General features: G+C 39.0%; 1 protein-coding gene across 9 annotated transcripts; it reads right to left on the bottom strand.

The window, feature by feature from the left end:
* Positions 1–27,376: 27,376 nt before the first annotated feature.
* On the bottom strand, positions 27,377–106,920 carry pbx3b (pre-B-cell leukemia homeobox 3b). 9 transcript variants are annotated; one of them, XM_032578773.1, is made up of 11 exons: positions 105,294–106,920; positions 104,725–104,804; positions 46,608–46,849; positions 45,123–45,313; positions 41,240–41,375; positions 40,349–40,378; positions 35,023–35,188; positions 33,482–33,559; positions 32,942–33,054; positions 32,063–32,152; positions 27,377–29,086 (listed from the first exon to the last, which is right to left on the bottom strand). In XM_032578773.1, the coding sequence occupies exons 1-11, from the start codon at positions 105,539–105,541 to the stop codon at positions 28,994–28,996; spliced, it is 1,467 nt and encodes a 488-aa protein (XP_032434664.1). In that variant the 5' UTR covers positions 105,542–106,920; the 3' UTR covers positions 27,377–28,993. The 9 variants fall into 9 exon arrangements, with proteins under 9 accessions (XP_032434664.1, XP_032434665.1, XP_032434666.1 ...); XM_032578774.1 differs by having other exon boundaries at positions 104,725–104,798; positions 105,294–106,907; XM_032578775.1 differs by lacking the exon at positions 40,349–40,378 and having other exon boundaries at positions 105,294–106,915.
* Between the last annotated feature and the right edge of the window lie 37,259 nt (positions 106,921–144,179).

Here is a 144,179-nt window from a genome sequence, read left to right as displayed (position 1 = left end):
AAGTTTTTATTAAGGAGATTGTGTTTGTTTATGAAACTGTCAACCAAAAAGCTAATTCATTCATGTCGTTATAATATGACAACATAAATACTTATGCAATTACCTGTAAGTCTAGAAGTTAGTCATCTTTTTCATCTGAATTTGTATTTACTTCATTAACTTATTTTTATTAAAAATTAGCATGTGGCTTTCAGTGAAGATCCCTTAATAAATACCAGCTACCTTCAGAATATTACTGTTTCATGCCTGACCTCCAAACATCCAAACCTGTGAAGATTAAAATAATAACTAAAGGCTTGCCAATTTGCAATGATGTGTCTGATTTATATAACCAGTATCTCTTGAGCCACATTGATTTCTAAATGAAGCAGAAGAAAAATGGATTTTATTTTCCCACAAGACACGACTTTATATCTCTTCCTTAAATCCTAGCTGCACTTTATGCATTTGATTACAGAATGAGAAGCAGAAAATCTTCGCATCTTTATAAAATATTCATTGGAGTGGATGGCTGAGGCAAGCCTGCGTAGATGGTTACTCGCTGAAGTCTTATGAAGTTCCCATGGGTTAAAAACAGAATATCTGTTTTCAGGCCTTACACTTCCATTGCAGAAATGGTCCAACGTGTGTAATGAGCAGCTCATCTCCTTCTGTCTTTAATAAATGCTGTGCATCTGGTAAATGAGCTGATCAAGCTGATTTACTGATATAAGGGGTCTTTTGTTCCAGCATTTTTCATCCGTTTTGTGCAGGCAAAAGATTGATTCTGGATATGATCACATTTCAATTACAGCTGGATCTTTTATTACCTCGCTGACAGTCCCTCAGCTCTGGTTCTTTGTTTGACTTTCTTGAGGTTTTTAAATAGGGATGTCCAGATCCGACCGCAGTGGTCAGACAAGACACCAGGTCAAGGTTTTGCTTAAGCGATTGGTAACAGATCACCTGAGGAAACTCAACTCCTAGTGCCTGTTCTTGGTCTCTCAGCCGTGATGCTATTGGCCACACCCCTCATCAGGGGCTGCCATTGTTTTGAGAATCCAGTTTTTACAATAAAAGCCTTTTTTAAAGGTTAGCGGCTTGAAAATCATTACTATAGTCTGTTAAAATTGTGTCACTGATCTAACAAATCTGTTTTTCTTTAAAGTCACAGGATTTCTCATCAATTAGCACAACAACGATAGTGAAAGAGAATCTTGTTCAGATATGTCAAGTAGTACCAGACAATGTGAAACACTAGTAATTAGGGCTTTGATTTAAACGTTATAAAATGTACATTAGGACTTTTAAAGCAAGACCTTAAAGTTTATAATCGATGACATTTTTTTCATAGCAAGTCACAAATATTAAATATTCAAACTTAGCCTAGAGTGTTAGCAAAAAAAAAATCTTTGGTACAGCTGGGTAGGTGGGTCTGCTATAACTTTACAAACAAACAAAAAACATACTGTGGAAGCATTAGTTAGGAGAGAACATTTGTTTCTGTCGCGTAAAATGGATACTTCTGTGACCAGAACGCCAACAGTGACTGAGTTAATACTGTCCACTGCAGAAGACAGACGTCATATCGTAAAAATGTTGTAGAAAACTCTGTAAGTCCTCAGAATGGTGGAACGCCAGCAGCTAATTACACACAACCGGTTTTAGATGATTTTAGTATTTCAGATTACCTCAAGCTGAAAATGTCTATGTGTGGGAACCAATGCAATGCAAGCAGGCGCTAGGTGACACATTCATCAGAGGCTGCTGCTACATTTATTTTCTCAACCAAACTATGTCCGGTCTCCTTATTAGACCTCATGGAGGTATCATTTTATTACACATCTGTTTGGAGGAGTAATTTCAACTTTTTTTCCAACTACTTTTAGAACAATTAAAACATCCAAGATAAGCCTATTGCTTAAGCTTAGAGCTAATATTGAAAATACATAGGTTGAACAAAAAAGTCTGTAAACAATGCAAAACTAACAGAAAGCAGAAAGCAAAACAGCTTACTTTATTATAAATAAATTCAAACGGTTTTCATTTGTGGTACTGTCGTAATAATGTCAATGTGGAGAAAATATATTATCTAACTTTAATGGTAAATATGAAATAAATTGCACTTGTACTGACAAATGGAAATGCCATTTTTAATCTAAAGCATTGTTAAACAATTGAGCTGTGCAGGTTGGGCACTGACATCAAGATGATTTTTCAATATCACCAGAGACCAAGTTCAGTTCATTGCCATAATAAAAATGCCAGTTATACAATAAAAATCATGCTTTCCAAGCAACGTCAGAACAGAGTTACAGAGTTGTTCAAAGCACAGAGAGGACACAATTTGACAGAATATTGTTGGTAACACTTTATCTGACGGGTTGTGAATAAGCCTGTCATGACACCGTCATAAACATGACATAACGCCTGTCATGAACATGAGTAAGTCTTCATGAATATTTGACTGTTGTCATAAAGTGCCATTCGGTAAATCATGACACTTTTAATACAAAGTTGACATTATTCAAAATGTCTTTGTTATGACAACTTGACATTAACCAAGAATTCATGATCTGACATAAATTTGTTATAAAAGTATTACTGATTAAACTTTAAAAATTATGTAGCTTTATGTTATTAAAGCTAAAGTTTAATCAGTAATACATCTATAACAAATTTATGTCAGATCATGATTTATTGGTTAATGTCAAGTTGTCATAAAGACATTTTGAATAATGTCAACTTTGTATTAAAAGTCATGATTTACCGAATGACACTTTATGACAACAGTCATAAATATTCATGAAGACTTACTCATGTTCATGACAGGTGTTATGTCATGTTCATGACGATGTCATGACAGTCTTATTCACAACCCGTCAAATAAAGTGTTACCATATTGTTGAACCAGATGGTGGATCAGATATTTTTAGAATAGAAAAATATTAATATTATTGCAACAATTCTAAAAACCTGAATGATATATTTTTGAATGACGTTTTGCATATTGTTTGTGAAAATTAGAAATGCTATCAGAGTGTTCAGTAAGAAAAGCACAGGATTAGTTACCAAAGGGTCCTGAGTCAATCTTGGCTCAAACAAGTCAATAATGTAGAGTTTAATACTCACTTAAACCATGATGTCAAACACTTTCATCTTTTAAGTCAAATATCTGCAGCGTCATATTCAATACATTTTAAAAATTTAAAAAATACATATATATTAGTAACTCAGTTAACTAATTGACACACACTATATATACTGTATATAAGTTAATTAGAGATAGACTAAGGTTTTTAAGTCTTTCGTCCGTTAATTATGACAATTTCCTGCTTACAGTTAACAAAAAACAAAATTATAATATTAAATCAGACCAATAGAAAAACATTTTCAATACAGAAATGTAGGCTTAATGAAATGTATGTTTAAGCCCTGAATAAAAATGATTATTTTCAAAATGTACATGAATTCTGACATGCGACCCTCTTTACAATGCATATTCTAATTTACTGAACTCCGCCTGTCATTGAGAAGGTCTGTCCTGTGTGTATCTGTGTTACTCATGTGATGGACTGGCAACCTGTCCTGCGCCCAATCTCTTCCCAACGACCACTGGAGATATGAATCCCCACCCCAGTGCAACCAAGGAACAACCAGGTACAAGCAATAGATGGGTACGCATTGTTTCTGGTGGAGTGTCAAACTGTGACTCGGTATGAGCGATTAAAAAACCCCTCTGCCTGAATTTATTTACAACTATTTAAAATAAAATAGTCAGAGATAGTTCATTTCAATAAAGCCCCCAAATAGTTAGAAATGTATGTATGGTGAAAATCAGCATCATTAGGTACAATTATGGAAAAATGGCAGAAGAACAAATGTTACAGTTTATTAATATTTCAAAATTAATTATAGCTTACGTTTCAAAACAATTATTGTTGCACCATCATCACAGTATTTTTAAGTTTTGCGTAATTTTGCAAAGTTCCTATTTGTTGTAGTTCACAGGCTGATAGACGGACAGAGTCAAAGTGCTTCCCTGGTGGGTCCGAAATGTCCTACAACAGCCAACTTTGCTGCTCCAGGACCAGAAGGGGTTTGAGGAGAATTTGTGACGCATGTCTAAAAGGACTAAACATCCCACGTATGTAAATATTTTTTAAAGCTGTGTGCTGCTTTCAAGTCTTTCTCAAAGAGTTTCTAACTTTCTTGAAGTCCTTAGCTCTAAAATAAAGTCCGGTGAGCAGTTTAGGAGATAATTGACCTTTTAAAAAAAGCAGGCTATTACAACCAAGATGCACTCTATTGTTCCTGGAGTGCATGTTGTTCATGTTTTTGCTTTCTCTCTTTTTTTAACATGTCTTTCAGAGTAGAGAAAGAGACAAATTCACAAGGCGATTGTATTTGAAGCATTGTTTTCTGATTATTGTGCTTCTGCAAGGTTAAGAATGTTTCTTATACATTTTTAAAGAGCTGGCTGTTAATTTATAGAGTTGTTGCTGTTCAGGAGCGCATTTGCATTTATGATAAAAGTATCGCAGATACTTTGTTTCAAATGTTCGTATTTTCCTTTCTGAAAATAAGAACAATCATTCAAGGCAAATAGTGCTTTCATAAGAAAATACAAAAAGAAAAAAAGCATACACAATGCATTGACTGGTTAAAAATACATGGAAAAAAAAATGGCTTCATTTACTTGCAGTAATTATCAAAAGCTAATTAGAAAAGAATTATTGCTAATGTCAAATGCTTGAAACTCCTAGAGTTTAAGTCTCCCATAAGTGCTCTTTTCAGAAAGCCAGAAGGTGTCACTGTTTATGCAATACCTTCACTCTGCAGGTCTATAAGCACAGCTATGTTTTGCAAAGCCTGCATGCACAAAGTACAAAGAGCTTTTAATTCAACATTAAATTTTAATTAGAGGCTCACACACTTTGTAAGATCTAAAAAACATTATGAATGCGATGGCAGCTGTTTATTGAGGATCAAAAGAAATCCTTTATGTTTTTAAATTGTGATGAAATAAAAATATGACATTTATCTCATAGTGTTATAAGCATTTAGTTTTGATTTTGGCGTTTCAAACAAGAGCTGCAACTCAAGGAAAACAAAACCTCTGCGCACACATAAAAAAAAAGAACAAAACTGGATGGATTGTGGAGAGGAAAGGCAGACCCACTCACAAAACTAACACACACACGAACGCACACACACACATATGGAGTTTAGGTGCTTGTCAAAGCAGTAATACTCCTTGCTTGGTATCTTCAAAACTGACTGGATGACAAACATGTCTGTCAGCGCTGTGCCAATATAGTTTAGGGCCTCTCGTGATGGGGCACACACCCAATGACAGAAGCAGGTCATTTCCGCTCCCTGGCATCATAAATCCACCGTCTGGCCGCTGTCCGGCTGCTGATGCTGCAGAACGCCACACACAGTGGACCTGTCGGAGCACTCTGAGCTACTGCACCGTCCCCATGGCACAGGAAAAACACAAACACCAACACACGCATGCCCAACAAACCTCCTCTCCCAAGCGGAGAGGGGTGGCAGTGTAGCCGAACTGTCCCACCTGCCATTGTAAGGCATCTCAGGTGAGTGAGGAAAATCCACCTCATCTGTTAGCTATATAGATATGTAGTCGGTGGAACATCTTTTTTTTTTCACTTGTCGGAAAAGAAGGCTGCTGTGTTGCACCTTACCTGTCCTTTTGTGCAGAGCCTGACAGCTCACATTACCGTCTGCAGTAAAGAGTGCACCTAATATACAGCAGCATTGTAAGAATACAGTGCGAGTGGGGGGGGGGGGGGGGGGGGGGGGGATACTGAATGTAATATATTCAAGTTTGCTTAAATCAGGCTCAAGGTTAAAACAACACCTATTTCTCTTGGCGTCACATCTCTTTGGCAGAACACAGAGTTTAGATGTGCCAAACATGACACCTCCACTCACTAATACCAGAGAAATAAAGGATGAATGATAAATAAGTCTGCCTTTTTTGCACAACCTTCAGCTATATACCGCGCCCTCCTGTTCTTCTCCTCCGCTAGACAGAAATGCAAATAGGTCATTGAGCTTCACCCCCTTTTATCCTAACACGCAATGACAGTCTTTTAAATTTGAAGCAGGAAGCAGAGGGAAATGTAAGAAACTTTCCCATTTCGTACGAAGAGGTGGTAATATTTTCCCAGTGTAGGGCCGGGGATCAAAATATATGCTTTAGGGAAACCATGACCGCTTTCAGGAAGCCATGACCGGGGTTGAGCGGAATGCTAAATGCCATACATCCTCAAGGTTATCTCTGAAGACAGAGCCCTTTTGGAATCTGCCTTCTGCTTTATTTTCTTGGATGCATGCATCAAGTCAGCTGAATGGGAGAAAAAAAAAGATGAAGGTGACTCCTTGAAGGAGTCGAATGCTGTCTCTTTGTGCGCCCTGCCTGGTAGCATGGAAACCTTGCTGTGTTCGCAATGAATGGCTGTAATTCAGACAATCCTCTTCTCTACAGCCATGCCAGTGTCTAGTGTGTGCGGTCCAGTCTGTGAACTGGGATTAGACGTAGGTACAGTAAGCCAGGGGCTAATACAAAGCACTTAAATGTGAAAAGTGTCATTTCCATCCCCAAGTCCCCGAATATTGAAATTAGGTCATCAGTGAGGCAGAGGCCAATTTTCACCCTCATATATCATGGTGGCCCCCGCACCCAAGCTCTCATTACACCATACATGGTCAATAAGCCATTAACATGCAGCAGACAATGCGTAATCTTCACACAAAGAAAATGTATCTACTATACTGTACTGTAGTAAGAGAAGTGAGTCAGTGCAAATAAATAGCACATACAGTATGTCATGATGCACAATGCACTTCAGCAGATGGGATAATCTTCCAGAAATATTTTTGGGAAAGAATCACAAATTAAGATTTCATAAATCAAAGACCTAATTTAGAGTTGATTAGATTTAACTAGACTCCATATTGGGACTCTAAGGTTGCCCTAATGCAACAAACTCTTGAAAATCCTTCCTTTATTTGTTGTCACAGTTAGAATAAACTTTTATGGATTGTGCTGCTTCAAATAATTTCTATGCAGTTTAGAATTATCCGTTTCGGATTTGGCCATTCTGGTGGAGCCTTCATGCTATTTTCTTGTGTGCTCTTTAAATGCAAAGGTGACAAGGTGATGTTTTCAATCATCAGGGTCATGTGTCACTCTCTACATAGCACATATGTATTGGTAACTATGGTGTGATTTTGTTTTATCAGACTGTGATATGCCTCTTTTTTCTTCATCATAATTTTTTGTTTACTTTTTGAGGGGATTTTTTGGGGTTGTGGAGGTTTCTATTTTTAAGACGTGACTGTCTGGGAATTAAAATCAGTGCTCAACAGGTGTTCCAAGTGGTCAGAAAGTAAATCACACCATCTGTTTCCCTTTCAAGCATCAAGCATGCTGATGTGAGTAAAGCATCTGTGAAAGATTAAGTTCTTTTTTAATGATCTCTGCAATACCTTTTTGAAGTTGTTTGAATTCTGTAACAGTGTTGCATTTGTGTGGCATAAATGGTGTGACAGAGCAGTAGAATTTGACAAGAGTTGCGAAAGACTATGAAAAACTTTATTTTAGATTTTGAACATGAAATAATCAAATGCAGTCCAGACCTATTTATGCATGTCTTAATGTCAAAAAGTAGAGATAAATTTCAAATTTCAAATTCCAGGAAGCTACATTTAAGACTTTTTTGGAGTAAAATTTGAGGCCTATGGGTTCATAATCTAACTTCCTGAGCAGAACTTTGAGAACTAAAACTATAAATAAATGGAAATCTCTTTCTTTTGTAAATGAATAAAAATATAGGGAATAAGCCAAAACAAGCATACATATTAAATATATAAGTAAATGTCATTTCATACCCAGCATGGAAAATCTGGGCATATTTTATGACTTTTTAAAGGTGTAACATAGAAATCATCAAATGTAAGAGTATTTTATGATCCTACAGAAACCATGTACTAACCATCAGCTGAAGTACTTAGGGACTATGTTGATGCTGGTGGCCGTTTGGCAGGAAAGGAGGAGGGGGAAGGAGGTTGCTTTTGTTTTCAGACTTCTTTTCTTCCAACATCAGTTTGCCAGTGTGATATTCATTTGTTGGAAGCTGCGCTGCATAAACAAACAGCGCCCAAGGCTACCACTGGCTGATTAAACAACCACAGGCTGTTTTCTCTTTTCTCCACCATAGCACATTGTAAATTCCACGTAGGACCACTACGCGCTCTGCTTTGTTTATTGAACAAATAGCCTACATGCACCGGCTGTTTCACCTTACACTAGTTATGCCTTGGACAAGTATTATAAACATCATTACGCTCCAGCTCTGCTTAATTAAAAATTGCCAACTTAAAAAAAAAATATGAGCACAATATGAGAGAAGAGGGCAAGAGTGATTGAATGCTGTTATGATATGAGCATTTCTTTGTTAGCTGGTACTCCGGCTGAATGTTTCCTCTTGCCATCACCCTGCAATAAACTAAAGGCATCAACATTCCCTCTAACAGTCCAAAGGCAGACTGAGGCTCTTGGCTGCCACTGCTGTAACAAATGTGGCAAATCATTGTCACAACCCATGTTTCTTTCTCCTTTAACGTGGTTACATGACTGTGCCGGGACATTTATGGACTGTCTAATCCAGTGCTGGCAGATTAAAGCAAAATCAAGCCAAAACCGATTTAAACCTCTTCGGCGGTGAGTCTCTCAGCTCATTGCAGAGCAGAAAAGCAAACATTTTATTAACAATAAAACATTGTTTTATTTTATTCTCTCGCCCTGATTCAATCTATTTCCCTCAACATTTTTTTTTTTTTTCCCAGAGAACCTTCTTCCTGCTTGTGAAAATGGGGTTTGTATTGATGAGCTGGGCCCAATATTGATTTCCCATCATTCCTGGTGTGGACATTTTCTGGTCTATTATACTACAGTCGCAGCATATTCCCCTAGCAGCTTTAAAGTGGATATATGGACAACCTGACCTTGGCAATATGGAGATAATGAAATATCCTTAATGACCCTTCCTTAAAGATTTTACAGGCTGCACTATGGACTGCCAACCCATGTACAATAATAGTTAGCAGAGGAGGATTTTAGATGCTCGACTAAATTTAGAGCTTTCTACTCATATTGAAAAGACTGTTAACTTGTCTATTTTACTAGGTTAATGTAACCATTAGGGCTGTGCAGTTATGCGAGAGTAGCTAATATGAATGAGCGGCTAATACTTAAGGGCAGTGTCAGCCATTGCTCTTTGACTTACATCATTTTTAAAGAGGAAAACTGAAATTTTCCAGCAGAGCACTTACAATTTATGGACAAAAAACTGAGGTGTTTGAGACATTTACTTGTACTTCCTATACAGTGTCTTACAAAAATATTCATACCCCTTAAACTTTTCCACAATTTGTCATGTTTCAACCCTCAGCTCTGGTGTTTTACTGTGGGATTTCATGTAACAGGGTAGCTACAGTTGTGAAGAGTGACGACTTTTATGAGTGAAAACTTCTAAAGTGTGACCACTATTTGTATTCATCCCCTTTAATCCTAATACCATACCAATGTTGTAGTCAGGAAGGAGAAAATTACTGTTTTTTTGGTCCAAATGCAAAATTAAAACTATGGAAAGCTAACACTGTACATCACACTGATCACACTAGCCCTACTGTAAATCATGATAATAGCAGCATCGTGATGTGAGCATCCTTATTTCAGCAGGGATAGGGAAGGTGGTAAGGTAAGGTAAGGTAAGGTAATTTTATTTATATTGCACATTTTCTGCAACAAGGCAATTCAAAGTACTTTACATGAGTTAGAGGAAATCCCCAAAAAATAACAAAAGGAAAGCAAAAGAAACCCACACAATTTATAAAGTCATAGGAGTTTCTCTGGATAAACTAATAGGAAAAAAAATAGTTTCTCTGGATTCTAAGTTTGTTCTAATTCCTGCTTTGGGTTGAGTGAGGGATAAAACTAAATGTTCCTGTTCTGGGTTGCTATGCAAAATAAGAATAGGTACACCAGGAGTTTCTCTGCTTATAATTTATAATAAAATATAATTTAACTTTCAAATAAAACCTACAGATACTGCAGTTTCCCCTTCGAGCAGCAAGGGCATGGAATGGTTTCAGTCAAACCAATACATACTTTAGGGTGGCCCAGTCAGAGTCCAAACCTAAATATAATTGAGAAACTGGGAGCTATGGACAATCTTCATTCAATGCCATACAACTTTCTGTCACTCAGTGTGCAAAGGTGCTAGAGACATACCTGTAGCTGCACCCACAGTAGAAGGTAGTTTATATTGGTTCATCATATAAGGTTTGTGATAGTAATGTGATAAAATGTGTTAAAGTATCTTTATTCCTGACGTAGATTTTATCACAGTACTTACTGCATTCTACAATTTCTTTGGCATATAAATTGAATATATGATAGTGATTTTGTCCAATTCAGTACTAAATCTATGCTAATACACAAAAAATACTGTAAATATTTAAATATCTCTTCAGAGCAAGTGTTTTAGCATCACTTAAGTATTGGTTTGTGGTAATGGAATATGTGTATTTTTACTATACACTGTCGCCATAGAGCTCAGAACAAAGCAAAAGGCTGGGCGTAAAAAAAAATTAAATAATAGAAAATAAAAAAATAAAAAGATACTCGCATAATTTCCAGCAGCAGGCTAATACTGCAGCCGGAGGAAGAAATGAAAGTCTTGAAGCCCTGGTAGATATTTAGGTGTCAGAGCTGGTTTGGCATCAGCAGGTGAAAAAGGGAGATCATTATTCACATGTCACACTGACAGTTGTTTCAGAGATTCGTGCCGATAGCAGCTGATAATCATCCCCAGAGCGAAGCAACAATGAACTTGCCCCACCACTCCACTGTCTTCAGAACACTTCAAACATGCTCCACTTCAAACACAAAAGCAGCCATCTCCTTTGATGTCATTGTCAAAAAATGAGTTTTGTTCCGTCGCACTTAAACTCCTCCCCTCCGCCGAAACCTAGACGGAGACGTGCGAGGAACAGATTTTGAACATGAAAAGAGCAGCTGTGTTGTCTGATTCATCCCTGTATCCTCAGGCTGCCACACTTTTGCAGAATGAGAACTAGTCAGAGCTGTGCATTTCCACACCTTCATGCTTTTCGAGGGCGCAGCTTGTGCATTATACGACACAGAATCACTCTCTATAAAAAATTTTTTCTTAGTTCCCCTTAATGCAAAGCAAAGGCTTTGTATTATTCAGTATTACTTCTCCGGTTCTGGCTCTTTGCACAGCTCATTTTACTAAACGGGACCTGGTTGCAGAGGCAGCTGCCAGAGCATGTCTCCCCGTGATGAAATCTCACTGCGGACACGGCTGCTTCATAATGACTATAATCACAGCAGATAAGCAACTAGTGAGTGCATGGGAACGGTGGGGATCAGAGGGTGAAAGAAGGAGAGGGAGAGAAAAAGTAATTGAATCTTTTGGAGGCACATTCAGATGAAAGCCCTTGGCTGTGTGGGAGATGCTTTTCAGTGAATGACATTTAGATTACAGAGTTGCCCTGTTTGCCATCACGTTCAATACCTCCTTCTTCACAATAGCACTCTAAGTCTAAGCAATGCCGCTCTCGGAATAAAGAAAGTATTTCAGCGGTGATGTGGATTTTAGGGATGCTGTGGCTTCTCTGTGGATATTTGGAGAGAAACAGAGGTAGAGCTTTGTTATTATTTCTACTGTGGGTCATAATAAACACGATCAACGCTTGATCGTGTTTATTGTCACGCGACGCACTTTCATCGGTTACTATCAAAGTATTTGGAAAAGTATTTTTATGTCTTTGCTTTTTTGGCCACACTTAAATGTTTCATTGAAGGGTTTTCAAGGAAGAATAGCCAGTTTAACACCATGGTATCTCACTCTGAGGAAAGTCTGGACTTTGACTAGGCAGCTTCAAAACATCCATTTAAGGAATTTCTCTCATCTTTTCAGAAGTTCACTCGCTGACATGTTTTGGATCTTTGTCCTAATCCAAATGTACTTGGGCTTTAGGTCAGGTCCTTTAGAATCATTTGATAGTGATCTGAATTTATTGTTCCATCAATTGCAGCAAGTATTCCAGGTCCTGAAATGGTAAAGCAGTGGCAGACCGTCAAACCATGTCAACCATTTTTGACTCTCAGAATTACATCTCTATGAGATGCTGTGTCAGTTTTATATCATAGGCATCAGGACATGCACTGTTCAACAAGTTAGACTTTTGTTTCATCAGTCCACATTTTCCTCATAGTCTGAGGGATCATCAAAATGTTGGTTGGTTAGTTTGAGAAAGGCCTTTCAAGATGCCACTTTTGCATAAACTTTGACATAAACTTTGACCTTACTTGAAGCAAGGTCAAGTAACTTATCACTCATCCTTACAACTTATCCAGGAAGGAAACGATCACTTCCTGGATAAGCTGTAGATGTGCTCTTGGAGACTCTTTGGCCAGCCTCCTGTAACTTTTGCCGCTGTTTCATGTTCCTTCGTTGATGGACAATGACTCACTCTGGATCAATGTATTCCCAAAGAACTGATTTTGCATTGCTGTTTAATTTCTTTTTACCCTACTTGATTTTCTGAGATCAGTTCTAATAAACAGGCTTGTGAAAGTAATCTCAGCTTTCTAAAAAAATGTCAATAATTGCAGTTACTTGACAATTTTTTTTCACAAAAGGCATGGTTGCTTTGGATAGCGTTTCCTTTACTAAATAAAATAAAATGTCTAAAGTGATGATCTGAAACATGAAACAGAAGAACTCTGTGGGGGTCCAAATACTTCTTTACAGCACTATATAAGAATATTTCAGTCTTGATGTGATTTACTTAAATATTCATTGAACCACCTTGTCAAAATGCAACCAAAAGGATTTTTTCCCCCACCTATTTTATCCCTCTCATCTCTAGTATTGACACAGACCTGCATATTCTTAATATTAAAGGGATCGCATATTGCCCCGGTGACACACTTCAAATGTATCTCAGATTAATGATATATCACGGTAAGGAATCTACAAAAACCATTAGTAAGGCTGACACTTTGACGTCAAATTTTAAAAAATTCCCAAGTAATCTTTTTGATTTATGAAAGTGTGTCCAGGTTCATCGGGAGTGATTCCAGATTTATCACATCCTGGTTAGAATTATTAATGATTTTCAATTTGTAAATCTGATGCCGCCGACGTTCGGAGCAGCTCTGCGGAATCACCAAGGGCTGATATCGGAGTCCAAGCTTTGCTCCTGGAGCATGATTACTTTATCAAAATATTGCTACCTGTGACTTGCATTTCACTTATTTTCCACTCCTGCGGCGCCTTCATTTCTCTCACCTCACGTACGAGTGCCACAGACATTTTTCAAAAAAGCGACTTCTAAACACCAGAGCAGCCACAGCTTGTGTCATTGCTTGGTTAATCTTCTGGAGTTAGACATTGCACTATTAGTTCCGACTTCCTGACAAGTGCACTTTTAAGGGCCCGTGCTGCTCAACTTGTCAGACGGGATGTAGTGCACAGACGGCTGTTCGTTGCAATCTTTCTCACTGTTGATGAGCGGCGCCGCTGTGATCATCATCACTTTCCAAAGATAGCCAACTGTATGTTGATGCAGAGGTTTGCTTCGATGTCACGTCGATGCATCAGCGCAACTACTTTGCCTCTATTTGCCGCGCGGGGGGATCACAGCGACTGGAACCCCGTTCTGCGTGAGGTGTCCTTTGTGTCGCTTATGCCTACTTAGACGTGAATAAGAGTGTCACTTTGCAAGTAAGCAGTACAAGCAAGAAAGATGCACGGGGTGTGACAATGTGCTGAACCCAGTGGGAGCAAAGCAGTTGACCTGAACAGGAAAATCTTGGAACTGCATCACAGGGCTGCCTTAATTTTACAGAGGGACTTCTGTTTTCGCTATGCATGTTGCACTCCAGAAGCAATACCAGCTTAATAGTTTTGGTAAACATTTCTTGCTATTTCTGTTTGCTTTCTTACACCTACACTGTGTGCTGGATCTCACTTCAGAGGGACTCAGTGGAAGTGTGAATCTAATCATAACCCTCCTTTTGGGCAGCTTCGAGAAATGCACTCTTTATCCATGACTCATTACCATTGTAAAATCATTTTTCTTGGAGAAAAAAAAAACTAAGTAACATAATATCTGTTGCTTTTGTCATTAATAAGCAAAGGTTAATGAAGAGGGTGCGACAACACACTAGCTCAGGAGACAAGATCTGATTTGAGCAATTTTGGTGAGGAAGCTATATTTGTTTTCACAAATATAGTAAATATTTCAATAGATCATTTTTTAAGACATTCAATTAGTGTTGAATAATGAAATCCAGGTTTGACATATATTATTCGGATGCCCTGATGTTAAAAAGACGCTCAAATTGCCCTTTTGGTGTTTTCACAAATAAAGTGGATTTTTTTTCATATTTCAGTTATCGTTTCTTTGAGTGCATAATGAGATGTACACTTTATTTGAACAACTGTACATTTACTATAAAAAAGCATCAGAATAAAATACTATGAATTTTCAATGTGGGATTTTATTGAAATGCAAAGTTCTGGAAAAGCATGGTAGAAGAGCAAACCCCACGTGTTTCTGCATAGTGAACTTCTGCACCAGTGATTTAAGAGAGAGTTGCTGGGACAGACGTTAGACGTGAGTCGTGTGAGCCAGGAAAGATGCTAACATGGAGGCAGAGGCTAAAGCAAACAGTGGAGATTATAGATACATCTTCTGAATTTCAGCTGGTATCTACAGTATCTCTTTAATCACATTTAACTGTCCTGAACTTTAAAAATCCTCATGCTGTTTTACGAATCTGGCAAACATCATCAAAGGTGCATTTAAAGAAAATTGATGCTTATTCTGCATAGGAAATGGAGGTTGGGGGTGGTGCACCACCAATGAGCTGTCGGTATGAAACACATACAGAGAACAGAACCTGTAAAATGTTTGCTGTTATTGTAGTTACCCAACAGAAAAATAAGTCGGCCCAGAAGTAACTAAAATAAGGTTCCCTTAAGTCACATTATTATTTTAGTTTTCAACCTTTATTCTAAGCAGAACTGATTGACATGTTCTGTCCTCATTGTCTGTTTTACAGCATAAGATCATTCATGGTTCACCTGGTTCCATCTTCATTTTTAGTGTAACAATAATAATAATAATAATAATAATAATAATACCTTGTCAATGTGAACATGACAACAGTTTTAAGATTTGTAACTCAGCATTCACATCCATCACTCTGATATTTTTTTCTTTTTGCAGTAGAGTTGTCAAACAGTCCCCCTGTTTGTAGTTTGATCTCAGTATGGATTTAACAGAGGGCATCTTCAGCACAAAGTCCAGAACTGAACCTAATGGAGTCTTTTCATCCCTTCAGGGTAAGGTGAGAAAAAGTTGTGGTAATCTACTCCTACTTGACAGCTGTACATTTCTTTGTTTTGCTTTTTTTTCATTATAATGAAAATATATTGAAGTTTGTGGTTGTAGCGGTAACAAATGAAGTAAGTTTAAGTGTCATTTACATTTCTGGCTGGGAGAGGCGTATGTACAGCTAAAGCCTTTAAAATCCTGCTCTAAAACATAGCGATACATAAAGTGTAGTTCTTTTTTCTCTTCCAGTCAGCGAGTGATACACTGTTTTTTGTTTTTTTTTGGGGGGGGGGGTTGTAAAGAGCCCAGGGGATTTATGTGTTGCTGTGGAACTAATTAACGGCGATGGAAGGGTGGCAGAAAAATCATTTATAGTAAGATGACAGCTGATTCCTGACTATCATAAATTAAGTTGCTTTTTTTCCCCCACTCCCTGCTAATTTCTCAAACTTTTCATGTAGTGCTGAACCTGTGGAATTTATTCTCAATATTTCCCTTATGTCACATCAAACTTTGGCTTTATCCTTTAGCTAAGCCTGAACCCTCAGGCTGTTAACATTATTCAAGGTTGACTGGATGTTTAAGATGATCTGAAAACACTGGAAGGAATTGATTTATGCTTATTTATGCTGAAAATCAAATTGATAACAGGCTGACTCATTGGCAATCTAGAAATCTGCGTTTTTGTTGTAGATACAAGACCGTTTGGTATTAACGTCCTTTATCAAACTTCCCTTGTTTCCATCTTAAAGTTACCTTTAATTAAAACCACAAATATAATTTAAAAGTCAAATGATTTAAAAAAAAGACATAGCTTACTTCAAGGTGTAAAAGATGAGAGCAGACGTTTCCTGCTTTTAACAATGTTGCACAGAATCATCTTTATATTTGGACTTCTACGCTTTGTGTCGACTCTTTAAAAAAAGAAAAAATTATTTAATGAGAGGAAATGCATCTCTACATGTCCAGGATTATACTTTATGTTTTGGCTCAAAGCCAGACTTGGTTGTAAAAACAAAGTATGTTGGATGAGAGTGCGAAAGTGGCATTGCTCTCTCGCTTCAGTCCGTCCAGTCCTGCCAGGCTTTGACAAAGGAAGCAGCCAGCTAACAGACTTGACAACAACTGCCTGTGACAACCATACAAATTAGGGATGACTTACGATGAAGAATTGTGGTCTGAGAGGCACGGCAGAAAGTACCAGGACTTAATTTGTGTCAGACCAGCAATGACGGTAATGAATTCCTGCGGTTGAGTTGGACACAGTGCCAAGGTCTTGAAATTCACGCAGCGAAGATGCTGCATGTAGATTCCAAATACGCCGTGCGTCTCGTACCGTCGGCGCGCCTCTCAATTGCATTCCTTTTGCTCTTTCATGTGGATCCGTCCTTCGATTTTGTGTCATTGCCAATTTTGTAAATAACTTGCTATTTTTGGTCGCAGCTCTGACCACAATTTTCAGGTCCATTTTATGCTATAAGGTTCTCAGGCAATGGAGGCTGATCATTTTATCCATACAGTAAATGACCTTTTATTGAGAATGTCAATAGCGGGATCTGGTTACCTATGTTCACTGAGAGGGAGGAACTTAATTGCTCCCAGTGAGTGCAGTCTGAGGACTTGATTAGACCTTCAACCACTTCTCATGTTTTTCATTTGTGTGGTGACGACCTTCCTCCCCGACTGAAATCAGCTCGGGCTCATTTCATGTACACTTTCCTCTGGAGATTCATGGCCCAGTGACTCCGACTGACTGCTGATTTCATTCTTGTAACTCTGAAGAAAATCTGTTAACTGTTTAAAAAGCATAGAGCTCATTATATACATTTGGAAAATGTCTTTTATTATCTACCTCATGGCCAGCAGTTGGCTGCATACAGTGCGGAAGTACTCTAAGAGCCACTTGAGGACTTAAGTAATTTAAAATCCTTTAGCAATTCCCCAGTTTAAAAACAATATACAGTGAGACAGTTTAAGTGTCAGGATGTCAATCTGTTTGTTCGGTAATTGTATTTGTAATCCATATCAACATAGAATTTACCTCAGATGACATTAACAATGCATATAATGCACACATATAAACAAATGCAAACAATTTAGGGAATGCGTTGAACAGCTAAAGAATAGAGAGTGCAGAAAGCTAAGAAAGCAGCTAAAATCTGCACCCCGTCAAAGCAAAATATTATCATTTTGGTAAACATGTCTTATCTTTTTACTGCAAATCATATTGATGTCAATGGCTATATAGATGTATGCAAACTTCTGAGCACTATTGAGGCCGTAATCCAGTACAAGAAAAAAAATTAAATTCACCCTAAACTGCCAGGTGATCCCTGCAAGATTTCTGGCAAAGAAGTCCAAATCAGACCAAAGCTGGAATCTTTGGATATCAAGAAAAGCACTGAACATCACATCTAAAACACAATGCCAATGGCATATGGTATTAGCAAACTTCAAATATTTGCAAACTTAATTATTCAAGAAATTCAAGGAAGTTTTTCAGAACCTATTTTTAGTGTTATTTCACTCTCTTGCATGTACCTCAATTTTTTACTTCTTTGTTTTGATTTTTATCTTCAACTAATAATACATTTAAAAGAAAACCTACATTTGACTTTTGAGACTGAAGTTAACATGCAAATCCTCTGAAAGGCTGAACATGCAGACCTGTTGTTTAACAGAGCTGCTTTTGGTGTTTTCTGTATCATTTAGATACTGAGGGGCAACAGCAAGACGGAAATCACAATTATGGTGCTCAACTGACCTACCTGCCATTAGCAAGATAAATTATCTGGGTCCACGCTGGTGACAACTGCTGGAGAGGGAAAATAATCCCGGTGCCTCGCAGACGTGGGCTCCCAGACACCACCAGGAAGCAGACAGGGGCCGCTCGGACCCTAGAGACCCCGGCAGAGAGAGAGAGAAAGACGGGGGAGGATAAACAAGATAAACATGTTCAGTAAAGCTGTGATTGTGTGGAAGAGTGATAGAGGTTTACTTCTTGTGCAATAAAATAAATTATGCAGCACAGTGATGCATAGTGGCCACAATGGTTCCAGTGGTTGTACAGTCCTGTGAGACATTTTTTTATATATATACCAGAGCATATGAGGGAGAAATGTAAAGAGCACAGGGCTGAGGGATGGAGGCTGAACACAAATGCCTACTGTGTAGCTGGTGTACTTTTACTAATAAACTTGTCCCTATTTATTATCTTATCAGTTAAAACTGATAAACAGCACATTTGTTGCTACAGTACGTGTATGAGGTTGTGACTTAAGGACAGAGTACCCTCATTTTTTATGTTAAAACTCCATAATACTTTTCCACTCTAATGGATGGATGGATGGATGGATTCATAAAATAGGCCAAACGACTAATGTTGACGCTACACTGTGTATATTTTCTCCTTTCACATTTCACACATTTTTACATTGGTTAGAAAGGAGCCGTTGTTGTATTTCCTGTGTCTTTCCGATGAGTTTTTCCTCAGTGGGAACGGCTTATGGATCATGTTTTCCAATCTTGTGTCAGCATGTGAAAATGTACATGAATGGGTAAATGACTGAATGTAGTGTGAAGTGCTTCGGAGTCCTCTGGACTAGATATATGCAAGAACAGGCCACTTACCATTCGCTATCCCCCTGTTAAAGTCACAAAAGTTTGGGCCATATGAGGTAACTGTTTCTCATGACGATATGCAATAATAGTCAATTGCAGTATCCTTATGTGGCTTCATGGCCAAAGCTGGTACAATGACTAATGACATAAATGAAAAAATGACTTCATGCCAGTAGGCAGCAGCTTTTTGGGGTTGTTCGCCATGGAGATCACTGGCCTCATAATGGCTTCCTTAGGGCTCAAAGCCAGACTTCTTCTGCCCAGCTTTAGGCTTTTTTTGGACATCACATCGGCTCAGTCAATAGTTGAGGTCAGAAGCAGAACAAATAAAGAATGCGTATTTATCCAACATGAACTGTTGGATACATTCGGTGGGAAAACAGACCCAATGTCAATTATGTGCTATGAAACATGGTCTGAGTAAAATAATAAATTCTGGTTCCTACAAAATAACTCCTGTAATTGTGACCAGTTTTTAAACTACTTTAATGATTTTTGATTAATTATAATGTTTATACCAACGTTATTTTTCAATGCAAGTTAAAATACAACCTAAAAGACTAAATAAATAAATAAATAAGTAAAAATGAACTCATTGTGAGAAATTAAAAAAACTGTGACGACGTCTGCTGACTAGACCTCAAGTTGCTAGACATACATGTCCGCAGTTTAACTGACTCACATCTGTATTTGTTATGCTGTGAATCATAGGTGGCCCAAAGCTGTCTTGATAAATAGCTACTGCGGGCAACTATGCTGTATGCTCTCTGACACTATAGGTCACATAACCTTGTTGTCAGGACTAAGACTAATGCAATGTGAAGTGTCAAGTTATTATACTGAAACTAGACTGTGGAGCGGAACCTGAGCCACTGTGGTGATAGCAAGAAGGTGAAACAAGGCAAGGTGAATGTAAAAAGGTCATAAAAGGAGATAGATACTGAGCAAATGAGAGGGTAAGGAAGGGAAAATATTTGACACTAAGTGGGCCTTGTTGGAGGTAAGAAGGGGCACTGAGGTTCCTGCTAGACAGCGTAAATCATAATTTGGTGCTCAGAGTTGGAGCTATGCAAAACAGGGCCCTGACTAGCGAGACACACATAATACCAGGAAAGGGGATGTGTTTGTTTATTTGCGAAGGAACTAAATAATGCAGTAATAACCCTCCTCATCATGTCTCCGGAGCAAATGCCTCAGCACCTGTCAAAAATGTGCAGTACGTTGTCTATTGAGAGAGCTGCAAGAAGAAAACATGTTATTATTACAAAGCCGGGTAAACTAAAGTAAGCGTCTGCAGATGGCAAAAACAAGCCACAGCTGTTAATACAGTGTGAAACATGAGATATGAAATATAAATGCAGCAGCGAGGGACTGAGAACAAACTGCATCAGACCGAAAGCTAATGACTTCCCATTACACCACGTAGCCTATAGCCATGCTGCTCTGGAGGACGGGAAAATATTCTGTGAAATTAGTCGGGATTTCAAATAACTCCCAGGATCAAAGCAGCTGGGTCATAAATTTTAGGCCTGAATCAGTATCACAATAATTTTGTGTTCTGTGCATAAAGCTAATTTACACAACAGCGTCTCATCAAGGTTTGAAAGTTGATGAGATTATCTTACAAATGTTGTGTGAGGAAAACAGCTATTTTTTCCACTCACAAACTGAATCTGCTGTTGTTTTTTTTTCTCAAACTAAAATGTTTCTGGTCTTCCAACTAATTTTCAAACCAGACAAAAGTAACCCGAATAAATCCTAAAAGCGTTCACACAGATATGTGTTCATCTTCACTAGAGACAGGTCTGATTCCTAAAAGAAAATTAACGATTTTAAAGTGGACTTAGATCCCCTTGAGAAGTTGCAATCTGACATTGAACAGGTTGTTGAAATGAAAAAACAAGAAAACACAAATTATTCTTGGCTTAAACCTCTCTAATCACATTGAATTAAAAGGATTCTGCGACAAAGAGTGGACAAAATTCCTCCATGATTTAAAAGACTAATTTGAGGACGGATACCTGGTAGCACTCAACAGTCTGCACTCAGTGACCAAAAAGAGAAAATCAAAATACAAGTCATTCATTTTCAGCCACTTTCTCTGTGCAGTTCTGTTTCTTTGTGGTTCTAACGTCATCATTAAAGAACTGCGTGGCTCCTTAATATATATTTAAACTTAGGAAATACTCTGTGATCTTACATTTATTGGATGGTGTGGACGGAAACATTAAAAGAAACACTGAGCAAACTGCTGACTCCTGATGCTCTATGTCAGCTCCAACCTCTCGGTAAACTCGTCGAGACCTTAAACTATCGGTGGAATAACTCTTTTGAAGTAGCAGCGCTGACAAGATCCCCCAGCAAGGATCATCCAGGTTGCAAACTTAAAATACATCTCCTGCAATAGCACGTCCATGGCATTTCAAGAGTCTTTTGATAATCGTTCTCAGCATGTTGCCATCCTGTGTTTGAATTCTTCTGAAAAAATGTGACAAATGACATCTGGCAGGCCATTTCTGCTTTAGAAAAACAACAAATAACAATATCATGTAGTCAGAAACATGCTGTTACTTTAGATCTCTCACTTTTTGCCTTCTTCAAAGACTGCACATTAAGTCAGTCATCTTCCTGGATTTTCCCTTGCGGTGGCCCACTTGGTCAACATGGAAACACAAATAAGTTCAGCTGAAAACAGGTTTTGTTTGTATGTTTGTTTGTGTTAAGATGTCAGGGTATACATCTAAACAAAGACGAGGAAAACATGAAAATGAAATGAAATTCTAATACAGTACATACATATGAAATGGATAGCTTTTTACGCCCACCGTGTATATTTATATAAAAAAATCAAGAAATTCATTTCCATATTCCTGTTTACGTTAATTTTCCCTAATTTCAACATAAAAGCATCCCTCTTTCATCTATTTTTTTTATTTTTTACATTTTTTAACTCTAAGTGGAAAGAAATCTGAGTTTTACAACTAGAAACTCAGCTAAATTAATTACATTCTTACTAATTACATCAATTTGATTATCTGGTGCTGTGGCAAAAGAACAGGCATAAAACAGTTGCTAAACCAGTAAAATGTTTAAATCTACGTAGCATGTTGCGTGTAAGCCTTTATGAAGTTCAGCTTGCAGGCAAGTTTGACTTTAGCATTAGCATAGATGCTAAATTAGCAAAAGTTGGCTGTAAGTTTCTTGGTCCAAATCAGAAACCTTCCAGCCACAAGTCCTATGCCATTTTTTATGAGAGACATATCCATTCATATACAACACATCAACACGTTAGCCTTGCTGCTCTCTGCTGCAGGAAACATGTCTCATAGAATAACAGCAGGCCAACACTGGATCTTTACTTAAATTGCAATAAAATGCTTAAGTAGAGTGTTATTTTTTAAAATATCTAGTTAAGATTGTTAAATCTTAAAAATGATTCAATTTAATCAAATATGTGTTAAAAAATTGGCAGGTACTTTTTGCTGTGCAGTTTAGTAAGAGATGATGAACTTGGCTTATTTATGAAAACTACATAAAATGTAGCTAGCAAGCTAATAATGATCTAAATAAAAAGCATCTTCTGGCTTAATTAATAAGAGCGAGTAAATATCTGATCTGCAGAAAGAAGAACAAGGCAGTGAAGGAGTCGTAGCTCTCCTGCTTTCCTCCATATTCCGTCTTTTCCTGCTTGGTGTCAGGAAATTTGAGCAGCACAAAGGCAGCGCTTGTTGACATGTGTCTGCTAAGAGGTAAGGCAAACATCTGCTTCCTGTCACAAGCCTTCAACATGCCTGTTTTCTGCCCAAGCCGCAGCGATGGGAAACCACCTCTCAGTTCAGAGATGACACTGCTTTCGATCTCCCGGCACCAAAATGAGTGAATGACTTGAAGTGGAATTGAAAATGAACTTCTGGAGATGTAGAGGGAGTTAGGATCAAATGTTAATTAACTCCATTTAACTCTACTGTTTTCAGCTCAAAGGCCACCCAGGACCTAATCTCTTTCCGTGAACGTCGGTGCAGCTGGACAGATCAGTGCAGGGAGTCCGTGGTCCGTCGTACATCTGCTCCGTAAATCAAACTATTTTCTCATCTTCCTGTCCCTGGCTGTATGCACATTCCGCTAATCAATCTGTGATGGGAAGCTATCGTTTTCAATGGATGGGCACTGGCAAGTTAATGAAATACTTCACAGATCATTTTTCAGGAATCTCCTGTTGCTGTAATGTGACATTTTGGCAAAAAGAAGAAAAAAAATGGTAAGAGGCTTTTCAAATACAACATTAAAAAATTATAATGTTATTTTATTGGTATGTGGTAAAAATCTCTTTCTTTTCCCTTCTCTTAAAAATATTCACGTTTTTAATCAGAAGGGACCAGCGATTAATAGCGATCTACTGACACTTTTGAAAAGCAATTGCAGTTCCCCATGAATGGACGAACCTACAGGTTTTTCCACACTTCCTTGTGTTTAAATTTCATTTTACATGTTGGTTCTTTAAAAAAAAAAAAAAGCTGTACAAATAACCCTGAATTAGTTAATTAACTCGATTAACTTCCTTACATGTGAACCAGAATACTTGCAATTTTAATAAAAAGTTAATTTAAAATGTGGCACATGTCTATTTTGAAGATTTATTTCACAACCAGTGATATTTATCAAGCCTTTATTTATGCTAACTTTAATTACAATAGTATACAGCAAATGAAAGTCCAAAATTCTTGGGGAGATTTTTCAACAGAATCACATTAGAGCTAAGTACTGTGAAAACGTGATGTGTTGTCCTCAATCATAGGAATGACTGCTCTACCATCTTAGTCTACACCAAAAACATTAACCACAAAACTTATTGCTAAGGATTATGTTTGTTCACAGAGTCCTGTATGCAAGCATATCAAAGTGGAAGCAAAAAGTGTGGTACCAAAACATGCACAAGGAACGTAGGAAACCACAGCCTTAACGGTGTGTGCAGCATTTCCCGTTTGAGAGTTTTGGGGTGTGAACTGCAGGGTATCGACTACAATTGAACTACAATTGTGCCGTTCCTTGTGTTAAGCCACTCCAGAAACCAAGACAATGTTAGTTGCATCTCACCTGGATTTGTCTCATTGCTTGTGTACCTTTTCTCACCTATTTTTTTCTTCCACTGAACTTTCCATTAACATACTTACATATAGCACTTGGTGAACACCCAGCTACTTCCCATATGACGTTTGCTGCTTTGCTCTTTTTGTGGTGGGTGTAAAGACTTATCGGGAAAGTCTTCTCTAATATTATGGAGGACATAGTGTGAAAATTACAAAATATTTCTGTACTTATGCATTTTGTTTACAGGCATTATCTAATATTCTAGCTTTATTCGAAACAGGATTTGGAGTTTATGTTGAAGTCGTAGTCAACAGTATAATCAGAAATTAGTAGTTCGAGAGATGTCACTCTGTGAGTTATGAAGCTGTATCACTTATGTTTTGCCTTTTACCATAAACTCTTAAAATAAATAAACTTGTTGATGACACTAAATCACTGAGAGGCACCTGGCTTTTCATCAGGAAAACTCACAAGAGAACAGCCGCTTTATTTAGTTATTAATTAGTTATTTTCAGAAATAAGCATCTGTACTGAAATATTTTCATCAGATTAAGCTATGTTTTGTCTTTAAAATAATAAAAAAAAGTACAGTCTGAGGTTTCTGCTTTTCCTCGTGATGCCGCAATCTTTGATCACGCATCAAAGCTGCAACGTTTTGTCACAGACTCCACCCAGACTTATTTATTCCCCTCTCTGCGATCACATTACTTAAGTGTTACAGAATGCATTAATGGTTCCACGGCTTTCGAGCTTTGCCTGTGGTTTGGTGCAATAGTTGGAACGCTTTGCAAATGGATTCGCATTCTACAAGAAAAAATAAAACAATATATGACTGTGAACTTTTAGTTTAAACCTCACAGCAGTCTGATCTTCTATTCGTGGGAGGCAATTACAACATTTTACATTTTAATATAAACAATCACTCTATTGAAAAGTGGTGTAACATGGGTCTGTGAACAATACACTATGAGCGATAAATCAAACCGTGACAAAAATTACATTATATTTAATCTAATATGAACCCTACCTTAATAATATAAATGATATCTTTCTCTAATTTAATTGGCACTAGCTTGGTGCATATTGCTAATATAATTCTGAATTTCCATATTTAATGATGCATGCGTTTCACTGTGAATTTTACTTAGAAAATGTCGTCCTTAATGAACCTTGGAAAAACCTCTAATAGGCGTAATCTAAGAAAATGTAACTTCTTTATTCGAAAAGGTTCCTAGAGCAATTCTGCAGAGTACACCGCTTTAAATCCAGCAGTCCAGTTTGTTGGGAAGCAAATGTATTTATTAAGAAAAGCAGAATAAGCAAACAGGCAGCAATGCTGCCAGCTTGGTTTATACTTGCATTTTTTTTTAATTATTCCTGAATCGTCTAGATAGGAAAATACACAACCTGGCAGAATATATTAATAATAAATACATGCATTAAAAATATATTGACAATAAGAGTTAAACAAAGGGGGACAGGGGGGGGCACAATGTATTTTAGGGTATTTCAAAAGCAGCAGAGTATTCCTGTTTAAACTGCCTTGTGAAAAATGCAGCTGGAGATCTGAAGCACGGATGTGTAACATTCAGGATAAAGATATGATTTCAAGAGAAAGGTGTTCAATGAAGTTCTGCACTGGTTGAGTGGACAAATGTGCTCTCCCGGGAAACCGTCTGTGCATTGCGCTCGAATTAAACTTGTGCTGTTACATCTCTTTTTCTGCTTTCCCCCCGCCGTCACATTTTAAGATGAAGCCACATGTGTGCATTTGCATGTTGCTCGTCGTGAGAGGCGAGGTCTTATTTGCAGGAGTGGATTGTTGTTGTTTTTTTGTTGTTGTTTTTTTTTTTTTTTTGACAAAAATCCAAGAAGGTCCAGGAATGAGTGACACAAACACGGGACACAAGCTGAGAAGGGAAAGAGACGGGAATGGAGAACGCCGCTGTGAAAATGAGAATAAATGGATGTCAATTTCCATGTGGAATTGCTAACCAATGATCCATTAAGCCAGCCTTTTCACAACAGACGAACAAAATAGCCTGAATTAGAAGTGTCTGACATTTCAGTTAATTGCACTAACTATGTCAGCTAACAGTAGCTTCCTACCAGATCCTCATCCTCCATCCACACAAAGCGTCCTCGCACGGCGCCTCGCAAAAGTATTCACACCGCATGAGATTTTCTGCCCTTTGTCCTGTTAAAACTGCAAACTCTGTGAGACACTAACATATAACAGCACACAAGTGTGAAGTGTGGCAATAAAGTGGCATTTGTTTAAATGCCCTTTTATATTTAAATTTTACCTGATTTAAATATAAATATGAAAAGTGCGGCGTACATTTGGATTCAGCTTCCCTGAGTAAATACTTTGCAGAACTGCCTCCTGCTGCGTTTACAACTGCAGTTTTTTTAATATATATTTTTTAAGTTTGTCTCTAGATGTTTGAAACAACATGAGAGTTTATCTGAAAAAATAATCTAACTCTTAATCAAATCTTTGGAGCTGGACTTTGCCTGTATTTGACTGTATTTAGCCACATAAATGTGTTTCTGCTGATGAAAAGCCTCCCATAACATGCTGCTGCCAACAATATGTTTGACTATTGGGGTGGTGTATTCAGAGTGTGTAGCATTGGTTTTTCATACATAGCATATTGCATGTCTTCCACATATTTGTTGTGTCCTCCAATTGGCTTGTGATGAACTGCAAACATGACTTCTGTGTCAACTGAGGCTTTTCTCTTCCAACTCCTCCATGGAGGATGGGTCTGAAGTCTATGGCATGGTTTACTTCACTGGATTTTATTTAGGGGAATCAGATTGAAGGGGGTAGACTACATTCATATGTCACGCTTTTCAGATTTTGTGAAAAAAAAAAATTAATATTGTATCTTTCAATATACTACAACTTTGAGTTGGACTAGGACAAAAGTCCCAGTAAAATTCTGGCTTTAGCATAACAACATGTGTAAAGTCTTAAGAGGTAAAAATAACTCCATGAAATTACACTATATGTGATTTTCGACATTAATTTTTCTTCTAAAAGAAAATAACCAAACATAATGCAATGTTTTGTTGATCAAATGAAGGAACTTATTAATTTTATGCACTTTCAGTATCAATCCAGACAATTTATTTTTGTTTTTTTCTGCAGGTTGGTAAAAAAATACATCAAGCTTTCCCACTTATGCAACAAACAGACAGAGAAAGTCTTTGGTGTCATGAAAGCAAAAAGGTTTATTCATGTTTGAAATTACACAACTACCACAAGGAAGACTTTTCTGTCCAGGGTGTAGTCTGGTTAGAAAGTAACACTAAACATCTTTAATACATTAGAATCACTGCCACAAATCATTTGTCATGACTTTTTTTTTTTCAGTTTCAGAATCACATACAATAGAAAAAAAAAGAGAGAAAAAAAGTCTTGAACCCTGTTGAACAGAGCTGGAAATGTACAGTTCTGAATACTGAAACCTCTATGCATTACAGTTTTTATAGTGATTTTTTTTTTTTTTTTTCTGAATGATTTAGTAACAAGATGAGCAACATTCAAAATGTTTTTTTTTCTTCTTCTTCAGTATTTACAACAGTTTTACTGTTTGGTGTTTACCACCCCCGCCCTCGATAAAAGCCATTAAACCAACAATTTCTTCGCCCTGTCCCTGCCTGTTCCCCCCCTCCCCCCATTGTGTTAATATTATTTTTATTTTTTGTTTCATTTTAAGTTGCCGTACAGCAACGCAATTTTATTAAAAGATTAAAATATACATTAGATTACATAGGGAATGAGGAGTTTACACTGTTGTGAGATGTAATCAAAAATAAGTAGATTAAACTATTAAATAAGGACCAGAAAAGTAGAAAAGAAAAGAAAGAATTCATGATGGTGATATTGTTTAGAGGTAGTAAGTGAGCACTCTAAGCTACGGAAATGTTGTAAATGACTGGTTTTTATGAATGAGGTAAGAAAGTGGCGTATTGATTGGTTGGATGTTTTAATTACTCTTAAGCTATATTATGTACAACTTTTCCAGCGTAATGGGGCGGGCTCCTGTAGGCCGTGTCAGAATGATCTACTGTAGGGGAGATTTGTTGATTCCATAAGCAGTACAAAAGAAATGTTTACATATGTACACAACAAAACGTCAAATTATAAAATATGGAACCGTGTCACGTTTTTAGTCAAGCAATCAATTACGCTTCTTTACGTTCCACGCTTTGAATAGTCATTTTCTCGCACTCATGCACACAGCTGTGAGACAAAAATAAATCTTGAGAAGTAACCGCAAAGCTGCCACCGAGCTGTCAGCGTCGAGCATTGTCGAGTCGCCGGACAAGGCTGCGAGCACATTAGAGTCAAAGAAACAGCTGTATTAATTGAGGGAAACGAAAGAGCGCTCAATTATCAAAATGGAGAGCGGCTATCAAATCAAGAATCGAACGAACGGGCGTTTAAAATGTCATAAAATGTCATCCGGTTATTTTTGTAGCAGAGCTGGAGATAATCGTCCTGAAAGTTTGGAAAATTATGTTTGTTTTGGGGGCTTGTGGGGAGAGACTGTACTGTATTTGTATTTGTACGTATTTGTAGTGGTGCATGTTTACCACTACAACAAAAGCATGGTGATTACAGTCGATGCATGAAAGAAAAAGTCTGAGCGATCAGGAAACACTTAGTGTCCATAATGGAGGATGCCATGTGCACGTGTGCGCCGCAGTCACCGGAAATTTTAAGGAAAACTCTTTTGCTTTTTTTTTTTTTGCTTTTTAAGTCCTTGTCTGTTTTACAGGAAATGAAGAAGTCCATGCTGCGCTGCAGGGGAAGATGCATTAATCAGTTTGAGGTGTCCGAGTGCACACTTCCAGGCCCTTCTGTAGGAGAGATCACAGAAGATGGAGTCCTTGCATCTTGCCATCCTCCATTAGCCTAGGACACAAATGGAAAAACATTGAGATTTCAGCTAGACCTGCTGCAACAATAAAGCAGGTCGGCTTCAGAGATGGGAGAGAGCTACATAAATATTATTCTCACTAATGCGTCCGGTCATACTGAAACCTTTTCATGGACACAATCCTGAATATACAACATAAGGATTAGGTGAAAATACACATTTCGGTTTTCAAATGATTTCATTAATTAATCGGAACAAGCTTCTTAAACCAACATGAACTAACGTTTTCATAAGTATGACTAAGCACATTTTCTTGTGCTTTCTTTGATTTCAGTAGACACAGCCGGGGCTGATTACTGCCCTGCAGGTAAAAATCAAGAAATGAGTTAAATAGAACCATTCTGACAACATGAAAGTTATACATTGTGCCTCAATCTAAAGAAATTAAATGATCAATGAGAAATAAACTTAGACATTTTCAATTTGAAAAGAATTATAAAACCGTTTCTAAGGTTTTGCGACTCAGTGGGACTCAGTGGGGGAAAAAAAACCATGGAGCAGTGTTTTCTCTCTTGTCTCAGTTAAGGTCTCTGTTCAGGATTCAACAATAAAAATTAATTCTCCTCTCTACTAATTGAGAAGGAGACTGTTTGGGCATCAGTTTGTAATCTTAACCCCAAGACTCAGGTTATGTAGCAGGATAATAATATAAAGACCATCAACAAGTCCACCTCTGAAAGGCTTAAGAAAACAGAAAAAGAGTTTTGTGAGTGGCCAAGTCAAAGTTCAAACCTAATCTGACCGAGATGCTGTGATGCAAACGGTTAATGCATTAAAACTCTCCAATGTGGATGAACTAGAACAACTGCATAAAGAAGAGTGGGCCAAAACCCTTCCAGAAATGTGAAAGCTTTATTTCCTTGATAAATGGCAACATTTTTGTAAAAACTCATTTTATATTTACTTCTATATCTGATATTAAAATAAGCCAAAATAAGCAAGAAGTCTTTCTTTCAAGAAGACATATTAAAGGTGGCAAACACATTTGCGGAATTGCATCTCCAGACATGTTGATGCCATGTGAGTAGTCCAGTCATTGCAATACAGCGGCATCAGCAAAGAGACACCCTGGAAACAAATTTGTCTCTTGTCCGAACCAATGGGAGCAGTCCCTGAAATCAGTGTCTAAGCAGATTTCAGCAGCGGCCGACAGCTTGTCGCTACATATTCTCCTGTCAGTCAAGAAGAGGGAGGGCTCGGCCGGGTGAGGTGGGGAGAGCTGAGCAAAAGTGACAAGGCAGGGCCTCTCCAAGAGAGCCGGCCCTAGCCAGCCTGACTATGCTTTGCTCCAGGCGTGACCTAGCCTTTACTGGATCTCTCTACGTCACCATCAACAAAGCTAAAGGTTAGTCTCTGCAAATGCATGTGGAAGAAGCGGATTGTTGCTGATAAAAAAAGAGGGAGAAAAAAGGAGCTTTGCTACAAGAGCTTTCACCTTTTTCTCTTTTTTAAAATATTAATATTATTTTCATATATTAACTGGCGTTTTCTCGGCGCATCAGCCTACTCTGGTGAACCAGGAGGTCCACACGGCACATGGAAGTGAGAAACCTTGGGAGAACGTGAAAAACACTTGATCTTGTTCAGAGCTGACATGCCGACATAGCTTACAGCGATGCAGCAACAGTAAAGCCAAAACAACACTAAAACCCTGAACTCTGAGAAAAACCCACAAAAAACAACTGCCACTATTTGTTTACATAAAACATGCTCATTCTGTTTCACAGAAATCCTCCTGTAATTTTCAGTAAGAAGTAAATGTGTTATTTTATTTTGGTGCCTCAACTCTGAGTGATATTGGGGTGTGTGTGTGTGTGGGTGTGCGTGTGTGCGTGCGTGCGTGCGTGCGTGCATTTTACCCAGCAGGCATACAGTAACAATGTAAAGGGAGCGGCTGTGATATACTGCAGAGAGAAAGCTGTCGGATACCATTTCTCTCTCTCTCTGTCTCTCTCTCTTTTGCTCCCTCACTATTCTTCCTCCCTCATCAAGAAAATTAATCTTTACTCTAATGGCTTCAGATTATGCGTTGCTTTACAAAAAGGCGCCATATCAAACCTCATCAGGAAAGATGGAATTCATGTCTGAAAAAGGCTTTGGGCCATCACGTGTTCACTTTTTATAATGAGGAGAAGTCCATGGAAAATTCTCTCAAGCATTTCAAAACAGCTGAAATGCAGAGGAATATGCAGCGGGATACTTATTTTTTTTTTTCATCTAATTCATCTTTTGAGACAAAGTGATGGTGGATACAATAATTTCAGGTGATGAAGTGACAACGCACGTTGTCTAACGTTACACAGATCATTTTTTGAAAGGGGAAACAAATGAAATTTTTGCAGTTCTAGTTTTATCGAATAGTTGTAAAATATCATATTAAAGATATGGCTCAATATTTTTAAAGTGAGATTTTGTTAAAACCCTGTAAGCATGTAGTATTTCCCCTCTCTTGACGTCTTGATTTAATATTAACCCACATCAGTTAGTTTTGGAGACTGAAGCTAACTGTTACCATCCATGATAAACAAAGACCTAAGAGGACTTCTATCAACTATGAAAAACTTCAAAACTAAAAAGAAAAACAAATCAAAGCAATTTATACAATCACCATTTACTTTATTGCTTATGCAACAAACGAGGTGCCGCCAAATTTATTCTTGTGTGAAATATAATAAGACATGAGGTGTTTTAAGTAGAACAGTGAAAACGTGTAAAATAACATTTACTTGACTTTACATTATTTCAGCACCTTTACACAGGAAGATCACTGGTGATGCAGCTATTTCAACTTTAATTTCCTGTGTAAAAAATGCAAGGTTTCTGTGTAAATAACCACCCAATGCAAGACGCTTGATATTGTTATCCAACTTTTTCACAGAGTATTTGATGATAAAAGCAGTACTACAGAAGGTGATTCAGTTTAATCATTAGCCATTGGAGTTTAAACTTACATTTAGGCCATGAGGGCTATACATGGTGTTTCCTGCTAGAGCATCATTGTATCCTGCCGTCTGACTGATAACATGGCGCAGGGTATCCACCTAAAGGGACAGAGAAGGTGCAGAAACTGGTCAGATGAATGTCTTTCTGCAGTTTGGACATAACTGCAAGCATGCTAGGTGAAGCAAGAGGTGCTAATCAAAAGTTTTTTTCCCAAGACAGCCAGAGGTCTAACTAGCTAACACAGCTAACAGATTATCTTAAGAAATAAAGCATACCAATGTAACAAGCATGCTCAGCTATAATGTTCTGGGCTATTGATTTGGGTTGATAAACAAGAAAAAAAAAAATACCGTAATCAAAGCATTAAAGAAAGCAAAAAAAGCACATACGTAATGGCTGCTTCAAAGGAATTAATACTTTATAGGTTGATAATAGACTCACAAGATGGAAGACATTGACAATAAATGATAACACAATGAGACAGGAGGACAGCAACACGGCACAGGAAATAAAGGGGAAACATTGTACCAAAGAAACCCAATACCAAACCCAAGAGCCCAAGTCAAAGCCAAATGCATTCACAAAACGTTCGTAACCAGGAAACTGTTTCCTGGCATGGTAGCAGTGGGGTGGGATTATATTTTGATTGCCAAAATATTCCATCCAAAGCGAAATAGTCAGTAAACACTTCATACAGTCGGAGAGCATTGGAGGCCTCACTGGGTAATTTGAGCTGCCCCTCGCAGAGCGGCATGGCTTTTCCCTTATTTTCTATTTTTGGTTTTAAAGTGCTTCAGACTGCACTGTGGATGGCTCAGTACACAGGCAAGACAAGGACAGCTCTCTGTGGCGGCATCTCAGAAACTGTCCCTGGTTGTTGATCCTACCTGTGACTGTACATTGGCTCCGACTTGTGCCCCTTGGTAAGAATCCCCATTCAGACTCTGCATGCTCAAGAACATGTCCCCAGTGTTTGGGAGGCTAAAAGAACCCGAGGAACCTGGAAAGGGAAGATGTAAGTGGCTGAAAACATGAGAGGTCCACAACGGGAGAAGCACAAGACACACACCCCGCCCACGCACAAGCGACACAGACGCGTGTCTGTGTAAACAAAACCCAACTCAGGCAGACGAGTACACAGAAGAAAGTCTCCACAGAGCAAGCAACTACGGGGGCAAAGGAAGGGAAAGCAAAGGAGCCAAACGGAGGAGGTACGGAATGCAGCGGGACCAAATGTCTCATGACGAATGTGGTGAACACAAATGGGATGAGGATCACACGACACACAGGGGGACCGGCTCTACATGTGGTTGGGTCGCCTAAGCTCCCAATTGTTCCACATCAGCTACTTCCAGGCTAAAATCTCACAGGGAGGCATCGTATGGTACATGACAAAGACAATAAGAAGCTTATGAAAAGAGCAGTACCAGTAAACATGTTGCTTAAAAGAGTGTTTTTGCTCTCTGCAGAATCCAGCTGAAACTCTTCATCTTTCATCTGGAATCCTGGGTGCAAGAAAAAGGGACCACTTCATAAGCTCGCCACATCCCCACGCAGGTCAGCCAAGTCCAATTTCAATCAAACGTTATTTATCAACATGGACGAAAGCATCCAGGCTCAATTTTGATATTTCTTATAAATATACAATGCTGTGAAAAAGTATTTCTCCCTTTCAGATTTAGCATATGTAAGGGAGAATCTGTATTTCTAGAAAAAAAAAGATAACTAGAAATACAAAATATTGTTTCAGATGATGATTTCATTTAATAAGGAGAAAAAGCTAACCAAGCCAATGGTCATATGTAAAAAAAAAAAAAAAAAAGTAAAACATTTTAAAACCCTAAAATGTATAATAGTTGTGCCAGCCATGTTTACATCGCTGTGGATTTCTGGTCTGCTTAAGGTTATGCCACGCCGTCTTACTCTGATTTACGTCTGGTCCTTAAGAAGGCAACTTCAAATCTAATCTTGTTTACTTTTGTGTCTTTCATACATTCTTCACTTTAAGTTGACAAACGGGTGGAATTATGTCTTAGTTTTACACCAGATGTAACAGGAAATACACCTTCTAAAACAATTACACTTTTTTTTATAATTTTACATCAATCAAGATGTTCATAGAAAGAAACAGCAAAGAATAAAAAAACACATTGGGCCTTTGTGTTCTTTTGGTCAGCAGTGCTTTTTGCATTGGAACTTTTCTACTGAAGCCTTTTTTTTGTCCAATCTCGGTTCCGAGTTCCTTCACTGTTCCATGTTTCCTCCATCTATAGCTACTAACTCCCCCTCTGCTTTGCTGGATTTCCAAATCCTGATCAGTAGTTTTATTTCTTTAGAGCGGAACATTCATGTCACAGTCTTTTCTTTTTTTTTATGTTAAATGAAATCACCATTTGAAAACTTCTTTTGCATTCACTAGCAAAAACGATTTTGATGATCACAAACATTTAAGTGCAACATAAAAGCAAAAACAGAAGAAATACTTTTTCCTGCACTGTAAACTCCACATAGTTTCTTATTACCCTTGATTAGATGCCCCCAGCAATTATATTTCATTTTGTATGTATTTTTTTTTTGGGTGGGGGGGAAATCTCAAACTATTCAGTGGAACTGCATACCATTACCTTACAAATGACAAGAAGTTGACAAAGTCAAGGGAAAACAAATCCCATGGCATCATTCTGAATACACTCACTTTTTTTTTTCTTTCTTTCCCCCCAAAAACATGTGTTCTCGGTTCACAAGTCAGGAACGCTCTCTTTATGCATGAGTTTGCTTGGCATCAACTGTCTTATAGACAGGAGACACTGTGATCCCCAAGCTGGGAGCAGAGCCTGTCACTCTTGCCAGTGTGAATGGTGCATGAGTGAGTGTGGTAGAAAGGCAGCAGGTTTAGGACCGAGGCTGAGGGCAGATCTTTTATTTGATTTCATTTTTTTTGTTCTTTTTTAGACGTACGAATGCCTACCGGAGTTGGGAGTGGTGGGGGAGTTGGCCTGGCTGTTCTGCACCGCAGCGGCTGCAGCGTGTGCCGCGTTCACGGCCGTCTTGGCGGCGTACAGGTTGGCCTCTTCCTGAAACTTGCCGATGTTCTTCTTGTACCGGATCCTTTTGTTGCCGAACCAGTTGGATACCTGTGTGCGGGAGACAGCAGAGGGAGGAGGAGCAAGAGGAGTCAGACGTCAAGCAGCCACAGCAGCGTGCATTCAGCAGTGTGATTGTTTCAAGATGTCATGTTTGGGTCCATCAAGTACCCAATTCCCAGCCTCTGCGGTGATGTCCGCCGGGTACACAAGCTAATTAAGCCGTAATCAGGAGCCACTTGTGTCTTCTCATGGATAGGAGCATGACACACACCCACATCTGTCTCCTGACAAAATGAAAACACAGGAGGCTCCTATTGCACTAACATTAAAGTCGGTGTGACAGAGTTTCTCTAACGGGACTGTTTCCAGGGGCTGCTGAAAAGTTAGGAACGTTCAGATTTTTGTTCACTGAAGAATGCTTCCTGATCCCGTTTCAGTGACTAGTTGATTGACACCTTATGCAAATAAAATAAACAATTCTTCACAGAGTAAATGTAATAAAGCAAGTTGGCAAATAAAGCTGTGAGATATTTAGCTTGTGTACGGCAACATGTCAGATTTTGCATAAGCACCAAAAAAGGAGGAGAGGGGGAAAAAGTTAGAAAAATTACAAACTGATCAACTTGTCTGAAAATATTATTGAAGCTTTAATGAAGACTCTTGTTCCAAACTAATTATATTTTATATGTAATGTGGCATGACATTAAAACAGCAGAACATTTTTGTGTGTTTGTATTCATGCGTGACTGGTGACTTGGAGGATTGCCTCGTAATAAAATGCGTAAACATGTGCAGGAGAGTAAAGACGTGCAGCTATGAATAGCCGTTACATACAATGATCAATAAAAAAAAATAAAAAATAAAAAGTGGCAGTAAGATTTTGTTAGAACATTCAAAGTTTTGTACAAACGTACACATTGGCTGTGGCTCGTCATGGTAACCGATATGAAGGTTTAAAAACAGTTTCAAACCAACTACGATCTTCAGCCATGTTGCTGCTACAGTCTAAGCGTTTTCAAAGAAAGTTCCAGAGTGACTTAAGTTTTCTCCAACTTTAAGAAAAATAGGGTGACATAGTGCTGCCCCTCCCTCATCTGTTGCTGCAAACTTCCAAGATTTCCTTGTTTATACACATTTCTTACTCTATAAAGACTAAGAAGGCAATAAGGTGGATGTTTATTTAAATAAGGAACAGTTTATCTAAACAACACTTTACAAATAAAATTATGCATTGGCTATTCCAAATGTTATATTATTTCAATGGCAAAAATAATATTTTCTTTTCTCCATAAAATAAAACGATTTAGGTTGATTTAACACATTGTTGATTAGAATTTTTGAAGAAATTGTAGAAAAAAATTGTAAGTCAATATTTATCATACAGTGAGGATTTCTGACCCACCAGCTGAGATTTTTTTTGGTAGTCTTACAGAAAGCAAATGCTGTAACATATTTTGTTGCCAAACTTGCCTGCTTCATTTACTCATTTTGATTTATTTCTTTAGGAGAACGAGTCGGGGTTAAATAACTTCCTACCAGCTGAACCACAATAATCCGTGCGCTACATTTTTTATGAGCGGCTCCTATATTTTCCACTAGTGAAATCCAGGTGGTGAAGTTCTTCATTTATTTCAGCACGTTTTAATGCAGAACCAAAATTTCACAAGGAAGAAAAAACAAAAACAAAACAAAAAAACCTTTGGCCGCATTAATGTCAGGATTTGGTTAGGTCCACATCTAGTTCAGGCTTAAAAGTGTTAATTTTATTGGAATGATGACATCCACAATCATACACTGAAAAGTTGCATCAGGAGTGAACCTTATGTGCAAATGCTGGCTCTGCAATAACAGCGGAATAATAATGAGATGATGCTTGTTTTTAATGGCCCTATAAATTAGAGTGTCTTGTCGCTGTGCTGCAGCCCCCCCTCTCAGGCCCTTGCAGCCCACGGCTGGACCAGCCAAAGAGCAGCTGCCCCTAATGACGCTTTATTTAATTTCCACCCATGTGCTTAAATTTTAATATCCCTAGCAGTCCGCCAATGCCGTGGTGTAAAAACTGACTGGATTTGCAGGACATCAGATCATTTCTATCCTGCACGTCTCTGCGCTCTAAATCTTTAATATCTAGGCAATTAAAATTAATGACCATTCAGGCGAGGCCCACAGTTGGCAGGGCTTCCTTGACATCAATTGTTTGATGGGTTTACCTAGAGGTTAAACTAACAAGCAAGGTTTAATTGGAAGCAATGAAAGCCCTGGCCATCATCCTTTTTACTTAACCTGCTTACAGTAGATTGTAGGGCCAAACACCGAGCAATATTCTCGCTCATTTAGATAGCTTACATTGTGGCCACAAACCAACAAAAAGTCATACAATTTTCTTCTAATGCTCATCAGTCTGCTTAATTTAACTAAATGCTCATGCAGTGCATTAAACTAATCAACATGTATGAAAATGAAAATCTATATTTATATGTATATATTTATAAAATCCTTTTATGAGTAATCCAGCCACTATTTTAGAACACGCTATTACAGCAATATAGGAAAGAGTCACCAAATTCACTTCAATGCCAATTTTGTTTAAATTTTCTTTTTTTCCTCCGCATTTCTCTGTCTATTGCTCCGGCTTCCAGGTATCGTCAAGTTTAGCTAAACAATGAGCAAATGCGCTGCAGTGGAGCAAAACCCAATCTGCAGAACTAATTCCCTTTAGTCTCATGAGAGGCAGTGCATTCACTTCACTTCTGTGTTTGGAAAAAAAAACCCAAAAAGAGTAAGACTATGAGACTGCAGTGCCTAACATGAGCTTCCTAAAAGACACATAACATATACAAGTCAATGCACATATGTTGCAAAGACATAATAATATTGTATAATTATGACAATTTTACAGACTGGGAAGCTGTTGTAAATAATTAAAAACTATTGTTGCCTAATTAACTTGGTGCCTGAATTCTCTGGGTAATCTAAAGCAATAAAATAACCCTCTTTTGTAAATTTTGTAATAATTTTTTTTTTAAAAATCAGACAAAAAGCTGTCAGAGCTTGGCCCTCTCCAAAATTAATTGTCACACAAGATTAGAAAAGACATGCCTCTTTAAACATTAATAAGTGATGTTTGAACTGGAAAAAAGGTTTAGGAATCGAATCTCGAGATCCAGTCACAAACTGGTATCAACTGTGGCCTCTAAAGTCTTGGATGAAATAGTCTAACGCTATGATTTTGGTTGCAACACACAAGTAAGTATGTAAGTACAGAGCCAACGAGGAGGTGTCGAGCTCTGACTGAACTTCAGCGATTCTGAAGACTGAGGCATTTTAAGAGTCCATGAAGACAGACATATTTTAACTTGGCATTTGAAACCAAGGATCTCTCTCAGGGATGACTTCTGCACATTACAGGCATTTTAAATGATCACTGCTAAACTGATGCCGGGTGTTTCATCAGCGATGATGCATCGAGCAAAGCCGCAGAGTGATATTGGCATACCATACACAACGGATGGTGTTTACTTAATGAACTATGTGCGCAATCAACAAAGCAGGACAAAAAAGAGCTACAGGGAGTTTGAAAAATGACTCAGCCAGGGCTTCAACGTGACCACAGTGAGTTTGTGACTCTGAAAAGGTTCAGTCACTGTGAGGGATTATCTATATACGCCCAGCGTTACAGCGAGGTTTTAGGGTTTTGACTCAATACCAGTCAGAATGTAGGATGGTATTGTGATACGGCTCCGTGTCCGGGGCGTATCTCTGTCAGGGCATCACTGGCAGCTCATATTTTGTTAGTTGAACCTCTCTGTATTTTCTATTTCTTATTTGCATGTCGTTGCATGCAGTATAAACACTTTAGGAAAATTAGGTCGTTCACTGCGGCTGGTTGATGAAATTGCCGCTAAAGTTTGCCTCTAATAATGCTAGCATTATTGGTGGTAAATTAAAGGGACATTTAACAGATTTGTTCATCAGCCTGGATTGCCTTTGATTTTCTCTAGTTCAAACTAAATCAAATGGTAAGACCTTACCTTAATATTTCTGTCAGTAGGATAAATGAAGGTTCTTCAAAACCTTTGCTTCACTATTAGTACCATCTCAGAATTAAGATGGCATAAAACCAAGTAATGTATACACTTGTCAATGCTAAACTGGATTATTTTACCCTAATCAAAGATAGTTCAAAATATTGTTTGTAATATGTGAAAAACCTTTATTATAATTTTTGTTTAGATTTATTTATTTCAAACAGACAAAAAGTTAAAAAAAAAGAAAAGAAAAACAAAACAAAAACAAATAATAGTCATGCCAATTGACATGCAATTGTACACAAATTATTGAAAAAGAAGCAGGTAGAAGGTAAAATATCTCATGATTTCCTGCTCCTCTGATACAATCATCCTAGTAAAACCTTTAAAGTTTCCCCACATTAACTGAAACTTAAAACTCACATTCTCACAATTGACTGTACACCTATTTACACATTACTAACATAAAAATAACAATTTTGCCCTTTCAGACACCCACTTTATACAACATAGCTTCCAATCAGTTCATTCTTATACAGTTTATTGAAAACACAGTAAAACTGTTTTCAGGAAAGTGTTGCTAAAGTCTAGGTGTATTATTATTCCCCAACCAAAATGATTCAATAGGATTGTCTGGTATGCATTCATCAAGAAGAACCCATTTAAATAGAATCTGAGTTCAGGTACTTTAAAAAGAAAAAAAAATATTAGAATCTTCCACTCAAGTGCAAAGAAACAGAGCCCTGTGTCGAGAAACACGGAGAAAAACACAAACCAAAAATAAATTGGAGCACTAATTAAAATTAAAAAAAGGAAAAGCATAAAAATAATAAATCATGATAATAAATGACTATAGAGGAATGTGACACATCGTTACACACAGTGATTACGTGGGTGTGATGCAATTATAGATCTGTGAGACTTGCAGGTACATTGTAGGCAAATACTGAATATTGTCATTCACTTTTCAAAATGTAAAGTCAAACTTCACATTCTTTTTTTTTTTTCTCTAACATTAGCATTGCTCCATGTGTGAGAGGGGGGGGAGGGGAAAGGTTCTGTGCAGTGGAGAAAACTGGAAGCCTACGACATTCAAAAAGAAAGAAAGAAACCAAAAAAGAAAAACAAAAGGAGGTTGAAAGAACATGAAAACATTTGATCAGGAGAGGTTATGACATACCTGTGATACTGTGATGGTGCTTCCCACCCCCTGAAGGCAAAAAAGAATGGGCTTTTACAGTATCTGACTCTTCACGACTACACTCAATATACCCCCTCCCCACACACACAAAACACTGCAGATAATTGTATAGATTCATGTTTCCATGTTATTGTGTCTCACGAGGACAGCCACAGAACAACAGAGGATAAAAATCTTTATAGTACAATCACAGCAGAACAAAAAAAAAAAAGAAAGAAAAAATAAAAGGAGAGCACAGGATAATAATACTTTGGATGTGTAGGGGTTTGAGGGGTGTTAGATGTGAGGGATATTGCCTTCAGGTGTACCCAATGAGGAGGCTATGATATATAGAAAGAGGGAAAGCCTCATCTTTAAGTGTAAAGTATAACAGTGAATTAGCAGACTCCAGCCAGGCCACTTGAAGGGAAAACATTCGGATAAATACCCAATTTCACCCAGAGTTTTGAAGCACCAGCCTTTAACTGCTTTTCTTAAAGTAATGGATGATGCCATTTTTATCTCCCCAGCTTATGACCTGAACGACTGACCGGGCAACAGAAAGACGGGGGGAGAGAGAGAGAGAGAGAAAGAGAGAGAGAGAAAGGAAGCATGGTGGATGGGAATGAGAAGGAAAAATGTCAGGGGAGCCACAGTAAGGAAGGACAGCATACTGCTATGATTGAGGCTAAGATGATATAGGCCTCCCTTCCCCGTGGCCCTGCTCTGACTGACTGGGACTGGCCTTGACTGAAGCATCATTAGGCAGTCACAATGTCAAGGTTAGCAGAGGACATTGTGTCTCGCTGGTGTGACCCACTGTAACGATCCCTCTAGGCTCCCCCACCTCGTTTTGCCCAGCAGCCCACTGTTAAGAGGAGCGCTACCCACCTGGGAAACGGTGATGCTGCACTTCTTGGCCAATTCCTCCTTAGCCTCCTCGCTCGGGTACGGGTTGCTGAGGTGCGAGTAGAAATATTCGTTCAAAATTTCCGTCGCCTGCTTGCTGAAGTTTCTCCTTTTTCGCCTGAGTGGAGAGAAAAGGAAAAAAAAAAAAAAAAACACAGAGAAAAGGGGCCTGTTAGCGAGACCAGCGTGAACCCGTCCGTTTGTTTTTGAACTGCACAATCAGTCTCACACATAAATGGTGAAAATAATGAGGAATTGTTTTTAAGGGCCTCCGGGAGAGGAATATCGTGTCCTGCGCATAAAAAAACCCCTAGTGAACTCGGACTTCAATAAGCTGACACACACACAAAACGTGCGCTGTTTCAAAACACATACAATGTTTAATTTGGTCTGTTGGTCTCCAATCCCCAGTCCAAGCGTGTAATGTGGAGAGTTTAGTGCAGCGGATGGGTGGGCTTTGTGATGGAGCGCCAAAGCCCAGTCGTAGTGCATCTCGGTGCATTATAGAAATCACGGCATGCACAGTTGAGCATTACTCCTGAAGTGCCACAGCCCTGGGTTCTGCGGCAGAAACAAGGAAAACTCTTAACTAGATCTGGGTCCCCTTCCTTCCCAAGGGCACTACTTATCATGTTGTTGAGCATTTGCTTATTTTGCCTTGTTTACCGCGCTCCACACAGGCGGCGGCGGGCAGCAAATGTGCTTCCACTCGGCTTGTTTGGCCAGAACTTGTGCTGCTCTCGGCGTAGCTCCACACTGCACGGTTACTGTTAGTGATTAGAGTAATCCACAACACCTGCCGATGACCTCCCCTCCATCCATTACGCATGACTCGGCCCGCATTTCACTTGGTCTTAACTGCTTTCAGGTGTGGGGCCGCGATTGTCTTCAAAATGGATAATGCATGGAACATGGATGTAATTAAATTCATGCATCTCTGCGGTGCTCATACTGTGTGCTGTGCTAGAAAGGAGCGAGTAACTTCAGACCTGCACAAAAAGTCTGCGAGAACTCCCCCCCGCCCGCTGGGTTTTGCTTATGTGGGTCACACAGAAGCATAAAGGAAGTTTTTGAGTACCTAATGCACACGTACACACACCCTTGTACACACTCCTTTTCAGATCCCAGGATTTTATAACGGAAAAAAAATAAAATTAAAAAAAAAAAAGTACCAAGATAAATAATTTTTGAAATCGATCCATATTTAATGTGACACGTGACCTGTGTAACTATACTGAAGAACAAACAAATCTGTTAGGGGGGAACATAAGGAAGTAAAAAAGATGCAACAATCTGGTTGCCTAAGTGTGTAGACCTTTAAAATCTTGTTTTGTTTAAAGTAAATACATTTTGATTCGATTTATGCGTTCCGTCTTAATGCGTAGGAGTCTATCGGCATCTAGCGTTACGTCTCAACAATGTTCGCTTCCAAACGTTCTCCATATCTATCATGCTGTGAGGATGTCTCTTGTGCAGAGCCCTCTTCAGGCGACCTCAGAGATTTTCTGTCAGATTTTGTTCTGGACTCTGCATAGACCAAAAAACTTATTTTTTTCTTCTCCTTCTTTTCTTTTTGATTTGCAGTGCTTGAACTTATTGCAATGCGGAAAAATGAAATCCCTCTTCTTCAGGTTTCCTGCAGACACTTGAGAGTACTGGATCAAAAACTGACTGATATTTAGAAATATATCATGACTTAATACAACGTAAGAAAAAAGTCTAGTTCAAGTTACCTTGAAGCACGATGGCTGCCATAACCATGCTTCACTGTGTTTCCTTGATGATGTGGTGTTTTCTTTTTGTGTCAAACATACAACTGAGATTAAAGGCTCTAATTTGACTTTAATTTGACCATAATGCATTATTATTTTAGGGTTTTGGGAAATTTTGGCAAGTCTTAGTTTAGCTAGTTTGGAGAATACAAAAGACTGTTGTCCGATGTAGGATAAAACATCTAAAAAAATATATATATTCTTCCAGGTACTTCTTTGTTACTCTTGGCCTCTCTGACAAGTTTCTTTCAATCAGTTATGGAGAAACATCCATTTTCAGTGATTTCACTTTTTATATTTTCTGATGCCATTGTTGTGGACTTTTTGTATTCTTCTCCTGACTGATACCTTTGTGCTACAAGATTATTTAGTTGTAGCCCTGTGGTAAACTGAGGTTACTGTAATGACATATGTTGAGGTTAATAGAAATCTTACATAGTTCAAGACAAGACCCAAATATATTAAAAGTGAACGTTTATTTACTAATGCATAACATTGGTGATAACTATGGATTTCATATTCTTGTCTCTGGAAGAAATACAGCAGTATTTTCCTTTACTTTAATATTTAAATAATTTAAAGGGTAAAGGGAGCTATTAAGTAATTTGCTTACTTAGCAATTAAAACTGTATTATTTGTAAATCAACTAAGAGCATTATTTTATGTAAATATTGCAATTTAAAGAAGTATTAGTGTGATGTAAGATTCACTGTGTATTTTATTTGGCTTTGCCATTTGATTGGTCACTGAGACAGTCCGTCCGGTGCGCGACTCGTGATTGGTTGAGAGAAGAGGAGGAGGAAGGAGAAAGGACAATCGTGATGGTAGAGAACGGGGTGAGACGAGCGGACAAGAAGTGAAGAAAACACACCCAATGGAGAGAAAAACTGGACAACAGTACGGAAGAGGACGAAATTCGGGAGACGTTAGAAGAGCTTGGTCGCTGCGAGAGGGACGGAACCAGAGGAGGTGGACACAAGTAGTCCTGACGAGTTTTGAGCTAAGCTACGTGAGCTTAGCTACGTGAGCTAAGCTACGTGAGCTTAGCTACGTGAGCTAAGCTAAGTGAGCTAAGCTACGTGAGCTAAGCTAAGTGAGCTTAGCTACCTGGGCTTAGCTACGTAAGCTAAGTGAGCTTAGCTACGTGAGCTTAGCTACGTGAGCTAGCTGCTCCAGCACAACGTGTTCAGCTGCGTTCAACGGAAGTCGAGAGGACGAGTGAATTGCAACGTTCTCAATGTTTTGCAAGTGAATTTCGACTCATTGTTTTTCTAACAGGCCTGCAACGTTTTCACACTTTCCTGGAGGTCGTGAGTAACAAACTGACTGGGTTATATTTTGTTTAGAACTGTATATTGATATAATTCGACATTTCTTATTCTGTCCTGGTGCTGTGAAAAACAAAAAGGGTGGCCGTTAATATTTTATTTATCCTGCCTTATGTAAAGAGGTTTATGTTTGTTTAGATCCTATTGAAGGGTCTTTCAACTACAAAGCTACGGTGGTGACTAAATAATAGGTTTTCTGTCATTTCAGTTTAACAAAGTTAGGCTGAATCATTTTGCCTAAAATTTCGACATTCCTCTGGATCGTATTTGTCATAAGGTAGGTCATTGGTGCCGCACACCGATTGGGGTACCGGACTGATATCGAACCCAAGCACCCTCCATTTTAGTTTTCTCGAATAGAATGGAAAAAGGTGCTACATAGTCTTTTGTAATCTCTTTGCAAACAACGTCATTGTTGTCAACGTCAGTAAAATCTACAGCTGAACTGTATTAAAAGCCAATTCTCTTATATTGATTGCAGATATGCTACGATCAATAATTGCTGAAACTGAATCAAAAGGAGCTTCATCCAGTGATATTTTAAGCACACTTATGCAATCAGGTTTTTACTTGAAATTGGTGTATTTTTCCGTTGATTAATAAACAATAGAAATCACGGTACACGAGGAAAAACATTCTAAAACGATTTCTCATGGTCTATATTTTTTTCTCTGGGTCACAAAAACATGGTATTTCAACAGCCGCATGGAGTCTTTTTATATCCACAGTGCACACTCGTACGCTAAACACATGCAATCCACAGACCTGGCATCAAGGAATCTGGAGCGCAGGATCATGACAGCCTCGCAGGTGCTTTGCTTCAGCTGCATCTGGATGGAGCTGAACTTGCGGTGGATTATTCCCACCATGCGCTCGATCTCTTTGGGCGAGATGGGCCGCGTGCGAGACTGTTCCCTCAGCAGGTTCATCACATGGGTGGTGAACTCGTTGCATGCCTGAAAGGGAACAGAACAGCATAGCCGACCAGAGTGAGTCATCTGCACTCACAAAAACGTGAGAAGGAAAGAAAGAAAAAACACAGATTGATTTTCCAACAGTTATTTAAATTTTTCATTCATCAAATTAACTTTGGCAGAGTGCTTTAGTGCTCATGTGACTCTGATGACATAGTAGATGAAGTCATCTTTCAATAAGTGCACATTTGCACTTTTTGCTTGCCCATAACACAGAGTGAATTCAAACAGGCTTCTGTTAAACCAGTAGTTCATAGAAGATTAATTAGAATAACTCATTTACGCAGTGCACACTTTAGCTCATTACTCTAAGTAAAATTCGTTAAGTATTTACATTTAGATAATTAAAACAAGGAAACACCCTTAAGAAAGATGCATTTACTCCGGGCAAAGTGTTGCGTGCCCCCGCACCTCCTCTCGCAAAGCACAGAGTAAATTAGTCTAATTTAGCTCAGTGGCTTGCTGAGGCATCACTGCTACACCTTTCCTTTAAACCCATAATGTTTCAGTGCTTAATGGGAGGCTCAGAGTGCTAGGTGAAGGAGCTGATCATACTTTTTTATTGAACAAAGATGAGGAGTACAATCCTTGGGATCTCTATAATCATCTACAACACAGTGCATAATACTGCAATTTATTTTCCAGAGCTGTTCTCTCTCATCACAATGCCAGGAATGTTCTCAGTAATGGAGGGCGTAAGCTGCTCTCAGTGCAGCATATAAGCTCAAAAATATATCTTAACATTCCCATCAGGAAGTCATGTAAAAGTTTTTGCAGTAAAAAAAAAAAAAAAAAAAAAAATCATGGCTGAAAATGTTCTTCAGATGAATGAAATGAAAAAAAGGACTAGGAGCCACAGTAGCTTTCCTGCTATTAAAACGACTCCACGTTTTGTTGGGCTACAACTGCAAAGGTCAGAGTGTTTTATTGAGATTTTATCTTATTCACCAATAACAAGTAAAGCAAAATTGTGGTTTTGAAAATCTTTTACAGTTAATGAGCCAACTGCTTGTAAAAGTCTCTTAATAAGTAAATAGATGACAATTGTCTCATTTTTTATTTTGAGAGCGTCATGAACCCAGCAGACGACATAGAGAAAGTTGTAGAGAAGCTTAAGCATTCTTTTCAGATTTGTAAAAACAATTTAAAAAGATGTTTGTTTTTCCATCCCACTTTGACTAATTCATTTGTATAAATGATCGTGGAAAGCAAAAGCCTAATCCTGACTCAAACTTTAGGGAAAATGACCCTGGAATTTGCAAAGATCCCCTCTTACCTGCTCATATTTCTCGAGCTCTGTGTGGTAGATCTGTCTGATCTGCGTGAGTTTGGCTCTGTAGTCAGAATGTTCGATGGAGTTGTCGGCCGCCCCTCCTGAGGCCGCGGCCGCCGCCGCAGCTGCCGCGGATCCGCCGCCCTTCTCTGGCCCTGCCACTCCCTCCGCCAGCAGCATGTTGTCTAAGCGCATGAGCTGGGGGTCCGGAGGGTCCTCCTCCTGGGCACCTCGGATGCTGAGACCTGCAGCAGCACATAAGGAAAGAACAACCCTTCAGCAAATGACATACAGAGAAAAAGAAAACTGCAGCAAAAAGATGCAAAACGATGACTGAAAAGTCAAGTGCAATTAAATGCATTCTGTCTGCGGTCTCCCATGCTGTGATTCCTCCCTTGCAGGTATGAACTGAGCGTCTCCTGTGTATGTGTTGTGTTCCTGTCGCCCGCATCTATGTCTGTTCTCTTTTATTTACACACTGCGCTGCACACTGGGTGTACAGGAGAGCTGACATGACAGCAACATCCATAAACTGACAAATGCTCAATAGTGAAGTGGCACTTCTACTCTGTGAAAGGATGCTAAACAGGAAGCTATACCTACTGTAAGTGTCTCTGTCTCCCACAAACCCGACTGAAGGGATCCCCTAAATCTCAGTCCGTTTTCCTGTGTTAATTTCACAAGATTATTATATTATTATTTTAACAATGGGAGAAGAGGTAAATGAAAACAAAGCGGATGGAATAAAATCTTCATACAGCAAGATTCGCACTTAATCAGTCATATGCAAAGTGCCTATTTGTGAAATCTGTTCTTGCTCACAGATCCTGCTGTTTGTTTCCATTGGTTGTCTGTCTCGGCAGCCTCTCAGCTCTTTGTAATCACACAGCAGATAGCATACATTCACACCTGGGTGCACTGGCATTGCAGCCACAACGCCAGGGCTTTCCAGAGAGTAGACAAACACAAAAACACTGCGGGTCAAAATTACAGCAAGAAAAACAAAAAAAAAAAAACAAGCACCAGCCAATCCAGTTTGGGTAAGTGGATAAAAAGGTGGCTCAATAGGCGGTAAATACTGAGAGGCCACTCAAACGTTATGATTGCCAGAGTTGTTTCGATTCAATAATCCCTCTCGCAATCCAGAGATTTTCAACAGCTCATTACGGCTTCATTAAGATATGGCCAGCCTCTGGATTCTCAGTAAGAAGATTAGAGGCTCTATTGTGTCAGCCGGTGGGAATGAAATCAGAGAAGCACTAACACCAATCTTTAACCGACTGACCCCTCCATGCCCTGGTGGGTTTTTTATATGGTTGATATGACTCACCGACCAACAGAGGTGGGTAGAGTACCCAAAATTTGAAGTCAAGTAAAAGTAAACAAATGGTCATCCAAATGACCCATAAGGCTCCACAAATAGAAAGTAAAATTAGAACAAAGCCTATGAAGAAACAAGAAATCTTACTTTAACCTAAACTGTAGGTTTAGGTTAAAACATATTTGTTCTTCAATCAGTGAACTTACTTGCAGTGGGTAGAGTACTAAGACATTTTACTAAGCTCCATACTTCATCATGAGTCTAATGACGTAAAAGTAAAAGCATGGTGGAGTAAAACTACTCTTAAAAGTTGTTGTTGTTTTTTTTTTCTAATTGTTGCCTTAGTAGATGTATTTAGTTGCTAACCACCACCGTCTGGGGGCACCTCAAAGAATTTCATAGTTTATGCCCAAACAAGTGCATACTCACATATAATGTGGTGATATATTGAGGCTGGCTGATGCTAAACAAGGTTGCGAGTTCACAGTTTTTTAAGGAATCTGGAATGTGATTTATCTGCTCTACTTCAAACTACTCCGGTTAAACCTGAGCTGGATAGTTTTATACAAAAACTGCGATTATATAAAAAATTGTTCGGAATTATATAGAAATTCCCAAAACATGAGGTACGAATACGCAAGAGAACCCAAAGTTGCACAAAATCCTTTGGATTTTACGCCGAGCATGTGACGTTTTTATCAATATCTTGGCATACATGGTAAAATAGAAAACAGACTGGTCTTACACTGACAACAGGATATTTAAAACACAGTTTGGACTCTGGGTGGGTGGTGCAAGATGCTATCCATGAAAGAACTGCCACTGTGGTGTATTTCCTTCTGTGGAGGAAATGCACCACAGAAAACAACCCCTTTGTGTCCTTAAAAAAACAATCTTGGGATAAAAAAAACTGCAACAGAAAAATCTAGGCAAACATATTGTGGCCTCCTCGCCTCTGTTGGTGTTTTCTTCGGTCACAGTGCCAGCGAAGAAAGAAACAAACAAAAAAAAAACTAATTTGCCTCTATTTATGGATGGGCTGGCTTCAAGTCTTTTAGGTGTAATGGTGTGAGAGGAGTGGATGAATGTGCCTTTTTGTGTTGGAGACATTGAGATGCTGGACAGAGCTCCATCATGCTTGCAGAGCCAAGCCATCCAAGTGGACAATCTGCCGCTGCTCCACTAACCCCCCCGTCCACAGCACACACCACTCCTGACTCCACCGCTTTCTGCTCCAGCTTGTTGTGCAGCATGAAACAAACAAACAAACAAAAAATGGGCAAGCAGCTCAGATGTTGATTGACCAGACGCCTGGCTACATATCTCAACATGCTCTAATAGCTGGTGGTTTATCTGCCATAACAGTTCATATTTCCTAATTTGCTATTTACTCCCACTCTCGGAGCTCAGCGGGCCACAGGGTTCTCCTTTGTGCTGCGGGTGGTGGTAAGTAGGTAGGCACGTTTTTCATGTCAGGTATATTAAATATAACTCTGGGACGCGGCGCGCTATTCCACTCCAAACCCAGTTGTCACTTTCACTCGGCTCACTCTACATCCAGGGGAAAACGCAGCTGAGGGGGGAATTTACACGGCTTTTCAGCTAAATGGGCATAAATCACTGGTTTCATTCAAACTAAATAATCACAGACCATAAAAGAGCTACTTGTCTCTCGTCATATATGACCCCCCCAAAAGTTCCTGCACGCAATATCGTGGCCATTCGCGACAAAACATTGGAAAGTGACGTGTAATCCTGTTAGTTCACAGACATGTGGAGTGGCCGCGACACTTTTATCATATGTGTCCATTTCTATTTGGGGAATCAGCGGGATAAAAATGATTACTCCGCCGCTGCTCCGAGAGGCAGACGGCCCTGCAGGAGTCCGCCAAGGGTGTGTTTGTGCCACAGCAGCTCAGGCTGGTCATTCATAACACATGTTGGGAGGGACGAACGCACCGGGAAAAGAATAAAATAAAATAAAATAATAATAATAAAAAAAAAACGATACAAGAAGCTCTATCTCTGTCCCCTGCTGTGAACCTTTGTTGAAGGAGCTAAAAGATTTGGGATTCGCTGCTTAAGCTGAATATCATCGCACACAGCTTCCACAATATGACCTGCAGCAAGATAATATCTTTAATTTGCTGTGTGGCAGACAAATCTGCGAGCTAACTTGTGATTCAACAGTCGTATTTTAGCTCCACGGAGCTGCTTTTCTGCTCAAAATCTTTATCCCGTTTTTTTTTTTCCTTTTTCTTTTTTTTTGTGTGTCTGATGATATGGGTATTAAAACAAGTTTGAGCTCTAATCCACCTCCGCAGTCAAAGTGGGATTAATCTCGGTGCAAAGGGAGAGTCACCTTGCTAAAGCCTGCGAGCGACGAGAACTTAAGAATGAAAAATCTATACGTGCCGATGTGATTTCGCACGGGCCACGACGACGACGCCGGCTCACTTAATTACCAGAGTTGCGTTTAATGATGTAAAAATGAAAAAGGAAAATCAGAAGTTATATTAATAATGACGCCACGTGTCCTTAATTGGCCTCATCCGTCTTTCAACAATGCAGGTGGGGCCACTGGGAGAAACCCACATGCACGCCTGATTGTTCCTCATTCAAAAAGAGAATACTGTGATCAATCCGTGCCTATCTGTCAGGGCTGGTTCCCGCTTTTTATTTTTGCACAGGTTTTACCGCAGCTATCTGATCCAAAGAAAGAGCTAAATTTGACAGATAAAGACAATGCAGCTCTTTTCCTCTTCCACCCCCAGTGCTCTCTGTTTATAATCATTTCCGGTTCAGGGCTGTTGTCTCGTACATCACTCCCTGCTTGAAGCCCTGACAGTGATATGAGCAGCGCCTCGGGCCGCTCTCCTTTCCTCCCACCTCCTTTCCCCCCCCTTTGTGCCCTCTTTTATTCTGTGGGCTTAGCTGACCTTTGGCCCGCTGCTTGTTTACTCTCATCACTGAAGTGTGAGCAGGAGAGCCATAAAGGCAGAGCCCTGCTGGGTTAATGTGGCCTGCTGAAGAGGAAAGGGGTTCCTCTGGGCTTCTCCACCTCATTCTGCTGCACTCGCTGCACTGTCAAAGCCTCGAGACAGCATACTGAAAGAGAGGGAGCTGTTGCAAGTAAAGCCCGAGATTTATTTGGAATGTTCCTGTTTCGATACCTTAACGCTTCTTCGTTTTTTTTTTTGAGTCTCTCTGTAGAAGTGACAGGATTTTGTCAGCGCTTCTACCTCTGTTTCCAAAGCCGACTGTTACTGGACATGTGGCAGACAGAATCTCATCTCCACAAAGCGACGCACAAACTAGTAGCTGAATCAGCGAAAGCTACAATTGTGACCCTCAGATATGGAAGTCGGTGCTTTAAGCTTGACACATTGTTTGCATGGTAAATACTGGGAGTGGTATTTACCATGCCGTTTATCAATTTCATTAAAAATAACCCGATTTCATGGTTTTTAAATGAATATTTAAAACAAAAACGATTAACACAAAATAATTGCTTTAATTTATACGTGAATATCATCAATTAAAAATGTTACAATACGAGCTACATATGCATTCATTTCTTCTTATTTGGAATAAGAGTAACACTGCTGACGTTAGTTGGTTAATTTGTTGCGGCATACTGTATTATTAACAAGGTGTTGCTCTACCAAGAGAGATGAGTGGAGATCTTTTAGTTTTCACACATTTTTTATCTGCTTTGTTTAGTTTCTTTGTTGTGAAAGTGTAGAAAGTGTAGAAGGATTCTTTCCACCAGCTGACTGGCAGTGCACAGAAAAATATGGAGGTGTTGCAATGATGCATTAGCCGACGCTCCACATAAGCAGAGAAAACTCCAGTCGCTCTGGGACTTTCTGTAGCGTCTTATGAAAGGGATAGAAACAGTAAGCCAGAGAATATTCACAGTTAAGAAGTCTTAGCCTTTGTTATATTTTGATATTAGTAATCAACTCATATCTGTCTTTATGCTCTTATTTTGATGCGAAAAAAGAAAGAGGTTTTTGAGTTTATTATCTTGGAGTCAACTGATACAGGTTTCCTGTCAAAGTCTTGTTTATTTAGTTGTTTTCACAAGTGGTGAAGTAGAAGTCGAATTTGGTAAGAGGAAGACAAGGAGAGAGACATGGAGAAGATACGAGAGATTTTTAAGCACTGAGAAAACCAGGATGGGCTAAGTGTTAGTCGCTAATGATGCTGACAGAGACGAGCGTCATAGCTTATTATTAACAAATGTAAAAAGGCCATGTTACAGCTTTTTAATTAGTCTGAACTTTGATGATGTCTATTTATACATCTAAAATATTTAGACTAATCTTAAATGAGCACAATTTGATATAAATATATACCATATTTTCCGGACTAAATAATTTCCCTGCTGGGATGAATAAAGTAATTCTTCTTCTTCTTCTTCTATAGAGCACACCTCACTATAAGCTGCACCCACAAAGTTTAAAAAAAAAAAAAACTGGAAACGTACATATATAAGCCGCTAGCATTTCCTCCGCTATCGGTTTTCCACAAGGACGCAGCAGAGGGAGCGTCCTTAATAAATCTGCTATTAATGACGCAGCCCTGCGTCTCCTACGCCGAACCATGGATTCATTCACACCGAGCTTACATGAAGCCTAAGTACAGATCGATAGCCTTCAACTAAAAGCAGCATCATATGAACTTCGTGTTGCTTCCATGAGGAGGGGGTATGAGTTTGAAAACATTTCTCTGTTGTGCCTGCTGCTAGCATGTGCTTGTTCTAAATGAAAATTAGCACTTTCGTCTTTGATTTCCAATGATTCACTTCCTGCTAAAGGGACCCCTGGTGGTTGAAGAAAAACCCACAGAAAAGCCGCACCGGGCTATAAGCCGCATGGTTCAAAACGTGGGAGAAAAGTAGTGCCTTATAGTCCAAAAATTACAGTAACAACTTACTTACATTACTTACTAAAACCACAAAGAGTATTTTCAATGTCTTTTTGACATTAGGACCACCTTAGGGTTTGACGTACAGCATGGACTAGTCCAGTGCAGACGTCCACACCCTTCACAGATTCTCAGAAACATTTTTTGTGATTTATGAAACCTTTACATTTGAAACAAGACATTTTTGGATTTTTCGTTTCCCCGAAATCTAATTTTATAATTTTTTAAAGTGAATCCAAGTCTTTTAACCTCTTGTGAGTTGGATATGTCATCACACCTCATTTCATTACCAGTAACCCTGACCACGTGCCTCAAATGAACAGCTCCAACCACGTATCGACACTCTGTTCATCTAATTGCATTGATCCGCAAAGGTCTGCGAAAGCTAACTGATCGAAACGGAATTTATTTTCTGCCAATATTTGCAAAGGTCATCTCTCTTAAAGCTGTAGAGTGGACAGGGTGAGTGGAGAGGATTCTAGGAAGAGGAGAAAGATGTATAGAAGCTCAGGATCCCTTCTGTTTCTGAGGCTCGTCCAAGGTAAAGCTTCAGCTCCAGCTTGGCACTGAGCATCTGAGCTTTCTAATCCACCGTGTTATTAAGACCCGCTGCCAAAGCAACACACCAGAGACTACAGAGGGCTCAGGGTATCCATTTCACAAAGAAGCCAAGTGTCACTACAGCCGCGCTCTGCGTCTCCTTTGACTTCATATCATCTCCTTTGTCATGGCGCCTGGATCAGTAACCTTCAGCTGCAGAAGTCGGGAACTGGCTCACATTACCATTGAAAATCTTTTGTTCTGACAAATGAAACATAAGGATCCTCTTGTATCGACATTCTTAAAGGTTTTTTTTATAGAAAAAAAAAAAAGATTGGCCTACATCCACATGGCACAAAGAATCTGAAAGAATGCCTGCAGGCACTCCCTGGTATGTACAGTAATTAACATGCCATTAACACATTAATACACATTAACTATTCCCAATGTTAATCGCAGAGTAATTACCATACCTGATACTGCACTGTAGGGAAGCCAAAGCACATTTGCCACTTTGTGTTTCACTTTCTTTGTTGAGCCAGTTGAAAGGAATGAATTGGTGTGATAGCTTGAACTGCTTTACTCGTCAAATGCTGAAAAGCCTGAACAACGAACATTGTAGGAAGCGATTTCATACAAATAATCTGGCAGTTCTGATGTTATTAAAAACAGAAGAAAGCCTCTTTTTTTTGGTCTTGGAGCAATGAGGCTGAAAGACTGGCATGGACAATGATTCTTTCTCTCGATGATTGGAAGCTGAATGAAAGAAGGCAGGGAGCAAGACGGAAACTGGGGAATCCCTGTCTGGAATGGTGATGTATTTCCTCCTAGCGCAGTGAGTGATAAGCTAATCAGCCACGCTGACAGTGAAGTGTTGCAGCCCCCCCAGTGCCAGGTCAAGACTTCTCCCATCATACACCAGCAGCACACACTAAACAGACAGTCGTGGAGCCATTGGTGGCGGCGGAGTGGTCGAGTGACAAAAAGCAGCTCTGGTCAGAAAAGAAGATCTCTGTCAGTTCAGGTAGCCTTTGTCCCTCGTCAAAGATGATGAGGCGCTCCTTCCCCCCACTAAAGAGGAGGATGTGACAGGAGGGTGGTAAGGGGGCGTAAAGGACGGAGGAGGGGTGCTTGCCACTCTCGACCCATGACGCCAAGACGCGCATGGAAATGGGGGGGGGGGGGTGTTGGCGAGGGGGTGGGAAAAGACAACCCAAACAAACATCTTGAAGACATTTTGCCAGGCACACCAAAATTAATCACTGTCCCACAGTGGCACTGACATTTGTGGGAAGTGACACGCAACATGACAGACTAGAAGGAGAGGATGAAAGGAGGCTGAGGGAGGGTGGGAGGGCTGGGGTAAACAAGAGCCACTGTCACTCGCTGTGATCGTGTGTGATGTGTGTAGGCTTGTGTGGGGGTGAGTGTGTGTATGTGTCTGTACGTGGAGTGCCCACTTTGTTTCCTGCCCTCCAAGACTTGGCGTGGGCAAACGGCCAAGTGGAGTAGTGATGGCTGACCAGACCTGACTGCGGCGGCCGCACGCAGCGGTCGGGGAGGCTGGCCAAATAAGTGGACAAGACCTCCGCTACAGATCAGCACACTGACTGACCCTACAGGACTTGTACAGCATGGGGGCTCCATCATAGGGTCCTCGTGGTTCACATGGTCTGATGGTCACAGAATGATCCACAAAACAAGGAAGCTGGTGTTTTTTTGGGGTTTTTTTTCAGAAGGACATGCCAAATTTTTGAGGGACACACTAAAAGCATGCTCAGTCTGTTAGAGAATATCATCCCTGCTCTGTGCAGACTCAGTTGGGGACTGTTATTGCACCTCATGTTTCAATATTTCATTTCATTCCACTTATATTGAATTACATGTTTTGCTTATTCCTTTTCTTCTGGTTCATTTTATATTTCACGTATTGATGGTCTTTAGCTGCTAGCCTCAATTTGCTGAAAAAGGTAGGCTGATTTGATATTCAGACCCGAAGCAAATAATGCAAATGTGGCACTGAAAGCCACTTATGAAATACCCAAAGGCAACTAATCACTCCTCCTCTCGTTCCAGCCTTTCTGCAGCCTCCTAATTAGAAGCTGGAGATTGCATGAAACCAGGTCACACAGCAGGTCTCGTACACACCGATAACCAGGCAAAGACGAGGGCAAAACTTCATCCAGACACCAAGCCAAGCATGCATTATTCTTAGGGCTGGAGGTGAAGAAATAATGTCATCCCAATGTTATTAATCCCATATATTTCACTGTATGCTTCAGAAGGATGGATTTAGGCTGGGAGCGTTGTAGTGTACATATGTTGTGTTTGTGTGCCTTTTCCCCCTTTCTTGTCTGCATGCAGTAGCGTGAAAGCAATGTGACCGCATAAGCAAAGAAACGGCTTTGGTAGCATACAGCCAACCATGATCCACTGCCAGAGAGATTATTCTTTGCAGTGCCATTTCTGCATGAGAGTTGACAGTCCATCATTTAGATTTTGCAGTGTATCCACAAAAAAAGGGCTGCTTTGCCTGAAGCAGAAGGAGCTGCTCTTTGCTTCAGTGTCTTTTTAGACAAGAATTCAGCTCCAAATTGTAAAGCCAGAATTCTTTGCTAGCTGTGCGTGCGTGCGTGTGAGGACTCCACGACGAGGCAACTGAGGTAATAACACATTAATGGCGCTGCTCTCGACAAAACTGCTTTCTTTTTTCGAGCACCGATAAGACTTTAAAAACGCCTGTATATTATCTTACAAATCGCTGATGTTTGAGAGATACAGTTGATGTTTCTGAAGAGCAGGTTAGTGCTAGTTCTGCAGAGCGCAGCGCACGGAGTAGCCGGGCAGATCAGGTCCGAGCCAAACAACAGCTTGTGACAGAAGCAGGCCAAAGAGGATGTGGAGATATGCAGAGACTTAACAGGCAGCCGGCCGGCCATCCACTTTTTTTCAGCTCTCTTTATACTCAACACATCACTTCAGATCCATCGCAACTGTCTCCCGCAGAACACAGCAAGAATTTTGTTTCATGTTACCATATAAAAAGAGCAACACGACTGTCCGCTCTGTGTGATAAATGTGCAGACATGCGAGCCATCAGGACTTTGTGGTCCATCTGAGATGAGCGGATATTTTAAAGCCATTCTTATTTGTGAAGTTAAGATAGAAATTGGAAATATTTTTATGAAATGCGTAAAGTTATTACTCACAAATTATTTTCATTAGGAGCAGAGGCAACATCACATTATGTGTGTGTTATGCAGTCGATGTAAAACATTGTTTGTGACTGGGAACATAACTAACCCATACTGTTATTTTAAGCATAGAGAAGGTTCTTTGTAACTCCATATTTAGAAAATATAATAAAATTTCAAAATTGTTCATGAAGTTTTTCTTTGATCAAAAGATATGTTCCATGCTGGCTTGTTCCTAATGAGTTGACATATTGACCAGTTTTTCACATCCCACATTAGCAATTAGAAAGATTATCATTATGACAGTCTGTGTGTATTTGTAGAGAATGCTGATCTTTTCCTTAACTCTGAGATTTCCAAAAGGCCACAAGCATTTTCTAAATGTAGCATGTTCTATTTAGAGATTTAAAGCAAAACAGGATAAAACAGAGCAACTTTTCTGTACTATGTTCTGTCTTCCTGTTAGTTACTGAAAGTCTTGCTCTCACAACCAACCAAATTGAATTAGTCACATGCATCAACATGTCTAGTGAAGTACTTTTGAAATGGCTTCTCTCCTCTGTTCTTCCTCTGACTTCATTTAGACAGTTCATTGATATGGAAAATAGATAGTTGAGAAGAGTTGATCTTCTCAACTCTTTAAAAGCGTCAACACCAAAGAGTGTCGTTGTGACCACAACCAGGTACAACCGAGGACTGACGCATTAACTGACTAGAAAAACATCAAATTTCGGAGTTTTTTGACCAGCCAATCATCAATCAGAATCATGACAGAAAGTCATTTGATTTAAGCTAAAGTACTGTTTTGGGAATATCATGTCTCCCGTTACAATTGAGCAGCTGAATAGTTTTATTGCACACCTACAGACAATACATCACATTTTGTTGTTGCATGCTATCCTGCGAACAAGGTAGCAAAAAAAAAGGTTATTTGGTGCTAATTACTCCCAGCATGTACTTTACACACCATTAAATGAGTTAGACTGGAGGCGTGGCCGTTGGCTGTGACTTGCTTCTTCCAGTTATCCGGCATGAACCGTGCAATCTCCCTCACATCACCCCTGTCATGTGCACCTAGTCTGCCCCCCCCGCTCTGCATCCAATTCCCTGCTAGAGCTTCAACGGAGCAGAGACGAGGCCCCAGTGAAGCAGCACACCAGCTCCCGTAGCTTCTCCACACGCCATGGAGGGAGGGGCTTCAGAGGAGGGGGGCTTGGGGGGCAAACTGAGAGCTCACTCTCATAATTACAATAATTAACAGTTGCAGATTTAATTGGAAGGGAAGGCATTAACAGGAGGAACATTGTGGTGGCGCGTGCAGATGGAACCTTTTGCTGCAAGAAGCCTTTGTCTCCTCTGATGGTGCCTTGGTTGTGGTTGGAGTGCGCTGACACAACACAGCAAAACACAAGCCGAGCTGAGGGTTCAGACGGCGGGGCTTGTCAGGACTCAGACTGGAGGCAGATAATTAGGTGCCAGGTTAATGAGTGCGCAAGCTCTTGATGGCATTTGGTTACTGTATGTGGGCAATTAATGGGTTGTGTTTTTTTTGTTGTTGTTGTTGCTTTTGTTTTGTTTTGCTGTTTTTCTTTTAATGGCATGGTTGTGTGGGAAACACACAGTGCCAAGCAAAAGTTACTTTTCCACATTTTGTGCATGAGGACCAGCCCAATGGAATGCATAATTGACAAGTGCAAAGGAAGAAAAATACATTCTTTCATAATTGCTTTTACAATTAAAAATCTGAAAAGTGTCACAAGTATTTGTATTTTAGCACAACAGCAATACAATTCAGAAATTCTACCTTTGCTGCAAACACAGGATGGTCTTCTGCAGGTACGAGCAAATGTCTGAAGTATTTAGCTTCATCCTGTGTTTCCCCTCCATTCCTATCAACTCTGACAAGATTTTTCTTTTTTAAAATATGTTGAAAAACATATACTGATGAAGTGAAAGGCTATTTGCAGGGCACTGTCATGCATTTTTGACCTCAAGTCTGTGCGGCGTGTAGTCTAGCTGTAGCAACTTCGGCTTAAGTATCAGCTCCATTCACTGTGTGGCGAGTGCTTAACTCAAAACAATATATATTATACGGAGCGGTGAAAACTAATCTGAGTTCACTCATGGCTACCGAGCTGTGTGACCTTTTCAGAGCGTATTGCCTCATGTTGTCAGCGGTGATGTTAAAAACTCAAAGTATGTCAAGCAAACATCGAAGCTGCAGGTCAGGCGCAGGACAATGTCGCCGCAAAATCCATCAGAACAAAAAAATAAATAAAAAAAACCCTGTGTTCACAAGTGTACCGGTATTTCAGCAAATCAAATTTTATAATATATTTATGAAAGCCTTATCCCCCAACGAAAAGCCCCGGTTTCATTCTGGGGGATTTATTGGCAACAGATCCACTGAGAGGTCTTTAGACACCCTCTTCTTTAGCCCCAACCACCCTGCGCCTCCTATTTTGGAGTTAGTTGTTCTCCAGCCTGTGGTGGCCAATTAGAGTGTGATAAGATAAATGGGTGCCTACGACTTTGATGTCCATCTTTTTAATAAGCTTTGGTTAAGATGACATCTGCACGAAAGAGTTCAATATCTTCACAGTGGGAGAGAAAAGAGGTTTATTCTAAAAATGAAATATCATGTAAATACTGCTGGAGTTTTAGACCGGGTGGGGTGCATCACAGTGTCGGCTCCGGCTCTGGTGCCGGCATTCATTATCTTCCACTGCAGTTGCGCAGATTAGTCAGCGAAAGATGAGTTTTTAGAGCTTTGTAAAATCGCAGCTTTTTTCTTTTCTTTTTTTTTTTTTTTTTTTTTTACACGACCGAATCCGCCTCGGCATAAACAGAGAAAAGAGAGTTTTCACAAGTGTGGTTGTGGAGTCTGAAGAATGCTTTACTGGTTTTTATAAAAATGTTATACATAAGAGATTTAATTTAGCCTACAAATGTTAAATAATGGAGCACAAAGGCAACTGCAGAAAGGTACGGTGTAACAATATCTAAAATTGCGGGGTAATAAAACGTTGTACAAGTCTGTATGAAGAGAAGGTGGGGAAAAAAAAAAAAAAGAGCATATATCTAACCTTGCCTGCGGACGTGCTCCTTTATGTGTGTGTGTAACTCATTCAGGAATAATGTAAATGTCTGGAGAGTCTTAAGACCGAGCAGGCCCGTATAAAAGCACCCTGTTTCAGGCTAGTAAAACAAGTCAATAAATATAGTGGAGGAGCCGGTGCTGTCTGCTGCACTCTGCTGAATGAAAACAGAGGTGAACTGCTTATTGTCAATCTGGCACCAGTGGTTGACAGCGGCATTATGGGCGCTCATACATTCTGACTATCACTCGTCACAAGCTATATCTGTCAACATTACACTCAAGTGCATTTTAGATGTAAAACAAGCGCTCCCCGAAAGGAGTATTTATGGCTTTATGTGGTCAGCTGCTAAATGAAGTAAGTACCTCCCACAGCAGTAGGTAACCACACTTGCAACACTTCAAAAATACTTCTCTTTCTCACCCGATTCATCACCCACTGTTTTTTTAGATTCTCCCAAATAGAACAAACACAGAGATATTACATGCAAAGCCTCCGCAGCTTGGCAACTTAACTGCTGTAGGAACAGAGCCAAATGGGAAGAATAACACGGAGTCGGACAAAATGGAAAGAGACTAACACAAACCAGTGTATGAAGTATGAAGTGGCTGGAAAATGACACATGAGTTTTAAGACTGTTGTGCAAATAATAATGTGTATCTTTTAATCTGGCCTGTTATCTGTGACATCTTTACATAAAAGCCAGTTTATTATGAAGTTTAATCTCAGAATCCCCACAGTGAAGCATGGTGTTGGCAGCATCATGCTGTTGGGATGCTTAGATGGAAAGAAGGAGGAAGCTACTTCCTCAGAATAACCTGTGAAAGTGGTGTAGAAGTCTTAAGACTGTGGTTCAGCTTTATCTGTGAGCGAAACAACTACAACATGCTAATGCTAATGCTGATACTCCTAAATGAAGTCCAGTATGATAAATTATAGTGAGTCCCTGGTTTTCACAGGGGTTAAGGACAACATCAGCCTGAAAACAGCTAAAATTTGCAAGAGATCCTCTCTAAAAATGCTAATTTTAATAGTTCAAACATAAAGTATACTTTAATATGCATCAATATGCAGTGGAAATCTTCTTAGCCCTACATCAGAATGTAAGGCTAAGAAATGGACAGCCAAAAGGGGACAGCCCTGATTGTCCCCATGGCTGTCCCCTTTTGGGGGGCAGCCAATCAGGACTAAGGAAAATAAATACCACTCCTAGACTGGCTGCTTTGTAAATGCTAACCAATAGGATGTCAAGTAGAAAAGCACCCAGATATTTTAGCTTTCCAATCTGCATTTTGTTTGTTTGAATATTTTAGATATTTTAGATATTCAGATTCTTCCATAAAGAACAAAGAAAGTCCACGTGATAATCCTTTACAGATTAGAGCTTACTTGTGGTAGGAGACAGAGCCAAATGGGAAGCCAATGACAGACTCACACAAAATGGAAACACCATTAAGAAGGTAAACACTTCAGCGCCATAGCAGCTACCTGATTACAGAAAGGAGGAAAGCACGGCCACAGCTCTCCTCTTTTTTTTTTTTTTTTAACTGTGTCAACACTTTGGGAAAGCAAATACTTCAGTGACTACCCTCCCTGCGCTTTAATCCATATGGTGCATTCTGTTTGTCACCTCAGATGTTCCACTACCAGGACGGGTTTCCAGAATTCGAGCGGCACTCACCGGCTCTGAGCTGCACAATGAACACACAGAGGTCACACACCGTATCACACCAGGGCCAGCGCCAATCCTTTATTAAATTACCCAGCTATCTTATTTTCTGTCACCACACTGATACGAGGGTTATCTTTTTCATTTATGCAGTGGATTTTCAGAGGATTATGCATTAAAGATTAAAGGTATATATATATATATATATATATATATATATATATATATATATATATATATATATATGTGTGTATATATATATATATATATATATAATATGGCTAACACCTCAGCAGAACAAAAAGCAATACCTCAGACAGTGCATGGCTGATGTGTGCAAAGGGAAAGGAGGTGTTGTGAAACAAATCTTTAGCAGCCACAACTGGACAAGGTTTATTCTCCTCAGACAATACAAGCTGTGACTATTCAGAATGTTTCAACCCTAAAATACTGTGGTAAGCAATACAAATCCCTTGGACAAAATGAAATGTATTAAACATGTGGATTTCATAAATCTCCCTTTCCTCAGTCTGGGTCAGAGGTATATTCACTGTTGAGCTCAGCAGGCATTTTTTTCTCTCTCTCTCAGTATTGTTGCCGAGAGTCGCAAGCGCTCCGAGTGGTTTCAAAATGAATGTCAGCAAAAGCTGCGTGTGTACAGCGAACGGCACATCCTCAAGATAAAATGGTTCGGATCACTTTCCCCTGCTACTTTATTAGAGTATTACCGCGGCGTGTGGATTCAAAGGTGTGCCAAAGAAATATTACCTCTGCAGCAGTAAAGCAAGGTCTTCCTTTTAGATGTAAAACGCCCAACATAAACAGCTTTGGATGATTCTTCAGCATCATCCACCACACATTTTTGGAGAGATTTCAGATGAGAGCACAACACTGTTACACACCCTACTGGGATCCCTTTAACCTTGAATAGCTCACCAAAGGTAGAGGCAGCCTAGGGCTATGGGGGGGACTGGCTACCACAAGTCCCAGTGCCATGCTGTTCCACAGTGGGGGCCCGCTCTGGCCAGATTGCCAGAAAAGCCGGCAGAGGTGGTGCAACAGAATTAGCAGGGGCTAATCATTCATCTGCTGCCACATTTAGCAAAATAGCTCTATTATCTCGTCAGATCGAGATCGAACAGTGCCAGAAAACTTTATTCCGGCAGGCTCTGTAAGGACAAGGGTCACTTCTGCAGTGCTTTAAAAAATTTATTAACACCCTTTCAGTTTTTCAAAATTCTGTCATGTGTTTCCACTTCAAGCTTGAATCTGTTTTTGTATAATTTGGTGCGATAGACCAACACAAAATTGTGCCGAATTGAGAAGTGATTTTTAAAAAAATTGTAGGTAAAGTGGTGTGCATATGTATTTCTCTCTTTGGAAGACAGTTCAAGCTCGGTCCAATTAGACATAGGGCATCCTCAGTTCGATTTCTATTGCTGTCTGAATGTGTCTGAAACATGGATGAGGTTGATCCACAAGTTTTAATATAATTTTCAACTTATTTAAGTTTCTTTTGTTAGTTTCTTTGTTTTAAACAGCCCTAAGAAAAGATATCAGCACATGTCCAATGCTTGAACATTGTAGTATTGTAGAACATTGTAGAAGTTGTAGTATCTTACAGCTTCACACTGGTTTTCTTCTGGGATTTTCTTGTTTTTTTAGTTTCATCCATCATCCTATCAACTCTAATAAGTTGGCTGTTCCTGCTTAAGAAAGACATTCCCATAGCAGGATGCTGCCATCGCCATGTTCCAACAGCAGGGTTTGGTGCTTCAAAGTTGATGTGCAGTGTGTTTTCCGCCACACATAGCATGTTGCGTACAGGCCAGCAGGTTGTATTTTGGTCTTATCTGAGCAAAGCATATGTTTGCCACGTATGACCTGCAGCAAAATTCAAATGGGGCTTCTTATGGTTTTCCTCAAAAATCATGGTTTTATCTTTCAATTCTTCCATAAAGCCCAGGCTATTGTGTGATGTCTGATCAAAATTTGTCCTGACAATAGATTCCTCTGCAGGTTTTTACAGCTCATCCAGAGCTACCATTGGTCTCTTAGATGGCCATATCTTTGTATTTATGAATGACGGACTGAGCAGTGCTTATTGGAATATTCAAAGTCTGGGATATAGTTTATAAAGGTAATCATGCTTTAAATTGAATTTCTCCATAACTTCACCTCTGACCTCTCTGCTGTGTTCCTTAATCATCAAGATGCTGTGTGTTCACTAATGATCTCCAACAAACCACAGAGGCCTTCATAATTCTGACTCTGACCAGCTTAAAAAAAAAGCTACCCCACAGCATAATGCCGCCATCACCTTGCTTCGCTGTGGGGAACATGAATTCAGAGATTAAACACACACTAATTAGGTGAAATCTGAAAGCAGACTTTTCAGATGTTTAATTGAGCAAAATTAAAAATACCCCCCCCCCCCCCCCCCCCCCCCACACACACACACACACACCCCGTTTTTCTTCCACTTCATCACAGTAATGTTGTGTGTGTCGGCCTTTCACATAAAATCCTAAAAAATACCCTGATGTATGTGGTTGTAACAAGGCACTGCATGTTCACCTGCTTGTTGCCTCTAATTATTTAGCTGCACTCATGGGTAAAATAAGGATGAAGCGAAGAAAAAAACAATAATTGCCACCGCACTATGGCTATGCTTATAAATGTAGGACTTGGGAGCAGCACTCACAACGGATACACAATCAAATGCTCTCGCTCTAGTATTTTGATTTGCCTCCAACTAAAAAGCTAGTAAACAAAGCATGAATGATGCATGAATGTCACACACGGCCCTGCTTCGTGTGGGGGGAGCCATTGAAACAAAGATGAATAAGAATGGAAGATAAATTAGTGTGTGAAAAGTATATTCTTCCCCCCGAGCTTACGCTGCAGATGAAGCAAAACAAATAATGAAGCCTACAACCTATGAGTCACTTCAGCCCTATTGTACACTTCAATCATTTCGCTGACAGCTGACGATTTCTTCATCATCACACAAAGACAGATTAAAAAGTTGTCAAATTAAATATTAAAGAGGAACTGCGGGCAGTTGTGAATTATTAAAGGAATAACACAGATTGGAGATGAAATGAGGCACCTATATGCATATTTTATGCCACCAGGACCAAATGCATATATTTTCCTCTCGGCCACCTACTTTGTAATAAAGAGTAGCAAGTGTATAGATGTGGTAACGCAGCGCGGCGAAAATTATGTGAGAGAGGAATCGGTTTTACATAATGATGTCAAAAGTAATATTGCTCTTCATGGTCATGGAGGATAAAGATAAGATTTTATTTCGCCGCGAAAGAATATTTTGCAAATGGCTTCTTTATTTCCTTTAAGAATAAAAGGGACCCGCTTTGTGCGCACCGTGGAATGTGGCTTCTGCCGAATGAGGCGAACATCTTATCTTTCAACAGCAGGAAAAAAAAAAAGATCTGTTGAATATACCCACGTGTGTGTGTGTGTGTGTGTGTGTGTGGCGATGAATGCCGAATGTAAGAGCTTTGTCATCTCTTGAAATAAAGAGAAAGTGACAAGTGACAGTAAACGCTATCACATTTTCTGCAGAAGGAAGGCTTGAAGAGAGAACAAAGCTGTAAAAAGTGCAGTGCAGAGAGAGGGTTGAATCTCTATAAAGAGCAGAGTGAGGGCTGCATTTCACTAAGTCAGCATCGATTGGAGTAAACAATGACTGATCAATACGCACATAAAAGGCTCTTTCCAACAAAGACTTGCATGTGGATTTCAAATATCATGCTCCACAGAGAAGGTTCTCTCAAAAGCCTGTTGAATTAGCAGCACTGCACCTTTTTCCTCCCTTTCCCTTTGGATACATAATTTCTATTCAGCGCGTCTGCACAGATACACTCCGGTGTCCGCACACACTTACTCATGCAATAAGCATCATTGTCACAGAGCCTTCCCTTCCAAATGGTTCAGCCTCCACCATCTGCAGGCGTTCCCAGACACACCGCTTTGAGTCTGCCATAATGATGCATGACTAAGTACAGTTAAAGTGTTGCAGTCTGTTGGCAAAAAGCAGTCAAGCACTTTGCTATAGTGTCACTACGGATAAACCATACAGCTGAAGGTTGACGATGGATAAAAGGCAGTGACAGGCCTGGTGATGCGACTCCGCATGTGTGCACGAGAGCGTGTTTGTGTTTGTGAGTGTGGGTTCACATGCGGATGAGAGGTTCGAAACCATGGCACAGCAGATTTGTATGTGTACTTAACAAGGATGTGGAATAGGGTTGGACACAGTGAAAGAAAATGCTGTGCTGGAGTCTGTTGAAACTGGGACACGGTTTAAAAGTTATTCCCCCCCCCCTGCTAATAAAAAGCCATCTTCTTCTCCTGCTGCGGGGGAATTTCAGCCTCATGAGTTTGCTGATATCAAATGCTGTTCATACACACAGGTGCATCTAAGTGCATTGACATACAAGTGGGAATTATTGGGATTTCAGATGGACATTTTCTTAGAAAATAAGAATTATACATAATGCATGTAAAAAGTTTTTTTTTAGTACAAAAATTCTATGTTTTGGCCGACACAGTTACAAGACAGTTGTCCAAAGAAGGGAAAGCCATCAAAGATGGCTGCTAAATAAGCTGGCATTTCACACAGTGCAGTGTCCAGGCATGTAACTGGATAGTTGAGTGGAAGGAAAGGTGTGCAACCAACAGGCATAAATGCAGCCACACAAGGATTGTGAAGCAAGGCATATTCAGAAGTCTGAGAGAGGTTCTCAAGGTGTTGGAGTTTGGGCTTCATTTTAAGTTTCGGAGGATCTGAATTTTGGCCTTTAATTGTTCATAAGAGCCTTATAATCACCTCCAAATAGGGATAGGCAGTTTCTATATTATTAATTGTTATTTGGGAAAAAATTATGATCATTGTTTTCATGATAACAGTAAACTTGATAATGTTTGCAAACTGAAAAATGAGCAAAAATTAGATAAGACTAATATTTATTTCACTATTGCTTCCAATAAATCTAAAAACATTTGATCCATCCATCTGTTATCTATACCCACTTGTCCTTAGAGGTTTGCTGGGGCCTTTCTCCAGCGGTCATTGGGCGAGAGCCAAGTTACACTCTGGACAGGTAGCATAAAGTCATGCACACACTTACACTCACGCATGCAGACAATTCAGACAACTATTTAACCACAGTCATGTTGTTGGAGGACATTGGAGTACCCAGAGAGAACCCACATACTCTCTAGGAGTATGTGGGTTCCAGAGAGTTCAGGGATTTTATTTGGTTCACTTGACCCTGCAAAGTCTTTCTGAAAATCAATCACTATCCATATCCACTATCTTTCCTCATTCCACAGTTTCTTCCTTCATCCTTTAAAGTAAGAGTTCAGCATACACCGAATACAGAGGAGACAAAGAACTCTCCCATTATAATGTAGTCTGTTTGCCAAAGTCTTTAGTGTCAAAACGCTGCACAGACTTTGCTGCTGCCTTGCCGGGTTCACCACTGCAGCCGCTTTCATGTAAATGATCCTGAATGTTATTTTCTAAAGAATGCATTTTAAAGAGAAATTCCCATTTCTGCCTCTGCATCTTGTCACAAACCCTTTTCTCTTCTATCTCCTCCCCTCTCCCTCTCTCTCTCTCCGTCGCTCCCTCTCCCGCGCTCTCTCCCCTCTCCCTCCCGCTGCAGCCGTAGACTGCATAATTGATGCAAATACTGTCACATGTGTCAGGAGTGGAGGCTCTTCTAGTTTACTTCTGTGCTACACTTTATCGGGGAACATTAAGTGGAGAAAGCAGCCTCATGCCGGGGGTGGAAAATCAGCTTGTCAGTGGTCTCATTCACACAGCCATTTCTTCTGGATTGTTTCATCAAGGTGATTGAGAACAAAAAAGTGCAGCAGCAAATTCCAGCTTATGTTAAGGGGCCTTGCCACATGCATTATTTATATTTGTTGCCCACCCCAGTCTCTCCATTCAGCCATCTGAATACATCATGTCCTAATTCTCAAATATTTCTTCAGATTTCCTCCTATTTGTGCGAAATCCCCTTCTACATCAACCTCCTTCAACCATTAGGCTTGTAAAGCATGCTTTTTTTTTTTTTCTCCCTGTGTGACACAGACCTGAAATTACAGATAGCTGCTTTCAAGGAGTGCTGGGGCAAGCTGTAATGGCTGTGGAGTGACGAGAGTGCAGTCAGAGACAGGAACAGGATTTCATTTACAACAACGATACAGGAGGAATTATGTAAAATGGTAACATTCCATGCCATTTAATGAGCCATATTCACTAATGTCTGAGTCTATGGTCTAGCAGTAATAAAATGCGCCGGCTGCCAGAGCTCTGCTGCTGCACTGTTTCTGTCTATTTACAGCTCTGTGTGAAACAATGGTGCATAACAGAACAGGCAGACATTTGCAGTTTTTTACTCTGTGCGCTGAATTCTCTTCCTTCAGACAAAGCGAGGCGCTTGTCTGCTGTCCTTTCTCTTCTTCTTCCTCCTCCTCCTCTTGCTCTCCTGTTTTTTTTTTTTTTGTTTTGTTTTGGGTTTTTTTTCTGGCCCCAACTCTATGCCACAGATTAAGTGACCTGATCCTGCAAACATCTGAAGAATTCAGCTCCACAAAGAGGTCAGACAAAGGCCAGGGGATAGCCTTACAGGTCCTCCTCCATTAGCAGATCTACAGAGGTGTCATCGAGGGGGTTGGGGGGGTCTGCAGGCAACAAAATGTGCCTTGAAAAGAGCAGATTGTGAACTGATGTTTATCTCTGCCTCTGTAGCTCAAACTAGATGTTTACATATGCTGCATAGAAAAGCGGTCTGCCATTAAGTCTGACATAGCTATTCATGTTTTAGGTCAGTTCTGGATGCCAAAATTAGTTGTATAGTTGCTAAATATCTGAATAATGAGTGAAATCTATATTTTTAATTCATCCTGTTAACTCTATTTAGGTCAAAAGTTTTGATACATTTGAATTACTACAGCTTGGGACAGGCCAAATGTGGATGTCATGACTTTGTAAGCAAATACGAGAATTTTGTTATCCAATTAAAGGGCTAAAAAGTAATTCAAATAGGAAGAAGCTGCTACTACAAAGGCAAGATTACACTTTTTCAAAGACATTTCCTTCAATTTGGAAAACTAAAATTCAAGTGTTTAACCATCACAACCATTTGGGGAATAAAGGGGGAGGTTGAAAGAAGAGAAGATCATGCCAATTTTGAAGTACGGCGGTGGCAGCATCATGTTGTGGTGCAGTTCATGAACCACATCAAATTCAGAGGACAGAACATCAAGTGGAAATGCTAAAGCAACAACTCAAGATATCAATCAAGAAGAGCTTGGGCACCAAAAGATCTTTCAAATGGACAATGATCTTAAGCAAACCACCTAATTATTTACTTAAGGATAATAAAGTTCATGTTATAAAGTAAACATCACAGAGTCCTGATTTCAGGTTTTTTTTCATGAGAAGTTTGGGTAATGATACAGTTTTTATGGTGATTCTGCCAAACATTTACGTTTATAGGAAGTAAAAAAGAAATCTATAAAAAAATATGTCATAATACTGGCAATTAGAATATAGTAATTATTTTGCTAATGCTAACTGACCTAAAATAGGAAAAGTTTAATCAGATTTATTGCCACAGAGTAAGGAAGAACCGTCTTGTGTGTTTTTATACCAGGTCTGTTTTTAACTGTCACCAAATTTTGTTTTTCACATAGAGGTTGTAGGACATTAATGGAAGAAACTAATTAGACTTTCATATTGGAAGTGGGATAAGTTGCAATATATTTCTAAATTGAGAAACCAAATCCTTGCTTTTTCTCCCTTTTTCAAAACTTCACAGTTTTTTTCTTTTCCTTTTTTTGCACTTTTATTTTTTCATCTCTTTGCCCAAACAAGTTCACACTTGTGAACTGCAGTGCTTGTGCCAAGTAAGCCGCAAGTGCTGTCTCTTTGTTTACATGTTTCTCGATACAGACAAACAAAAATACCCCATATTTCCCAGGCAATAGCATTCACAAAGAATATCTGGGGCTCCTAGAAAAACATTTCAACTGTAATAAGCTTTCTCCACAAGAGTCTGAAGCATTTTCAGAGGGCTCCTTTGAAGCTCTCACTCTGTTGACTGCTCATATAAAGACAGTGCTTGGAAAGCCTGAGCGCCATATCGCCGTAACCTCTCAGCGCTTCTGCATTAATAATTAATTGGCAATGTGAGTAAACACCAGTGAAGATACAAGAATGCCCCCAACAACACCCACCATGCTGCTCCCACTTAAAGCCGTGCGCTCGACAAAATTTAGTTGGGGTTTGAAAAGATGCGATGTGGCACCGTTTGTTCTCATCTCGAAGAAAAGTCTTGCAGTAACGTAGTGTGTATGTGTCACGGGATGAGGCATTGAGCCACGTTTAGCTTTTTCTTTTTTTTTTATTGCATGAACCTTTCCACCACCTTGGAAAAGTATTCATAGCCGGCGACCTTTTTTCACTACTATGGTCCCAAATCTATTTGTCCTTTAAAGATATTTCTATGACAGACCAACACAAAGTACTGCATGTCGGTAAAGTGTACTGAAAATATGAGCTTTTATAAGGATTTATAAATAAATATCAACATTCTACCACATCTGGGCTTCCATTGGGCCAGTTTGACAAACAAAGAGGACTTGATTTAAACCCTCCCATTACAGCACTGGGTGTGTGTTTGGGGTTGGTTTCCTGCTGGGAGTTGAATTTCCACCAAAGTTCCTCGTGTTTTGCCATGACTAACAGGTTGTTAACAGTATTTCCTAGCTTTGGGCTTCATCCATGTACTGTCAACTCTCTGCTAAGGTGAAAAAAGATGCTGCTACAAATATGTCCACAAAGTGCATGGTACATTTTTATTCAGAAAACTGGGCCATCTTGGCCATGTCTTGGTAGGTTTGTAGTTTTTGCATACTTTTTTTTTTTTTTCCATTTTTAGATGATGGGCTGATCATTTATCTATGAGATGTTCAAAGCTTAGGATATACTTTCAATATGAACTTCTCCAAAATCATATCCCTGACATGTCAACTGTGCTCTTTAGTTTCCAGAATACTGATTGTTCACTGATCTCCTCTAACAAACCTCTGAAGCCTTCACAGAACAATGGGAATTATAAAGAGATTAGATTCTTGCTGTAAATTTGGCCTTCATGAATGTGTTGTGACAAAATATGACAAACGTTTAAAGAGCATGAATATTGGGCAAGGCACAGCAGATAAATTCAAGCTTGTTATCCTTCGCAACACAGACTGTTAGGTGTCGTCAGATCTGCTCAGGAGGAGATTTCGATATGTTGCTTTTGCACACTTACCCTTTAGCTTACAAGCAACACGCTGCGAGTTCACGGCTAACTCAGCCTCATTTATATTACTTATAGTGAGGAATGTATGTGCGGAATCCGCTTAACATGCTGACCTTGTCACTGTTAGCTGTATCTCCCGGCGCCAGTGATGAGCCCGCTGAAGTATTGTTATCCAGGCACTCAAAGGTGTCCCGCTCATATTCCACAAGACAGGAAAAAATAAAAACATGAATCCCTGGAAAACCGTTTGCTTATTGAACGGCACAAAAGAACTCAACACGCCTGCTGAGCTCTGATTAAAAGATTTTATTACATGTTCAGCATAAGCGCATATCGCTGCACAGTCTAATATCTGGTTTTGAACACGCAGCTTGTTTCCTCATAACAGAAAAATGCAATATGAAATGCAATGCGTTCTCTAATTACATCACCGCAGCTGCGCACGGATCATCAATAAGCCTGATTCAGCTTTAGGTGGTGGAATATGACCAGATATTCAAAATTCAGGAGCTGGGAGAAACATCTTTTATCTTACTATAAATTCTCATTATTTCTAATAGCGCTTCTGAAGGCTGAGGAGTAGAGCAGAGCATGTTCTCTTTTATTCCTCAGTCACAGGCAGACATGGCCAAGCACTATGGGTTAATGTAATATCACAGTTGGATGCCTCCTCTACTCACTTACATTCCCTGTTAGCTTAAAAGTCCTTCAGTGAAAAGAAAGGAGGGGGGAAAAGTCTACCCTGCATGAAAGGAGGTGACGATTGGAGATGCCCATGATGAGAGAGCGTGGCAGAGAGCCTGAGAATTACACCAAAAAAAAAAAGGCCTCTCAAAGAATCCTTTTATGAGGATCCTGTTTGATCGATTAAATGAGCATTATCTATTCATTTTAAATATAACAATAACGCATTTGCAGACAACAAAGGAGTCAGACACCCACATTCGTTTTGTTGTGTGGAAACGTTGGTCTAAGAATAGAAAAATGGACTGCGAAAAGTCCGTGGCTCATCTTCTGAGACTGGCATATCAATTAGGATTGTGAATAAGAGTGTAATTGAAAGCAACAGGAGCAGAAAGAAGCGGAAATTCATCAAGGCAAGCATGGAAAAGCACAAATGAGCTCGGAGAGAGACACAGGGAGCTTTGGCCCTCTATTCTTCTGCTCTGTGTGTTTTTTTTTTGTTTTATTTTTTTTTTCCAGCACGGCCTCCACCTAATCTCTCCCCACCATTACCAAACAATGAAATCAGCGACCAAACAACTCCGTTCGCTGTAATTTCCTTTAAGAATTCGAAGCCGGCTAATTGTTTTATTGGAGGTAGAAATAAATATTTCTAGGTCTGCCTCTCTATCCGGCACCAGCAGATTCATAAGCTCTGCGTTAGGAGCAAATTGGCTGCACAAGTCTGCAGCCTGAGGCGGCCCCCAATAAATGGTAAATCTGGTTTTATAAAGAAAAAAAAGGAGTTACCTCGTCATTAACCGGCTACTGTTGGCCCATCAGTCACAACCTGTTGAAGGTTCATCACCTCTTAGCGTGTAATTTTGTGCAAACTAAGAAATATACGCACGGCTGGGGTCAAAGGTCACGCCATTGGGACTTTAACAGGGTGGTTTTATTGGGCGTGTCTGTGCTCTGTGCCGGTGATTGCTTTACCGACTCCGGCTCGCGAGCCAGCAGCATCTGTGTTTTCCTATACTCTTATCTGTGCTGGCAAGAGAACAGAGTGGTTCAGGCCTGCCACACGATCATTGTACCATGGCTCCACTGTCACTAAATGGCACGTTCTCTCAGCCCCATTCCTCCCTTTCCTCGGCACGGGCTTCTCCAGCTGCAGCCTAATTTCCTGTGACTTGCCTAATTACTGTAATTAAGGATTAATTGCCATTAATTATTCACACATAAGCTCATCGCAAATCATGGGGTAAATGTCTTATGAAAGCTGCCATACAAGCCATGTATAAACACACTAGGATACTACAGGCGGCTGAATCGATCACTCAGCCCTCCAACAAATCTCCACGCCGCACTTAGGGAAACAGCGATAAGTCTTCCCTAAAAATCAACAGTCCGTCCAGGTGATGGAGGAATCAATGCAGATGCTTTTTTTTCTTCTTCTTTTTCACCTCAGCAACGTTTTGGTCACAGATACGTCCACCTAAGCCTTACGCAACCAGACGCAATAAAAAAAAGCCGCGGTGTTTTTAATAGACAAGATAATGTAAGGAAATAGGATAGGGAGATGCTAATTTATTCCTACTTCTTTCATCAGGTCTACTTTGTCTGTAAAGAATTGGAAAAGGTAAAACTTTATTGAACTGACTAAAATAACCCAGAAAAGCCCCCAAAAAATGCAGAGAAATTGAGACTATGTTAGCTTGAACAACCCTGACCAGTGATCAGCCGGTCAAAAATAAAAAATTTGATGGTACCAGAGAACCCACCATGCCTAAGTGCTACCAGACTACACTGACAGCAACAATCTTTAGTGTATGTGCCGCTCGTTGGTGTGTGAAGTACATGCTGAAAACAATTACCTTCAAATAAACATGTTTTCGCTGTCTTGTTTGCAGGAGGTTGCACAACAAATATGTAGATGTACAAAAACGCTATATCATTATTAAATACTGAAAAACTCAAGAATCGAATCTTTTTCAGATCCTTTTATAAGTGCTACCAGGTAACAGCAACGCTCTTCGGTGTGGATGTCGTGTCAGAATGAAGAAGTTCTCATTCTCACAGAGCTGCTTAAAAAGATGGTAACCAAGATTTTATAACAAGCTGAGATGGGTGTGGTTAATTCAGGCTGTGGGAGAGCAAGAGATAACAGGAAGTTTATAGTTATTACAGCAAATTTGTTCTGTTTTTTTCCCTTTTCAACATTTATCATGAAACATGGTGCATTTGGAAATGTTGGCAGCTTTTTGGGAATCAGAAAGAAATGGGTCAATATTCTCTAGGAACACATAATGCTGCTGTTTGGCATTGATAACTCTGAACTGTGTCTTTGCTTGAAAATTATTAAGAGTTTCTATTAAATCCCTTGTTTTCTGACAGCAAGGTCAGGACATTGCCTCTGCTCCAGTTAATTTAATACAGAATTTTGAAATGCTGTTACTATGTTTTTGTAGATTATAAATGTCAAAGAGGACTTATAGTCAGTTAACATAAACTGGTGAAGGCTTTACAAAACCAAAGACTATCCACCATATTCTGATCTGTTCATCTCTACAACAAATAAATTAATATATATATATATATATATATATATATATATATATATATTTATATATATATATATCAAAATTTTAAACCTGATTTGAGAAAAAGGAGAAGGATGCCATAATGATCTCTTGGGAGAATCTTGGCAAGCCTGGGAGTTTCTGGCTTCTCGTGGGAGAAAAACACGACTGGAGCACGGGCAAATATTTACACAGACAATTCCCAAGCATTTTTAGGGAAATACTTTTCAAGACTTCGGCATCATAAAATCATAATAATAGCTGTAATGTAAATCTGCTGAACATGAAATGTGTTCGAGGGACCTGCATGCAAACAGTTTTTAAAATGAGACATTTTTACAAGGCTTTAAATCAGCACTGGAGCCATGTGTTGATAGAGAGAGGGAGCGAGGGGGAAAAAAGAAGAAGTAAACTGTCTGGTGCGTCACAGCAGGTCTGTGAGACCTCACAGTAAACTTAATCGTAATATACAAGAGCGACAAATTATTTTTCTAGATTCCGATGGGGGTGAGCTGAAGCTGCTGCTTCAGCAGTGAGAACACACCTTATATTTACCTCTTTGTACCTTTTCTCAGACAGTTTGGGAACTATCTGAGAAAACTAGATGGGATGGGAGGGGACTAATTGTTGGACCAAAGGCATATCTGGCAGATTAATGCAGGAAACAGCTTTATTTTGGGCAAGCAACTTTGTGTGTTTGATTTAAACATTTATGGTAATGGACCTTCTGGCAGCTCTTAGATGCTCTACGCTCTCTTGTAAACAGCCACTTTGCAAATTCATCATCGAACCATCCCACGCAAAAAATACAACCTAAAACCTGCACGAGTAGAGAAAAAGGGTGGACTCCGTCTTCTGATCGAGGGTGTAACAAGAGCCCAGACATACTGAGGCAGTTTGAGCCGGTGCTGGCAAAATTTCACCTGATCAGCGTTATTGCGGCCAGAGTTTAATTTATAGAGCTGAGCTGGTCCTGTTTTATGCGTTTGTTAGATTAATGTGCAGAGCCATACTTTTTTTACTGCCATGGTCTTTGATCAAGTTCAATTTATTGGGATTAACCTGGGGTTCAAGCACGGTCCACGATCCATTTCGAGTCATTATATGAAGCCTCCGCTCTCTCCAGCTGTGATTGGGTTCCTAGTCCTTATAATTACACACAAGTTTAAGCTGTCAAGTCTCTCCTCCAGTTGTGACGGTCCTCTAATGACCCTTTGCTAGAACGTATTAATTTCCTCTTATTTTGCACCAACTTTTATACCTTTCGACTTTGTGACGTGCTCCTTAAATTAGCACATGTTAATTGTTACCTTAGAAGAAGTGCATCGCTGTGATAAATGCTACTTTTCACAGGGACACAATGGGAGTTGCCTGATTGCGCCTCGGTGTTAATATGGAAGCGTGTTTTACAGTCAACGTGTCACTGCGCCGTGCATCAGCGGCTGAGTTACAAGACCCCACAGCCTGTGCAACTTTCTGTGCACCCTGCTGCCCCCACACATTTCACACTCCCACCTCCCTCGACGCGACACCTCCCAGCATGCGCATGCATCATCGCGCCATTGATGCCTAATTGATACTTCCCTATTTATTGTCACCTTCCCTCCCTGTCAGCTGATTTGGCTCTCCGTGTCGCTTTGCATTTATGGACTCCCGGTTGCCATGATCTCAGTAATTAGAGTTTATGTGCTAATTGGTGTAAATACAAAGATGGGAGTTGCAGGCAATCACTTTCACACCGCAGCTATAAATTGTGCCTCTGAAAAGTGTGGGTTGCGGGGCTGAGGGGATAGCAGGAGTGTCTCTAAGAAACTGATACTTCTGTCAGTTTTATTTTATTTTTTTTACACACAGAGTGTTCCATGCATTGAATAATATCCTGACAGCTTAAGATATCTTTGCATCTTCTGGCTTGGCAAGTCTAATTTACCTTTGCATGGTAAATGTCACATTTATTATTTCAAGGCCAAGTTGTCAGCTTAATTGTCAAGACATGGCACTCTCCCCCAGTTTGAAATATATATATAGATGTGTAGCTCTCCATCTCCGTAACATTCAACACTACACTTCTGTCAAATACTTAGATTTAATTAAATGTAATACATAAAACTATATAGAGATGTTCACTTAGGTCCACAATTGTTCATACTTGACTGCCAAATGTAGGTCTAAAGTATGTCTAAATAATGTTAACATTATGGAGTGGGCTGACCAGAATCTTGACTTGAAATTAGAGAATCTGCAGCGAGGAGAAGCTAAAGATTAGGGTGATGTCAAGGAGGCTGAGCTAAACCACCTGAAACCACTTGTTGTAATGCCTTTAATATTTATTTAAGAATTATTTATAAGCATATAAATCATTTTTGACTTGCCAATTTTTCTAAAATAAAATATGAATATAAACTTTGTTTTCAATATTGACTCCCATTTTCTGTTTTTCTTTTATTGTTTTTTGCTTGTTTTTTCAGAGATTCCAGTCTCATTTTCTATCCAAAATAAATCAAAATGTCATTTTAATCTGAATTTTCCTGGAACATGAATAGTTTTTACCTGAATCAAATATAAAAAAATATTTTGCTTACAGCAGTCTGATGACCTAAATTAATTGGTGGATTCTTTGATGTAAATAGAGCATTTTTAAAACACAGGAATCTTGTCAAAGTTAATATGTCTAAAAAGGTAAATCATTGAGATATTAACGAAAAAAAAAAAAAACAGAAAGAAAAATTTGATTAATTATTCTTGGTGACACTTTTGCAGCAGAAATGAGGCTAAAACAAAACAGACGACTTCACCTCACAAAATATTGAGTACAGGTGTAATAAAATGTATTTGCTGTCACACTGAAACATGTCCTGCAAAGCATTGTCCAATTCCAAACTTTATTTGATCACCTTATTACTGTGAGCCATTAATATGAAGATGTGTGCTAAAGCTTGACATTCTGTCAAATCTATATATAAGCCTTTATTTTGAAGTAAAGAAAGAAGCAATTCTTGAGTTGACAAAGTTCTCCAATAAAGACTGATCTTCAGATTGACAGGGCAAACAAAGCCTACTCTGCTTTTATGTGATTTATGTGGCAGCAATTTCAGTACTCCATTGGAAAAAGAAACTTACACAAACAAACCAATAATTCATAAGAACTGTATCTCGACTGACCAGATGTTAGCACCTAATGCTGCTGAAGTTGGCACCTGCAATGCAGCCTCCGAGCTAAACTATGATTTAATTTTTATAGTCTGAACAAGTGGATAATTTGACAAAGTTTAAAAAAAATTTTAATCACTCAGCTATTTAGTTATGAAAAATAAGACAAATCTCCTCCGGTGAACCCAATATTTCATATTATTTCATCTCATGATATTTCATTCCTCCTTGATCAATTTCCAAAATGCATACACTTGAGGCTGATGATGTCATCTGGCACCAAATTCAAATTCAAACGTGACCGTGTTTTTGCGTTTCACACGTCAGCAAGTTCAAAATGCTAAATTGCAATAAAAAAGTAAGACACAGTTCGACACAAACCAAATCGCTATCTCTCACGCAGATTAAAGTCACACTCGAAAAATGTGCTTTTCACATGCAAACACAAAGATGTATGTCCCTCCGCCGTCTTTTCATTTCCAACTTGGTTCTTTTTAGCTCAGTCTTGTCAGCAGATGTCCTTCTAACTGAGACAAAGAAAATGAGAGGGGGCTGGATATCATCAGCATAGAAATGAGCCTTCCCGGTGCCCCTTTTAAGGCACAGCTACAGTGCCGCTCCAGCCACTGCACTACCTTTTCAACTTGCAAATGACAGTGTCACCAAATGCTATCCTTCCATCAATCAAGTTGGGGGGGGGGTCATGAATATACAAAAGGCGAAGCGGAGACTGCCTGCCTCCTGCAGCTCTACTTGGCCCAATTATACAGGCTCGGCTTTCGGCAGTGAGCTTCCACTTTTTGTTTCAGTCTAAAGGGTACGTACCAAGGCAGCTCCGGGCTTAATCAAGGTAGGTCATGCATACTGGACCTCTCAAGTGGACTGCAAATGCAAGTTAAATGTGGACACCAAATGTCATCTTCCTTTTACATCACTGCCGCCAGGGGACAAAGACAGCAGGGGTCAGCTCTGCACCCCTCTTCCTGTGCACACTCTGCCACATCCCATGAGCTGAAGTCCTCTTCGTTGCCCAAGCACAATACGAGCACACTACTCTGCAGCAGCTCACTCTTCTTTTCTCTCTGCAGCAGCCTGCTTGGCCCCTTCTTTACCCTGGCTGTCAGATCATAGCAGTGAATTAGCATTCTAACGGATACGCCTCAACTCGAGGATGAATTAGCACACGGGACTAACTAATGACCTCCCTGCTGAAAGTGGACCTTATAGTCGATGGCACAGCTGATCAATAAGGCAGCTCTGGCTTAGCTTACATTCTCTTCTCTCTTTTAAGTGCTCAACAGTTGCCTCTCACTGCCTTAGAAAATACAATTAATACAAGTTATTAAAACGTAAACTAGAAAAAAAGAAATCCAAAATGCTGATGTGCGTTTGAATATCAGCGATTCTCAGTGATGTATCTGTAGGATGACAGCTGAGTATAAGAGACACTGGTCAATGCCAGCTTATTTTTACCAAAACATTAGGGAGGAAAATACAAAACCATGTGCTGGTGTGTTCCAGTAAAGCAGCCAAATATCATCAATCGCTAACAACAATAACAGCGTTTTGTGTTGACACAGCGTGACCTAAAAAACCGAGCAGTTTTGATGAACTGAAGCAAAAGATTGAAACAATCGTATTACAGCCTAACTTTATCAGGTTAACATCTGACACTAAGGAAGCTCCAACGAACATCATTCAAGACTTTTTTTTTCTTCATAATAAGCCTCAGATACATCAAAAAGACAACAGAAAATACCTCAAATACAGTGCTGTGAAAATTTATTTCTTCTGTTTTGGCTTTTTTTTTTGGTGATATAAATATTTCTGATCATGACACAAATTTTAATTTCAAACAATGATGACCTGAGTGAACACAAAGAGCAGTTCTCAAATAATTATTTGATTTCTTAAGTGAAAAAAGTAAAACAGTTAAAGAGAAAGCAAAAATGTCCTCCAGGGTAAAAGTCACTGATGACCAAAAGAAAAAAGGGCCCCTCTCACATTTGCCAGAAAAACATATTAGTGACCCCGAAACTCTTGGAAAGAGGTTTTCTGTGGATTGATGAGATATAAAAGCTGAACTTGTTTGGCAGCTGTGCACCCCATTACAACTGGTGTAAAACCAGCACGTTAAAGGAAAAGAAAACAAACAGTGAAACTTTGTGGTGGCAGTGTGATGGTAAGGAGATGCTTCGCTCTTCAAAGAATTAGACAACTTGCCATAGTGGATGAAAAAATTAAATTTCTCAAGCAGAATGTCAAAAACAAAATGAAAATTTTAGACTGGCCCAGTCAAAGTCTGAACTTAAATTCAGTTAAGATGATGTGGCAAAACCTAAAACATGCTTTAAAATCCTCCAACATGGTTGAATTAGAACAATTCTGCACAGAACAGTGACGACTGCGTCATAAAAACCTATTTGCAGTTGTTACAGGTTTAGAGTGCAGTTACTTTTGTACATAAGGCCTGGGTGCTTTGACTAGCTATTTTCCTATTAATAAATGAAACCATCATTGGGAAACTGATGAAACCTCTATAGGTGTGACAGAAATACAGAGAGAAGAATTGTTCAAGGGACCAAATACTTTTTTCAGGGAATAAAAACATAATAGAGAAATAGAGCTTCATCCATCAGACTTTCTCAGTCACAATCAAATTCAAAGATAAGTGAGAACGAATGTGGAAAACAGCTGGCAGCAAGCGTTGATCAGCTGTTTTGTTGTCTTTTAATGCATCAGCAGACGCACAGTAATCAAGCCACAATAATTCTGGGAGAAGAGTTATGAATGCAAAGGGTTAATGTGAGCCTATGGCTGAGAAGACAAATTACTCTAAATATGTAAGGGGAAGTTGGAACGGGTCCTGTAAGAACGGCCTGAGTTTTAGCAAACCAACAGTCTGTCTGCGGTAATTTATAGACAGCTATGATAAATACTATTTGTCCATGACAGTCACATGAAATAATAAACCATGGCTGGCTATAAACATTACTAAATCCTGACACTATTGATTTATAATGTCTAACAGTGACATCAAACCATACAACTGACAGAAACAATGCCAGGGCTTTAGGAGCAGTTTGTCAACTATTAATTCTGTCAAAGGGGGTTTTGCTCTAAGCCAAGGGAGCTTGTCTCGCAGTTGTCAATCCCTTTGCTGGAAATGACTGCAGCACGTCCACGGGTAAAGGCCCTAGGCGCCACTCCGTTAGCCCTAATTACCCACATCCCTGCGTTGGCAACGACAAGAGCAGCCTCTATTTAAAATGCATGTTAATTATGCAAATTATTAATTGGGCTGGTGCTTGAGGATTTGTGTTTATGCCTGGATTAGAGTTAATAACTGTATCACGATACGTTTTAAGCCTGACCTATGACAAGTAAAGCTGAGGTGCTGAAAGGGATATTTTCCAATACATTACCTTCTCTTCTCTTCCAAATCCATTTTCCATTACAGCAGGCTGAGTAAATGACACAAGGATTTCCCCAATATCACAATATCCCTTGTTTTTGCTCTGCAAACTGTGCTGTGTAACATCACCTAACTTCGCTGCACCATGGCGCTACTTCATTAAATGTACTATTGGGGAAATCGACGCTTTTAAATTTTCTGGAAACTACACAGAAAATGCCTACATATTGTGACAAAAACAGTACAGGGTCTCATTTCTTGGTCATTCAGGGTAATTGCACACACCTGTGATGGGACCACATGTGCGCTGTCATCTCCTGACATGGACAAAGATCAACAAAAGTTTTTGCTGAGGTTTAGTTCCTCTGAGCAGGTTCAAATAGAGATGGCAAAGCAAACCCATGATGCTTTATCCAGTTCCTGGCAGCATGTGACATTGTCTGGTAAAGTATTGTTAAAGGTTATGAGTTCCAAATGAAAAGGCGTACATTCAAAGCTGAACACTGTTGTATGTACGGTTGAGGCTCTTATTTTGAAATAGTAAAGGAAGCAGCTTCATTGCTGTAGAGTTGGTTTTAGTAAAGACTACTTTTGAGCTGCTTGTGTTGTCAGATAGAAAGGCTAGCTTTTGTTTTCTTGCAGGCTACAGACTGATTAACCCAGTTACTCAGTAGCTTGTCCGTAGCATGTGTTATTTTTGCCTATAAATTTATCCAACCCCTGGATATTTAACTCTTCCTATTGCATTTGCCAGTTAATCATAATCAACAAACTTTGTTTTGTTTTGTTACAACAAAAACCCTGTTTATGTTAAATGAAAATTGATTTCTACAAAATAATTGCAAACAAAATATGTAACAGAATAAATTATAGCATAAATATTCCCCCTATTTCAGTCAATACTTAGTAAACGGACCTTTGGCTGCAATCACAGAGTCTGGGTGGAAAGATCTTAATCGGGCTTGCACATCTGGACTCTACAATTTTACTCAGTTCTTCCTTGCAAAACTATTCACACTTTGGTTGTTGGCATCGATTGTGAACGGCCCTTGTCAAGTTTCTATGGGATTAAGGACTGGACTGGCACCAATGTGATCTCCGTTCATTTTAAGATAACTAGCACCAGTTCAGGTCATTCAGTCTGAAGGGGAAGAATATATATATATATATATATATATATATATATATATATATATATATATATATATATATATATATATATATATATATATATATATATATATATATATATATATTGTGTTGACATTAAAAAATTGATTTTGGAAATTTTGTCAAAAAAGTTCAATTTTGTTAATTATGATAGCAATAAAAAAGTGGTTAAACATCCAAGTGGATGAATACTCTTTATAGACACTATATGTTATCTGCTAAACAGCCTCCTACTTTAGATATTTTTATGTTATGACCTTAAGTAGTAAAAGGGAGAAATGGTTTCTCAAATAAAGACATTGATTTGAGCAACACTAAACCTAAGTATACCCTATCTTTGTGCTAGAATCACTGCTGAAGGTACTTCTGCAGCTGTTCCAAGGCATATATTCATGAAACATATAATTCATTTAGCTTCATTTGATGTTCATTCACATCACTTTAAATACTTCATTACTGGTTATTATATGTATTTTCCAGAGATTCTGGCAAACTGCAGTGATATACTAAACAAACTGCAGAGGATCTGTGTCGTGGCTGCCTTTCCACTTCCTGCCATGAATGAAATGGTTAAAGGAGCATTAAGCTGTTTTGTTCAATGGCCCTTAACCAATATAAAGAGGTACTGAGATAGCATGTTCTGATTTATGTCCTGTGAAGACATTATCAATGCATGCAAGCACACCCATGAACAAAAACACAACGTAAAAAAGGATAAATAGATGGATCACGATCTGAATTAAAACAAACAGAAGAAAGATTACGGAATAAACCTAATAGAAGAGCAAAACCCTGGCAAAAGCAAATAGACTTCTCCTTTATTTCCAAGAAAACCTTTTGTTTGTGGGATCTAAATTATAGCTTGATTAAAGTCTAACAGAGAGCTACAGTAAATCCTGTGTGAATGTTTGCAGCAGTTCCTCTAAAATGGGAAATATTGATCAGCATGATTTCCCTGGGTGCCGGGGAGCTGTAGAGGAAGAGTGAGAGACATTATTTAAGGGACGTGGAGCCTAACTTAAAAAAAAAAAAAAAAAAAGTGGCGTTTTAGCGTATGCCTTGAAACATGACTTCGTCTGAGTGAACTTTGATGGGAAGGAAAAAGGTAGTTCATCATTGTCTGCATGGGAACCACGGTGTGGTTGTCTTGTGTTGATTTTACATTATTAATTTGAGGCCCACAAGGTCACTGGGGCCGGTTTAGTCATGAGAACCAGTTGTTATCTTAACTCAGCTGTCGAGCTGAATCTGCATTGACTGATTATGCCATTGATTGGTAAAATGGCAAAAAGGGGACGCTTCAGGATATTGCTCCAAAATGTGGCAGCAAAGCATCAAGCACGCCCTATTATTTCAATTGTGAGCGAGAGCTGCAGCTCCTGAGCGGTGCGCCACTGCTTTCAAGACACCTTCAATCTGCTATAAGCAAATCAAGTGTAAATGTCAAACACATGCGAAACCCAAGAAAAACCTTGTATGCTAACGGGGTAGAAAGGAGACTAAATGGAAAATTAACATTACAAAAGCTGTGAAATCTTAAACAAAAGGGGGGTTGAATCCCGAGCAGCTGGCATAGAATGAACTCTTCTGGAGAGGGAATGCCAGTTTCAGAGCGCCCCGAGCATCAATTTGGAGCCAAGGCAGTAAACAGCTTTTATCAGCAATAATGATGGCATAATCCCAGCTAAAGAGGAAAGTAGCATATGGTACAAAGCTTACAACTGCAATCCCAACAAAGTAGGGGGGGATTTCCATCACTGTGTCCACTTGAAAGACATCCTGTCAATTCTGCCTTTTCTTCTGTATTTTTGACTCCCTCCCCTAATCTAAAAGTAGGAAAATAATATATTATTCAACTCCAAATCTCTATTATTCAGGGAGTCATGCAGTTAAAATAATTTAAAGAGTAATTTCCTTTAGGTGGAGGAAAGTAATGTTCCTAAAGTAGAGATCCAGCAATCAATTGGCCAGAGACTGAAATGCGCCGATCTTTCCTTGATCAGCTTTCATCGTTGATCAATAAATGCATCAACCAAGAGCTTGTACTTTGATGTACTTGTGTGAGGCGAATAAAATCCAATAAATGTTAGGAATATGTGCTGTAATGTGTAGATGGGGTTAATTAAGTAATCTTTTTATTCATAGTTCCACTTACGACTGCCTTTTTCAAAGAAGTTGCAGCACATGCCAAAAATGTTAAAGTGTCAAAAGTTGAATTGCTGAGTCAGACCAAAAAAAAAAAAACGAAATTGGCATCGATCAAAGTCTGATCGGTGTATTTCTATCCAGAGGCTTCCAAGGATCTGGAGACCTCTACAAAATACTTAGGGATTGCCATGAAATCTCATGGCAACAATGAAATGTCACAACATTTCTGGTCTAATAAAGTAAGTTTCAGCTATTCTTACAGGTCCAAGAGTTGAAGATGAGTGTTTTAAGCTTTACACCCTGTTATACTTAAGTTCAAGATTCAAATTTGGAAGTCATAAAAGGAAGTGTTTCCTGGGTTGCCCTCTTGTGTTGATAAAGTCGACTAATAAAGACAATTTGTGGATCTGGCCTACACGATTCATGTTAAAAGGCACTGAAGAAGTCTTTCTAGTGGAACTAAACTAAGAGGCTATTTCACTGCTTTTTAGGGATTCAGTATGGATGATCGTCAGCATTATGAAGACTAGTCAAAACTGCACTGGGATTTTTTATACTGGATACAGACTCTCTAGCACACAGATTTGTTCACGCTTTACTGTAATTATTTAAAAAAAGGGAATCTAAATTTTCCCTTAAATATTGAAAAATCTTGTTTCATTCTCACGACCCATTACCGTCTTGTCTCGTGAGGTTCATGTATCGTTACACTGCCAATAGACAAACGCGCGCTTGAAAAGTAACTTCAAAAGAACAATATCATGCAGCTTCAAATTAAAATCGATTGTTCAGCTTCATCAAAAACTGTCATCCGTGCTGAAGCAAAATATATCTTGTCTGTACACCATCCATTCAAACGTACCATCCCATCATCAAAAACAGTCAAACCCCTTCTTTTGACCAGGGCAACCCAGACTGAGAGACAGCTCTTTCTTTCAAAGCAACATTGTAATGCTGCCAAGTTGCACTCCAGACTGGCTTCAACCTCCGCCATTGATTTTCCTCCAAGCTGTGACCATTCATTGTTTGTGACATTCTCCTGTCGGCTCTTTAACACCCTTCAACCAAATCAATTTCATATTTTTGTCGATGTCTTGCAACTGGATGAGTCCGATGGGAAGGGACGTCATATGATTTAAGATGTCGATTTTCTCGCAATGGTTTTATCTCCAGTTTTAACAAGACATGGATTGCACGACGAGTTTATTTAAACATGTATTATGCAGGAGAAGTAGAAATAAGCCTGTGTGAATCTCTGCTGAGCTGAAACAATTAGCTATCGATCAATGATGTCTAACTTTCACAGTTTGAAAAAAAAACATACATTTATGCAGTGTCAGAATGCTGTGAGCTATAACTCAAGTGAAACTTGTGTACATCCTTTCATGAACTGAACACTGAACATTTTTTCTCCGACTCTGATAACTAAATGTAGTCTTCACCTTTTCATATTTCCAGGAGACCACATGGCATTGTCCTCCATTATATTCTCAATATCACACGCTAACAATGACAACAATAATAGAACGGGTGACCTTGACTCCCTGTCTGGACTCTAGGAATAATATTTGATAGCAATATTAAGTGCAACAATAATGAGATGAATATTCCCCATTTATTGTAGACAGCTTTAGGACAAATTCTGAAGGGAGAGCCGCCTGCTGCAGCTACATGCTGGTCACTCTTAGTTGTCAAGGCTGATTTATTGCCTCCTAGCTGTTCAATTTCACATTTTGTCCTCGTCATATCCCCGACTCATGATCATTCTGCACTGACCCTTGTAGGGCAGGCAGGGAATATTGATAAAACAATTATCTGCTTGCCGTTCATTTGATTTTCCATTTCAATTACGGATTGGAGGAGGCAAAAAGAAAAGATTGCGGCATTGATTTTTTTTCCCCCTACCTTACAACAGGAAGGAGGCAGGCTTTGATGGGATGGTTGGGTGACAGGGGGCAGGGGAAGGAGAAGTGCACTAGCTTTAGGCGCTACAGTTCTCTTCTGCATTGGCTGTAAGCTTCCTGGACCATTTATGAATTAAATACTTTTTCACATGAGCAAACACTTGCGATTCAGAAGTGAAGACAAAGAGTCTGCAACCCAGTTTTTAAAATCCTTATTACAGACACATGCATCACATCCAGCATGTTTAAGCAGTTGCTGACCTGAGGTAAACATTTTATGTGCCTTGCACTGTGGAGACCCATAGGCCCAAAGGTCATAGCAGAATGTCAGTGACACTATTCCACTCTCTCCCCTTTTCTGACGGTCTGCCACTGTCTATTTGTCACTCTGAAATGACAACACAGTTGCATCATACTTGTTTTCCTGCAGCACTGACACAAAGCCCAACCACCTATCCACTGTGCAGTACTGTACTTGGGTGAGAATGATGTCAGGCACCAACAATACATCGCAAAAATATTCACTCCCCTTGAACGTTCTGAGATTTTGGTCACAATAAAACCACAAAGTTCAATGTGTTGCTAGGTTTTATGTGGCAAGGAGGATAAGTTGGCTATAGATTCTGTTTTTCTCTTTACAAATAAACATTTGAAAAATTTAAGAAGTCGGTAACACTTTATTTGACGGGTTGTGAATAAGACTGTCATGACACCGTCATAAACATGACATAACGCCTGTCATGAACACGAGTAAGTCTTCATGAATATTTATGACTGTTGTCATAAAGTGTCATTCGGTAAATCATGACACTTTTAATACAAAGTTGACATTATTCAAAATGTCTTTGTTATGACAACTTGACATTAACCAAGAAATCATGATCTGACATAAATTTGTTATAAAAGTATTACTGATTAAACTTTAGCTTTAATAACATAAACACATCATTTTTAAAGTTTAAGGTGTTATGTCATGTTTATGATGGTGTCATGTCACACCCCATCAAATAAAGTTTTACCAAGCAGTTTTGTAATCAGACCTCCTAGGTAAATACAACAGATTCTCAACTGGATTTAAGGTCTGGACTTTGACTGGACCATTCTAACAAATGAATACACTTGAACCATGTCCGTTCTTCTCTCCACATTTTCTGCCACAGCAGAGTAAAAGCATCCCCACAGGATGATCCTGCCACCACCATGTTTATTTATGAGCAGAGTGTGTTCAGGTTGACATGCAATGTTAGTTGTCTGTCACACATAGTGTTTTGCATTTAGGCTAGATTTTGTTTAGCGGCAACAGAGTAAAGAGGGCAGAATACAAATATGTGCGCCTTGAACTTGTAAAGAACTGTTTCCTTTGGCTTCTACCCATCTGTGCACTACTTCTGTTTCTTGCATAAAATCCCAATAAATTACATCAAAGTTTGTGCTTGCAATGTGACAAAATGGCAAAAACTTTTGCAAGGCAACAAGATCTCTAGCAGATTGAAATAAATCAGGCATAGCAAGACCAGTAAATAAATCCACTGGAGTATGGTGCATGTTAAAAGCAAGACTTTCATTACAGAGAACTGTGTCAAATGAATCCATTACTACATAAAATAAATAGATTCTTCTGTAAATGATTTGGAACACTGGTAATGGGTAAAGACCTAATGGGAGTCCTGGTAAAATAGCCTTTGGGGAGCCTGGGAAAATCTGCCTCAGTGAAGTGCCCGGCTCTCAGCCAAAACCCTGAGTGGAGGGGGGAGGTTGGGCTGGAGGAAGGGAGGCGGTCGGGCAAAGACTTCACAGAGATGACAGAAAGTGAGCGGGTCAGAATGACAGACAGAGAGAGAATGTGGGGAAGAACGCGTTCTCCGGGAATCTCCAGCCGTGGACGATGTTAAGTTCCACTGTTGAGCATAATCGCGTAAAAATGCTGAGGACTTGAAAGCGCTGATGATAATGCTATTGCTGTCCAGTGATCCAGCACGGTCAGAGGCTGTAGCAGCAGCAGCAGCAGCAGCAGCAAGGCACAGTGCTGTACCACTTCCTACATCACGGACCACTTGGCCGCACACGGTGGCTCCCGGTAGATTTCACATGACTGACCTTAAATAAGTTTGGCTTTGATCAAAGTTTAGCGTTAGCATGATCAGGCTGCTTACTGCAGATCAGGGAGGTGACACCTGGGCAAGAAGGTCCTGGCAAAGACTTCTTCCCAAGGCTTCAGCGCACCCTTTCCAACACCAGATTATGTTGGGTAATTAAGGTAATGAACTGGCTAACATAACAGCCATAATGATCCTTTTTATCCCTGTTCTCTAAGGTGCCTCTTACAGCTCATCTGACACATCTCTCTTTGCATCACTTGGAAACACTTAGCTCTATTTTTCTTTTTAATGCTGATTTGTAATATTTTCAGAGCTGGGATTAATACAACTGTAACTAAAGACAAACAAAATCCCCCAGATTTGGACAACAAGGATGTGCAGCAGGAGAAGGAGTGCACCTGTGTGGACATGTGCATTTTGCCTACAGTGGTGTTCATCTGAGTGTGCGGTCAGGCCTCTCACCTCTCAGTGAGAGACCAGCTCTCCCCAGTCAACCTCCCACCCCATCAGTGCACGACTTGTCTGCCTGCTCCCTTTTCATTTGAACACATTTTCTAGCCAAAAATTTCACTTCAATCTCACCTCATCTCTCCATACTACATTAACCCCTGGCAATTGCCTTCCAAATGACCCCATTAAGCTGTAATTGCCTCAGCAGGCCTGCTCCCTTGCTTGTAATTCTGTGCAGCGAACCCACCAGACGTTCCCCCGGCATTGTTTCATGTTCTGGCTCCCATCAACCAGTTCAGATGCTGAAGCACCGCCGCCCCCCCCCGCCCCCTCGCGCTTTCCAAACCACTCACTACTCCCAATCTCCTCTCTGTCGTGGCCGGAGCTCACCACTAGCAGTGCCACTGTAAGGTTCTCCTCATCTCCACTGTGCGCGCACTCAGGGGGAGCCCTGACCTCACTTCCCCGGCACCAGCCAAACTCTCTGTTAGATTACACAAACACACTCGAGGCTCAAAATGCACTGATCAAACATTTTGTGACACATATTCCAATACACCAATTCTAGCCGATTACAATTTATTCCTAAATACTACTATATAGGAAAACATAAGGAAAACATAAGATATTTTTACTACTCTTCCTGACATGAGTGGTCATAAAATTTTTGGATTAGGAACTGAAAAGACATGACGGTTGGTGTGTTAGAGAGAGCTACCAAAAAGGTTTTTAAAAAGTCTTTTTTAAATGTTAGCTAAATGATATCAGGGATTAGATTCTTATTGTAGCAATTAACAATCATAGTACAGCTACAGCTAAGGTAGAAGCTAAGAGAACTGTAGCTTCTACCTTACAAAATGTGACATTTCAAAATCTATCATGACAGAGGATGGAAAGGTAAAAGAAAACAACTCCGGTGCACCCTGTTCAGCCTTAGTAGTGTCTGCAGAAAGTCTTGCATTCTCCCACGTTCTCACAGCTTGAATGAATCTGAATCTCTCTATCTACACATGTTGTATTTTAAGCACTGAACTTGATCCAGAAATTAGCTAACTTTTAGTTCTCTTAGCTCAGTAACACCTTCCACTTCGAAGAGGATTTTTATGGACTCAGGAAAAGTTCCCACATACATCAGCTGAAGGCAAACAGTCGACGCGCAGTCATGACGTTTTGATACGTTGGTATTCACATACACTTTTCATACAACAGCGCAGGCCACCTGGGGCTTTTACAAAATGGTCAAGGAGCTAGCACCACACTTTTATGCAGACCAAAAGTTATTAACCATTTAATAATACAGCAGTTATTCAGTGAAGAATCCTATGAATTTCCAGAATTCCATCAGCTAAACGTTCCTCAGAAGTATTCATGTCTCCTGCAGATATAAAAACTGGATAGTGGAAGCAGGCTAGTTAAAGACAAATATTAACATTGCTGCCATTTTTGCATAAACACAGCAACAAACTCCTGACAAATCACAGAACATAGTTCTCTACAAACAGTCAGTTTTTGTCACACGTCTATGTCAATGACAATTCAAGTGCATTCAATTCTCAAAACAAAATATTTATGTTCCCAACCAGCCAGTCAATTAACAGATTCTGGTCAGCAGCTGATTTCTCTCTGATTCTTGACTAAAGGCCTTAAAACAGTCACAACTGTGGCTTTTTACTAAGTCAGACTTTTCATTTCAACTACAGAACACTCAGCAGAGCATATTTGTGTGACTCTTTATGAAGAGACACACGTAGCATGTTTGCTTTCGCATCTCATAATTCCCCCTCACGTGTCGACGGCTAAATTAATGGTGGCATAATATTTGTATGTTTTAGCGTCGTTTCTCTCTCTTCAGTTGTCATTCTAATGCAGTCGGGTGCAGAGAGTACATCCTGCAATGACAACCGCCACGGCACCCTGAGCACAACTTCACCTTTGCTGCTCCCGCTAGGGAGCTGATGCCAAGACTGCTCAACTTTTTGATGAAGGCCTCCATGGATAACTAATGCACAAATTCGGATAGGTGGAGAAAGTGATCCTGACAGTGATGTATTGCAACTAGTTGAACGTGTCAAAAAGAAGACGCTCCTCCAGCCATTGGTGCGCGGATACTGTATATGAATGCATGCTCACATCTGGGCATTGCGTGTTTTGTTTTTTTTCTTGAACATGCATCCGCCTTGTGCTCTCTCAGATATTTCATGCACATGTGACCATTCATGATGCTTCTAAGCTCCTACATGTAGTATGGTACGGGGGAACTATTTATGGATTTAATACTCCCTCTATCTCAGCAGCACATCCTCCATTAAACTCACCCTTAACTTATTAAGTTAGAAACATTCTCCACTCACACCTTGACTCTCCCCAGTATATTGCACACACAGTTTGATTCTCGAAAAAAAAATATTACAAGCCAAAGTAGCAATGGTTTTCTATCGCAGCTTTCTACTGTGATTTGAAAAGAGGTCCTAAATTAATTCCAAGCGTTGGATACAAAAGCTTTTTCTGAACACCCAAACCTTCAGAATTGCTTTAGATCATCTCATTCTCTCATTGCCTGTTTATTTAAATTCATCCTTTTTTTTTCTTCCTAAGCAAATGTTCCCAGGAATATCAAGGTGTTTTTGTTGCAAAGCTCTAACTGATCCAGGGGGATTTGCTTCCAACAGCCTGTCTCTCCCTCGCCTTTCAACACAAAACTCCGTGCTCCAATCAAAATGAACCACCAGGGACCCCCGCTTCCCTCCCCCCTGAGCAATGCCTGCTCCGAGTGCTGTGATAGCAGCCTCTCTGCCATTGATCGCAGAGTTTAGCACAGAGCATGTATGCCACTGTTAGCAGAAAAACAAAGACCGCTCTCCCTTTAATAGCGGCGCACACTATTAACGCACCTAATGTCTCCTGCTTCCCTGTGCCCCGAAGAATGAATGAAAGAAAGCAAATCGCAATTAAAAAGGTTAACCGGGGTCCACGTCTCGTCTCAACTCATCTTTTTAACACAAATCTTTTTCTTTTTTTTTTTTTTTTACCTCGTATACAGACTGGTGTCTTTAGGGGCTGTACATACACTTGCCACAAGAGATAAAAACTCGCATTCATGTCTTGCTCATAATTGCATTCCTTGTTGCAAATCTAATTGTAGACACTGAATGCAAAAAGGAAACACAGCGTTATTGATCCTCCTAACACAAACCAGGAGGATCTCATGAATTAAGAATGAGATAAATTAAAATGAACTCCAGAAAAACGTGGCTTGTGGTCCACCATGAATAAACTACTAGTCATATATTATATATACATATATATATATATATATATATATATATATATATATATATATATATATATATATATTCTAGATACATATATCTCCTCCATGAATACAATGTGTGTCTGTTTATTTAAACAGACACACAGGGCTGATTTACTTGTGACAGAGAATAAATTCTTCTATTTTCCATGAGCCTCTATAAAATTGCCATCATTTTTAATTAATTCTTAATTAAAATATATTACACCACAGCTTCTACCCATCTCTCTTGATATTCTAACATAATCAATTCAGAACCATTTACATATCATTAATTAAAAGCTTTCCTCTCTCATCCTTAAAATCATAATGAGGGCCGATTCCTCATTAGTAACCTATAAGGGAGAAAATAACAATACAGCAGAGAATGGATGGCACATTCCTCTGTCAGTTCTTTGTCTCCTAGTTTTCTGTTTTTTTTCTTCTTCTTCTACTTCTTCTTTTATTTTTAGTATTTCTCAATTGGATTTCAGAATTACAGAGTTAGTTTTGCACGCTCAATGAATACCATTGACGAAATGAGCCACTCTTGGTGCATGTTTGTGTCTGTGTGCTGATAGGCATAGTGATACAAAAGCCCATCAGTATGTTTTAATTTTTTTTAAGCACAAAAAATGTCAAAGAACGCATTTGCATCATCTACAAATCCAAATTGCAGTAATGCAGGAATGCATTTTAAATGATTTACAGAAATTACAGTTTTTCTCCAGACGATGCACTCACGCAAACAATTCCGCGCTAAAATTAAAAGCATTTTCACTTTGATGCACACCCATAGATCATTTTGCTATGGTCTCCCTTTAAAGCAGCCAGCGCATCTTTCCTATCTCCCCATCTTGAGCTCTCTCTTAAAGACAAGAAATAATATCAAGTAATGATAGGTATTGTTATGCCGAGGATCAGGCGCATTCTGATTTTTATCGCTCGTCTCTCACAGGTGCTCCGGCGTTACTTGTCAGGACTGCATGTCTGGGTCTTCCACATGTCAGATAAAAATCGCTGCACTTGGTGTTTCGGCAGCCTGACAGCAATTTATTTGAATGTTTTGTCACACTGGTGTTGGTGCATTTTGTGTGGGCTGCTCACCGGAATGGCAACAGCTCAGAGCTTCCTGACACTCTCTAACACACGCACACACGAAGAGACACACACATGTGCTAGCACACACACACAGTCTAGCATAAAATCCCAGATGCATACTGTACTATTTCTGCCCTATAATTAAAACCAGAGTATGTAAAAAAAAAAAAAAAAAAAAAAATCAGTTGTAGACTAACCAGTTATTTATATCTAACACCTCATAAAACAGGTGACACTATATTATTAACACTGGATATCCTTTTAAAAAATAATTTACACCTCCATAACCACACACACTGATGTATATGAACCCAAAATAAAATGTCACACCAGCTGATAAACAGGCGGCATTGAGGTGGATCCAGAAATACAGCCATGAAAATATTTAGTGTATATATTGGCAAATCAGCTAGAGATGCACCGACCACGCTTTCCCTTTTTTTTCTTTCAGGATTTTGACCTATTCAATTTTTTATTTTTTTATTTTTTTATTTTTTTGGTTTGCTGTTGTTGTTTTTGTGAAGGAGTATAAAATATAAAAGAGAAATACACTCAGTGCAGCTCATTTTATAGAGGTAGTAGTTTTGAACTAAAGATTTATTTTTGAGGGAATCACAATTATTAGTGATGAACCAATCTGGGTTTTTTTCTGGCTGATACAAATGTCAGTTTTTCTGATTTGGAAATTTCAGTTTTAACCACAGTTTTATTATTATTATTATTATTATTATTATTATTATTATTATTATTATTGGGGATAATAAACAATAAAACATAACGGTAATATGGAAAAGGTGATTCTAACACAGATTCATCACCATGTTTTATGCATCAAAACATATGCCACTAAGCTTTATTTAATTTATAAGAATCTGAGAAAAGGAAAATCAAAGTAGATGTTTTTGGTAGACCCATTAATAGATCAAAAATGACAGCAATTTATTGTTTTGATGCATTTAATGAATAGGGGAAAAAAATCAATATTTTTAAATTGTTTGACTCAACGATCAAGAGAAAATTAGATGAGTTTGATCACCGGACGACCAACCAGTGTGTCTCTAAGTTATCCCACTTGTTTTTGTTGTATATTGTAATTAAAAAATATATTATTGTTTTGGGAGCATGACAAGCACAAAACCTCCTGCAATCTTGTGATTCTCCGATATGCCATGGAATATTGAGGAAATTAATGAAATCCTCTCAAAGACAGGAACTCTATTTTTACACTGCGATAATTAAAGTACGGTGCAGTTATAATTTACAGCCCTCGCTTAATTGCATAGGAAAAGTAAAATGGGAGAGCTCTACAGTATGAGAAGAGATTAAATGTGTGTTTGTGGGCGTGTGCGTGTGTGTGTGTGTCTCTTCAGTCAGGAAGGGTGAATGTAAAAGAGCTCTGTGCGCATCTAAACAGCAGTACTGTATCTTTTAACATCGTGGAACGTATCAGAGATAAAGTAATGAAATATACACTCGTCTATTTTTCCACAACCGAGCCCTTTGACAAATCGAGTACAATCCCAAATCTCCATAAATCACTATTAAAGACAAGTATATCATCACCAGCGCATATATCTTCCCCAGCCTGACCTGTAGACTAATGAGAAAAGGCCCAGACTGTCTTGTCTGATTAATTAATTCAAAATGTCGGCTGTTATTCAAATGTGAGGCTGGTGTTATTTGAATAACACTTGACAGCGACGCCTGAAGAAATAATTTCTGGTTTGTGGGGTTGCTGCGGCATTACTGATGATGGCTCATGGAAATGTTAGAAGCCGGGGAGTATTTTTCCCCTCTTCCTTAGTCCTCCTGCTTCCTCTCAGCTTCACAGTCATGATAGCTCCAAGAAGTATTTCATTACTCCAACCAGCAAATCACCCCTCCCCGCCCTTCTTTACAATTATGGCTCTAAGTATTTCTATTTTTTTTTTTTTTTCCTCCACTGTCTGTCTTTTCCTCTCAGTTTGTATTCCCTCCCACAGCCAGCCCAAATCTACGGGGCAGCGCTTTGGCTCAGCGAGAGACATGCTGGCAAAGAGGAAGGTCATGGTTTTTACAACTGCAGCTCCTCAATGCTGACAGCCCGCGCTGCCAAAGTGACACACTCTGTTTGGCTTTCCCACGTTCATACAGCTCCACGGTGCTTCGTCTTTATCAAGAAGTACACAAACACACACACGCACCCCCCCCCCCCCCCACACACACACGCAAATGCACATATTTAATCAGCTCTGAGCTGTGTTTTTTGCCGTCAAAGTGCAGCAAAACATGCTCACGTACGGCCATTTTCAAAGAGCTGAAATGATAAAAAGTAGTGGAATTTAAAATTTTTGGTATCATTTTTCTGTTATTACAAAAGCTGGTTGACAGAGCATCGGGAAAGCAGTCGCTGGAGGAAGAAAATCATGAATGTACATGCTGAGGCCCAGGGGGCAGTGCACCCCCTACTCTATCGCTTCCTTCATCAAGCATGGATTCTAATCAGGGCTGGGGAAGATATAAGACGCTCAGTCATTAAATAAATTAACTCTGCCACTCCATGCTCTCCTTCAGCACCCGTGCGAAGCCCGCCGTGCTCTGCATACTTACTGGGGCTCACCTTCAACGCCGTACCCGAGCGTGCCTGCCAGCACACACGCACACATACACACACACCCCCACACGCGCGGATGCACGCACCAACACAGGTTAGGACTGAAATTTGAATGTCTAAAGAAGGAGAGGGACCACACCTCCTGTCCCTCAATAATGAGTTACCATTCATGATAAAAGCTTTCACATAATTATGTTAAGAAACCAAAAACAACAGAAGAAAGCATATGAGATTATGACAGTATGATAGTTTCTGTATCATACTGTCACAGTACCATGTAAAAAAAAAAAAGTATGACATCTTAATACCTTTATTGTAAAAAAAGGTAAAAATAGTTCCTTACTGCTACTAAAATATCACATAGTGTTTTTATACTTATAATAATATTTAGTTGTTGCTTCTTGGTTACACAGACTTAAACAAAAATGTAATTTTCGAGTGCTTACTATGCAAAAAACTTGACATTTTACTGTTCTGCTCTTTGTGGAGTAAAAATAGCGTAACAAACAGATGATCACTATTTAAGTACTATGAATGTCTGCTTGGAAAGATTTGGCTGTTTGATAAAAATACTGCTCATAGCTAGCTAAAGTTTGAAAACTGTGTTAGCCTATTAAGAGGGATGGATGGTGTTCCTGTAGTGTTGACAATGTATTTTTGTCAGTCACAAGAAATATTTCCAAATAGCAGAATTTAGCCTTCATATGTATTACTGTCTTTGCCTGCTTTCAGCCAGCTGAGTGGCAGTGTCCAGCAACAAGTGGGGATGGGGGACAGTGCCTTACTCTAAGCTCTAAAGAGCTAGAGAAAAACCATTTTCACTCTGTCACTTTCAATGGCCTAATTAAAACTTTACACTGAAAGTTGTAACATAATATTTAAAAATATTGGCAAACCTTGATTACACCATGTTGTAATCCTAATAAAGATTTCAGTCACCTCACAGTTACTAGAGAGGAATCAGAATTGTCCACATTTATCTGGATTGATGGGATTCTTTTGTTTAATGATCAGATTAAGTGCATATACTCTGATGCATAATCCCTTCGTGTATTATTTGATTCACATCGATGCATTTTTTTAGATGTTATGACTCTTTAAAAGAAAAATCTTAATTGGTTGAAATCTTAAAAGGCAGGTCAGACTTTAAAAAAATGTAACTTGATATTGTCCAGTCAAAAGCCTGATTGGTGAATGTCTAATAAAAACAAATGGAAAAAAAAGACGGAAAAAAAATCTAAGTCTACACAAACGATGACTAATCTCTAAAATCCAGTGTGAATTTTGACACTGACATGATTTTATTTTATTTATTTATTTTTTCAGGATGTGAGCAGCATGCTGCCATTCATCAACAGGAAGCCAGCATGGCGACGAACAGTAAGAGAGCTCAGTGTCGGCTCGGATCACTGACACAAACAATCAAAGCTGACACAGTGTTCGTATAGCACCTGCCACTCCGGCAACACAAATAGATCAATATGAGGGGAGCTCATTCACTGTTTAAAACTCATATCCTTGCACCCACATCATCTTCCAGAGCAAACCGCCGCGTAAAAAGTGCATGCTGAATACATATCAATCACTCTGACAGAGGAAATGCTTATTTGAAGGAGCCGATGTGAGGCAAATGCACGGCGTCAGCAGAATGTCCGTTGTCAAAACTTGCCATTTGAATTTTTCGAGCACATCGCGCCGAGACGAATGTCCTCAGAAATCCCTTACGTCGCAATTTATGTCGTTTTAATGCGTGCTTTAATTCTCCATTACTTAGAGAGGAAGTACCTGGGAGGGTGGAAACGCATTAGAGAAAGTAAGAAATGAACAGAAGGGTCTGGGGATCTCTCTAGCAGACACAATTAAATATTCATGTGTCTCCTCCTAGGACACAACAGATACAGATCATTATCATGGCAACAGCATACCACCATTTTGTCCACACATTTGGCTCCAGATCAATGGGTATGTATTAAATTTCAAACAAGGAAGAAGGGGATGATATTGAATCTTTAGTTTTTTGGTAAAACGAGCCACATAAAGGAGAATTATCAGGTTATATTTGCACGTAATTGTATCAGATCAAATCAGCTTCGCCTAAGGTATTTGGAGAAATGTCCTACAATTGTTGATGCAGCAGGACAGAAACCTTGCCCGCTATGTCAGTTATTCATTCTGAAATTCATTACAGTCTGTCACCTCTTCCTCGTAGTCTTCTTGAGGAGAAAACAAAAGAGGAACAGCGGCAATGTACGCTGGATGACCTCCACATCCTAAAGAGAGGAGAAACCAGGCTTTTTCTTTTTTCCTTTTTTTTTTTTTTAAGGTTTTCAGTCCCCATCAAGAGGAGCAAAAGGAGGGACAGCATTCCCCCGCTCGCCGTCATTAATCACAGCTTTCTGGGAGCAAGTGCATATTAATTTCTGTCATCCCAAACATCATTTGGTATTGTTATGCCACGGCTCAGTCCTCATTCAGCAGCAGACGTTGGGCCGCTCCTCTTGGTCTGAGGGAAGACAGGGGCCTGTGTGGCGGCGTTTCAGAGCGAGAGGCCTTTATCCCTGGGGCTCTGACACCAATTAAGCCGTTTCACCGAGAGACGAAAAAAAAAAATAAAAAAATAGGGACCCGCCGTTTTGCTGTAACATGAGCCAGCACCTAACTGCTGGCCCCTCGCCATCTTTCCATTACTTCAGAAACAAAAATGAACTTCAAGGAACTTAAGAAAACAAAAACCATAGCCAGCTCAGCGAATGACTTTTATTTTAGAAAACCCCCCAAACAAAATTATAGAGGTGTTTAAGAGTTTGTCCATTTAACACCAGCAGTAGCAGACCTGACTCCACCTCATGGGCTGCAATGAAACTATTATACGGCTGGTTTATAATTCTATAAATGTATTTAAATGCGCAAACAAAATCAGGATATCTTTTCTGGCAGTGCACAAGCTCTAAGATCCCCTTTTTCTTTCTGCGTAGCCTTTTAGAAAGCACCACAGTGGAGCTTGTCTTAAGGCTACAGCAGAATAATGCAAGGTTTGCTATGAATTAAATATTAGAGATCTTAACACGGCAGCCAATAAGAATTATTTGCCTTATTAAAGCAGCAGAAGACGCTGATTAAAATTTCATTGCATTGCAGTCTTTTTCCCATTTCTGGCGCCGATATGTCATTGTAATGTACGAAAAGCAGAACAATGGTATCTGGAACAATGGTGAGAGGAGCTCAAATTTAAAGCTTGCAGAAGAAGAAAAGACAACTCTCCAGGAAAATAATCTTCTGAAAAAGAAAGGAGCAATTTCAGGCAACAGGCTTCCAAGTACAACAGTGACAAAGACTTTATAGTGAGATTTAAGACATATTTGTCAAAATATATCTAAGCAGCGAAACTTCCCCATGTATTGGAAAAACATATCCGCACTGTAAAAAGGAACTTTGGAGGTTATTAGATATTAGCTAATAAATGTATTTACATTTTAATCAAGGAAATGAGTTTAATGAAGCTTAAAGTCTAATAACAATACCTACTTTATTTTTGTAAAAAAAAAAAGATAGGTTCAAAGACTTGTAGTTGAGAACCTGCATGAATTTCAGCAAGTATTTAAGTTTGTAAGCAGCTCTAACTAGTTTAGCATCAGCGCTAATGCTAAACTTGCTAGCCCGCTGAGCTTTACCCCGAAACAGTTTATGATAATGAATAACACATCATAGCTAAGGTTATAAGGGGAAGTGTTTACATTCCACATTGATAGAACAGATTGAAAATATGTATTACTATTTCATTAACATTTTCCCCTTAATTAGTTTAGCAACAGAGTCAATGCTAAAAGTCAAACTTACTCTCAAGCTGAGGTTCTTAATTATTTTATCTAAAGTGTTTAACAGGAATAGTTATCCAACATATACATAACATATACACAACTTTAAAAAGCTTATTTCTCTATTGTAGATAATAAACAGAGTCAATTTTGTTGAGTAAGTTTATTTAAACTCAACTCAAAATATCTTTTAGCTCTTAAACTTGCATGATATCTGTTGAGAAATATGATACAAATCTGCCCAGATAAACTGTGTGCAAATTGCCACACTAATTTAATTTGGTTACTTCTACCAGCTTATTTTATCAGTGTAAAAAAAAAAAAAACACTCACACACAAACTCAAAAAAAAACAACATTTTCCACATCAAATGACATAATCTAATCAAGATTATGTGTAGAAAAGCAGGAATATGAGCAAACGCCTGGTTTTTATCAGTGTTGCTGAACTTACCACTGATAAGACTTTGAGTTGTCCACATGTAATGTGCACAGAGTAAATGAACGTCATAGACTCCCATTGTCCCAGGAGGGAACGCTCTTCCCTGAAACACTAGAACTAATGAAATAGAGACCTACAAATAGCAGTCATTACTGAGGGAGGACTTGGTTTGCACCAGCCTTTTCACTCTAACCCTGTTTACACGTATAACCAGCTTCATGGCATCACATAGGCACCGTAAGTGACACAGACGCAAACAACATGAAACACTGGGACTACAGTCTCCAAAATAGTGTCTTATTTATTTATTTATTTATTTATTTTGCAAAAATAAATTCTGTTCAGCTTAATTAGAGCTGAAATTTAAAAAAAAATAAGTTATGCATTTACATATTCGCAAATGATTGCTGCAGAAAAACATGTTGACATCTCTTTCTCTGTCCTTCTGTCAATAATTAAGTAAACAAGTAAGTGCAAATTGCAGTATTTTCAACGGTTAAATCTCGTCAGTAAAATCAGTGTCAGCCACAGAAGGGGGCTTGTGGAAATTTTAGCTCCAGCATGCATGGCAGGTCAAAGTTGTTCTTTTTTTGTTGTTGTTTTTTTTGTACAGTTTTGACAGCAGTCCAACTCCAGCGATGTATGAAAGTAGAGTCTTTGCAAACTTGCATCAGTATGACAAGTTCTATCACTCATGTCGGTTTTACTCTGTTTACAAAAACCACTACTTGCGATCGATACAACCGGGCAAACGCTTTTCGAACGAAGTCCTAAATTTGCTCTACCTTCTCCCTGTCTGCTCCAGGTTTGTTTTTTTGGTTTTTTCACGTAAACAGGCAAGAGGGGCCGCCGACTCGCCGACAGGCCCTCTCCCACTGCTGTAAACTAATTTCAATCAATCCTTCCTTTTTGCATCCAAAGCAGCCTCTGCTGGCTGCCACCGCCTGAAGATAACTATTTCACCACCTCTGTCATGCCTAATTAACAACTCAGATGTACAATTTAGAAATTTCGCAATTAACCTAGTAAAATATTGTTGGAGGATGCTAATTGTTATGCCAGTTGCCATAAAGGCTCATTTGCATAACGTATGTGCAAAAAACAATTATGAGCTGTTGATCGCACAGGAGCCCTGCAGAAAACGCTTGGAGCGATCGAGTGGGAAGAGACGGGGTGGATGGGGGGTGGATGGGTGGATGGGTGGGGTGGAGGAGGAGAAGACGTGTGCTCGAGTGTGCAGATGGAGGGACAGCGCCGGATCATTGTACATAAAAAACAGATTTGAGAGGCCATGTGCACAGCTACACAAGGCAGCGCCGCTGCAGAAACATCTCTCCCCGCAGCACAAAAGCATTTACCCTTCCAAATGAAACTGATATGCATGCTCTTGTTTTTTTTTTTTTTTTTACTCCCTCTCTTTCTCTCCCTGTCCTCTTTGTCTTGCTCTCCTTCTTTTCATCCCGGCTGATGGGGAAATGGAGGGTGTTTGGAAGCTACTTAGATAATAGCCACATCTTCCTCAGTCCCCCTTGTGCTTTAGAGGAGGAAGCAGTGGCCCTGCCATTGAGCCAGCCAGGAACCCAGCTGTGCACGACCCATTCGGCACAACCGCTATCTAGTGAGTACAGCCGCATCACTGGGGCTCCACGAGACAAAAAAGCAGCCAAAGTCAATTGTCTCAGCTGCTGAATAGCTTTCTGTTCTCTGTCATGCATTTACGAGGGCTTTTTTTTTCTGTGTGAAGAAAAGGGACCGAAATACAATGAATTAAATGTACAAAAATAAACTAAAATTATAGTAAAAGTTTGATATATATATATATATATATATATATATATATATATATATATACATATATATATACATTTATAAAAATATTATTTTTTAAATTTACATTTTTTTTGGAGGCTCTTTATCTTTGTCTAGGAGTAATAAAATATTTTTTCTTTCTTCAACTTCTGTTTGTGACAGTATGGTGGGTCTGGTTGCTGTACAGTGTTGGGGGAAACTTGCTTTAAAGAGTATTAAAATCAAACATCTCCCCCCCAACGCCACCCCTGTTGCATTACTGAGTTTATTAAATTAAAGGCATGGCAGGAAACACTGATTTTTTTTTTTTCTTCCTTTTACGCTAACATGCTCAGTCCTAACTATTTTTTTTACTCCTGGCAAGTTCTCTATATCTCTATATTGAATGTTTATTTTCCAGACAATACTTTCTTTCAGAACTCAGCAGAACATGTAACACAGACAAACTCCTAAATCCTCCCAGAAGACCTCCTTGCTTTTTATTTTTTCTTCTTTCTTTTTCTCTTTCTCAGAATCCAAGTCGGACACATCCAGGCAACATTCTCTTGGCCTTCGAGCGCAGGCTCTCCCTATAATCCACAGCTTTGCACACCGGATCACAGCATTTATCAGCCTGAATCTGCTACAATCTCTCCCTCTCTCGGTTACCTCTTTAGACCACCTCCCCGTCCTCACCCCCCACCCCCATTTTCTGAACCTGACGAGTCAAAGGTCAGGAAAACAACAAGTCAATACGCAAGCAAGACGAAGAAGAAGCGCCTCGCCGCTGAGAGAAAGCCATGGAGAGGGGTAAGCCCCTCTGCAGCGCGCTGTGATTTAGCCTGTAATAGTTTTCTGTAATCTCTTTCTATTGATTAAACCTCACATCAAAGAGAAGTCTTGCTACAGAACCTCTCTTTTCCTGCTCAGAAATACCATATGGAGGTAATCTTTCACCTTTGTTATTCTTGCCGCTCCCACCGCTGCTACTGCTGCTGCCCCTGCTGCTGGGAGCTCCTTCTCCCAAGCATGAGGAGGGGAGACCAGTGGGATAATACAAACCCAGCTCGGGGGAATAACTGCAAAACTCATCTGAATCGCACACAAATTCCACTCAATGCACCCATTGTCACCTTGCGCAGCTTGAATGTTACCTATTGTCCTGAAGCATGGCAGAATTTTGCTTTCAGGTTTGATATTTGGAACCAAAAAGAAAACCCCTCGCCAGCCGAGGGACAAAGAACGACACAGGCGAACCAAATTTCACTTTTTAGCTTATCTAAATGCAAAACTAAGAAGAAGAAGAAAAAAAATGAGGTTGGGGTGGGCTCCTGCTAAAAACACTCAATTTAGTGACAGGCAAATGACTTCATGCTGCCACTTAATCTCATTTCTTGCATAATGCTCTCTAATTAGCATATCAAAGTGAATTAATACTTCTAGGGGCATTAGCTATGCAGGAAAATGCTGTGGCTCTACAAAAACAGTTAGAGGAGCGCCATAAAGTTCCAAACACCCTGACAAGTGCTCAAATGTCTCACTCCACTTAAAAAAAAGCTATTTGACATGACAATAAGTTCTGATCACAACGATTACAGCAAAGAGTTGTAAAAAAAAAAAAAGTGTTGCTCAGGCTACACCGGGTTCCTATGGCTGAAAAGCGGCGGTACCGTGTTGTGATCTGAACAGATAGTGTAAAGTGTGAAGGAGACGCCAGCGAACGATGTGAAAGGCTCGCTGCGTGCGCTGGAGGAGTGGACCGGTCAACAAGGCCAGCAGACCAGCTGAGCTCTGTCAGACTCAGAGAGGGACAGACTGGGACTCCACAGCACAGGTTAACCACACACACACACACACACACACACACCCACACGCAGATTGCATGCAATGCACGCACGCACACGTGAACTCAAGCGCACAGAAAACTTGCTCTCCAATATCTCATCTCTTTCACACACATTTATTCTGAATCTCACACACCCACGCTAACGGCGAGCACGTAAAACTTTTGTTTCCTCTGAAATTAATTTTCCATTCTGTTTAAAAAAAAGAAAATAGATGTTTTTAAAACATTCAATGTCGGAGTTGTAAATTCAGAGAGGGAAGCAGAGTGTGATGTCAGAAATAAATCCACTAATCTATTTCTGTTCCATCCACATATCAGACACGCGTTTGTGCTGCTAAGCACTGCATCAGCTCCACTACTGGTGTCATTTCTGTACCTTAGTCTTATTTGTCTATATTTAAATTCTCTAAATTCAGCGACAGCACAGCCACAGAGCTTTCACAAGACCGAGGAGCCCGAGCCGGTCCCTGTGGACGCCACCTGTGTTGAGGAAGTTCATAAAGTTTTATGATCTCCTAAAAGCTAATTTCCTCATGAAGCGCACAAAGGTCACAAATCTGGCATGGAGGTTTCCTCATTAGACTTTTTCCCTTTTTTTCTAATTATTTCACCACCAGAAACACACCACAAACACCTGCACATTTCGTGCTTTAAACCTTAAGAATTGGGTGTTTAAATAAAAGGTTGTTGTTTTTTTTTTACCCTGGTCTTTAAAAAGAAAAGGATCTTAGATTGCTTCATTTACAACCTGAGCAAGGAGTTGATCTAATTCACTCTATCTTATTTAAATAAAGACATCATAGAAAGAGCTCTGTAGCAGGTCCTGCAGGCTCTAATGTTTTGAAAAGTTTTGATCTTTGGACCTAAAATTCAGTTCTCAGCTCGATTATGTGTGTCATCTCGCAGGCGCGTGGAATGTTTCAAAACCTCTGCTGTAAAAACATGTGAAATATTCATACAAATGCTAAGCAATTTTCTGCAAAAATCGATTTTGATTCATATCAGCAAAAATAACTTGACTATTTCTTGTTTTTGTTTGTTTTTTCCTTGCTTCTGTTCTCTGCAAATAAATGAGACTCCATAGAGTAGCACTCTAATTATAGACACGCAGACTGTAGTCTGCTTGAAAGTGTGGGATTGTTTTCATGTTATAAAGCATGAATTTCCGTGTGATCTTGGCTGTGTAGAGCATATGCTGCGGGATTTCCCCGTCCTGCTCTGTGCCAGGGGTAGGGAAGCACGCTTTCTGCTCAAATTCAAAAGACAAGACGCTCCTGCAGGAACGAGAGCATCTTCAGTGGAAAGTGACAACACTTACTGTTTCCACATGGCACACAGTGACAAATTTAAAAAGGTGATTGATTCATTCGGGCAGAGGTCTACCCCTCCACCACCCCGCCTTTCTCTCTCTCCTCTTCCAAAAAAAAAACCTTGCAACCTTAACCTGCACAATGCCATTATATCTATTCTTCTATTGTTTTTTTCTTTCTCCTTTTTTCCTAATATATATATTTTTTTAAATGTCAGGCCATTGTTTTTTATCTGCAGCAGGAAAATCTTACCTGTCTTTTCTTTGATTTCACAGAGAACGCTGAAGAGTGCTGGTTTCATTCTGTGACAGTTCAGTCCATGTTTCCTGTTTCAGTATAAGAAAAAAATAAAACACTCAAATAAGGTCACAGATAAAAAAAAAACATTAGACATAAACAAGTTTAAGCCTCTATGCACTTCACCTCACACACTCTTATAAAAAAAAATGTTACCTGAAGTTTAACATCTATTATGAAAATTGCTTATTTTCTAAATGATGCTTTTGTGGTTGCATCTATATGGGGCTGACATGTGTGCAGCACCAACTTTTTTTTTTTTTTTTTTGCAACACCACCACCTCGCTCAGGTTCAAACAGGTAGTTTAAATAAAACTATGTTGCTCCCTATTGTGACAACTTTCACGTGTGTTAAACGCTTCGCGAGGCTCAGCCGTTGGGCATTTCTGTTCTTACAGCCAATCCGGTCTATTGTTAACACACTGGGACTTCAGGTAATCAGGGCCAACAACATCCCTCAACAAAGATGCGTCCAGCGATTTGCTGGGAGGGCGAACTTAAACAAAACATATAAATCAACCAACTTTGCTTGCGCCTCGTCCAGACTCTGATCGGTTATGGTCATGATCTGATGCAGAATGTCACCGATGTCTTGCTTCCGCCCGTCCCCGTCCGTCCCGTCGTGTCCGTGCGGAGGCGGCAGCGGCATGCCTCCCTGCACCGAGTGGCCGGCCAGACTGACGCCGCCGATGGACTGCATGATCCGGGCTTGATCGTCCATAGTAGCCGCTAAAGAGTCTGTGCACTGAGCCACACAAATTGAAAAACTCATATACGAAATCGGCTAGGGCATATGCCGTAGAGACTAGGATGGATGCAAACGCAGTGTTTGTTCAGCGAAATAAAGACGCGTGTTTCTTGAATAATAACTACAGCAGGTATATGTATCTATCTATCTATATATATGTATATTTAGTGTGAAGTAGTCCTCTTGATGCTTTCTTTTTTTACGCGCGGGTCCAAAGTGCCCCAAAACGCGTGGCAGTGTTTTGCGTGAGGGAAAAAAAAAAAAGAAAAAGAAAAATCTTTCTTCTTCTTCTTAAAACTTCTTCGTCAAAATTGACGCTCCATCATATCCCCGCTCCAAATCCTCGCACCGATCAGTCTTTTTTTCCCCCCCTCTCCCTCACTCTCTCTCTGCGATTTAACACCGGTAGTGGAGACAAGAAACGGTCCTTGGTGGTCTCTTCACCAGAATCCCCGGCGCATGTCCTCTTGAAAATGTCCAAATCCCCCTTTGCGAAAATTATCCAACGTGAAAATGTGTAAACAAAAAATAACGGTAAAAAAATACAATAAAAAAAATAAAATAAAATAAATCTCAGGTAAACGTGGAGTAATGTTCCCTGTATATATTTTTTTAAAATCACAATCTGCAGCACAAGGTGTCCAAAGGTTACTATTAAAAAAATATGAAATGTAGAAAAAGTTGAGATTTTTGTTGTTGTTGCAAAAAGAAAGGGGAGAAAAAAGCAACGGCGAGACGAAATTAATTAGGACAGAACGCTGTATAAAAGGCGATGCGCAAAAAATATCTTGCCCTGCTGAAATTTATGAGCTCCAGCCCCTCTGCCTGTGTGTGTTTTATGTTGTTTGATGGCAGCGCTAGTGAGCGATTGACAGTGTGCCAATGCCACTCACTCAGTGCAGACGTGTCAGAGCAGGGTACAGGGGTAGGAAGGAGGAAAAAAAAAAAAAAAATTAAAAAAAAAATACAAAATACCGAAATGAAAATGCACGCTCCGCCCTGCAGAGGAGGGGTCTATACTCTTGTCACTTCTCGCCCGAACAGCGAAAAACAAAATGTTAAGAGCGAGCACTTAGGATGGTGATTATAATGATGAAAGCACGGCTGAGTCCCCTCTCTCTTTCTTGCAGCGGCTGCAGGCAGGGTATCCTCTTTCCTCGCGCGTGCACGCTGCAGCTATGTGCATATTCTGTAGCAATGATCGAGATTTAGCTCTGCAGCACCGCGGGCAAATGCATAATGAGAGTTTTTGCACAGTTTGATGAAGAACTGCATAGCCGCTTGCGAGCCTCGGTTCGAGCCAGGCGAAGCAGCCAGACATGTTTATATTATTGCAAGTGAAGCTCCGTGGGCCAATCCGGGCCCGGAAGGACGAAGACTGACGAGCCGTCCGTCCTATTGCTGGCAGATGCATGACGCCCAGAACCCACCCACTCCATCCCTCCATCTTCGAGCCCGCTCGTGCAGAAGGATGGGAACTTCTGATTGGCCGTTGCCACGAGTGACATCCATTGCACAAGCAGGCGGCGCTGCTCGGTGCTCCTCCGCAGTTGCTATGGCAGCAGACAAGTTGTTAAGCTGCTGGATGCGAGGCAACAAATATACAGCGCGCTCCTACAGCAGGCATCTATATTCCGGGGGAAAGAAAGAAGGGAAAAAAGCAAGCGGGCTGCTTTCGGTTTGAGGCCGTTTTCGCACATTATCTGGCAGTACAGGAAGTTATTAAGGCTGGCGTTTTTATTCTTTAGTTTTTGTTTTTCTGAGCAAGAGTTGTTGGAAAGAGCTCAAAAAAAAGAGAAGCTTGGTGTTATGCACGGCCCTTAAAAATCTAACTTTTAATACACTTTTTTTTTTTTTAGTGAATTGTATAAAAAAATAACATAATTGCAAAATAACTATGGGACTGAACATTATTAGTTCAAAAGACACTAAAATAGATACAAAATAAAATAAGTTTTAGCACATGAAACTGGTTTGTAAATCACATTGTATCTCATTAAGTTTTCTTTTTTGTTTTTGTTGGTATTTTTTTGTTTGTTTTGTTTTTTTTTAAGAAATGAGGAAAGTGGACATATGGAACGCTCTGTGACTCACTATCTGTCTGTCTGTGCCTTTAACCAGTTTATATCTTAAAACAAAGAATCCAGAAGATTTAAAACTCATTTTGTTATGTGGGATTCTTTTGTCCAATATTATTCAGTTTCTGGTTCTACGTGGTGAGGATTTAACAGTTTCAGGATGGGATATTTTAACGTGTCTCTAAGTAGCCCTGGTAATTTTTCTTGTCTTGCGTGTGCAGATTTTAAACAGACAATGATGCGAATGCATTTTCAAAAATCTGATGTGTTTCTACAAGTTTCAAGTAGTTGTTAAATTTAGAACTACTGGATATTCATCGCATTGCAATTTCTGTGTCACCTCATGATATTGTGAAGTTGCAAGTTGTATTATAAAAAAAAAATAAAAACATGAATAAATGTAAATTAAAAATGCAAATAAATCTGTATAAACATCAGAGTTAAAGTAAACTAAAAAAGTTTTTATAAAAATGGGTTTTGGCAGCATTTCATTTTATTTGCTTTATAACGATCATCTCGAGTTCGTGCCGAGATCTCACACTTAGTGTTTTGTTAAATCTTGAGACTTGACAGCAGGAAACAAGTAAGTGCAGTGGCAGTTCTTGGCCTCTACTGTCCCCAGGGATGGAAAAATAGATTTAACAATTTCGCTTCTTTTTTTTTTAAGTTAAGAAGACTACGTTTTTCTATAAACCAAAACTGAATTTTAAAGAATCTGCAATTAGCGTAGTATGTTTAACCAGTACAGGTTTGACCTCTCTGTACATCACAGTTTTCGCGCTTGTGTCAGTGTGTGATTTTCTCGATGCAAGAAGAGTGCAGAAAAATGTTCAATTTGTTTTCTCATTTATCGGGTAGAGATTTCAGAAATCTCAAACTGTGTTTTACAAAATGCTTCCATGTGGAATGTTTCATTTCAGGTTTGACCAGAAAAGATTTCTTTTTTTTTTTTTTTAGATTTTGAAGAATAGGTGATTAAATGCCAATCCCTTAAATTCAGCACGGCATTTAATAATCTCAATTCAAAAACCAATTTTGGCATCGTTAGCATCCAGTAGTACACAGCCATGTTTTTTCACTGTGCTTAGCCTGCACAGCACAGTGACGATTCCCTAACTGACTGGAAATCCCAATAAGCCACAGAAACGTTCTGAGGGCACAGATTATAGACAATTTTGTTTGTTTGCATTTTTTTTGAGAACCTGCTTTTGTCACACCTGTTTCCTGTGCAAAAAGTCATATTCCTCATGTCATAAAACAGCTACTATATTCTTTGAGCAGGAGCCAGTCATTATGATTAACACTTAATTCTCTATATTAATGATTTGAATTTGTAGAAATGTAGCAGTGAATTCCTGAGATGTGGTTTGTTCATGCTGGTCAAAACAAAGAAAAGACAATGATTCATCGTCAAGAATGACAGCCGAGTGACGAGACTAATCTTCAATAAAGGAAAAAAGATTTTCTTAAAAAATTTTAAAAAAAAACTTAATTAGGAGCCATGGTACAGTGACTCATTACTTAAAACAATAGTTCAACATTTGAACTATTGACAGTAGGAATAGTTTTAGCAGCAGGGGGAGGACATCGTCCTGCTGATCTATTCTGCACTTCACAAACTACAGGAGGAGGAATCAGATGTGCTTCACATAAATGAGAAGATTCAGTTATAAGGATGCGATGTACAGGCAGAAGCCATGCACCATAAAGAGAAACTCAAATCTCACAGAAGCAGTGAAGGCATCTGAATATTTCATTTTACTAAAAAAAAAAAAAAAAAAAAGCAGAACTTGACACACAGAATGATAGAAGACAGAACAAGAGCAAAAGTCAGAAAAATTGGCAAGAAACATTAAAATATATTCCAAAATGCACTAATTTTCATAAGTCGCGTATTTCAGATTTAATCTAACCCGATTCTCAGACAAATTTCTAATATGTAAATAAAGTCATTACGGTCCGACTTGCCGTTTTGCGTTCCTCTACTCATCCGTTTGACCTTGAAGGAGGGGGGCGACGCAGTCTTTAAGTTTAGTGAATGGGAGTCCCAGGACTACTGCATTTATCATGGAAATACTGAGCTGTCAAGTCACAGTGCATACCTGTCAGGAAAGGCTCAAAGGTACAGCTCAGGCTCCTCTCCTCTCTTGCAGTGCATGATTCTTCATTGCATTGCATAGCAGGCCTATTCACCGTTGTTTTCAGCCATATGTCAACATAATCCATTTCCTTATGTGACAGCTCCTAACAGTAAGACATTGTTGAGAGGAAGGAGGGGGGGGGCAGCACTGGTTCTCTCAAAAACGTGTTTACATAACACTTCTACAAGCAGTTTTCCTTTATTGGTGGAAACAAATATTGAAAAAATAAAAAATTCCTGAAAGACAGTTTATTTGACTTTCTGGTTTCCTTCCTGGTTAAATTAGGAGAAACTGTTTTTGCGAAGCGAGCACAGCGAGGCGAAGGAATAAGCACCTACGAGTGGCAGAGACAACACTTTGTCATCATGCTTCTCATTGTGACATCTGAAAAGACCCACAGGTGCTGTAGAAAGTGACTGTGTTGTCATATTTCATTTAGGCATCCTTCTGCAAAGCTGTAATTGCCTAATTAGCTTGTTAATTAGGAGATTAGCATTTACTGATAGAGTGGCTTGCTCTGTTGTGATGAGAGTAATACAGATTAAGTGAGAAGTTATGGGTGCGTGAGTTCACAATTTCTCTGTCCACAAACGGGTCACAAATCATTAAAAGGTTTGTGGGGAAAAGCTGGGATGTATCACATCTGACGACGGCGCTTGCTTTTCCTCGCAGCCTCCCTGCTTCAGAATCACACTGATGGCAGGGGAGGAAAGTAGAGGGGCAGCCTGTCACACGAATCCCTCCCGGTCTGAGTGTCGCCTGCATCATTCCTCGTTGCTCAGGGAAGTTGGAGGAAATGACCGAGCAGACGGTGCCGGAGACATTACTAACCTAATTATCAGCAGTCTTTCTTCTGCTTTGGCTACTTCGTTTTATTTATATCCTGATATGTGTCGCTGCTGTGCATGCACCTTGTCTCCATTACAACTACACATGTGAGAGGAGAGAGCAGAGTAGAGAGAGTGGTGGCTGAATTTGACCCAAGGTTTAGCGGGAACTGTTTTATAAACACACTGGCTTCAACAGCTCAACTACATGGGTTAGCAGGAAGTGGAAATAAGTGGCTAATTTAATGTGATGCAAGACGAATAAGTACCAGGACACGTCCGTGTTACCGGAAAAAAGTTACTTTTAATATGAACATGATCTCTCATTATAGTGGTGCATAAACTAGATATACTCACAGTTACATTACTATGTGTTCACATGTCATATGATTTACCTTGATTTAGAAATTTGTGCAATTAATTAAGTTTATTTCACTGCTGTAGGTCCTAATTTTTATATGATCTAGTCAGTAAAGAATCTGTTGTATTCACTGAACTAATTTCATATTTTAGATGTCAAATCTTAATCGTCAAATGAATTTGCAACTTTAGGATTGTTGTCAGACTGATAGAAATACCATGACGAAATATTAATCTAAAAGAAAAAAATGCTGCTGCTTCTTTTGATTTTATAGTTGTGCTGGAATAGCAAAACAAACAAAAAAAAAACACTATTGTTTTGTGTAACAATGCATATTTTGCTAAAACTTAACTAATGGTGTATGTTATGTCAGTGACGCATCCTAGACACACATAGCAGAAGCCCTCTGTATCTCCATATTTATTGATTTTTGTTTTCTTGTGAAATTCAACTCTATTGATTGCTCTTCAATTTGAATTTCCATCTGGTACAATTTTTTATTTAGTTTTTTTTTTTTTTTTGAAAAGTTGTGATTTGGGGAGATACAAGTTTTTTTTGTTGTTTTTTTTTTTGCCTGACAGCAACAATATAATGTGGGAGTATTAGCATAAATATAGTACATATAATCTGCACCTGTGCAAAGAGTTAGTTACGTTGTCAGTGGTGTCATAATCTCCTTTATCAAATAGTATAAAACTGTACTATTGCACATAAGTTACCTTCCTGTATATAAGATTCTGGAAGATCTTGTACCATCTCAAAATTATGAAGAGAAACCTTAAAATTTCATATGTAATTAATTATTCAAATGGTGTCAACACGGTACAGGAGATATGGGGGGGGGAAGACTCTAAAAACGCTGTGAATAAGTAACAGATATTTAAAAAATTGTTCTTGAAGGGAAAAAGCTTTGCTTTACAGCTTATTTGAAGCTTTTAATGACGAAGATAAATAAGCAGCTGTTTTCAATTCCATGAAAATCAACAATAATGAAAATATGCCCTGTAATAAGTTTGAGTGCTTCTACAGTATGTAGCCACTCGTTTTTTATCTGGTTATATGAGGCAGCTCATTTTTCTCCGCGACCACAAGGAAATAAAAGACGGAAAATAAAGATGTCTCCTTAGAATATCAACGTTTCAATAAGGTTTTAATTCCGAGGGCATTTTGCGAGGATCCTGTGTCTTTAGTAAGTCAAGACAGATGTGGAGGATCAGTGGCAGGCAGTAATCAGGAGAGGAAGGTGAGAGGTACACAGCTATACTGCTCACCACGATCAATCATACTATACTTGTCCTCCCTCGACTCTCTGGCTGTTACTGTCTCCAGTGAATGCGCTTCTCTCTTTGCTTAAAATTATTACACAGGCCATAAACCCAGAGAGGTGAGTGTCCTGCTAATGTGGGTACATGTAGTGGTTGCAGTAACCTTTCGGAGTGGCCAATGGCCGGCGGTGGCTTGGACATGGGCCATATATTCTGGTCAATACCAGAGCCACGGATTGACTTGAGGGGAGGCATTTTAAGGCCTCACATTTTAATTGACATTGAGGCTGCAGTTGAACATTGATTCTCAAGAGCGGAATAGAATCAGAGCCTGATTGCTGCGCTATTTATTGCAAAAATCCTAATCAATTTGAAGGCTTTCTTAAACTTTTAATTTGCAGAAATGCTGAAAGAGGTTAGAGCGGGTGGCAGGGGGGAGAGACGGCTTCCCCTCGTGACACTGATGTGGATCTTCTCTCGTAAACTGATCAAATATATTCTACAAATATAATCTGGTACGCGTCGTTTCATTGAAATTGTTTAATTTCACTTTGGTCCAGCAGTAATTTCATTTTGTGAAACCATATGTAAAACTGTCACTTCTGTTGAATCTAAACTCTTCATCTGGCCGCAGATTTCTCTCAAAACCACAGTTTGTTGTGTTATTTATCTCTTGCTGCGTGCAACTATTCTGATTAAAGCATAAACTTTCACAATTTCTCTTCTTTGAACATCAGTTGGTCTGGTAATGAAGAGAAAATCTCTGAAGAGGTCAGACCAGAGCGTGTCTAAATCACTGCGGCCAGACTGCCCTCAACTCAGCTTGAGTATTGACATTATGCCAGCTCTGACACCATAACTCAACCCACTGCGATGGTCATTTGATAAATGGTATCATAAATTGTTGACAAAACAATTTGTGATGTATTATGTTACCGATGGGTTGTACTGCTTATCAAATCAAGTAATCTGGCAGGACTTGCCATTCATCAGCATAATGCAAGTGCTAGCTGCAGCTGGTGATGACTTTGTTGCTTTGTCAACATGCATGTTGCAGGAAGCAGTGTCTGTGTTTCTAAAGGTGTGACATATCTGTCTTTTGCTTTGTAGTTTTCTTTTTTTTTTTAAATCATAAAAATTTTAATGAAAAGCACTGGAGGAAAATCTGACATAAAATCTTCGACGCTGTGATAAATTGAAACGAGGAGAATTGGTCTCTCCAAATCTTTTTTTTTTTTTTTTAACGGGTTGCTTTCGTGATTTTGGTAAATATTCTGTAAAAAGATTAATACCATAGTTTAGCTATGGCTCACATTTTCCATTGTACATGAATAAGCAAACAATATTTGAGATGTTACTGGAATCAAATATACATCTTGGGTCAAGTAATATCAAGTAACAACTGGAATTTGATGGAAACAGATGTTCTGAGTAAATAACCACAAGGACCTATACGTACTTCTATGTTAATAGCTCTCTAATGAAATGTGAAGGCAGTTACAAGGTTTGCAGAATTGTGCTCCCATTAAACAATGTGTCATTTTTTCATACTGGTACTGCTCTACCCAGTATCATTTGTCCCCGGGAAACAATAATCAGTTTTTATACTAAAATGAGGATGCTAGAAAAGTTGTCTGGGGAAAGTAAATTATTAATTTCTAATAACCTCTCAAAGAAGCTTAAACATTTTATTGTAAACAAACAGCACCATCATCAAATTAAGGGCTATATGTTTTGATTTGTCCCACAACACATTATATGCTCTACATCATTTTAAACATGTTATTAAAAACAAGAGATGCTACAGTACACCTCTGTAGTACTGTACTGTAGCAGTGGTGGTGCAGTTCTTACAGGCAGAGCTTCTCGCTCTGTCAGCATGGCTTTGTCCCATAATAGAAATGTACACAGGTCATGTGCTTTTTGTAAGATGAATTAAAATTCACTTCTTAAATGTTTGCCAGAAATGAGAACCGTGAAATTAAAAGAAAATTTACAATATTCTAAACTGCTGACTTTCAAAATACCTCACATTTGAAATACACATCAATGAATCCAAAATGCTAGAACATGCTAGAATGTAAGCAAACCTTTTTGATTCATAGAACTTTGTCAAACATTAGGTATATGGTATAGGCATTAGGTATATATATATATATATATATATATATATATATATATATATATATATATATATAAAACTTTGTACGTAGCTTTAGCTTGTTATGTGAAAGTGCTAATGCAAGCTAAAGCTACATACAAAGTTCTATTTTTGCTCCAAATACATAGAAATTAAAAGTCTTACAATGGTTTTTCACCTTTGCTGAGTTAACTTGTCAGCCTTACTGTTCACTCTTGGCTCCGTAAAATGAAAATAATAGTTAACTGACCAACATCAGTTAGGTTTAGGGAGGATTTGTTATTAAATTCAGGTAGCCGATGTTGTAATTTAACCAGTTTCACATTTACAACAACACGATTCATTATGATTTTATTAGTTTTAATGGCTGACATGTAATACTCTTCCAAATGTAATTATCGTTCATTCATAAAAATAAATAATGTTTAAAAAAAAAAGAAAAAAAACGTACTTCTTTGTTTTTTTAACATGGTCAGACAAATGAACAGCAATTATCACAACCAAGTAAAGATTTTTGTGACAACACTTCATTAAAAATAAACTTTAAACTTCTAGTTTATCTTTTTGTCCAGACTGGCACATATGTCACGATCTAAAGCAGTTATTTTTATCTTTTTCTGGATCTTTTGTTCTTTATTCCTCATAAAAACATGCCAGATAGGAGATAATCCTCAACAGCGAGTTCATTTGTGAAGGGTAAGTGACAAGCAGTGTTATCACTGTGACCACTAACTGTCTTGTTTTTCCTCTTAAGTGTACTGTATGGTGAGAACATTTAAAAGAAAAAACGAAAGCAGCAGTCAGCCTGGTTTGAGTAATTAGGAGGCACTATAAAACAAAATGCAAAAAAGCAAATTTCTTTATTTTTAGCTTCAATGAAGTCAAGAGATTAAAATTGTCATCTTTCCTCAAACATGTTGAGGAGGTGAAGCACACGGTGCAGTATTTATGAAGTGCACCACCGTATAGCAGGCGCTACAGCCAATTTTCATCAGAAATATTTGATCTTAGCAGACAGTGCCGAATGGAAGGCTCCCGCTCTTGATCAAGACGCAGCGCTGCACCTTTTCATCATGCTGTTCTTTGCTGGAAGTTGCCTTTCCATCCTCTCCCTGACAGTGGCTGGCATGAAGTGACCCATTGGCTTCAAAGAAACATTGAAGTTCTGCAAACAATCTGTCACGGAAGCACGGAAACCAGCGTCTACAGGCTACATCTGCCCACAAACCTCTTCATGGAGGCATCGTTTGTTGTGGATGTGATGGAGGACGTGTGTTGTTAGCATACAGAGACCATTTCATGCAGCATTGTTCACCTCTTAACGTGGTATTAGTCTGGTTTGTTGAGAAAATAAGGATCGGATGACCCACTAGTTTTTGACATTTAGTATCTCATGGAGGAGACAACAGGATTTATGAAATGGGTCACACACAAACACACGCACGCCCACCCCCGCACGTGCACACGTGAGTCTTAGCAAAGACTCCAGTTAAAGCCACATGACCTTAAGAGAGAAGGAGACGTATTACTAGAAAATGCTAATGTGGTTCACTTGGTGCACATTAATTCTGTGCATGAACAAGACGCATATTTCATTTCAGCAAAAACAAAAATGTGGCTTTAGAGTGATGAGTTTTTTTCATAAATCTTTAAAAAAGCTCCTTAGCAATTAGTAATTTCCTAATTGTTAACATCAGAGTTCGAGTTATTTTTCTTGTGAAGACACTGGAATTAAAGAAAACTGCTGATTTAGAAAGTTTCCAGAATAGGCGAAGAGTGCAATGAAACTAAGTAAGTATTTTGTGTGCCAGTAGTGGTAAATTAAAGAAGGGTGTGACATGAAAGCATCTAATTTCTAAAGTTTGGTTAATTTACAGCACTTTTTTTTTTTACCCATCTGCAGCAGTGACTCTTCTGAAAAGTGGGCCGTACTGAAATCTCAAGGTTAATGCTCCTCGGGAGAATTTCCCTTTGGCCTTCAGCGCAGATCACTGCAATTAGGCTTTTCACTTGTGAATTTAAACAGTTTGAAATGAGGGGGTCAGCTTTCATTATTTGACCCCGCGCCCTCAAACAGAAAGATAGCAGCGAGGTCAGATGTGTCTTGTTGGAGGACCGGGATAGCGGTGAACTCTGAGCTGTGATTAATTCTCTGTGTGCGTTCTGAGTTTTGCCTCTTTTTCCCTTTAAAAGGTCTGCGCAGTTTTTGGCAGTTCAATTTAGTTTCTATTCTGCAGTTGCTGAAGTGTGGAACCTAATCTCAAACAAATTATTTATGCATATTACTTTAAGCACAATGTATGATTCGAGTTGTGTGCTTTGTGTACACAGCGTCTACCTCAAAACACCACTTATTGGCTGAAGCCGACCTCGTGCATCTGGTACTCGGTTGATTCAATCAGCCGTTTCATTGCAACCAGAACGAGTAAGATGATGTTCTAATTTCATTTCGTAAACACAGCTACATTTCAACACTGCTTCGGGTCATGTAAGGCCATAAATTCAAAGCAAAAGATCTGACACAAACATCATTTACAAGACATCAAATAATTAATACTCCCTTATGTTGTGTAAGATTTTTTTTTTTTGTGTTTGTTTTTAAATTATTTACCCAATAAGGCGGATAGATAAGCAGTTAAAATCCTGAATCAACATTATGAGAGTACGTAAAAGTGGACCAAATATTTTTCTCCATGCTCTGCTCTTACACCGTCAGCTTTTTTGCGTGTTTTTAAATGCTCATTGTGCAAATTATTATTATTATTATTGTTTTTTTACTTTAAATAGGGATGTCAAGCTCTAGACTTTGAGGGTGGGTGACTGGCAACTTTTTGATGTATCACAAATCCAATACGCTAATATCAAAGCAAGGAAATGACCTTCTCACGCCCTAAAGCTCAGCAGAGTCCTGCTAATGACCTAATTGTGTGATTCAGATTTGTTGACCAGGAGGCGCATGAAAAAGTTGCAGGATGCCGTTCAACAAGGACTGCAGTCTGATTCTGTTGGCTTAAGTAATTGAACAATCTGCTCAGTTTGCAGTCAGCTTCTCATAGTTTATCAGCTTAATTTTCAAAACTTTGCAACTTTAAAGGTTCTCTTTTCATTATTTTTGAAATAATTAAGTTTATCGTCAGCAATACTTCCCCCACTCGTAGCACAAAAGTGTGATATTTCTGAGAGCTTGTTGGAAAAACCAAATAAATCCTGGTTGAAGCCAACAAATTCTGCAGTTATGGAGAATTTGTCTCCATAAGTCTTTCTTGTTGGTTACTATTCATGGGAATTTTTAATCATTATTTCTAAAAAAACAAAAAAACCCAAAAACATTTATGAGGTCAGGCACTGATGTTGGACACCAGTCTCATACCATAATCCTCCCTTCATTGATCTCTACTCTCCAGGAAACTGACAAGCACATACTGGTCCATTCAGTTGCAGGACAAAGAGGGAGAAGTCATCTTTTCAAGGATCACATATCACATCTAGTATCCAGGGGTGGTGTGCTTCACATAACTCCATTCTGCACATCACTGTGTCATGGTTATAGTGTAGCTTCTCAGCCATGGACATTCATTCAATGAAGCTCTCTACGCACTGATGTGGAGCTAATCTGAAGGCCACGAGAACTTTAAAGTTTGGCCGCCACTGGCTCAGCGGAAAGTTACCGACCTCTGCGCATTATGTGACTCCGCTCCTCCTGACTCCACTCTGCAAATTTACACCACATAAATTACGTAACCACATCATGGCTGAGTTGTTTTCATTCCCAATTGCTTCCACATTGATGTAGCACCACTAACATTTAACTGTAGGGTATTTATTTGTAGTTGTGAGGAAATTTCATGGCTGGACTTATTGCATAGTTGGCATCTCTTCACAGGATTGGATTCCCTGAGCTCCTGAGAGCGACTCGTCCTTTCAAAAATGTTTACAGAAGGAGTTTTCAAGTAACAGATTTGATCCAACTTTGGCCTTGGGATTGGCAGGAAGTTTGGAATTTGATGATTTAAAGGAGCGACCCGATACCTTTGAGGACATGGTGTTTTTGCTATTAATGCTTCTTTTTTATGAAAACATAAAAAACAATAAATAAATACAGTAAGATAAATTAAGAGAGTGAAGCAAAAGCAACAAATGTGTGTGTTACAATATATATATATATATATATATATATATATATATAGAGAGAGAGAGAGAGAGAGAGAGAGAGAGAGAGAGAGATATACGAAATGAAACAACTCCCCTTTAAATATCCAGTGGATCTAGAGATGATTTTTTTTCCCTCTCTGTGTTTTAAAAACTGTAAGCAAGCACTGTCATGTTGTCAGGTTTACAAAAATAATTACATTTCTTACAAAGCTGAAAATATTATAGCAATAAGACAAGTTACATGCTAAGCTTAAAGGTGTGATGTGACAAGCTAATTAAACGTAAGTCGTCGTTATAGTAAATACGACGGTGTGTAGTTTTCCCTTTATATGAGTTCCTTCAATAACAAGATTCAAATTAAAGTAATTAATTTAAGTGTACTTTAATTAAATTTTCTTTGATTAAAGTAAAGGTGAAATTAAAACAATTTGTAAAAAGAAAAAAGAAACCTTCACCCTTATGGTGAAGAAAAAAGAAATCAAGTGAAAGCATGTTTGTGAGGTCAGGAATTCACTGCGTAGATGATGACTTCAACGCAATCTCACAAACTAGCTGATTAATGACGACACCTTTAATAAGACTTAGTTCTGTGGCAATTAACCACATAACTAGTGTCCACTGACGCTCTGAGGAAGGAGCGCGCGTTCAAATGCAGGCTGCAGACGGAGGAATGTCGCGTGTGAGCAGAGGCAGAACAAAAAACGCTTGTGTTGACTGGGAACAATTTTTGTCCTTTCAATGCATTGCAACATATCTTTCATTAAGGTTTAGGCATTAGATTAAACTGGAACCAGTATCCAATAGTAATTAACTTGAGTATATCGGGAGGCCATTATTCACATTAAAGTAACCTTTTAATAGCGGAGCCTTTAACTCCACTGCAGGTAATGACTTTAAAGAGTGCTTATTAAAAGAGAAATGGTAATGAGCTTTAATAAAGCAGAACAACTTTGAAATGAAGAGCACTTTTCAATAGGAAAGGATGAAGGGATCGGACCTGTGATTCCATTAACGAGACTAATGATTCCTTATCAGCCCTCTTACGTGTACATGGAGTTAGCATTAACAGTGATTGAGGACAGGTTTCAGTATAAAGATGGGCCCTTTCATTGCCCTTTAAAAGATCAGATAAGAGAAAAAGAACTCGAGTAATTTAAATCATTGAGAATTGATAACACAAGTCCTCCGACCTCCAACCCAGGCGACTGGAGCTCGGATCTCCTTCACCGCTCCTGGAGTGTAATAATACAGAACATTTGTAATTATAATACACATTTCTGTCATTATGTAGGAAAATGAAGCGAATGGAAGGAAACGGATTAAGCGATAATTGTGTCAAAATTGTTTGACACTTTTTTAAGTTTGTGCTTTTAAAACTATTTAATAGTTTTGATGAACTATTAAATAGTTCATTATTTATAAAGATGCACTGATTAGGGTGTTGACTGATACCAGTTATTAGCTTTTCATGTCATGTATCATGTAGCTCACCCTGTTTTTCTGAAGTAATGTAAAGTCAAATGGGGGCAAAATCAGCAGTTTTGAATTAGTTAATTAGTAAATTAGCTAGTAATTAAGCTGAATTTAAAGGAAAAGCACTGTCCCCATGTATGCATCAAAGCATTCATATACGCTTTGTATGATTTTTATTTATTTCCAAAATGGTGTGTTTTTTTTAGGGCATTTAATGAACATGAGCAGGAAAATGTAATTTGTAACAATCAAGGTAGAATCGGGCATTCAGTATCGCTCCCCGTTCAATCGGTGCATTGCCTGCTCTTAAATATGCATTTTATATCGTGCTAACTACTTTAATAGAGCAGGCACAGGGTTTGAAGGTGGAGAAGACAAAGAATTAAAGAAATGCAGGGACAGAGGGAAGTGAAATAATTAAATCAGTCTTTGGCGAGCAGCTGGAGCAGGACTCCAGCTGACAGCAGCACCTGGGTGTGCAGCACAGGCTGCCTGGGGCTTCCACCCCCCCACTCACTGCCAACCCTCCCTCATCTTTTCAAAGCCCTGTAACATCCCCCTCCCACAATCCCCAGACTCTGCTGGAGCTCTAGCTGGTGCCCCCACCCTGGCTGTTCGTGTTTTGAGACAGAGGTGGCATCGTCATAGTGCTGCTTACAGCTAATTACAGGGATGATTTGTGGAATGCCGCGTTTCTATTCAATCAATCACCAACATAGAGGCAGAAAGCACCATCATTTAAAATATTCCTTTTGAACTGCTGTTTGCCTTTCATATTACTGTGTATGACAACAGATGAGTTTTGTTTTTTGTTTTTTAAACTGCTGGCAAGAAAAAAAAAAGAAATTGTCCTGCTCGCGGTATTTCATCCCCGTCAGTCAGCCGGGTGTATCAGCAGCTCTCTGTCAATGGCGTCGCTATTAGTCTGTGTTCGTACGTCACATTGCTTTCTTTAAAACAGAAGCCAAACATATATGTCTAAATGAATCACTGTGCTGTTCCCAAACAAATGCTTCCCTTCTCCCATGCTCTTCCTCATCTCAACTTGTTTTAATTAGTAGTGAAAAATGAGTTCATTTGGAAGACAAATGATGGGAGATGTACAGTATATGCGTTTGGTTAGTAAGGCTGAGGGTGGGATTTTTATTTTTTGCCTCATTTATATGAGGAGATGATAAAGTTTACTGCTTACAAAGCTGAACAAAAGACTGTCAATGATTTGAGACTTTTGAAAAATATATTCAAAACTCTTTTTCCATCGTCAAAGTTAAAGTGAGGACATAAAATACACTTTTAAACAATCAAAGGCCAACTCGTACTGTAAGCGAAAAACTGCAGCAACCTTTTGTATTAAAGCTTGTTTACCCTGATACCTTCTAAATCCAGACCAATTTTCATATTTGATCTAATTAGTAAATTAGCTCACCTGTGTGTATTTTAACCTAAGCTGCTCTATGAAGACCTCAAAGACTTCTTGGAGAACATGAGTGTACAATCAAACACATTATTCCAACCTTTGACACAATGAGGTAAAAGCAGTAACAAGACAAGTATGCAAATAAGGAGCTAAAATTTATTTATTTACTGTATTTTCTGCAATATAAGGCGCACCACATTATAAGGCGCACCTTCAATGAATGGCCTATTCTAAAACTTTTTTCATATGTAAGGCGCACCGCATTATAAGGCGCAGAGAATAGACGCTACAGTAGAGGCTGGGGTTACGTTATGCATCCATTAGATGGAACTGCGCTAAAGGGAATGTCAACAAAACAGTCAGATAGGTCAGTCAGACTTTATTAATAGATTACAAACCAGCGTTCTGAAAACTCCGTTCATTCCCAAAATGAATTATTTTCCCGAGGTAAAGTCAGTGACGTGGTATTTTTGTGACACAGTTTATCTTTTAACAACAGCAAGGTATAACATGTAGTGGAGGGGAACTTTTCCTCGATTCAATAAACACGTAAAAAACAGTCTGATACTGTTACTGTAAATCAAACGTTAGTGCAATCACAATATATATCCACTTCTGCACCATTGATTTGTTCATGTTAAATTCTCTCTCTGCTGCTCTATTCCCGTGTTCTACTGATTGACCGATCGCCTTGAGCTTAAACTCTGCGTCGTAAGCGTGTCTCTTAATAGGAGCCATTTTGGGGTCTTTACACAATACCCAGCGTGCACCGCGCGCTTCTTCTTCTACGGGGGAAATGAAGTCGGCGGCTGCTTACCGTAGTTGTGAGACCTGTTGTGGCTCAATATTGGTCCATATATAAGGCGCACCGGATTATAAGGCGCACTGTCGGATTTTGAGAAAATTGAAGGTTTTTAGGTGCGCCTTATAGTGCAGAAAATACGGTATTTTTAAATTTATTTTCAGCATTTAAAATGTTGTGCCTGGTGGAAAATTAGGACATTACACCATTTCCACAGTAAAGCCTTGTGGTGGCAGCATCAGGCTGCGGGGAAGCATTACTTGTTCTGCAAAGAAAAATGGGATGTTGGTGGAGACATGCCCATAAAGACTTGTAGCAAAAGGTGCTTCAACACACTTCTGAGAGGACAGAGCACATGTGCATGCCACACTTTTCAGATTTATATATAAAAATATGTATTGCTTTCCTTCCATTTCGCAGTGATTAACTAATTCGTGTCACATAAAATCCAAATAAAACAATATATAACAACAATGTGAATAAAAATGCAACATTTCAATGGGAGTCAATGCTTGTAGAAGGTATAGTCTTCGGTTTCTTACTGTAAAACTTTTCCCATTTCATCTTTATTTTCCTCACTAGCCACTCCTGTCCTGGAGAAAATTACCCATATCATCAATAAATATTTATTCAGTGTTTGTGATGAGCAATGGGTGTGAACTCAGGTGTAATTTGGTTTCAGTCTATCAAGATTAATTTTGTCAGGAACATGATGAATGCGATGCGGGGCAACGCTCCGATGAATCAGTGTCATTCCAGATGAGATTTTTCACAGGAGTTGAGAGTTTCCAAGATTAAGTGCAGTATTAGTCAATGTTTTTGGGATAAGGCTTCACACTAATTTAGTGAAGAGCAACAACCTGCAGAGGAGGCTCCATTAGCAATGACAATGAACTACAGCTCTGGAGGGGAAAATCTGATTAACGCCGCTTGCTGGAATTGCGAAGTCGTTTCGGTGGTTGGGCGATAATTCCACATTCGCAGGGGATGCCACTTCATAAAGTGCTTTTGTCCGTGTCAAAGTCTTATTTTGCTGCCGCATTGTCATATTTCACAAGAGCCGGGGTGAGTCAAGAGAAAACTATAACATGACGACTCAAAACACAAACAAAAAAAAAAGGATCACAAACGAGGTATTTGTCAATAACATAGTCCAGATGTTATGGTGCATTAATATAATACGCCAAATTTCTTACAAAACTAGCAGCAGTGTTTGTGGGCAAAGTGGGAAAATGCATGTGTCCTCAATGCTTACTTACTGTTGTTTTAGCAATGTCCTTAAAGCAGGATCAGCATCTTTCCACTAAGTATTCTGTTATTATTTCCGGTTTTTTTCTCAGAGAAATTTCTCTATTGAGATCAAATGTCCTGAATATACACCAGTGACAAGCAGCTGTCAACCCTGATTTCCATTTCTCCCAGAAATACGGCGCTGAAATCCTCTCCAGGCAGATAAGTATCTTTACACATGACTGCCAGATTTGATTGCCTTCTGTACAGGAGGTTGTATTGGAGTCGCTCACAATGCTCGCCGCACTACATTGTATTCGTCTTCTGTTATGCTATACTGTGCCCCTCGCCGAGCCCTCATCTAAATAAGAATATTTCTTCCATGCTTGGCTGTTCTTAGAGGGATTGGTGAGCAGCGGGACTGAGATGTTGGACTGGGGTGGAGGTGGGGGGGAAAAGAGGGCGTTTGGGAGGATGGGGACGCTGAGCTTCGACTCTCTGCTCACTGTAATGGAATATGTGACCTTACCAAACCGGAGATGTCGGTTTAAATTGCCTCAAGAAGTGATTTTTTTTTTTTATGTACTGTGTGGTTTGGATGTCTGTTTTACCCCCCACCCCTCTCCCCCAAAGTGGGAATTATCACAATAAAAGTCTATATAGACAGTCAGATGGAATTACACACATGTAAAATTGAATGTTATTAAACCATATTAAGAAACATAAATAATTTGTCCCTAATTTCTCAAACGTCTATCCAAAGACTCAGTAAGAGATCACAAACATCTGAGGTGCAAAGGAAAAAGACAACAGAAATCTGCACATCAAATTAGAGAAATGCAGCAAAATGTGATGTGCAAACAAATCATCTATTGTAATCTAATTTAAGCAGGGTGATCAGTCCTGGTTCTTGGCCGAGCAAAACGTCTTGTTCAGTTTTTCTCTCTCTTCCTGCCGATCTCTCATCAGTCAACTGCATTTGCCTCATGTGCTATCTTCCAAAGAGATCTCATGACAACCTGCTCAACCTATCGGAAACTAACCTCATGGAGTAGTTTAACAGCAAGCGAATGAACAATTAATTTCTGCCACATTTTTAAAAATATGTGTCGGAAAGAGAACAGAGGCCAGACTTCCCAGTGGGATGTGCCCAGAAAACTTCCAGAAGGAGGCATTCAGGTGGGACCCATCTCAACTGGCCCTTTGCAATGCCTGAATACTCTGAGGCCCCCCGGTAGATGACAAACCTCCTCACCCTGTCTCTACGTGTGAGCCCAGTCACCTTACAGAGGAAGCTCATAATGACAGGTGAATCTTTGCTTTCTGGTTCAGCTTCAAAAGACTGGAGGAGGTCCCACATTACTGCAACCCCAATCCATATATCCATCTCTCACTCCATCGTACTCGTGAACAAGACACCTGGATATATAAACTCCTTCGCTTGCGGCGAAGACTGACCCCCAACACTGATGTGCTCTGCTCACAACACACCTCACGCTAGTAGGATTTCTTAGTTGTCCCCGGATTTCTGTAATTGGAGGTTAATTATAAGACTTTATTAAGTTATGATACTTTTTGCAAAGGAGATGAGGCTTGTCTTGATTAATTGTATTATTATTTGTTTCCTATGAATACACTATGAGATTGTAATATCTTCTTTATAGAGATCAGGGTGTGTTTGCCGTCGTACGAGAGCTGTGATGGGTTTGGTACAATAAGCTGTGATGAGGTACACTAGGTTTGATGGTTTCTGCTTCACACGGTGCAATAATAAATTTGGAGCTATGGGGGTCTGACATTGTCTGCGCTCAGTATAATTAAGCGGTGCATTAGAAAGAGGCCTGGAATAAAACATGAGTATGTAAATGCAGCCCGGAGCTGATGTTCTAGTGATTATTACAATGCAGATAAAGCATTTCTCACAACTGCCTGTGTCTACTGAAGCCTCCGAAAACATCTGGACCTTTTAATTGAAAAATGGCGTGGTGTTTTGCTGTGCTGTTCTGCGAAGGCAACAATTAAGACAAAAATGTAACTGATAAGAATTGCATTGCTTAATTATTTGGCGTTCCAGTCAAGAAAATTGATTTATCAATTATTTACAGGTCAGAAAACAGAGGCCATGCATTCCTGGTTTTCATTGCATCATCATCTGAGAACATACAGTAATGAGCTGACACAGTCTCCAAAGTTCAAATTAATGAAATCTTTCAGTTTGTGCATATTATAGCCAAGATTGAATACTTTGTTCTGCTCTACATATATAAGCCATACAAAAATGTATAACCTGGTTCTTTCCAAATATTATTTAGATATATCATGACTTATGTGTTTGAACTCGTGTTTAAATGCACCACATTGTGAAGTCTGCATTTATTGACACCACTCATTGAGATCAGCAAAAGACTTTGAAATAAATGAATCTTTTATATCAGCGTGCCGCTGATATTAAAGATTCACATAATCTTTTATATCACATAAACATTTTTGATAAATACAACCCTTAATTTTACCACACACTGTAAAACATCTGGAGGTGGTATAACTTGAAAATGAAAGTCCACCTGCTGCCTTGAAAATGCAATTTAAGTCAACAAGAAAATTCCTTTGGCTTTTACTCAGAAATGAAAGTTTATGAAGTTGATTTAACGACAAGAGACAAGTTTACGTTCATTAATCTTGGGTGTGAGTTTTAACTTAATGATGCAATTTAAACCAAATAATTATTTCACAATATGCGAGAAAAAAAACCTGCCCTTGTCTAGTTAAAGAGCACACATTTATCTATTATTTTTACCGACAATATAAAGTTAAAAGAACTACTTATTTCACTTTGGAATCATTTAAATTCTTGTTTCAAATTGCATGAACACAATTTCTGGTCTTATGATAAATTTTATTTTATAACATCTGCCTTAATAACACACAAGAGTCAGATTAATGTAACACACTTCCATCTTACTCACGGTGCAACACAGGATACAAAAACATGCCACTAAGCACCCTGGGAAATAGTTCCCACTCCTTTCTTTTTCTCCTTTTGGTTTTTTTAAGTGCTAACCTAAAAACTAATCCAAAGTTAATAACAAATTCACACATTTAAGTTCAAAATGCAAAACTCGGACTGTGTTACAGTGATCTGACGAAGGCTCTGATTGAAGAGTCGCTGTTTAACAGTGTCATAAAGATGATGTCACTCTGTAGAAGACATGCAACATCTTGCTGCATTAAGTGAAGGACTTAAGCTTCCTCAAGAAATACAGTCTGCTCTGTTGCTTATTGTTTTCTGCTTTATTGTTGCGTCCCCAGTCTGTTGTCCAGGTGAACACTGAAGTATTTATATTTCTCAACCACCTCCACTTCTTCTCCCATGTTATAAACGGTGCTTTGGAAGGTGTTTGAGCATAAACAGTCTCAATCAGTCTGGACTTTGACTGGGCCACTCCAAAACCTTTGATTTGGATGGGCTTGTTCATCTGCTTCGGATCATTGTTCTGATCGTAACCCAAGGGCAGTTAAGCTTAAGGTCACCTACTGATGACTCTCCATCAGTTTTCTGATACAGAGCAGAATTCATGGCTCCATTGATCACAATAACTCATCTGGGTCAGCCCTGGACCATCACACTACTGCTATTATCATGTCAGAATAATGTTGTGTTAGTTTTATGCCATGAAGGAGAATGCATGTCACACAAAACATCAATATTTTGTTTCATAAAGCCACTGTGAAAATTTCCCAAGAAGTTGATTTCTGACAAATGTGAAATAGATTTGCTTGTTTTTGAGCAGCAGTGTCCTGAATTGTTGATTTGTTGCTTTTAGGATTAACTTAATTCATATTATACACCAGATACGGTATAAGTAATGTACAAACTCTATAAGTCTGGCAGTAACCAGGCTTGCTCGTATGTGTGGCCAGTGAAACTGAACCCAACAAAATAAGGTTAATCAGAGCAGTTTATATGATTTAAAAAGGGGGGCAATTATATCCTTACACATGGTTGGGTTAATTTGGATATTTTCTTTTCCTTAATAAATAAAATCATATCTTGAAAAAAACTGTGCTTTGTATTAACCACTTATCTTTGTAGAATATAAGAATTTGTTTGAAACATTTAAGCTTGACATAAAAAGCAAAAACAATAGCAATCAGAAAGGGAGAGATGACATGTACCCTTTAATCTGTGCCAAAAATATACATTCCTTTCGAAAAATATAGTTTTTTCCTCTCACTCCCACTGCTGCTGAGATTTCCGCATTTTAGCCGGATGAAAAGAGTCCAACGTTTCTGACTTTTCTTCATCCTTCCTGTCTGAACTCTGCAGATTAGTGGGCCTGGGGCAGAGGCTGTTCATCTGCCAATATGGCACCAGCCTGAGTGATGGGCATGTGGCGATGTCACTAATGATCAGACCATAATGATTCGCTGACAGGGGAGGAGAGCAATAGATTGTCACTGGGGGTTGAGTTAAAGAGGGGTCCTAATGATCTGCCTGCAAACACTGCCAGAGCGCCTCCTTTATCACTCCATCTCTTTCCTATACCACTCATCAGGTTCCTCTCCAATGGAGGGAGCCACACCGTTGTGTCTCAATGCCATCTCACAACGCACTGTAAACATCTGTCACCTCTATATCTATATTTCATGCCATTACCTTTTAGGCCTTGGGCTGCGTGCTGTAAGCCTCAGGGTACTTGATTTCCGCCAGCATGAGCTTTCGCCGGAGAATGGATCAAGCCATGATCATGTAACAGCACGGCAGTGTTTTAGCAGCACGTGGCCTATATACCGACATCCCAAGTGATTCCACTTCTGTGGTACTCAGCAAAATGAAGAATGCCTTATGACCTCTATTTTTTATCAAGTTCTACTTTTACGATTCTCTTTTCAGTCTTTGCTGTAGTTCTTTTAAAGCTATGAGGAAAAAAATGAACTATCAATGCACGTTATGCATCAGTCAGGTTACACATTTAAATTGCGTTACATTTTTTAGTCTGTTTTTTTCAGCAGTTTGGGCTTAATTGCAAGTAGCAGATCTCAGGACTTTGGCTATTACTTATTAATCTCATCAGTAATTTGATGTTGCTTGTTTTTTAACATTTCAATATTGTGTATAAACAAGTCAAAATGAGTGCACTCATATTACACACATTTGAAATTTACCTTTGATCACAATAAGAGTCAAACTTCAAGCCAATATTTTTGTTCATTATGATGATTTTTGAACAACAGCTAATGAAGATTTGACCTCTAAAATTGAAAAATTACATCCAACTAATAAAAAATATATTTAAAATAAATAGATATGTGGGTTTATTGAAAACATGTTCAATGCCTGCATAACGGTTATTTTCAAAATATACTATACATCTGACAAATGAGCCTCATGGAGACATACATCCTATTTAATTGAATATAAAATAAAATGTTCTCAGATGATGAAACTGAGCGTAGCAAATAAATGTTAATAAGTTGGAATTAAATCAATTTTCATTGGTGTTAGTTGAACTTAAAACTCCTCCCTGTGAAAGACAAGCCTGCATATTATGAGTTTGAGTTGCATTACTGCCATCAGGTCTCAAAAAAGTATTTTATAAACTTTGTTTCGAATGCACTTTGCAGCACAATAAAGATGCTTATTCTATGTTTTTCAGCTAATCATAACATTTACAAATATCTCAGTCTCTTGTCCTTAGATAAGTGTTTTTAACCCCTTAACTGTCATGATAACTTTGGTGCCTTCATGGACCAATGACTTGCATGTCAATGAGAGTTTTGGGGTTGTCAGCTATGAGGTTTTAAATTGATTCCACCATATTTCCTTCTTCATATAAATGTATTTTTTTTCCACATTTAGTATTTCTAAAAGTTGCTTTTCAAAAGATGCGTAGCTGCAGAACATCTTATAGAGGATATTTTCATCTTCAGCTAAGTATTGCTGTTTTTTGTTAGAGTGATTCACACATAAAATTCACTGTCTTACTTACGCAACATACTAACAACTCACGCCTTTGCAGCAATCATTATTCCTGCACCTCCTTGCAGTTGGTCTCATCAAAGCGGTCCTGTCAGAACAGAATTTTGGTAATACTTCATGTGGGATGCTTTGCATATCCACTTCAAAATTTAAAGTCTTTAAAAACTGCTCATTAAATGTACTTTCTGGTTATTTTACACTGTCCCTACGTTCAGCAGAACCCAAAAAATAGACCCTATTTTTTGATGCGATGACATAAAATGCAAAAGATTTTTCTCCTCAATGTCTGCTATAACCCAACATTACCCTAAAGAGCTACAAATAGTAAAAACTCACTTCCTATTTCAAGCAGTTCAGCTAATTGCTTAAGTAATTGTACTTAACATTCATGTTTGACGCTAACAAGAGACTTTAAGACTTTTCTATCACACTCCCACAGACAGTGGCGGGGACTGAAACTGAAGTGTGAACATGCAGCTACATTAACAAACACCACCACCACCAGAGGATACTTTCACCCCGTCAGAGCGTTTAATTATGGTTTGGCTTGATTCAACTTCTATCCTCTCAATATTATTTTATCTCATTTAAGAGGGAAGCAATGAAAGATGGAGAGGGGGAAAAAAAGCAGTAAGTACTTTCGTAATTTAAGAGAGTGTTAATGAGTGGCTGCTAACCTTTCTCAGTTATCTATCATCCAGTAATGGAGGCAAGGATCCCTTTTCCAATCTGCTTCATTAAAAATGTTCTATTAAATCTAAATATGACGCCACACACTGCTGGAATTAATAGAGTTTCTAAATGTCTTGAACATTTTAGCCACATTGATTTTATATTAATATTATTTAGAATGACAGAGACGCTAATGACACTTATGAAAAGTACAATCTGGGGGATTTTTTGGTAGTTTCAGGAAATGAATTGGTAAAGAACTCCATTATGTAAAATTTTGAGTTTTACTGTCGAAAAGAACAAACAAACTATAGAACAACTCCTACTGTTTTCAAATAGATTTATTTACCTGAGGTTGGATGGAGACCATATATATGTAATATATGGTCTATATACAGTATATATATATATATAGAGAGAGAGAGAGCGAGAGAGAGAGAGATAGATAGATAGATAGATAGATAGATAGATAGATAGATAGATAGATAGATAGATAGATAGATCTATATACTGTATATATACATATATATACTGTATATATATATCTATATCTATATGTATATAGATATAGATATATATATATATATTTTTTTTTTTACAAATCTGAAAACAGATTATCTGATGAAAGATAACAAAAAGACAGTCTTGCTTTCACCACAAGTGACTTACCATGTCACAGCACATATTTTTTCCTCTAATTTCATGTTAATCTTTAAGAAATATAATATATATATATACTGTATATATTTACAAACATGTATAACATTTTTGACACATCAGAAATATTCATTCAGAATTGGTGCCGCAGTAATTTAATTAGGATTATTCTAAAATAAACAAATCTCTACAGCAGTGTAAAAAAAAAGGGCTGAAATAACTTGGTTTCAAAAATTTCTTCTGCTTTCTGTTGAACAGCAATTTCTAACAATTGGAGACTCAGAATGTACACCATTATCTCCAAATACAGAAACTATGGAACAGTGATGAATCTTCCCATGAGTAGCCTTCCTACCAAAATTGCTCCAAGAGAAAATATTCTGCAGAAAGACAAGGCAAAAGTGGCACTTTTTGGAAGATGAATCTGGCGTAAAACTAACTGAGCATCTGAAAACCTTCCTATCTCATTCTCTCTCTCTCTCTGTCTCTCTGTTAGCAGTAAAACTTTTATGTGGTAGCCTTACAGAGAAACAGCATTTAGCAGTAAATTGTATTCCAATCAGGGTTTCTCGTTGTGCACAGCAGACGGCAGATGTTATTACTGCATGTGAAAACATATCTTGTCACTTTAATGGCACTTCTTTAAAAGAATGCAAGAGAGGACATCACTACTACTTGGACTTAGAAAATGTTGGACAGCAAAGTCTGAGAAACAAAGTTGTAACTTAATTATCTTTTCCATGGATATTATTCCCCCCCTGCCTTATTATATTTAAATGTTTTCCTTATTTCACCTTTTTGTTCTGCATTTACTCGCTGGACTAAAAAAAAAAGAAGCTTGAGTATATGGCCAAACCAGATGTGTGCAGCTGCTGTGTCAATCCAATACCTCTAAACTCCTCTCGGGCAATATAGAAGTGCAGGAGGGCAAATGGTGAAGTCACAAGATTCCTCCCTCCCCCTTTTTTTTGTCATAAATCATATTTGGCAACATGAAATAAGCTACTTGTAGAGATATTGCTACTGGCACACTACCCATTCTCATTCATCACCTCAGAGAAACTACAAAAAATCTAAAAAAAAATAAATAAATAAAACAAAAATCATTACAAGTGCCACATGTGACCTCTGGACCAAGAACACCAGCATTTGCTTACGTGAATTTCTTTTCTGAAGACACAGCGATGTTTCCCACCTGTGTAATCATTCCTTTTCAGTGCTATCATGACATTGTGGAAAGCTTAGCTAGGCTAATTGATTCCACTCACTCACAAGGATGGACAAAATGTAAATATGAGCTACAAAAAAGGAATTTTTCACAAAGAATGAAGAACAATGAATTTCTGTCTGAGAGCTGATTGCATGTGGGTTTTATAGCTGTAAAAATGTCACACCTGTTTCTTTCTATGAGCTGGAGACCACATTAAGCTTTTATAAGTTCTGTGCAATCAGATATAAACGTGTTGGAAGTCTCAAAACTGGAGCCGCTGTTTGTATTTTAGCTTCAGTTAGAACAGAGAAATTAAATTGGGAGACATTTTATGAAGTTTCACATTTAGCAGTGGTATGCAGCATGTAATGCAGAATATACTAGCAAGGGAGACACAAATACAGAGAGTGATGTGCCAGACTTTATAACCTACCCTGCACTTTAAAATGACTGCTGTTTTTCATTTCCCTCTAAGAGATCTGACATGCACGGCAGTAATGGCGCTGAAGAGAGCCAGAATAAACAGAAGGTGGGAGACAAGACAGAGAGGAAGATGAATGCGTCTGAAAGGTAGATTTCTTGGCAGTTGTGATTTTGGAGGAAACCTGGATTTCATTGTTGGAATCTCTGTGTTTGCTTGAATAAGATGTCCAGTTCAGGACTTTTACATATTTTTTTAAAGCTTCAGTCTCCGTGGGTGTCAGCACATGCGCGAGTGTGTGTTTATCGCATGTGGTTTTTCACTGGGTGTCGCTGTATGAAGGTGTTTTCAGCATTGTTTAGTGGAACTTTGTCATTTGGGAATAATAGTCGCTCAAATGTCAACATTCAGTGAGGAAAAGAATCAAGGCATGCTTATATCTTCTCTGTGCATCTTAGAAACACTCTACCAGCAAATTTATTCATACCCACTTTTCCCATTTTGTCACAAAGATCATTGTGTGTTATTGGGTTTTCATGTGATAGACCAATACAAAGTAGTTTCAGTGGGATTTTGACTGGGCCGTTCTAACTCATGGATAAGCTTTTAGTCTAAGCCATTCATTTTTAGTTTAATTTGATGCTCGTGTTGCTGTTTTGCCTCCTTTCATTCTCAAGTATTTTGGGGCCTGGAAAGGTTTTTTTTATTATTATTTATGTGACCACTTCCAATAACACCAGTCACCAACTAAATATTATTTTAACTCTAAAGCCTACTTTTAAAGTCTTTCAAATCTGATATCCAGAAGCCCTCGAAGCATATTTAGAACTCCCGATAAACAGAACTACAAATCTGAAGTTGTTAGACATGCAGTCCATGTCAGAGGTCAGGTCCTCTTGGGGGCCCCCTGCTGGACTGGGGAGACTTCTCTACACCTTTGAGCTTTAGTGCCTTGGGACAGCAGATGCTGTAATACTGATAACAAACACTCACAGACACACTTAAATTCCTAAATAAAGAATCTGGACAACGTTGAATAACATTTGTTTATCACTGACCTAATTAACAGCTTGTTTACGACTACAGTGGGCTCCTCCAATTCATGGTTCAGTATTCGCTGGAAAACTGCCCCCGGGAAGATTTTTTTATTTTTATTTAGAGCATATCTAAAACATTAAGAAGAAAATGCACCTTGGGGAGCTGGAACAACTGGGCACGATACTACTTGACACACTATTAGCTGGCGTTTGTAAAGCGACCAAACCAGGAGCTTCATTTGTTTTCTGGCTGTAACCCTGAAGAGTGGACACAAGGAAGAGTGTTGGCATTAGCTTCTGCGGTAAAGCTAAGACAGTTTTCAGTGTGTCTGCTAATTTGGTGCTTGTTTCATTAAAATAGCCAGTTCTAAGCATTTTTACAGCAGGTCTCAAGTATACGTGGGTACTTGTGGTGGCCCCTGACCCTGCAAATACAGGGGGTGCACTGGATGAACAAATCCTCTGTTTCAAACAACCAAATAAACAGTTGAAATTGTGTTTGGTTTTTTCCCCCTTAGTTTGCAGAATCTCTTCTAGCATAGCAGAAAAATCAGCAACTTCCTAATTCATATACCTTGCTACAACTTTATTTGTAGCTGATTCTAATTTCTGAGTCATGCCTTCAGCTCCCTTAAGTGTTTTTTTTTTTTTTAAATCACATCACATCTTGTCTAGTTTGAAAATCTATCGTAATTTAGATTGAATATCAGTAATGTTTCCTGAATGTATTTTTTTTATTATTTAATATAATCTGCATGTAACTTACAGGACAAAATAAATAAAAAAGAAACAAGAAAAAAACAAATCTAGTTCTTCTCACTTGACCTTACTTAGAGCCTACACTTCAGTTTCCATTAAAAAATGTAAAATATGGCTGCAGTTGTGGTGACAAATGCGTTAGGATTGGTTTCTGTAGAGCGATATGAAAATTTACAGTTTGCATTAATATTAATGCATCATTATCAGCTGTCGGATTTCATAAATAAGTACAGCCGTGTCAGGTGTGGTGTAGATCACTTGGATGGGCCACACTTTGCAAAATCACACTCTTTTTAAGAGCTTTGCAAATTTAATTGGGAAAATAGCAAATCAGGTAGTCAGGCGTATAACTCATTGTCACATTTAATCAATACACTTTCTAAATCAACTCATTTATTCTATAAATGATCTTATATAGATCAGGCGACCGATTAAACAATTAGCATATATTTAGCAATTAATTAATTCAACCATTAATCACGCCATCACCGTTCAAACTTTAAGCCAGCATTTCTGGGAGCAGACATGCAGGCTGGTGCTGGAGCAGTACATCATGCCTGGGGAGTGCAGATTGTGACACAGCTAGATTTACTGTACTAAAAAATCAATGCAATTAGGAGAGAGGGTGGAAGCTGCCTGGTCTTTAGGAAATTTTTGACACACACACACACACATTCACACGTAGGCACATTTCTTTCTGTTTTTTTTTTTTTAAACTTCCCTTTTTTTCCTAAGTGATGGATTCAGTAAAGTAAAAGTTTGGAGATAAACATCCACATTCGGAGCTTTTGCACAGGCTGCATTTTTTTTTTTTTTTTGTGCCAGTATGAAATTCTTCTTTAACCAATTACCAGTGCTTAGAACAATTAACAACAAATGAGACGGCGCTCCAGGTGATTGTTTACCCTTGCCTCACACCACATTTATAAATGTTAGTGTTGAATCTAGATACTCCATGAGAACCTTCTCACATCTGCTCCAGGGTTCAAATGTTGGGCAGTGTACGAAGTCTGTCAGAGTCAAGACAATAGAGGAACTCATGATTAAAGCAACTGCTTATTTTATTTACCTCTTCTTCATTTAGCTTTATTAGACTTATTTGATAAATAGTTTAAAATATATGTTGGAAAAATAAAGACTTTTTTGTGTTTTAATATATGATTTGATTTAATATATTATGAATATAGTATATTATACCATTCATATTACACTATTATAATATTAAAATATATAATATATGTCGTTATTATATTGTTTCACAAAAGTATGTTATAATAATATTACAATATTATAATATAATATGTTACATAAGTTTTATATTATATATAAAATACCTATCATTTTTATTTATTTGAACGGTGTTTTACCCAGATTTGTTGTTGGTAAATCTGTTTACTAGATGGCAGAATATATATATATATATATATATATATATATATATATATATATATATATATCTCACAACATGTGTTGAATGTTTTCATGTCATCACATTGCAGGTAAGAACCAGTCTGAGTTAACAAAAACAGCAATAGCTTATCACTACTACTTTGTTAGTTATAGACTAAAACTTTCACTCCCCAAAAATCTTTGAACACTCATAGTCGACAGTAGTTTTTCACTGCTTACCTTTTTTTTTTGTTGTCAAAATAAAGTGCACTGCCCACTATATATGTGGAGCATTAAAGGTTAGCAGAGTGCATCAAATATCTGTAAACACTTCACATGTCTGTTATCAATCCAAAGCAGCGGCCAGCAGCAGAGAGAAAGGTGAGATCAGCTCGGAGATGGTGTGGACAACCTGCCCTGGAACACAGGATGCAGGCGGGGTTGAAGCGCTGTCCGGGCCTCGGCTTGTTGATTGTCTCATCTGTCTTGGCTAAGTCAGCAGGATGTGACAGCCGCCTTCTCTGTGTTACCTGCTGACCACTGGGCTTGGCATCCTCTCCGCTCACCTGCCCTATCACAGTATCTCTATCCCCACTTCATTCTCGCCTCAACGTCTTTGCAGCGGGAGCGTGAATCAAGGCCTTTGTGTCAAAGAGGAGGAATGAAGGCTAACAGTTTCTGACTGCATGCTTGCAAGGAAAGGTTCAGGCTGCTGACTTTGGTTTGTTGATTTTTGAAAACTGTTTGCAGCCTGACAACAGTGATGAACCCTCAGTTCATATCCATGTGTCTAATCAGGCATCCCTGACTTTACAAATTTTTAACAAAGGTGGGATTTTGACTGGTTTTCTATTGCTGTTTCTTCCCTGTCCCTTCTTGCACACATCACATATTAACAGAAGGTACCATTGTCTGAAACTACTTGGAAAAGCAGTCATGCTTCTCAAATATTTTCACATGTTGTCATTTTACAACCCACCTAGATGAAAAATGAGATTTTAACAACACATAGCATCACATATATTGTGAAGTGCAAGAAAAATGATATTGTGTGGGATGCTTTTCTTCAGCGGGCATCGAGAAGCTAAGTTGATGGGAAGATGGATGAAGTTAAATACAAGGCAACCTGTCAGAGGAAAAAAGAAAAGCCTTGAAAGTGGAGTGAAGATTCACCTTGTACTGGACAAGCCTGGACAAGGTACACTGAAATTATTTAGGTCATAAGTGGCCACTTGTGACCCTTGAAATGATTTTATGTCACCCTTAACTGCAAGCCAAAAATTGTACAAATTTGGCCCAGAAGGCAGCTGATGGATATGGAAATTAAAAAAAATTTTTTTGCAAAACTTTTACAGACAATTTAAAATCTTCTCCAAAAGGAAAATGCTAAGTACTTGTCTTTTCTATTTTTTTAATCATTATTTTAACTTCATAGCAAATAGAACCATAGCCATCAAGCTACTTCTGCTCAAAATAAGACCATTCATTAATTTAACTTTATCAGTTTTTAGTTTTTGTTCATATTGGTCAAACACAGTAAGTGTGCTGGAAACACTGAAATCGATGATCCCTTCTTGTTGACTGAATTTCTTTCACCAAACGGGAAAAAATAAATAAATAAAGAGTCCGTCTGGTGACATGGGAGAAAAAAATATATAGGAAATTATATCCATGACTTGATAACTTGTGGAAACAACTTATCTCATGGGTAATAACTTAATTACAACAAGTTGTGAACATGAGATTTTTTGTGTGTGCGTTTTCTCCCATGTCACCAGATGGGCTCTGTAAAAAAACTGCTAATTCAAAAATTTCTAGAAAATTTATGCCTCTATTGAAATAAGCCAAACATCTGGGACTATTTTCAAAATTTACAATCAGCGACAGATTCATTTTCTACAAAAATGTCATCACATCCTTTGTTTCATTAAATATGCTCAGTTTCTTGTTGATGTGATAAAACTCAACTATAAATCTACCGGTAAATTTTGTTGTGAAGTTTAATCTAATAAAATTATATTACACTTTAATACTTACACACTGGCAGTTTCGGCCTGCAGGAAACAATGTTTGGACACCACAGGTTTACCTCAAAGCATTTTTTATGTGTTAGAAGGGACCAGAACCCAGACTTGAGTGCAGTGGAGAATCTCTATAAAGACGTCACATTCTAAGACGCTCTCCATCCAACCAGAGAGACTGAGACTGAGCTATTTCGGGAAGAACTGGCAACAATTTCAGTCTCTTGATGTGAAAAGCTGGAAGAGACATAACCCACAAGACTTTACAGCCAAAGGCTCAACAGAGGGACTGTATACAAATGCACAGCATTCCCTTTGGACTGTAAAACATTTTGATAAATGACATCCATATCCTTCCATTTTAGAGTTATCCACTATTTTGCGTTGATCCCAATGAAATACACTCATGATCTTTTTTTACATAACAAAAACGTAAAAAGGTTCAAGGCATATGCTTCATTTACATGGAACTATTTTTGCAAAACTGCCTCAGTAATTTATATGTACTTCTTTTGCTTTCAGTTGTTTGGGAGAAGTTTTTGGAATAGGTGGCATCTTATTTTTATCATGACCTACTTCATATTTCTATTTTCTGTTCAGTTTTCTTCACCGTGCTTCCTTCATCTTCTTGATATTCCTTGATATATACAATATTGTATAAAAAAAAATCTTAAATTGTATTATCTGTCTCTTCTTTCAGTGGCCAAATATTCAATGTCAACATTCAGTTTCAGTGTCAGACAACATATTTTTATGGTGTGTCATGTATGATTACTGTTCAGCAACAAATATTTGTATGCCATGGTAGAGTATACTTTGTCAGACACCCATATGTGTCAGCTAAGTTTATGGTGCTTTTGATTTTTATCTGCAGGTGGTCCATCAATTTTGACAAAAAGCCCGCTGTAGATGCTACCTGCTGTGTATTCTTACACTAACAACAATATATTTACGACGAGCGCTATATTTAATCCTCGAGAAAGATGAAAAGCAACCAGCTTCTAAATGAGATTTGACATTTCGCTTCCTTTAATGTTTTGTCTTTCTGTATTTCATTACAAGTTCCTCTTTATTCACCGCTCAGCACAATCCCGATCCCAGACTTTGAGCCGCGACCAAAGCAGGCTCTTCGGGGATAACAGATGAGCGCAGATGAGCGGTGTCAGGTAAAGTGCTGTGAAAGACATTTAATGTGTTTTATATCAGTGTGTCTGAATTGTCCAGGAACACTTGAATCACTCAGTGTCAGCCAAATACGGCGTAATGAGACTCGCCTCCTCTCATCTGAAGACACATGTCTCTCTGCTGTCACTCAGGCTAACGGTGGAAAAAGGGTCCTTTTCAGGCTTTGTGAAGCACACAGGACTGTATCATAGCACTCCTCCTTTGCATTAGGGAGGAATATTTCATTATGAGACTCCTGGAGAGAGGACAAAGGTCACACTCTGGAGCTTATTTAAACACTTGCAGTTTTTTTAAGATACATAATGAGGTTAGGTTAAATTAGATTGAGCTATTAACTGTGTTTATAGAGATAACATAACATTTTTAAAGGATGAAAACTAGACTTATACTATGTAGTTTTGTGGAAAATTTAAGATCTTCTGTTTTTGATCTACCGATATTGATTTTATTGTACACGTGTTGTCCGCAGTTTCTCTAACGGGTCTTAATGAAAATTGGATTATCTCAATTTTAGACCTTACAAAGTCTTAAAAAAATCTAAATTTTCCATAATAGTTATATTTTAAATGTGATCATTCAATGATTCATTCTGTGCCATATATATATTTTTCTTTTTTTTTATTTACTAAACTTTAATATTGGAATTGCTGCCATGAATTTGTTCCATTAGGTCTAGTCTTGTAGCTTTATGCATTTACAAATATACAAACCTGGATATTCACTCAACCCTAATGAACATTTGAAAGAGGTTCTACTAAAGCCCTAATTTTTCCAGCTGTGGAGAAAAGAAAAAGAGGAGATATTTTTATTAGTCTTTTTTGGGTTAGGTTTCTTAAGTCAGGTTTTGTTTTGAACCTTATGATCCACTACAGTAACTCACAAAACCAACCCAGACAGAAGTAGTTTCAGGCTTACATCATCTGTGACAGGGCAGCGCCCCAAGGGCTCACCTGCTGCTTGTTCCCAGAAAATCATCAAAAATTTCCAATATCATCCGATACAGTCACTATGTGTTAGCAGCAGCATGCTTGAGAAGGAGCTGATAGAGGGGGTCAGAGCAGTTGCCAAATGCAGTGTAGTCTCACTCTGCCCACACAAAATCTCCCTCCAAATATGAAAAGTGGTTCCACAATGCAGAAAAAACAGTTTTCCACACGACTGTATGTAATTTGTTATTCAAAACAAAGTGGTAGTTTTATTCCCTCGCATCCTGCAATGAACTCTAGACATGCTTGACTTTTATGCAGGATAAAAGTTTCCCCTTCCTACATCTTCTTACTTTATTTACTACATTTCCTGAAAAATGTAATTGAATTAAAGTTTGCTAATAAAAAGTTAGTTAAGGTCTGGTGTGTTCATTTGTCGTAAAAAGATCAGATTTGTGATTTGAGTTGAGTTTCAGTGGTCGTTTTTCATCAGATTGCTAATTCTAGCTAAAAGTTGATTTTATTCAATGTATCTCAACAGAAAATAAAACCTTTACAAACAATCTGCACACTTTCTTTCTAAACTCACATTGTTTGTGCTGAGATATTTAACCTTGCTATGACACTCTGCCAACATCTTCTCGCTAAAGCACTATGACGCTGTCTGTCCTGAAAGGAGACATTCTGTTATGGGACTTTTTTTTTTCCCCTGGTGGGAAAGTTCTTGGTGCCTATTTGGAAAACTCTCAGTTTTCTCAAGTTTTGCCAACACAAACCTACCAGTGTCACAAAGCAGTAAGGGAGACCGGACAGGGTTGAAGCTGTCAGGGTCGAATCCCCCTGTGAGGGGAGGGGAGCGAGCTCTAATTATCCCCACCTGTGCCCGGCTACAATGGGAGGGTCAAGATGAAGCCATTAGCTGTCTCTCCACTGGCACCACCAAGAGTTTGTATACATCTGTGTCTTATTTTCTTTTCTGGCACAATCAGTCCAGCAAGCTAAGCAGGCATGACCGCATTTGGCAACTTCCAAGGACTCTGGCAAAGTTAGACAAGGCGGAAAGCGGTGAGACACAGAGAAAGGGGGATGAACTGGCGCTTTTTCCCCCCCTTCCCTTTTGGTTGATACTCAAGCACAGCGTGTTGCTTAGAGAGTCTTCGTGTTGGTCAAAACAATCCGGCAAGCACAAAAAAAAAAAGCACATGTTGCGAAGGAAGCTACATTAATGAGGCTGTGTGTGAGTGAGAATAGAGGGGCGGATTTAGATGAAACTGACTTCTGTGCATGCAGGATCTTCTCAGGTTGGTTTTGTTGTGGGGCTGCTGTTCAGCATTACTGCTCTTCTTAAAGCTCACCTCCTATTTGACTCGCAGCTCTTGATATAAAAAGGCTCATTGTGATTTCAGTACTGTCAGCTTCGATTAACTGAATCAAGCCTTCCTCTGGCCCAGCAAGTGTGCATGTTGTCAGAGCTATTTACGAGCAATGACCAGATATGAAGCCCAGACTATTGTGGTCATGTAAACAGCCACATCTGTTTGAACCCACCTGCTCCCCGGTGTTTACTGGGCTTTGTAAATAATGAAATAAGTCTCTCTGTTCAGAAATATTCCAGCAGTGTGGACTTTTGCATTAAAAGTGGCACGCTAATTAATCAGGCCGGTGAAAACAAAAGCACTTGGGAATTGCATGTTTCTGCATAAGAGCAATGCAAAAAAAAAAAAAAAAAATCTTCCATATATCTGGGTGTTTTTCTGCGGCGCAGCTTCACCCATTCATTCAGCGTCTCGTTCATTCATTTATGTCTTTTATTTATTTATAAACCTCCATGAGTGTTTGTTTTCATTTTGGTCCCTTGAACCTTGCCACCCGGCGTGTGACACCCGGGCTGCGAGCGAAGACGGAGAGGCGGGCTGGTTCAGAATGATCACTATCATTAACATTCACAGGGGGTTCACTTATCATCTCTGACTGGAGGGACATGGCAGCCATTATGAGACGTCCGCAGGTGGAGTGCCGTGATACATATTGCATCTTGCCACAATGGATTTATGTATTCCGTAACAAAAGAAAAGTCTAATGAAAAAATACAGAAGGCAATCCTTTATTCCTCGCTCGACTTCAAGTGAGGCCACCATGTCCAGTGATGAGGCGGAGTGCGGGGGGAATTCCAGGGCTGTACGCTGACCTGTCTGTCACTCAGGCTGCGTGGGAGCAGACACACATTACCTCATGTTACGGCACAACATTTATTGCCTTTTAACCCTCAGTGTCCCTCTACATATAACCAAATGTCTTCATGAGAGAGTTGAGACCCATTTTCTGCGATAAAAGTGGTGTGATGGTTTTGGAAGGAGCAGGTGTAGTTCTGGATAGCCACAATAGAATTGTAAAGCATTTATAGCGTTTCTATAAAAATGTGCAGCAGTTATAATATTGTAATGCTGTAGAGAGTGGACAAGTTATTATACAGTCTAGCTTTATGTTTAAATACTGTTAAGGAAGAAAGTTATTAGGTTAGCTTAATTTTGGAAAAAGCATGGCTCTCCTCTCCTCCTGTTAGCCGGGTCGCGAGCGGATGTCGTGACGGCTGCAAGACAAGGCGAGGCACAATGACGTCACAGATCACGGAGTTTAATCTCATACAAAGCAATCGACAACAAAGCTGCAGAGGAACAGAGATATACATTATATCACAAAATAAGGCACACAAGGGAAGACAAACGAACACAGAGACAGACAAAGGCGCCACGTGGAGAAAAGATGAAAAAACTCTCCGACTCTCCGGTGCTGTCCTGAAATTTTAACCAAAGAGGCGTTTCCCTATTTAATATATGCAAAGAAGGCGTTCTGCTCTTCGACCAATTAGAACTCCCTCAGGCCCCCAAAGAAAGTTGTGACTTCCTGATTTATAGCAAAGGTGTCTGTTTTTTTTTTATCTAAGCATAGGCGGACCACTTCGTGCCCATCTCCATCCGACCCGGGCCAAGAGGCGCCAAGAAGTCTCTGACCCTTTTCGGAATGCAAATTTATTGCTCTGTCTTCAGCGGGGGAGGCAAAGGGCCCTGCTTTGTCTGCTGAATTCCCAACTGCTCAACAGAAACTATTCCAAATTAAAGTGTTGGCTATACCTTTACACATGTCGTAAGATTAAGTGTATTTTAGCATTAAATAATCATTTTCCTTAGCAATCCCCCTTTTGAGGTCTTTTAAAAAAGACCTCAATAAAAATTGAGTAAGCCTTCTAATACCGAACCAAAACTATGTATGAAAAAAAACGAAAAAAAAAACGAAAAATAAAAAGAGAAAAGAGTGACGTACCCTAATTCTATACAATCCCCCTTTGAAACAAAACCCAAGGTGAAGAAAGACTTATCCTTAAAAATGTAAAATCATAAAACAAAATTATCACAATACAACCAAAACACAAGGCAAACCAAAAACCCAAAGTATACAATAAAAATAAAGCAGGGAGATACATATAAAAAACTAGTAAGAAATGCTCTGCAACTTCAAAAGACAACATTCACCACAAAATTACAATCTGCTGCTTGTCTTTTTCTGTTTTTTTTTTTTTTAAAATGTCCATCGACAGTCTCTCAAAAAATATGAAGTCTTCGTCAGGAATTATTCAAAAAATGCGCGCAAAAAACAAAACGAAAGTCCTTTCCAGAGTTCTCAACGAACGAAAAACACGCAATAAAAAGTTAATGATGATCCTCTTGCAGCTTGATCTTCTTCGGTCGGACACCTCAGGCTTCCACCTGAGCGTCCGTTGCTCACTGAAAATGGGATTATTAGGTCAATATTACAGAGAGATTTCAAGGAGAAAATGAAATCTCCTCGTGAGGAAACCAAATCTCGTGAAGCGACCTGTCACAGGTTTTTAAACAGACATTTTGTTTCAACATGAATTTCATTAGCATCAGAAACACAATTACAACATTCTTTAATATCATCTTCATCATTGTCAGCATAATCAAACGACGGTTTCACCTAAAAATAAATTTGTTTTGTTATTTTCCATCCAGGGAAATTATTTTAATCCTTTTTATCAAAGAACGCAGACTTTGAAGGAGACCACATCCGCAGGGCACCAGGAAACCAGCTGCAAAACTATAATGACAAAACAGAGATCAGATTTATCCAAAGGCATCATTCATTTGTGTAATTCAACACAAACATCTTCAATTCACTTTGTGTTCAAGTGAATCCTCCAACGCTCGTGGCTCTGTGGCTGTTATCTGCGAAATAAGTGTGAAGCCGCTTCTCCAAGCAGCCCCACCCCGCCTCGCATGACACAGCTTGTATGACAGAGTCCAGAGTCCTGGAGCTCCGAGCTCCAGGGCAGTCTGTGTGTAAAACCATGAGCAACACATCACGTGAAACCTTATCTCCTACTCTGTCCAGTTCTGTTCATCAAATGGTGGATGTGATCCCTTCAATTTACGTTTCTATTATAATATACTATAGCTCCTAACCGATGGAAAACACCAAAACCCTGTAATCATTTGCTTCA

The sequence above is a fragment of the Xiphophorus hellerii genome, chromosome 12 (assembly GCF_003331165.1).
Source record: "Xiphophorus hellerii strain 12219 chromosome 12, Xiphophorus_hellerii-4.1, whole genome shotgun sequence".
NCBI classification, from domain to species: Eukaryota; Metazoa; Chordata; class Actinopteri; order Cyprinodontiformes; family Poeciliidae; genus Xiphophorus; species Xiphophorus hellerii.
This window is presented reverse-complemented; position numbering and strand designations above follow the sequence as displayed.

What these genes read in the sequence shown, in the direction of transcription:
- pbx3b (XM_032578773.1), bottom strand. Translation starts at nt 105,541, where the DNA reads ATGAGTTTTTCAATTTGTGTGGCTCAGTGCACAGACTCTTTAGCGGCT. An exon ending in GAGCCAATGTACAGTCACAG is followed by an intron (nt 32,153 to 32,941) that starts GTAGGATCAACA and finishes CTGTCCCTTTAG; the next exon opens with GTGGATACCCTGCGCCATGT. An exon ending in ATAGCCCTCATGGCCTAAAT is followed by an intron (nt 29,087 to 32,062) that starts GTAAGTTTAAAC and finishes TTTGTGTCCTAG; the next exon opens with GCTAATGGAGGATGGCAAGA.